The sequence below is a fragment of the Carassius auratus genome, chromosome 35 (assembly GCF_003368295.1).
Source record: "Carassius auratus strain Wakin chromosome 35, ASM336829v1, whole genome shotgun sequence".
NCBI classification, from domain to species: Eukaryota; Metazoa; Chordata; class Actinopteri; order Cypriniformes; family Cyprinidae; genus Carassius; species Carassius auratus.
This window is the reverse complement of record NC_039277.1, coordinates 11431508-11575686: the sequence shown is the minus strand read 5'-3', so window position 1 is coordinate 11575686 and position 144179 is coordinate 11431508. Positions and strand designations below refer to the sequence as shown.

The following is a 144179-nucleotide window of genomic DNA, read 5'->3' as shown; positions in this document are numbered from 1 at the left end:
AATTCTCACTTCCCTGCGGGTAGCTCATTCTCTGTGTGTTTGGAATGGTTGGTGTGAGGTTTTACATGGCTGTGATTCCCTGATTCACTGAGAAACTATGCATGTTTAAAGTGTTGCATTTAACTTGTCTGATGGTTTATGACTCAATCAATTCACTTGAGCACAGACACACACAAACAAAGTAACGTTAGAATGTTTAAACAACGGTTTAATTAAACATATACACTATTTTTCAAACGTTTGGAGTCAATAAGATTTTTCAAATGATTTTGTTTTGTATTAACATTTTTGTGTCTTTTATGCTCACCAAGGTTGCATTTATTTGATCAGACATACAGTAAAAACAACACTGTTAAATATTATTATTATTATTATTTTAAAATACATACAGTTTTTTAAACTATGGCTCCATTTGTCAAAACTCTACACACCAAACCACTAAACACACACACACACACACACACACACACAACATACAAAACGTCACACATATCTTGAAATCAAACTTAAAATATTTAGCCACATACATGCCAAACTACACACAGATGTGTTTTGTAAAACAATACTGTATACACACAAACACACACACACACACACACACACACACATATGTGTGTGTATATATATATACGATTATATACTGTGTGTGGGTGTGTGTGTGTGTATATATATATATATATATATATATATATATATATATATATATATATATATATATATATATATATATATATATATATATATTTCTCAAAAGAGTTTTGATTTCTAAGTGAACAAATTGTGTTTTCATAAATGATCACTGGGTGTACGTCATCAGTAAATGAGTGTGGCATTTTCCCAAATGAAAATAAAGTGCTGTCTTGAATGATGAGTGTAATGTAGAGAACTGTTTTGAGTTTTGCAAAACGTTTTTTTTTTTTTTTCAATAGCAAACTGAGTTTAAAGCATGTAGTGTGCTTATAGCTTTGCAGACTTGGTCTAAATATTAGGTATACGAGTGAATAGTACCACTTTTACAATATATTTATGAATAAAAACATTTTCTTTTAAATCTAATGAAGGAAAAAAAACTCTAATATTCACAGTTAGTGGTTTGCTCCCTATAGCGAGCATCACTGAACATCATTAATCATATGCATTCCTTTGCTGATTGTATTTGAATTTAGTCTGGTTTTACCTGCATGTGATTTTTTCTTTTTTTTTTTTGTACATCATCTATTGTTTCTCTCAGTGATTCCACCCTACAGGTTTTCATGTTTCTTAAACTGAGCTGGAGCTGCAGGGTGTGGGAGTGCTCGTGTGTTATGTTGTTACCATGGCAACATACGATGATTAAAAGTTCTACATGAGAGTTCCTATGGGACAGACAGCAGAATACCGACAGCCCAATAACACAGTGAAGCAATCAGAAAAGCCCACGGCATATTTGTTCAACCTGTCGGCATAGTTTACACTAGACAGTGTGGGAAACTGCACTTTGACCACTTTATCCATGAAACCTACCCTCCCAGAGGAAAAACTGAATCTTGACAAGCAATGCATTAGATAAATAGATTGCAGTTAAAATCTGATTTATACTTATTCTGAATAGTGCTGCTATTAAACTAAAACTATTCAAATGGTCTTTGTTAAGTGAAATAGAGCTAAAATAGAAAGTACTAAAAGTACTAAAAAAAATGTTTTAGACAACAGACTAAAACTGAAAAATAAATTAAACCTAAATAGAAATTAAATTTTAGGAACAGAATAGAGAACTATAATTCATAACTGAAATATAACACAAACTTGAATCTAAATATTAATAAATACTATAATAGTATATAAATAACGCTAAAATAAATATCTATCATAAACCCACTTTAAAGCAACATTTGTTCTGTGTGTTTTATGAATTAAACCAATTCCTGGCATAATTAGCAGTGATAACTGCACATGTTTTCAATAATATAGTAACAGGTTTGCATGTTAAGAGCAAACGCACAAACTTGGCTGCTTGACAGGATGAGATTTCTGCTAGAACCGTCCAGAGCCAAGCTTATCATAATATAAAAAATACAGAAGATCAGACACAGATCAACACATGGAAATGTTCAATAGTAAATGTGATAACGTAATGAGAGCAAATGAGATGGAGAAGAAAATGAAAAACCTCTTAACATGACCAATAAGGTCTGTGAATGGAGGAGATGGAGATGGTGGTGGTAAGTATAAAGGACAGAGGCTCAGCTTGTTGCTACCCCTCTGAATTGATGGTCATTTTTCACTGATGTTTCCAAAATGTTTACTGTGTTGACATCAAGTAAAGACCATAAGAACTACAGAATCACACAAAAACAGAAACAAATACTATATAAACCAAATGCGAAACCATTTGAAAATCATTTACCTCATAACCCTTTCAGTGAGATGCACAAATACAATAAAGAGAAGGGAAAATATGGCAAAAACTGCAGGCTGCGTCCTTCACAAAGCTGCACACACTAAATGGGTCATGCTTTATGCAGTCATAAGTTCCTTTAAAAATAAAAGTCCTTCAAAACCTTTCAATGCAGTAAAGTCAATGCAGATAATAAATTCTATTTAAATTAGCAGTCCTTCACAGAGCTGGGACTTTAAATTATTTTGTAGACGTTTTGTTGTTCCTGTATTGCAGATGAGCAACCACTCAAAAAAAATACTTCTTGCAGACATCAAATAGACGTTTCAGAGTTGTACGTGTGCTGTCAGGGACAACACTACAAAAACAAGTTGTAAGTAGAAAAATTTGAAGCTCTCCTGAGCTCAAACACAAAAATACTGATCGGGTCAGTTGCACTGATCCTCCCAAAAAAAAAATAATAATTGACTGAAATGGTCACACTGTAAAGCCCTATTCCAAATATTGCCTATTTTGGTATTGTAAAGGATTCTTATAGTAAAGGGAGTCTATATAAAGAGTTAAATAATAATAAATGATAATGAAACAACCACATCATCATGTGAGTATGTTAATGAAATTTTTAATTCGCTAAATATGTGAGCTCAAATCAAATTAAACCCTTGTCCAAAGCTAAAGCTTTAATTTCCGGCACAACTAATCTCATCCTATCATCTTGCCATGTTTTCCTCATGAGCTCGTCCTAAATCAACTTCCTTTTGCCATTGCTGGGCCGCAGTGACAACAGCACAGACATTCCAGTGGAGCGTCACACTCTTGGTTAGATCACTGCTGAAACATTCCTCTGGCACAGCTGAGGAATGAGGCTCTCTGGACTCACTAGTGGATTTTGGCTAAACTATAGTGTGAGTTCAAACACACACACACACACACACACACACACACACACGTTTATTTTTGTGAAAAGTGGGGAAATCCCATAGGCGTAATGGTTTTTATACTGTACAAACTGTATATTCTATAGCCCTTCACCAACCCTACACCTAACCCTAACCCTCACAGGAAACTTTGTGCATTTTTACTTCCTCAAAAAAAAAAAATTTCTGTATGGTTTATAAGCGTTTTGAAAAATGGGGACATGGGTTATGTCCTCATAAGTCACCCTCTCCTTGTAATACCTGTGTCATACCCATGTCATTATACAGAGTTGTGTCCTGATATGTCACAAACACAAGAGCACACACACACACACACACACAAACACACACACGGATAACTCCCAGTTCACCACTTTGCTTCCAATTACAAATTCATAGCACATTAGCGGAGTCATTCTCTTCCTTATTTAATTGTTCATCCATCCAGTCATCCATCTATCTATGCTAAACAGTAATGGTTACCCATATCTTTCACATTTCAAAGATATAGACAGACAGACAGAAATAATTCTTTTTTTCAAAGCATCATCATTTCTTGCTTCTGTCAGCAGAGTCAGTGTCTGAAAATGAAAGTTCATGTCTGCACCCACTGCTTTCTCAGTGAAAACCTGATTAATTCCCATAAGCTGTGCCACAGGCGGGCCGCAACATTTCTCCTGGGCCTCTCTCTCACCACGTTGCCAGTTAGGCCATGCAGCACGCTCACGGGGAGAGACAGCGGGTGGCATAGAGGTGCAGGGTGGAGGACTGGCTCTCACCTGGGGTGACTGACATCAACAGTGGGTCATGTGGGACACATATACATACATACACACTCATGCACACAAACACTCACTGCATGATACCCATCCAGGAGGCGACACTGGCCCTTATCATGTGATTAAAGCACAGGAAGTGATGAGAGGGTGGTGACAGCGAGCTGGACTGATGCACAGGAGGTGGCCAATATTAGTAATACTCTCCCTAACCACCAACAAAGGAGATAATTTCAGATCAGCAACACAATTCTCTCTCAGAGTCCATGGTAATGTAAAAATAATTCATGAAAAAGGGAATGAATAAATGCGTGTATGTGTGTGTGTGTGTTTTTTCTTGATTAATTGCATAAAAGAATACATCTTAAAATAAGATTTTTATTTTATTTTTAAGATTTGTATTTATAATTTTTATCTTATTTTGAGCATAAATCCAGCAAAATATAGATAAGAAAATATACTTAAAGGGTTAATTCATCCAAAAAAAAAATAATACATTTCATTATTTACCCTCATGTAATTCCAAATCCGTATAATCTTTGTTCATCTCCAGGAACACAAATTAAGATATTTTTGATGAAATCTGAGAGCTTTCTGACCCTGCATAGACAGCGATGCAACTGAAATTTTATATGGCCCAGAAAGGTAGTAAGGACATCAGTGGATCAACCATAATGTTGTGAAGCTCAGAGAATACTCTTTGTGCACAAAAAAACTAACAAAAAATAATGACTTAATTCAACAATTCAACTCAATTCAACAATTCTTTGCAGCTATTCATGAGAAGAAAATTCTTTGTGTTCCAAAAATGAACGAAGGCCTTATGGGTTTGAAATAGCATGAGAGTGAGTAATTAATGACAGAATTTTCATTTTTGGGTGAACTATCCCTTTAATTTAACGTGTATTCTCAGTAAACGTGGGATCTATTTTCACAAATTATGTATCGTGTCAGGGATGTCTAACATTTTGGGGACAAAAAAGTAAAACAAAAATAATCATAAAACTCATCTTTGCCATTAAAGTATCATTCAAAACATTAAAAAAAAAATTGTAAGGAAAAGAAACGTGAAGCTATTCTTAGAATACCTATTATAAAGAAGAAAGATTTTATGCGTGTTCAGCCAATAAGGGACTTCATTCTCTTTAGTGCTCCAATAACAAGGACAGCTAATGACCCGAATAGTGCAAAGCAATTTTCTTTGGATTTATGTAGTGGAATAGTATGACTGGGACACTTGTTTTATGCTTATGCTGTTTGCACCCTTTTAGTGCAGTGCGGGGTCCTATAATTTTTGGCCTGTTCTGTGTTTTTTCAGCTGTAAATTGCTCTGTCTGTCACTAAACCCCAACGGCATCAATTTGCTGTCTCTCATCAGCATTAAAAGGGCTGTGGATCAAATCAAAGTTTGTTTAAATAAATAGTTCATCCAAAAAATGAAAATTCTGTCATTATTTACTCACCCACGTATTATATTTTTCTTTGGAATATACGAAAAACTTTGTGTGCCCTTTTAATGCAGATGAGAGAAAGCAAATCCATGCCTTTCCATCACGTGTTTGGCTTCAGCGACAGGTGGAACAATTCACATTTTAGTTTTTGCTGAACTGTTCCTTTTGATTATTGCACAGTACCGTGTTTGTATGGTGAGATCAAATGATCATAAACAGACATTCTTTTTGCAGGAAAATTGGTATTTGTGATCTTTTGATAACAGGTGGCAAAACTGAAGCATAATAAATCTGAGTGCTGAAAAAAAAATGACATTTAGAAAATTATAGGTTCAATCAGACTTTCCCAGCACTAACAAATGACTCAATTAAATGACATTTGATAAGTGTTACATCAAAGATAATTTAAGATAAATCCGCTGTGAATAAAAACTGTTGAATTCACTCTACATGAGCTTTCATTAACAACACCTTTACAACCTCGTAAAGCATTAACAATCAACATAAAATGCACTGGGTTTGAGTGTCAAAGGTCAGTAACAAACAGAGCTTTTTACTTTAGCGTTCGCCCAGGTAACATGCATAGCTTGAGACACGGAATAAGCTGAAATGCTCAGAATTCCTACAATGCAATGCACCTTTTAAAATGCACTGATGTGCTTTTAACATCATGACACTTAACAAGAGCATTGTGACATGCTAAGTACCAACTTCAGCTCCTGTCAAGCATTCTCCTCTCGTACACACTGAACTCTTGTTCAACCAGGCCACTGAAAAATAAATTGCAAGGTACCTTTTGTGTGCTGCAACCTTTAGCGAACAGCGACTAATTAAGTCAGTTTATTGTGTAATACCCCACCATCTACTATGTGGGTGACTAGCCAGAAAGTGTGTTAATCTTCATAATCATTTCTTTCTTACTTTGCAAACTAAACGCTGTAATTTACATATTACACAAAAATTCTTGACATCAGTTATTCTCTTCAAGCCAACTGTACGCTCCAAACGACAGGATGTCAGCTGTCCCCTTCATCCAATCATCCTCTGCTATCATCCTCCACATGGTCTACAATCGCCATGGTTACTCCTCACATTTAAAGCAGACTTTAGCCTTTAGTCATTGTACATGCACTTTCCATGACATCATCAGCGAAGGCCAAATGTCTGCAAAACAAACCAAGTTAGCAAGTGGTCCACAGGAAAGACCACATTCTATGGGACAGACAGTGTAATACAAGTCGCTAAAGCTGCCAATTAAACAAATTAATGCATTGACTACTTGTATCTCATAACAAATTTAACAAAAGTGCATCAAGGACAACCTTTATCGCAATATTACCATCATATCCACTACACAGCCAGGCAACCATAATGAACTCACAGCAGAGATGGACCTAAGATAATGGTAATAATCATATTTGCGCCTCTCAAAACTGAACTGCTTTCAGCTCTCTTTGTGATTTCCGTGTATCAAAGCTGTCAGCAGTCGCTGTACGTTTTCTTCCACTTTTACAGCTTAACAAGACATTCTAGCAAGGCCAGAGGGCTTCAAGCAGTTGTTCTGAGGTGAAACAGACCCAAAAACAGATTGGATCGCTCATCAGCGTAAGTAAAATCCAGACTGAGAAAAGAGAATGAGAATAAGTGTGTGTAAAAGAGAAAAAGTGAAAGACAAACAGTAAAATGAGAGAGGCAGCACTAATGAAGGCCAGAACTGAGAGATTTAACGTGCATTTCTTAGATTTCACGTTTCTGTAGAACATTTACATTTTTGGTTTGTTTATATTTCAGCCCAGAACAACAATTAAAATCCAGACTTAAAGTTTACCGTGTGTGCCACATGGACATGGTTGCAAGAACCAGATGATGGGAGATATACTGTATGTACTATAGTGCTTACTAAATTTAAGTTAGAAATATGGAGCTAGTCAAAAAAAAAGCAATCCATTTTAAAAATCAGATATTATTATTATATATTGACAAAATACTGTACATATACAAAACAAAAGTGAAGATTCTACTTCAATGTTTTAAATGACTTGTGAAAATGAAATGGCAAAATATGGGTGAAACAATGTTTTATCATCAGTGTAACAGATATGTTGATGTAAATATGAAACAACATACTTATTGGCCTGTAAAAATTGATCATACGCAATTGTATCATGTTTTTGCAGGCAAATGGGTAAAACATATTGGTTTGAAAAGGTAAAAACCTGTCACTGTAATGGTACCCTTTCAAATTGTACTAATCTGAACCAATTAGTTATGAATATGTACACTTAAGGTACAAATATGTAACTTTAAGGTACTAAAATGCAACCTTTAGGGGTAAATAACGTAAACATTTATACCTTTTGAATGATTTGGTATGTGTCATGTTTAGGAAAACGACTATACTGTCAAATAAAGACAATTAACAAACCAAATTACAGATGCATTACCAGATTTAAGTTGAACCGTGGTGCAAGTGCACGCTGAACTGTGGGTGAAGAATGGTACAGTTAGATTTTTTACAGAGTGAGAACTATTACACCCCAATATAAATATGGAACACAAGTCATATGAAATGGACCACTTTCATGGTGCTTTTTTGAAGGAAGTCCTTATTCCAACTTTTTCTTTTAACCATGATAGAGGAAGAGCATTTCTATTGCAAGCACTTAAAGAACTTTTAAATTAAGGTTTTAAGGTAATAACGCTTTGGATCATAAACGTTCTTTTTTTGAACGTCAACTTAATAGATCTTTCTATACTGTAGGTCTACCTGACTCAGTGTGAGTGTGTGCTGCATGCTGACACACTTGTGCTGAACTTGATGAACTTCAGCTGAAGTCTCGATGGGGTTCTATTTTGGCAGCTGAAAGTTTGCCTGGCGGTTTCTAGCTGAGGAGAGATACACGTCTCACTTCCTTCTTGAACAAACTGTGGCCTGAGCCTCGCCACGGACACTTTAAAACAGGGGAACAAGAAATGTGTGCATGTACAAGGTCTCTGTGTCTTAAAGAAATTGTCCATGCACGTATGTAGAAATGCAGGTGTGTGTGTATGCGGATGGATGCATATAAACTGTGCCACAAAAAGATGTTTACTTGTAAAAGAAACGTTACAACATCACAAAGTATGACTTATTTATTTATATATATATTTGTAAGTATTTTGTTTCATTTTATGTTTTTAGATGTTACAAACAGGTGGAAAACTGTATATGTCCTCATGGATTTCTCTTTTACTGCAGAATAAAGGATATATTAAAAGAACAAATCCCAGTGGAATTCTCAATAAATGGCCATGTGACCGTTTAGATACATCTTCAAAGGACTAAAAGAGCTCAGTGTGGTTTATGTCCAAAAACTAAATGGAGAAACCTGACTGTTGGCACAAGAAGAAACTTTCTCTAAATCGGAAGAACACGCACATTGACAAGAAGACATGTTTCGCGTGCACAGCTTCACTAACAATAAACCTCTACAGCTTAGAAGTAGTTATAGAGATTCCTATCTGAAAATGAGAAAGAGGTCTATGAGTTCAGTTCTTAGTGTGTCCCGTAAAGTGAACTCATGTCCTTGAATGTTCCAGCATCCTAACGTGGCCTCTCTTCTTCTTTCTTCCTAATCCCTCTCTGTAGATCCATCAAGAGGAACATATGGGGAGCATATGTGTCTAGCCACATTCTTCAGCAGACCTGACCCACCACAGAGACACCACTGACCCAGCAAGAGGGGACAACGTGTTGTCCTTTCACTTAACCAGAGATGTCGGTCAATGACCCGACACCAAAAAGATCCTCTGTCCTCCATCTTGCCCTCTTCACCATCAGTTAAACTGGAATAATGCACATGTAAGACCAGCAGAGACCTATAATCTTGTTATTAATTCAGCCAGGGAAGACTCAGCCTCCCTTCGTTATATATATAAATAAACTTCTGTCTTTTTAAAGAGTTAGTTGATCACGATCTCTAGCTGGAGTGCCCATGAGCTTCATTAGAGGGCACTCCATTCCAGACTCTTGCCACTTCACCCTGGACTCCATTTCCCATAATCCTTTGACCGGACTCATAATCAATTGCAATCACCTGTCTCTCATCACCTCATCAGCCTCACACTATAAGAACAGCACATACACATGCTCACATCGCTGGTGATTGAATGTTTAGCCCTTCTGTGTTTTCTAGTTTCCATGCTCCTAACTTTTTCGTGATTTGATCCTTGGACCGTTACCTTGTTTATGATTGTTTACTGCTTGCCCTGACCTTCGCCTGTTTAGTGCATTACTCTTGTGGATTGCCTTGTATGTACAGTTTCGCTGGTGTTTGACCTTGCCTTTGATTACACTCTACTAATAAAGCCTGCAAGTGGATCCCCACTCCGTTGTCACAACGCCTCAATTGTTACAGCAGTGGTGGTCGACCGATATATCGGCCATATGTAAAATATCGGTAGCGGCTGTTAAGTTTTTCCGTTCGGCCAATGTCTTTGAGGCGGGAATTTTATTTTGATGGCTCTTAAAATGGCAGCGCCTGAGCTCATGGTGCTTATATTCTCCCTCTTGTTTACTGTCATTGTTAACAGTTCTGTCTAATATGGACAGAAGTAATAAAAAAGGCAAACATTATAATACTTTCTTGTTTGCCATCAGCATTAAGCAAATAAATATTTATATATCATCATCAATTTATATAATTTATATCACAAATCTTTGAATAACTACTGAATATGAAATTTCACAAACCTTGCAAACTTAGTCAAATCCATGTGTTTGTTTATCCGACATGATCGTGTGTTCTCTGTGTGATGGTCGGTCCATGAGAACTCGTGAATTCAAATTAGGCTGCGCTTTATGCATTTGCCCAAAGTCATATTCCTGTCATTTTCTCTGTGTGCTGTATGTAAAACGACACTCTCACCCATACAAACTCATAACAATACAAAAACTCAAAAAGATGACAGACTCTTCTTAATTCATATATTCATACCTTTATATACAATTATGGCTTCATATAACAGCTGCAATTTTCTTTTTAAATTAAAATCAATTCTTCATCGCTGTTTACATTACAATATTAATAGGCACTTCCTCCATGTAGAACTAGTCTATAAAAGCATGTGGTTCTGACAAGGACTGTACGATGAGTGTATGTTTCTAATGTACAGTTGGCTACAGTGGGAATACATCTCCCATCTCAGTTACGGTAGGTCATGTCAGACAACATTAAAATCAGACAAAAATAAAAAATACAAAACTTCACTAACACATTTGAGGCAAATCCATCCATAAGGAAATTAGAGTCAAAACAAATAACATTTGTGATTATTAAATACGACTAAATCAATGCTTTTTACATGTCAAAAGAATCAAACAAACATATTCAGAAACTCAAAGTCAGTGACACTTAATGATATGTAATTATATACAGATATTTGATAACAGACACAAACAAAACATACTTGATATTCATTCACGGTCTGAAATGACTACAAAATGCAGACTGTTGTTTTATATGTCAAAAATATATGCATATGTTTAAAATTCTTTATAATTTATAAAACCTTCATGGTACGCCTCACTGCTTAGACAGAAAATCTCACATTAGAAATCTCAAAGAATTAAATATTTTGTAGATGTTCATTTACAATGAATGTGTGTGTGTGCGCGCGTGCATGTACAATATTAAAACAGGAACACAGAAAAATCTTAAATTACACCAAATTATCAAATTAATGTCCTTTAGCCTGATGCCCTCAGACAGATGCAAAATGAGTCTTTAGTAAAGTGTAGCCTCCAGTGACCTTTTCTGAGAATTCTAGAATCTCCACATTGCTCATTTTAAATTTGTTCCATTTTGCCATCATGGTTAACTGGGGAGGAGGAAGGTTAATAATATAAAAATGTTTTTAATACATAATTTTCCAAGATTAAAATTATTATTATTATTTTACAATTATGAATGTCTGAATCATGAATATCATGAAGTTTTCATGGGGCTATACTTTAAATTAAATAGCCTTTTAATATTTAGACTTTTTGCGGTTATCTTATGATGGTTAAACCACTCTGACATTTTATTTTTTAATTCATTAAAATAGATAAATAAATAAAATGGATTTTAAATCAGAAATCACATCAATCAAATGCCAGGTTGTAAGACAGAAAGGCACAAAGTACACATCATTGTGTACAATTAAAGAATTTCATCCAGCAGTTTGAGAAAATCTATGTTATATGTAAAGCAAACAAGGCCACGATAAAATGATTTTTTTCAGACATTTAAAGGCTGGGAGGGGTTATTAAAAGAGCATTTAAATCACCTGTAAGAAGCTTACAAATGTACAAATATAAACATTTCATTAACCATCCCATCAGTACAACAAAAATATACATCTCTGTACAAAACACATTCGTTCAGCACCCAGAAATGACAAAGATAACTGTAATGTACACTACACCAGACATTACACAGCACTCCAGTTAATATGCCACACACATCTGCCCTTAATTCATTTCAGTGGCATACAGTGCCAAACTGAAAGAGCAAATAGACAAAAATATACAAAACATTCTCAAATGTCTGAGTGTTTGACATGACTATTTTTAATGAAACGTTCTGACTAACCGCAAGCAAAAAGAAGATTATGATGATTCCCGACAATCATGGAGTCTACTGGAACAATATACTGTAAATCAGTAAAAAAATATGACCATTCACTGGCCTCTGCTGATTGGCTGCAGAAGTTCTGACTGAGGTAAACAGATCATGAGGTGCATGCACACTCTTCAGAGAGAGAGAGAGAGAGAATAGAGAAAACGGTAATAGAAAACTAAAATGACATCCGTCATTTCAGTAATTTATCTATTTTATATGAGATATACAAAGTTGCAATTGTAAGAAGTTAAGTCAGAATTCTGAGAAATAAAATTGGGATTTATAGATATGCAGTCTGTAGGTGGTCATAGGCAATTCAGCTGACTACTTACTGTAGTCACAACTACAGGAAATAAAGTCCCAATGGTGAGGAATAAATTCAGAATCAGAAGAATTGTGAGATATATATTCACATCTACGAAAAATTGAGAGACAGTTGTGAGCAATTCAGAATTGGGAGAAATAAAATCAGAATTGCAAGATATTTATTTACAACTATGGGAAGTAGAGTCACAATTGTGAGAAATAAATTCAGAATTGGGAGAAATAAAATTGGAATTGTGAGATATGTATACTTATCTATAAAAAAGGCACAACTGTGAGAAGTAAAGACAGAATTTCTAGACAGACACAATAAAGGGAAAAAAAATCTTCGCAATTATGCAGAGATGGGTTTCAATGATGCCAAAAATCTATTTGTGTATTTAACTTTTGTTTTACATTATATTTTCAATAATTGAGTCCTAGCAGATGGGAGGGAAACGCAAGGTTCAAATCTCTCTTGTATGTGCAGCCTTTTGGTATGACCTACAGCTTTCTGCTTATGTCTATGACATATTTACATATATATATTCACCCACATTTGTTAGGATTAATTCATATCACATGATTATAAACATCCTGCTCACCAATCTGTATGTGTTTTGAGTTAATCGTGTGTTTATCCAGATACCCAGCTATGTGTGTTGGTCTTGACCCCGTGTGGGAAACCCTGCTGACTGCTCATGGGGTCGAAGTTGAAGTCCAGAGCATCCCCATCCATGAGCGTGTCGTGAAGGACGGTTTCCACATCACACTCCAGCTGCTCGATCGACATGTCATCTAAGTCACTGGGCAGCCGCTCCAGTGGGCTGTGATGGTGGTGAGGACCCGGTCCGTGCCTGTGGAAACCATTGGTGTAATTCGGCATCCCGACTTCGCCTCCTGCTCTTCCCAGTTGGGCGTGATGAGGCAGGTGTGGTTGTAGCTTCATGTTACCGAGGCGAACAGGATGCCTGTGGGGCAAATGGGCACAGCCATTCATGCCCATTGCTGGCGAAGGCAACTGATGAAGTGAGCGTGGGTGCGCATGCAGGTGAGGATGCGTGATCATTTTGCCTCCTTGTCCCATTTGTCCTAGACTAGCATAGCTAGGTAGCACCCGTCGCCCTTCTCCAGACCCCAGTGAGTCTAAAGGCTGCATCATGTCCCCTCTCGGATCGGCATCTGCACTCAGCAGCTCTTTCAGCAGCCCTGCAGCACAGTTGTACTGACTCACGAAGGGGCCGTAGCCTCCTGGTTGACTGTCCGATAAAGTCGGTATTGCAATTGGACTCAGTCCACCCACTCCGGCCTGTACATACATACTACACTTCCGGTAGTCCTGCTGGACTTGGGGTTGAGGACCCATACCGGGCGAGCTGTAAGATGGGTACCCAGGACTACCCTGCATCATGGGGGAAGACAGCGCAGTTTGGGCGTCTTGGCCGCCCTGGGTGTTGTTTTGTGGTGAGATGAGGTTGAGGTTGTCTAAGAGATTGTCCATCATCACGTTCTCGGAACCGTGGTGACCCGTCACTTCGGACAGGCTGGGGAGGGGGCCGCCCAGTTTGGTGCCTGGGTACCCGATGGGGACCTCACCGGGCTCGTCCTCCTCGGGTAGGAAGGGTGAGTGACGGCCACTGAGCGTACTGGCATCAGAGCTGGCACGGGTGCGAAAGGTGGTCCAGGGTTCGAAGTCATCATTGCTGTGAGAGTTAGGGCTGCCGAGCCATTTTGGGTACTGAGAACCAGGACTGTTAGAACCACCATCCAGTCCACTCTGCAACGACATCTACAGATACAAAAGATGAGTTATGAAAACCAACTGTAACACATTACTGCTCAGATATATATTGTTGTAAGTCACTTTTACACCATGTCTACACTGGAAGTAGAACAACTATTGATCATCACAGAGTGTTCACTAATGCAAACCAATGAGATTTAAGTTTGAGGCCATTAATTATTTTTAAACTGAATTTGACTGGAAAAAAGAAGAAAAAAGTTTTTTTTTTTTCTGGGTTGTTTTAGAACAGAGAAGTAATTTTACACCACTAAAATTGTGCATAAAATGTTTTAATTATTATTTTAATATTAGGTTTTTTTTTTATTATTTGTTTAAATTAGTAGTCCTGAGACCAGAACCATAACAAGTTAACCATGATAACAAGTGTTTAGGGAAAATAATGAGAAAAATTTAGTTGAGGCATTGCAGTGTGCCACTTATACAGACAGAAAAATCAAAGACAAGATTTTTTTTTTTTTACAGTATTTAGAATTAAATAACTGATTGCAGAAGCCTTAAATTTAGTATTTTAAACCAATACACTGTTGTTTTGGCACACAGTGAATCTACACCTAGTGGGCAAGCAGTGATTTTTCCCCCCAACTGACCTTTTTCTTGGCTGCTCGTCCGCGGCTCTTGGTGAACTTGCTGTTGTTGTCCATGGAAGTGGCTCTCCGGCGTGGAGACTTACCGCTCTTTCCCCCCTCAGGGTTCAGCATCCACCATGAGCTCTTCCCCGTTCCCTCATTCTGGACGCGCATGAAACGACTGTGCAAGGAAAGATTGTGTCTGATTGAGTTCTGTCAGGGAGAGAGAGAGAGAACGAGATGAGAACATGAAAATCGGAGTATAGAAAACCAATCACAAAAGTAGAAATTACCTGCAATCATCCTAATCAATGTCATAATATCTTGCTTTTATGTTGTTAGACACTCAGTAGACCAAATATATAAAAAAACATATCAGATAAACCAGTCACATAAAAAAAGAAGTGACTTTTGATTGACAAAACAGCCAATATTTTTTATGTTACCAAATCACTTACACACAATCAGAGACAATCATATACAAGCAGCCTTTTCAGAGGCTTTTGACAATATGAAGCAGAGAATTAGCCAGTTAGCTGGCAGAGGAAAAGCTGTATTAGTCATGTCCTTTTTGGAGGCAAACACTGAACTCAACCTGAACACACACATCCTGCACTAATGATATTTTGTCTGCTTCAGTTTTCAATTCACATCCTGACCAGACCTACATCTACTAAGAACAGAGAAAATCATAGAACAATTTAAAAGTCTCAAATATTTTGCTAGCTTAACTCTAATCGTGATTCCTTTGGAGAAAAGTGATGTCATTCAGGCCTGAACTGCTCATTGGAGAGATGAAGAGGGAAAGAAAACGATACAGACTTTCAGAAGAGGATAAAGGTCAAACTGAAAATTGAAATCGAGAGTGATTGGTCATTTGTTTTGTGAGGTACTTTGGATGATCCCACGCTATCATAATTATTAAAGTGTAAAAATAACAGTGTTACCAGAGGTCATAACAAGAGTTATTTCACAATAAATAATGTTAAAAATAAAAGAGTAAATGTGACATTTATTAACGGTGTTGAGTGATGAATGCCTGATGATTGAAGTGTTTTCAAATTAAGTGAAGTATAAATTGAAGTTTTTTTGTAATGACAAATAACAAACATTAAAAATAATGTAAGTACATAATGACAAACGGCTATAATTACTCATTATTCCCTCAAAAATAGAAAAAAATAAATACATTTAATAGTTATTTGCGTTATTGATAGTAGTTGGCATCAGATCTAAAAGTACATTTGTGATATCCATCCTTATTCTACATTAGCATATAACTTGGACAAGAAGTCATGAGGCCTATAATAATATGAGGCATGTTTTAGTATAATTCAAGTAATGTAGAAAAAAAGAAAAGAAGAAAGTTAGAAATTGCCACCATGGGTCCACATGTAAAACACTTTGAATCTTTCTAAGGGTTATATTCTTATTCATTATGTGTTTCTAAAACATTCAAAAAGACCAAATCTTTTTGGGAAGACTTACTAAATCAACACTAGAAAGTTAAAGCAGTTTGAATGAATTGGTCCAAGCAAATAAAGTATTTATGCAATACTATTCTAAATAAAAATTTCAAGTGTCGCTTTACTTACGGGGTGAACTGACTGTTTCCTGTGTAACAGGAAGTAAATTGGTAGGAAGACGGAAAGCAGAGGCTCAAGCCTCAGAAGAAGGTCAACAGAAGGTCAACCTTTGACGCTGAAGGTCATGACCAAACAGGTCAAGTTGAGGGAAATGCAGCTTCTACATCACAGAATCAGTGAAGAGAGCGCCCACATACTGTAGATTTGAACAGGGTGAATGAGTAAGTGTGCAGGGGGTCTGGAAACATTCTGGATCTTCTGTCTGACCCCTTTAACTAGCCCTACTAGGATAAGAATAATGAGGGAAAACAGAGTGGAAGAAAGGATGCTGAGTGAAAGGAAAAGGAAGAACTGGAGGAATAGAGATAAAATGAGAAAGAGGGGTACCAGTATGGAAAGTAAAGTGGTGAAGAAGGGAGGCAGTAAACATTGAGTCATGAAGGAGAAGGCTGTGTTGAGGTAGAGGCGGGGCAGTGGGAATGTTTTCCTGCTGAGAGGAACGGGGTCGATGAGTTTGCTGTGTGTGTAGAGGAGGACAGACTCTCCAGTACTGCTGACAGACCCTTGCAAACAGACACAGAGAGAGTATTAACGTATGGGGCTGTCTGGCGTCTGTCTACACTGTAACAGAACCCACACAGCACAGAGAGAGAGAGAGAGAGAGAGACAGACAGAAAAAAAAAAGAAATAATAGGGATGCCTGGATATTAAAATTCAGTCCAATATTAATAGTTGATAATCAATATGTTCAGGCCAATAACTGTTAAAACTGTTCTTATATTATTCAATTATAATTGTATTAAAAATTATAATATAATAATATATTATTAAAATTATTATATGATAAATATAATTCTAATATATATAATTTTCATAGCTGCTGATATTAACATTTTTGGATTTTATATATATAAGAATTTTTACTTTTCAAATTAATAAAAAAAAATTAAATGCATGTTAAATGCTATCTAACCCTTAATATGCAATATTAAAAATGAATATTAAATTTGAGATTTTCTAAATCAAACTGTTATTTAATTTTTTATGATTTAAGTGATCGTAGTTGATAGCAAAGGCAATGTAAAAGTATCAGTAACCATTATACTACCATTATATTGTACATTCCAAAGAAATATTGCACCATAATACCATATTCTTACATACTCTCATTCAAATAACATTCATGACCATAAAAAAAGATTATACATTTATTTATAACAGATTATAAATAAATGTGCATTTTTCTAAAATGTTAAAGGTTTTACTAATTTGAAACAAGCTGTTTTTATAATCAGTAAAACATACTTCCACTAAACACTTAATTTATCAACTTCTGACTTTGCTGTACCAAAAACATAATTTGACAAAAGGTTGTCTCTTGAAACTCTACACTTCACTCCTCCTATATAGGATAAAAGAAAGAAAGAAAAAAAGAAAGAAAGAAAGGATATTATGAGTGTTCCAGTGTATCAGCAGATCACACACACAGTCACATTCAGAGCACATGCACACGAGGCCTGGCGGCAGGATATGAGTCACTACAGGAATGCAACGGAGAAGGTGTGACAGTTTTCTAATCAAAATGGTGATCAGATCACATCTTCAAAAAAAAAAAGATTAAAAAAAGAATTACCCTAATGCCTGAATATTTTATAAGCTGAAGTGAGCTTTATAATGTAATGTAGACTACAGGAAGTGAGTAATAGCCAGTTTTGCATGCAACAATTCCCCGTAAACTCAGAAAAAGACTCTTTAGATTTCTACAAATATTAATAAACAGACACATCAGCACATCAGTTCAACTGTGTCACAGATGTCAATTCTAGATGCTGTAGAGACATAAATGCAATTGATATTTGAGAGCTAAGGTAGATTTTCAGTAACAAATGAATATAATATATATATATATATATATATATATATTAAGTTATTTTGGAAGGATGTGGAAAAATTATAACAGAATTGTCATTTTGGGTGATTGAACCTAGTAATTCTGGTCTGAGATCAGTACATGGGACATCTACACATGGTGTGGGGCCTTCTCTACCCTTCTCTTATCACAGGTATGCAAGGTATTTCAAGGCTACAGAATGACCTTTGGTCTCAGATCTGGGATATCCCCAACTGATCTGAGGCAGTAAAGAAAAGTGTGAATTAAAATCCCCTTTGGGTAAGATCTGAGTCAACTGGAAGTTTGAGATGAAAAACTGTGGACCTATGCACCAATTTCTACAGAGATGGTGGGAAGTGTGCTAAGAGTTTGTGCAAATTGAAACTAATCTAATTTCAGGCTGTTACATAAAGGTTCATCAGTTCGTCAGTCAAACAGAATCAGATCCACATGCAACCATCATGAGAAAAAATGTGCAGGGACATGCCACTCAAATTATATTGTGTTATAGTTATTTTTAATTAACACGAATAAATAAAATATTTTGATAAAAAAACTACACACACACACACACACACACACACATATATATATATATTAGATTATAACATATTTAAGTTTAAAATAAATACAGTTATGAAATAAAAATATTAATTGAGTCCAGTGTCACAGTTTCTAAATCAAACCATCATCGTAAAAAATTACATTGCTGTAATTATTTGTTATCTAAAATAAAACTAAAATAAATAAATAAAATATATTTAATTAAACAATTTTTTTCATAATTAATTAATTTACAAAATCATAAACATAAACTGAATTCATTCAATGTCACAGTTCTGGCTCAAGGTCAGTATGACAAATTGGTAAACAGAAGTGAATTTTCTTGTAGTACCCAGGTGCAGTGGCAAATAAGTGTGTGTGATGCTTAAACGGGTGAGTGTGCATGTGTGAAAAACATATTTCTATTATAATCTTCAGATCTATCTCTTCAGAGATAGGTGCCAATAGGCTGTGCTGAAAGGGTCACTATGTAGTTGAGTGTGTGTATGTGCATACACGTGTGTGTGCGTCAGATCTCCTGAGGGATTTATAAACAAGTCCGAGAGACCCCATCTGCATCCTGTCTGACACCCCAGACAGCACACACACTGACTGCCACTCAATAACAAGCAGGCATAATTAATCAGCCATCACCTTCACAACGTACAACTCATCAACATAACCAAACCAACCCAAACTCACACATTATACAGTATGTGAACAAAGACAACAATGATTTTAAACAGATGACCTTAAAGGATCAGTTCACTTCCCCAATAAAAAATTCCCGATAATTTACTCTATGCCATGTCATCCAAAATGTTTATCTCTTTCGGTCTTCAGCTGCAAAGAAATTAAGGTTTTTGTGAAAAACATTCCAGGATTTTTCTCCATATAATGGAATTAAATGGTGGCCAACAGACTGAAAAATCTTAATCTTAAAGTCAATCTGTTCACAATTATGAGATACATTGTGAAACACTGACACAATTAAAAGGTACACTCCACTATTTTTGAAAACAGGCTCATTTTCCAACTCCCCTGGAGTTAAACAGTTGAGTTTTTATCTCCGGGTCTGGCAGTAGCAATTTTAGCTTAGCATAGATCATTGAATCTGATTAGACCATTGGCATCTCACTCAAAAAATGACCAAATAGTTTCTATATTTTTCTATTTAAAACTTGACTCTGTAGTTACATCGTAGTTACAACTTTTCATTTTTCCGTCGGTCTTAGTACACAATGTAACTACAGAAGAGTCGAGTTTTAAATAGAGAAAATATAAAAACTCTTTGGTCATTTTTAAGCGAGATGTTCATGGTCTAATCAGATTCAAATATCTATGCTAAGCTAAAACCATGATAAATCAAGATAAATCATGTGATGATCACATTGTCACAATAATGAGATATAAAGTTGCATGTAAGATTTTGAGATATTAACACTACGAAACATGAGACTCATAATTATGAAATACAGTGAGAAGAATGAGAGATATGAACTTGCAATCGTGAGATATGAAGACTTCCTTGATTTTGAGGTCTAGATATAGACACTTAAGGCTACTGTTTTATCAGTATTTGGGTTTGAAGAATGCGGCTGTGAGAGCAGAGCGGTCAACGCTTTATTCACTTGCTTTGTTACGGTAATAAGGGGAAGGCCTGCAGTGTAGACATGGTGTAAAATGCTCTACTGAGAACACATTCAAACATTGGCGCCAGTGGATTGGATAACTCCCACACAGCTGTTTGACTGGAACCAGTCAGCCGTGACGTCTTGACAACGAACACCAGTCCGAGTAAACAAGCAGCACTTCCAAAGACCAGGTGTGAACCGACAGTCAAGTGCCTGATGTTCACACATAAACATAACACATCACCTCCCTCTCTGCCATATGCACAGAAAGGAGTAAATATACAGTTTGAATGGATTTCAAAGATATTTTTTTTTAATTTGAGAAAATAAATGGCGAAATAGATGAGGAATGGGATCAGGACATGATGCAAGCTGGACTCAAACCTGCCAGGGTCCATGTGTACACCAAGGCTCAATATGGCATGTAACTAGGCATATATATATATATATATATATATATATATATATATATATATATATATATATAAAATAAATAAACATAAACAGATAAACCATGACTAAAATACATGTCAAAAAGAGATTTTTCCGAGTTCTGATTGAGACAATGGTGTCAGTGGGTGAGATTTCAGTGAGAAGAGATAAACACAAGTGGAATGTACAAGTTCAACAGAGAACGGCAAGAGGTCCTCAGAGATAAGCTGTGACAAGAGACTTCAATGGGCTAACCACTTCCTCCTGCGCACATCCGCTTTATCTCTCTCTCTCACTCTCTCTCCTTCATTGTAAATATTTACCACTGAAGTGAAAAAGAAGAGACTTAAAACATTTATGTGTTAGGGAACCTGTTATGAATGAAAAACTTAGATAAGTACTTTTAGTATTTTATATATATGTATATACATATGTGCAGCATTATTCTGAGAGTTCATCATTTTTCCTTTTTATTCAGCAGAACTTGGGGAACTTTTCTTTTAGCTTTTTTAGAAGTCTTTTCAGTATTAAATTATGGTTCGTGACATGCTCCAGACAGTTTAGATACAGGCTTAACTGATACCCTTTGAAGTGGGGTAAGGTGACCACTTTGACTAGCAACTACCCATAACCCTCTAGGTGCCACATAGCAGAGTATTAAAAACCAATTAGAGCTCCTTTAGCAACCACATACTGTAGGCAACCACTCTCACCAGTCACCATACCTTAGGAGGTGAGATTCTCTTGGGCTAATATCCCTCCATGTGCAAAAATGTAGCTATACTGTCTTTCAGTTATTTAAAGAGTATAATAAAAAGTATAATACATTTTTTTAAATTATACTAAAATCTACAATTTAATAATAAATACAATATTAAAATTGATAAAAAATATTTATATATATATATATATATATATATATATATATATATATATATATATATATATATATATATATATATATATATATATATATATATATATATATATTCCTGTAGCTCAATTGGTAGAGCATTTAGCTATCAAGCGCAAGGTTGGGGGTTCGATTCCCCGTGAACACATGATTGGTTAAAATTGATAGCCTGAATGCACTGTAAGTCGCTTTGGATAAAACAGTCTGCTAAATGCATAAATTTAATTGACATTTTTTAATTTAATTTAAATTTAATATAAAAAACGACAACAAATTAATTACTATAATTACGTGATCTTTTTCAATAGAGACAATTAATTGCATATTTATTTAATTATAAACAAACTGAATTCAATATCAGACCTCAAACAGATTTCAGACCTTACAGTGACGCCTACAGAAAAGCAGTAGCACTGTAATCTGGAGTAGATTCTTACAGTAACAAGTTAGCACCTCGATTTAAAAAAAGCACCTGCACTTCTGAAGAAATCTTCAGCTAGATTAAAGACGCAGGCTGCACTTTACCTTCATTTCATGTGGTCGCAGAGAGGAGGGACAGGAAAACATGACGAACGCAATGAGATGTACATAAACGTACACACGGTTCCTTTGCATGCTAAGGACTGTAATCTACCTGCTACTGCTGTAAAGAATAACACGATCCTGCTCATGCCTACTGTTAGGGATAAACGCATAAACTGCAAAAAGCCCTAATCTTGCTTGTTCAAAGTCTGTTTTCTTTTCTTTTTTCTCTTGGTACATATGCACATGTGAGTGTGTGTGTATTAGTGTGCATACTGGCAGCAGGGTTATTTTAAAAGCGTGAAACAGAGACAGAAGGATAAAGTGAGAACTTGAGAGAGAGAGAGAGGCCCGTTGCCCTCCTTGGCCCATCCGTTCAGGAAAAGCTGCGTGAAGCTGATAGGAGCCCCGTCTGCCCTCCCGCTCTGCCAGACCACAGGGCTCCGCGCGGGCACAGACCAGACACACACAGGGGCCGCCAATGAGACCTTTGGGGAGTAATACAAAGACCTGCCCTATGATGTAGTGAAGAGACACAGTGCCAAACACCTTTGATAAGAGGAATGCTCCTCTGTGTCGTCTGACATGTGAAAAGAGTCCCTGATTGCATTATTGTTTATCAGTCAGTCACCATAAGGGGTAAATTACATTTTTGCAGCTATAAGCAACAATACTAAGTAGTCCGACTGTGAAAAATGACTGATTAACTGTAGTTTCAAATAAAACTAAGCCGTTTAGCACTTTGAACTCTTTAATCTTGCCCAAAGCCTTTTTATTGCGAAGACGTTGCTCTTTTACATTTTGGTGTCATCAGTTATGGCAGTATCAACTTTGTCTCGGAAGTTCTGAATAAAAAAATATATATATATCTTAAGCACACCAAGAATGCATTTATTTGATAAAAAATACGGTAAAAAAAAGTAATATCGTGAAATATTATTGCGATTTACGACAACAACTTTATTTACAAAATAATTTACAAAACTTATTTTTAGATATATGTGATGGCAAAGTTGAAATCATTCTAATATGCCGATTTAATACTCAAGAATCATTTTTGACCCAAACTTTTGAACGTTAGTGTGTATAACGTTAGTAGTAAGTTATGAGCAATAAAACTAATTTGCCTGTTTTGAATGCTGGTCATACACTAGAGTAACTAGCAGGACTTTGAATCTCAGACTTTTGAATGCAGATGTGTGAGACTTTCTAAAGAAACGTGGGATTTCTAAAGTCTGAAGAGTCAAAAGTCTCTCTTTGCCCTCAATACTAAGAAAACACCAGCAAAATTGGAGCTCTTTTTTGTGATTTTTGTTGCCTGTGAGGAGCTTTTTGTGGTTACACACATCTATTTCACTCAGAAATGTTCACACACATGTGCACAGGGACAAAGAGGGCAGGAGGTCATAGTCATTTCGACACCCACTGAGGTTTATCATGCTTTTCTAACTGCTTTCCAGACCCCACCCAATCAATCCAGTCCCACCTTTATGAACTAACTCTCATACACAGGAGCAGACACCTGGGTTGAACTCAGATTTGTAGTTTCATCATTTCATGTGGTCTCTCCAGGGAGGGGCAGGCAAGGCAGAGATAACTAAAAAGCATGTATGGGAACAGCATGAATTAAAACACACATTCTCTCTCTCTCTCTCTCTCACACACACACACACACATTTTGAAGGTGATTCAGTTCTTCTGTTGAGTGAAATGAAAATGAAATGTTTTATAATAGATCACAATGTGACATTTCAAATGAATAATATGTGCCTTTTAAAGAAATGTGTGTGTGTGTGTGTTTTTGGGGGCTGTGAAACCAGAGGAGCCTGCTGCAGCCTCTTTTTTTCATTCCGCTTTGATAACAGGGTGACTCGACATGAACTTTGTCACTCACTAAATGAGTTTGACTGTTCATTTCACCCTTTTAGGACTTAAGACATCACATCTGGCTCAGGGTCAATCAGAAAGACAGAGACTGGATAAATGTTTGGCACACTGTCCTTAAAACGTACATGGGAGAAAGCTGGTTTGTACTAGTAAAGGCACTCAAGGTCTGAGATCGAGTACTTGTTGTATTAAAGAGAGCTGACCTTAAAACAAAAATGTGTGATCATCATTTACCCACCCTAATCATGTGGTTCTAAAAGCAAGCCTTATCTATTCTCTTTCATCTCTGGCTTTTTTTTCACGCAAACTGAAGAAGCGTGCGCAAACACACAATCTCTCTCTCTCTCACACACACACACAAACACACATTCTCCTCTTTATACTGGATTTCCCGCATCAGCAAATGTCCACTCACTTCCTTTGACCGTCATGGTGAATGAAAAATGACTGAGAAATTCTGAAGTAGGTTTATTCTGCCACTTGTACATCTATCTTGAGAAAATAGAGACGTACTGTGCGTTAATCTGTGGCAGTGCCAGTTGACATACTGCACGTGTAGTAACTGTTAATTTCACAAGCCACTGAGAAAAATACAGACTTCCAGTAAGGCGCCACGCATTGAGGGTCTTTCTGCCCACCGGTATCCAGTGAGCAACAGCTTCCCCTGAGAAATAAAGCAAGCGAAAAACGGAACCGAGGGACCCCCTTCTGAGGGAACACCCTTTCAAGACAAGCACCTGGCCTTGTGTGCATGAATCGGAGCAAACATGCTTTTGTGGGTGTGTGCATTTGTGTGTTTGTTATGAGTGCATGTTTGCACGTGTACGTGTGTGTGTGTGTTACAGGATGCAGAGCCCGCCCCCCCCTCAACTAGCCCCCAGAGGATTGCAGGGGCGTGTGTGTTATTGTGAGACAGTGTTAAGAATAACACACCTCCTGTCCCTCCCCTGCTATTTCTTGCTCGGTCTATCATTCTCCTCAACCATACAAAAAAATTCATAAATTGAAAATATTTAAAGACAACGTTAGCTAAAACAAGTGAAAAAATTAACTTATTTAATTAAAAAAAATGATTTAGTTTTTATTAAAAGAAAAGCTGATCAGTTGCGGATTTGATACGATTGCTAATTTCTCGTCATCAAGATATTTGATAAATTTATCTACCTCAGGCGAGTGTTTTTATGCAAATTCTGAAAATCGTATCTTTGTTTTTACATTTTAATGTGATATCCCTGAATTCACAAACAAATTAAATACATTTTCCACTTCATGTTTTTAGCATTATGCATTTCACAGTTGAAATTTCTATGCATCATCAAATGTTTATGGCACTGGTGAAGTCATAAGACCACTGAACCAGTCCAGTGTTACTATTAACTAAAATTAAAACTTAAACTACTAAAAATAATTTTAAGAAATTGAAACAGACTTCGATGAAAACACAAAACAAAAGCCAATTAGAAAAAATTATATAAGTTGGAGGTATATAACTAATACTGCAATAAAAATTGTATTGAAATTAAATGCAATGAATAACAAAAAATATTTTTTTTTAAAGTTACTGAAACAAACTACAATTAAAATAAAAGATAATTCTAAATATTAATAAATAATATTATATAAATAATAGTGATTATTGTCCGATTCTGGTCAGTGGATGATCAATCCGCTTTCCTGGCCACTTTAACAGATTTCCTCTTCTGCTGATGTAACCAAGACCAAGCAGGCGGGGTAAAGTAATATAACCAGTAATATCACAGTCTAACATTCATGATTCAATCAAATGCTGAAATGATAAATTGAGACGAGTCCTATAATACCTCCATATATCTCCACAGAACATCACATCCACAAAGATCTACTCATTTTCAATGCTATCTGTCTTCAGTATTTATGTCGATTAATTTTATAATGCTTTCAGCAAAAAAATAAGTGTAAGACTCTTAGCTCTGTATTTACATCTAATCCTTAGAATTGCACAGATTTCCCAACACAATTATTGCAAGAAACATGAATAAAGCTCACAAAAATCTGCGCAGCCCTACTCATGCCATGTTTTTAATGCCGAGCAAAGGATTCTGCCTCCTTTTATTCCCAGTCTAATATTTGAGTTTTATAAAATTTGATTTAGTGCGAGTTAGCATCATCATTAATTTCCATGTGCTTTAATAGGATTGCAAAACTGCTTTATATTGTACAGCACAGTCACGTATGAATTCTGGAATAAACCAGACAGGCTGAAGACGGGTTTTGTTGTCCAACTCTGGTACCCCATCTCCCAGGTGAGACAGTATGTGTTTTTTTCAGCAGAGAGAATGTCGCTATTTTCCAGCCACTCAGCAGGAAACGCATCATCACTCATTGTGGGAGACGTGTGCACTGTTTTCACAGGAAAGTGCAAAAATAACCTCAAGCCAAAGGTTCCACCGGGGCCACTGGACTCAACATGACTAAGGTTCAGGAGTGGCTGAAGTTTTACACTGAAGGAAAAGGATATCACTGCTCTCAGCAGGGGCCAGAGAAAAGGGCTAAGTTTGATTTAGCCATGGTTTTAAAGAGATTCTTTTGGGGCAACAGATATTAGTTTGATAGCAGGCATAGGTGGGAGCAAAAAAACATTTGTATTTTTTTTTGCCAATGAAAATTTAATTGAGCAAATGAACATGCTATAATATAATTATGAATAAATAAAATGAATTTTACATATTTAATTATTTTACATATTTATTTATTATCAAACTTCTGATAAAAAACAAACAAAAAAAAACTACAAGATAATCAAGTCAAGAAATACATTTTCTATACTAAAAAGTAGGCTATATATTTCTACTAATGATGTGCTATTTATGAAAATTGCAACATTAGAAACAGAAGAGCATGTGCAGGCATTCTCGGAGCATGATTTACACACACGGGAAGGACGTGGATTCTAATCAATGCTGAGAACGATTAGTGGTAGGAAATGGGGAAGTCATTCATCAGTGTTTTCTCAGAGAGAGCGGCTCTGTTACAGAGACACTGATGCGCAGCAGCAGTGAACAACGGAGATGTCAGTGGCCCTTGTTAAGAAGAGCGGGATATCAGAGGGAAAGGAAAGCTCAGAGTTACACAAAACGATGCTTTAACATGCTTGTTTTGTAGCTTAAAAGGGATAGTTCACCCAAAAAAGAAAATTCGGTCATCATTTACTCACCCGTTTAACTTTATTTCTACTATGAAACACATTCTGAATAATCATGAACATAATCTAATCGAAACTTGATTAATGAAGTCCAAATGAATCATTGATTCAACACTGAATCAATGCTGTTTCAAATGTCAGCAATCTCACATTCTTTCTGATGTTGTCTTAGTACTCAAAAAGTGAAAGACATGGGGGGGGGGATGGGTGAGGAATTACTGTTAAGTGGGACAATATGCCATCAGAAACAATGTTGATGTAAGTGGTTCAAATTAACTTCACTATGTATTCTTGTGGCATGCAGAGGAAATGTTTTAAGGAACGCGCAGATGGAAATGAGAGCAGTGCTCAGGAATGGAGGATGTTTGATGCTCTCCCCTAGTAACCCCCTTTCCCTTTCCCTTCCTTTCCATTCGTCCTCCTCCTTCTCTCCTTTCCCTCTCTCCACAATTCTGACGAGTCGTTGTCACCTCCTGTGATTGTGCAGTAGGGCTAGAGTACAGTGGGGCCTGCAAAATACCCTCCGCTGCCTTTTATTGATCCCAGATGTCTCTGAACTCTCTGGGATTTAGCAAGAGGACTCCTACAAGTGAGACTTTTTAGATAGAAATGGGATCAAAGATCATGCATGCTTCATAGGGTATAGATATAGGAGGTCTGCATTTAATAACAATGCAGACCTCCCATGGCACCTCCACTATATACATGGCGTCAGCCAGATGTGTTCCTCTATATGACAGATCTGACAACGAGATGTGGAGGTTACCACCGCCTGGATGTTGTTGACCTTTTGAAGAGACACAATTTGAAAGATGAGCTGTCCTGAACAACCTAAACCTGGCATGCTGTATCTTTGCACCTTCCAGTGTTTTCATATATTTATCTAAATTGAGAAGAATTATTATCAATAATGAATAAAGAAATCATTTTCAACAATTAACCACCTGGCAATAATTGATAACAACTGAATACCAAATCAGCATATTAGAGTGATTTTTGAAGGATTGTGTAACACTGAAAACTGGAATAATGGCTGCTGAAATTTCAGCGTTGCCTTTGTAGGAATAAATTACATTTTAAAATCTACTCAAATATAAAAGTATTACTGTTTTTACTGTAGTTTTTATCAAATAAATGCAGCCTGCCGGAATAAAAAAATTAAATAAAAAATAAATTCTGGACCCATACTTTTGAAAATAGGCAAAAAGAGGTTGAGAGACATGTTTTGTATTTTTGTGGTAGGTAAAATCTCAGTGAGGTCTGATTTCTTGTGGTGTGGCTTTGACAATAAAACAAATGTATTATTGTCTTGCGTTCTGGAATAATTAGATAAAGTTGGCATGACTTCAGCTCAGATGAGTCCAGGGAATTTTTCCAGCTAAAATGCATGTGTCTTTCCGTAGCAAGTGCAAACAAGTTTTTAAGGAATGCCGCTGGCAAGTTAAAGGGTAAATTCCTCTCTATCTTATAACTATTTCTGTGTCTTCATCATGAAAGACAGTCTAGGCTTCCATGGTTCATTCTTATCTAGGAATGCTACACCTTAATGCAATTCAATGAAAATCATTTCAATTCAAATTTAGTTTTCCGCTATAGATGTGATTTGGCCTTGGGACACCCATTCAAATAAATCAGCTTTACAAATTCCACATATTTCAATTTACCTATACAGTTACCTTTAATTCAGTCCAAATCCAATCATACATTACCAATCAATTTGACCAATTTTACCACAATAAAACAATTCTATAACTGAAACTGTTCCCACTCAAAAATGAACAGCCTTTTTACATTTTTTTTATAAATCTTTTTATGCTATATTATTACCAAATCTTGGATTCAGTCTTTCATTTCAATCTTTTTTTAACTTTCTTTAAATTAGGTGTTGTTTTTCGTTTTGGAACTGATTGGCCTCATTGATCTGATCATATACTTTTTTGTGTGTGAAAAAGCATTAATTGCGGATGATTTGGACAATGTTTTGGCAATTTGGCAAAGTTCAGGCTAATGAGGCCTACAACCAATCAGATCAAAACAGAAAAAACAAAACCTGTGCTAACTGAAAGAAAACAAGTCGATAAGGATTGAAGATTGAATCTAATATTTAGTAATAACATACAGTACCATAATGAGAAATCTAGTATATTTTATAGGCTGGACATAGTCCAATGCAATAACAATGACTAGCATTTTCGGAAAAAAAGAAAAACCTATCCGGTTCAAGATAACTGTAACAGTATGAGGGTTAACAGTAAATCATTATTCACTATTATTTTGGATGACAACAATGAACGTGAAAAGTTATTTCATTATGTACATGAATTGTAATCATAAGTAACTACATTACATTCTTTTTCTGCATTTGGCATTGACATCCGGTTGTCATCATTTGACATTTCAGTTTGGGGACTTTTACCCTGATATCTGATGTATTCAGAGGGTTTATCATTTTGTCACGCTACTGTCCCATGCCTGCACACTGATGAACATCTAGATTAAAAGCCACAGGTACCCACAGCCAAAGTCTGCACCAACTCGCAGAGCCACAGTGATGAAGTCTTTCATCGGTCTGTGGCACGGTGGAGCAGCACTGCATGTGCTTTCATTTCATTTTCAACTCTTTCCTCTCTTTCGCTTTGAGTGTGCGTAAAAGCAGAATGTCCCTCAATTTTGCTGCACCTTGCACAATGCTAATTACACATTACTCGTGTTACGCAGATCAGGTATCATCTACAAACCACAAACTTCAACTTCTGCACGCTTCACCTGTACGTACTGACTTTTATCTGTCAAATACATTCTGAGAAACGGCCCCAGAGTTCACAGACTGAATAAGATAAAAGGTTCAATTCTAGAATTTGGATTTTAAAACTACCTAATGCACACTTAAAATCCACATACGGGTCAAAAGTGACTGTAGTTTTGGAGAATCAGTGGCCAGTACGCCTACACTCGAAACTTACTGAACGACAAACTGGGATACAAATTGGTATCTGCTCAAGATAAGCTTGAACAAACATTGTGTGTGCCTTGAAATAGCCTGAAAACACTAACGTACAAATGTATGGCTTGCATGTTTGTGCATGTGAGAGTGTTAGTGGGTGAGGTGAAAGCCTATGGTGAACGTCAAAGCATGTAGAGGTAACAGGGTTCATTTGCCGTAAGTAGGGCTCAGAGTTAAACATTTTTCAAAAGCTTGAGAAAAAGGGAGAAGTGAGAAAGCTTGTTTTTTTTCTTTCTAAAATAACTAAATGAACACCACATAAGTTCATTTATTAATTCAGGTGAGTAACTGTTGGTGCCGTTAATAACATTATGAATGGAATTCTAATAGTAAAAAAGGCAATAAAACGATATGAATGATAAAGAGTCTGTTGAATTACACAAGATGAGCTAGAGTAAGGCTCCACACAAGATTGTATCACTATACCACAGACATAGTAATACATATCTAGCTTTGGGTGCACACTGCCAAGGCTCTGAAACAGAAAGTGCATGCCATTTTTACAGTAGTCATGGTGCTTATGAGGGCAAATGGGAATAACAAAACTGACCCACATTGAATTCTACCTGTATGCGTGTTTGTTTGACTACTCAAGGCGCATAAACAATGGTGTGCATATTTAAAGACACAGGAGAGTTATGAAACAACATACTGCATGCCAAAACCTCATAAAATGAGTCTAAACACTATTCTCATTACTTCACTTTGACTTAAAGGGAATGAGTATGGACTCCCATTACATGTTCCACAAACTTGGTAGCATGACCTTTAAATTCTGACCTCTGAACCCCGGAGACATTTGAACCAAAGGGTAGCATTTTTCACTTCAACCTCCTTGACTTTTATCTAGCAGCTACACCTAAATTTCAAGGCTTGAAAAAAAATAAAAAAATATAGCGAACTAAACAAAAGTGATCAGTTTGCACACAGTTCTAGCTTTGATTCAGTTATGATTCTGAATCTTAAACAAACATGACTCCAGCGATAAGCAATCTGTCCACAATGAAACTGAGGTGACCCAAAAGGCACGATAACAGCCAATTAGAACACATTTGATGTGGAACAGGGTTTTGGACCAATGTGATTCCGAAGTGGAAAGAACAATTCAGCATTACACTACAAAACATTACACTACAAAAACCACAGCCAACCAATCAAAAAAATAACTGGTTATCATAACTGGTTATCATAAAAACTCTTTTGTACATGGTGGAAGTTTCAGATTAAAAGCAAAGACAGTATGTCTTCCATTAACAGACATTTGCATTCAGTTTTTAGAAGTGAAGTGACGTGACATTCAGGCAAGTATGGTGACCCATACTCAGAATTCGTGCTCTGCATTTAACCCATCCAAAGTGTACACACACAGAGCAGTGAACACACACACACTGTGAACACACACCCGGAGCAGTGGGCAGCCATTTATGCTGTGGCGCCTGGGCAGCAGTTGGGGGTTCGATGCCTTGCTCAATGGCACCTAAGTCATGGTATTGAAGGTGGAGAGAGCACTGAACATGCACTCCCCCCACCCACAATTCCTGCCGGCCCGAGACTCGAACTCACAACCCTTCGATTACAAGTCCAACTCTCTAACCATTAGGCCACGACTTCCCACGACTTATGTCTTTCAAACTTAAGCATTTGGTTTTCCTGTTGCAAATCTAAATATGTCACCATGTTAAATGTATCCAGCTGGCTAACACAGTTTCAAGAATAATTTGTGGTGTCTTGCAAGCATCAGTTTGAAAGGGTTGAAAATCATAAAGAAATCCCATTATGACATCATTTTCCAGCAAAAGTGGGTTTATGAATTTATAGCTGTAATGAAGTTACGTCATAGTTGCATCATTTTCAGCTATTACTGTTAATTTAAAAACAAATAAATTATTTGTTGCAGCTTGCTACTAGTCTAAATATGTAAATATATATGAATATATATTTATTTTTTATATGAATTATAGACTGGAATCGACTGGGACAGGAAGCAGAATACTGTTGTATTGTCTCAGGTATGTAGACAGTATGATGATAAAGAACAGTCCAACCCCTACAAACATCCTACGAGTGACTGGAATGCTGAAACTCTGATGTCACGGGTGAAGGAGTCCAGACAAAGTTCTGCTGTGGCGTGTACAGCCGATGGTGGTGAGGAGGGGGGCGGACCACGCCTTTCAGGTAAATGTGTCTCCCTGTAATGACAGGTAATCCTGCCAGTATTTTTAGCTCAGTCTTGGGAGGAGGCCCTGACATGTGTGACTGCAAGGATTTGTATTTCCATTTACGCACCGAGCAAGCAAAGAAACAAAAGTGGCTTGTATGGAGGGGTGAATCAGAGACAGGAACAAGTGTTCTTATAGAGATAAATGACAGGTTGACAAAGACCCTTTCAACATTAAAACACTCTCTGTTTGCTCCACCTCACTCGTGGCAGCCTTAAAGGACTCATGATAGTTGGTTTTAGTCATCAGGAACCTCAAAGCACCTCAGGAGCTTTAGAAATGTGTCGTCAGATCACAAGACTTACTACATACCTCTGCATATGTCACATGACTACAACCTATGAAAATGACCACAGTTCAGTCACACAACAAGATAAATAGCAGTAGTTTACACACAAAAAGTAGAAACTTTAAAGGCTTTACCGGTAGCTCTTTTCATTATATTTCACACAAAGTTGTCGTATGACATAAGCATAGACTTGGAATAATATAGTGCACAAGATGTATGGACCACCTTTTAACAACGGTTTTGCATCCTTTTTGAAGCTTGAAAAATTTAGTACCAGCATGCAAAACAAATTTTCTATCTTCACAGAAGAGAAAAAGTAATACAGGTTTGGAGTGACATGAGGGCAAGTAAAATTTTATTTAACCCTCTTTCTACATCAGGTTGATGAAAGAAAGCCAATCCACATGTTCTTCTGTCAAGGATATTAAACGATTAAACTGATCTGGCATCAGCAAATGCGCAGCTGATACTGGGTTGTTATGCATTCTTCTGAACACTGTGAGCTCAGGTCCCTCCTCTTTTGAGCCTTAAATTCCAGAACAAACCGCATGTTTGAACCAAACCATAACAAATCCACAACTGCACTTTAGAAGGATCATTGTTACTGTCATATGTTACGCTGCATTAAAAAAAGCCACCTAAACATGTGCTTCATGTGGTAACACAAAAAGTAGCTCGTCAGAAACAACAGTCAAGTCTAAAGCATTTAATTTAATTCAATTCACAAGCTCTAAGATATAAGAGATATATGGTGGGACTGACAGTTGTGGGTGACTGAAGGGGTGGGCTAGAACATGATTGGTGAAGTTTGCCTACATTAGGTTACCAACAAAAATTTATGTAATTAGGTCAGGTAAAAAGGTCATTTAGGAGGAAATACACTGCCTAAATAAATCATAAATAGTGTTTCTTGATTTGGTTAGATTTATACTAGAAATGATGAAAAATTAAGGTATATTTACAAAAAATAAAATAATAATGTCCTACACATTCAATTAATTCTCTTTTAAGGAAGTTTAAGCATTTTTACTGGAAATACAGATGAAAAAATTGAAGAAAATGTGCGTATAAGCTTAAAATCTGTCAGATATTAATTGCTCTTTTAGCTTAAAACTGCATACATTTAAGTGTAGAAATACATCCATCATTTAGCTTATTGCTAATCACATGCCTTATTTTCCTATATATATATTTCTCTCTCTCTCTCTCTCTCTCTCTCTCTCTCTATATATATATAAATTATTGAGTTTCTGATGTTATAATACATTTTAAATCATTATTTTACGGACACATTAAGGGATGCTTTCAGTGTGCAAAAATACTTAGATTACATTTATGCATTTAGCAGACATTTTTACGGTCCATTCAGGATATAATTTTTTTTTTTTTTTTTTTTACCAGTATGTGTGTTACCTGGGAATTGAAACCCACAACCTCTTGCGCTAATAACGCGATGCTCTACCACTGAGCCACAGGACACTTCTACAACAAATACTGTTTAAATACACTAACATACAGTGTGCGTAATTGGGACCTATAATGCTACTTTTAATAGGACTTGTGCTTGGCCTTGGAGAGCCATTACCTTCCAGCCCGCTGAACTGTTGCTGTCGCCCTTATCTTTGAAGTAAGGGACGCTCTTCACCATCCACTCGTAGATCTGAGACAGGGTGAGCCGCTTCTCAGGGGAGCTCTCGATCGCCTTGGTGATGAGGTCAGCGTAAGACATATTCCCCCACGCGTTCCTGCGAGACGAGCTGCTCTTCCTCTGGGCCGATACAGGGCTGGAGCTGCTGGCAGGGGCGGGGAGCGGCGGCACCTGTTGCGGGTGAGTCAGCTGGGGATTCGGCTGCTGGGGATGAACGCAGTTGTCCTGGCAGTGGAAGTCGTTCAAAAGGACGGGTTTCTCCTCCGGGTAGTCCTCGGTCTCTTCTAGTAAACTTAGGCTGTTGATAAAGTCCACAACGCTTTGCTCCGGCTTGACGGACGGTGCCGGGGAGGACGTGTTCGAGCTCCCCGGCTCGCTAGATTCAGGTCGGTGCAGTGGCCAGGTGCATGATCGCGGCCGGGAGAGAGGCTCGAAATCCGGGTCGATGTCAACCAGCTGTTGCTGCGGTTCTGCCATAACAAAATTAAAGCCAAAGTCCTTAAACAGAGGAGAAGTGAATGAAGATTTAGTTTAGTATGTCAACACTAACAATCGCACATGATCAGGGCCGATGGTCGTAAATGAAATGACTGTTATGATAAAGCGCTCTCAGGGTGTAGCGTGTTTTAGAGTAGAGTGAGCTGGCCACGCCCACAGCCGGAGTGACAGCCTGGACAGCCAATCACAAGCGCGTGTTCAAAAGATAAATAGAGATTGCGTTTGCATAACACACGCTACTACAGTTTATCACTTTTTATGGCAAGCTCATTTAACAATCACCCCCCCCCACCGAAAAGTCTTTCACTTTTTAGTATTAATCACTTATATCTTATATCACACTCATATGTGACTAATAGCATCTATTTTCAAGTTCACTAGTAGTAATTATTCCTAGTGACTAGTTACCTTTCAGTTAGTCACTATTATTTAAAGTAAGATTACAGTTACAGTCCATACCTTTTTTTGTTTAAAAATGATCCAAAATAAATTTTTGAGCAAGTACATAAACTAGCCAATGTTCAAAACTATTGCCTTACCCTAGCTCATTCACACTGTAAGCTTGTAATAAAGTTTTCTAATTTGAGTGGTACTGGTAAGTGTTCGATACAGAAAGATCGAATTGCCACGGTTTGATGTGATATAAGCTAACCAATCGTTAGATTTAATCACCATTGATAGCACAATTTTTTGCAATGCTTTTTCCTCAGTTGATCCGAACAAGTGACAGTTGTTACTTACTTGTTCAGATGACATTCTCCAGTAAAAACTGTTGTTTGGTTCATCCTTCCACGACATAGGATCTGTGCATACAGTATCCACCCCAGTGCAGTGACTGACAGCCACACATTAGATTCATCTGCGCTGGATCTGTGCTGGTGAACAACCCACGCAAGGTAGATAACTACGCAAATAGCTACAATTGCAGGTTTTCAAAAAGAGAGGGCAACAAAGAGGCAAAACTTACCAAATGCAGCTTTAAGAAATGAATAGTTAAAGGGGTCATATGATGCTTTTTTTTAAAGATCATTATTATGTGTATTTGGTGTAATATAATATGTTTACATGCTTTTTTTGTAAAAAAAAAAACAAAAAACACATTCTTTTTGAAATACTGTACATTATTGTATAGGTCCTCTATGCCCCGCCTCTCTCAAACAGACTGTTTTCTACAAAGTCCCTCCTTCCGACAAGAGAAGTCTGCTCTGATTTGCCAACTGACCCAGTGCATTGTGATTGGCGGAACACGGCAAGCACTCATTGGAAATGTATCACCCCTTTCCATAATCGCAAGCTTCATCTTTCAAAATAAATGTAAAGACAATTAATAATGTCCTTAGTTTTACCATTAGTTCAAGCCTGAAAGGGGAACAGAGTCACGTGATAGACACAGTGATGAAGCTCGTATATGATTGTTGTACACAAGCCATGGACGGTTTAGAGAGCTGACGCCACTATGTGACCCAATCCCTCTCTCTCTCTCTCACGTGTGCATGCACACACACACACACACACACACACACACACGACACGCAAAACTCCACATTTGAACATTAAATAGCAAATACTTAAACTAATAACAAAACATACTCACAGTAGCTGATTCAGAAGCGCCAGATTGTCGTAGCAAAGTCTGAATTATCTCCTCTCCTAGGTTCACAAAACAGTCGTCCATTAAATTCTTTGCTGTTCTGTTGGTAGTAACCTTGAAGATTCCTAGAGGCATCTACTTTCTGAAGGCCAAATAAAGTGCTTTTGCTTTTGCTTAGATACACACAGCATATCCCTGACATGGCTGTTTCAACACTAACTGTGGTTACTGAAACCACACTTCTTTCTTTGTGTGAACATTATTAATATCTAGTTAATAAAATCGAAAAAGATACTAGTCAGTGTTGGATTGTTTGCTTCTAATTAAAATATATGTTAAAATAAGTAGCCCATTAGTTTGTTATAAATAAATGTTAATATGCCTTATACTTTCAGTTAAACAGGAATTCCAGAGGATTATGACTGCCATGAAAGAATTTCACCACAAATTGTAGCTTTACAATCACATTTTCAACAAAACATGCATGTGGCAATGATATGAATGTTAGGAACAGGTGTTCATGCAGAGCTGTGCTGTCACTAGCTGTGGTCACTAGAGGGAGACATTAACTACATAGACCAGGGTGCATCCATAGACTGTATAAAAACAGGGTGCATCATTACATCTTTTTTTTTTTTTTTTTTTTTTTTTTTTTAAACGAAGACAGTGTTGTCAGCATTTTCAAAGATGTTTAACTTATAGAAAATAACTTTTTTATTTATTTTTAATATGACACTTCAACAAACTAGGGCTCTCTGCAGGTTGTCTGAAGGTAATTGTTTAGACATTTTAAGAACTTTTTAGTGCATGCAACATTTAATGCCTTAATGAACTGATGAAGACTTAATGGCTTTACTTTAAGCCCTTAATTTGAGAACGTGGGAAAGACTTTTGAAGACCTGCAGAAACCGCATCCAATATGACAAATGCACATGGGATGCACATAATCTTTTTCGGTCTGGTTCTTATGAGAGCACCAGGAGAATTGGGTTGTAACTCACACTGCACAGTTTGGTTCATTAAATATAACTATACAAATAAAATAACTATTAACAGAGATTAAAGTATGAGGGCCTATTGCATTTATTTATTTTGTATTTTAATAAAATAATAAGCAAAATATAATCAAATAATAAACAAAATAATCAGTGTAATAATACTATTATATTTCAAACTAAATCAATTGCGTATAAAATAAAAATACACTTATTTTATACTTCCTTTGAAAATACGATGCTAATATTAACTCTTTATTTATTTTATGTATTTTCATTATTTGCAAACCTAAAATCAGCACGCTTTTATTTTGGCGGGTTGCGCCTGCTGCAGAGGGAATGAAATATCAGTTATGAGTTTTGTTCTAAGACCAGCAGAGCATATCCCAGATTTATGCTTTCGCTTTGAGTGGAAATATTATACAGTATCACAGTTAGTCGATCTAAAAAGATGCATTAACAGCTGTCAACAATGTTGGTACACAATGAACGGTCTGGATATAATTTACAAATCGCATTTTTATTTTGGTCGCGTATGCGCACCTGTGCACCCCTGGATAACATTTTGTGTGCATCAAATGATTAAAAATTAAAATATTTAAAACTCCTAAATACAACTACTCTAATGTACATTTGACTATTGGTAAATTAAATTCAGTCTGTTACATTTGAGTTCTGGTCTATTTAAGACTTTTATTTTGAAAAATAAAATATTTACGTGGACTATCCCGGTAGTAAATTCATTTCTGAAGCTTGTGCCTGTTTGTACATTGCTGGAAAAGAAAAATCATCTGCATGTCTTAATACAGTAGCCATATGAAGAATAAGCTCAAAACTATTTGAAACAGCCTATTATAAACGTACATGCATTGCAGAAGACAAAGCAGCTCGCTTGTGAACAGGACGGGATTGTATTGATGTGGAATTGGTCCAGGTGTTAGAATACAAAAGGATTCCAGTCCAGCACAAGGTGTCGGGATGAGCTTCTTCAGTTTCGGACAAACTGCTGAAATTGACATAGTTCTAAATGATGCCGAGACGAGAAAAAAAGTCGAGCACAAAACAGAGGACGGGAAAAAGGATAAATACTTCCTGTTTTACGATGGGGAGACAGTCTCTGGGAAAGTCAACGTAACCCTAAAGAACCCAGGCAAGAGGCTCGAGCATCAAGGAATCAAAATAGAATTTATCGGGCAAATCGGTAAGTACAACGTTTAAACGAGCGATGCAACGTATGTGCTGTCATGTGACAATTCAACATTTAACATTTGTGTTTGGAGGTGTCGCGGGCAAATTTGTTTCGTAAATAAGGTTTAATTAAGGGGGGTCCAGACTAAAGTTATAACATGTTAATATGTTGAGGTGTCAAATTACAAACACCTTACGTTAGTCTCGTGACATATGACACATTTTTGATTCGTGAACGAATCGTTTTTTCGAGTTGGATGTTTTCAGTGAGCCGAGCGATCCGATTCACAAAGCCTGTCTAATGATTCCTTCACAATTAGCAATGAATCGTTCAGAAATCGCTCGGAGCGTATATTTATATGACAAAAAAGGCAATCCACAAGTATGCTTTCCTAATTCAGCCAACAACTGATCGACCTGTTGATCCGAGAACCGCCCTGTTCGGACATTTTTTCCTCGCTAGTCTAGAACTGATGATGAGACGAAAAATAAGTTGATTTTTAAAAAGCAGAAATTTTACAAATTGTAAAACCTGTACTGGACATGGTTTATTAACCAAAAAGAACCTGGACTTTTTAAGTTAAGAAAGGTAAATAAAATGTTATTGTTTTTAATGTAAATGCTAATTATATTTATATTGTAAACAAATGTCGCGATGTTAGCATGATCGTGGCTGCAACAAACTGAAGTGGAACAGTTAAATGGAGGAAAATAAATAATAAATAGTACTATGTGCAACATATGAAATAACCATATTAAGTTCTTTTATCCCGTTCTTTGAAACGAATTGTTCAAAAGAACAGAATCTCCGAAATGAGTCGACTCCCATCTCTAGTAAAAAACGCGGTTTAATAGGAACCACACCCCTAGATGCTCGTCACAAGCTATGAATCCTGTTTTTATTTTCAGTAATGAACAAGTTCCATAAAAGATGCCTGTGTTCCCCTGTTCTATGTATTTAAAGTTGCATATACCATTATTGCATTTTAAAGAAATGTGCAGAAACTTCTATGGAAAGAAAATGTCTTTTTTCACCTGATGCCTATTTAATTTATCAAGATATTTATACAACCTTATTTAGTGTATATTAAAGGCATAGTTTACTGCATAACACTGTGTTGTTTCATACCTGGCAAACCTAACAAACACAAAGCCTTAACGGATTGTTCTCACTTGGAAACAGAATACACAAACATAATATTAACATTTTATTAAGAAACAATGTCAAACTTTGTGCTTCTAGTAACTTCTTTTTTCTCTCCTGTGGCTTTTTGTCTTAGAGCTGTACTTCGACAGAGGTAACCATCATGAGTTTGTCTCTCTGGTTAAGGATTTAGCTCGGCCTGGAGAAATGGCTCAATCTCAGACCTTTGATTTTGAGTTCACACACGTGGAGAAACCGTACGAGTCCTACACAGGCCAGAATGTAAAACTACGGTATGTTCCCGTTGTGTAGCTCTGGAAATATTGTTTATATGAGCTACAACAATATATTATGCACCTAGTTGATAGTTAACTCTCTATGAAGTTGGTTTAGATGGTTTTATTTTAAACTCTTATTTGTCCTACAGCTATTTCCTGCGGGCGACCATCAGCAGGAGACTCAATGACATCTGCAAAGAGTTGGAAATTGTAGTGCACACACTCAGCACATATCCAGAACTCAACTCCTCCATCAAGATGGAGGTGGGAATTGAGGACTGTCTGCACATTGAGTTTGAGTACAACAAGTCCAAGTAAGCCAAGACAGCCAGAGGATGGGAGTTTATGGTTTTAACTAAAACCAGTTAATAAAATGCATTTTTTTTCATCCACTGATATCCTGCGTGTATTTTTTTTCACCAAAATGGCAGGTATCACCTGAAAGATGTGATTGTGGGGAAGATCTATTTCCTGTTGGTGCGAATTAAGATCAAACACATGGAGATTGATATTATTAAACGGGAGACAACAGGGACCGGGCCGAATGTGTACCATGAAAATGACACCATTGCAAAATACGAGATAATGGATGGAGCGCCTGTACGAGGTATGAAACTATTCTTAACAGCTCCTTTTATAAGGATTACGTTTCTGATGGATTCATGTGAAACTGATTCACTCTGGTTTCAATGATGAAATGAAGTGTACTGATTTTTAACTTGAACTGTACTGGCTTCAGGTGAATCCATCCCCATCCGTCTTTTTCTGGCTGGGTACGAGATGACGCCCACTATGAGGGACATCAATAAAAAATTCTCTGTTCGTTATTACCTGAATCTTGTACTCATTGATGAAGAAGAGAGACGTTACTTCAAACAACAGGTTGGTCTTGACTTTTTTACTAATTTAATAAATAAAAAAATAGCAAAGTATATGTCAAAACAAAGGCACTTTAATTTTAATTAAGAACTACTTCCATTTTTGACCACTTTGATTTTAATGATTCATTCTTTTTTGTTTGTGTAGCAGGAGGGATATTTTAACCGTTAAATGCCTAAAACATGATCTATTTTATGAATGAATTGACACTTTTATTGATTTGTAGGAGATTACGTTATGGAGAAAGGGAGACATTGTGAGAAAGAGCATGTCCCATCAAGCTGCCATCGCCTCCCAGCGCTTCGAGGGCTCGGCGAGCTCAGAGAAAGCACTCTCTCAAGCTAAAGAGGAGGACGACTAAACCTAACTATGTCTTCTCATCATCTCATGTTTGTTAGAGCGTGTGTATGGATTTAAAGATGCGTGCTCCCAAAATAGATGGCAACGTAAACGTGATATTTCACATTCCTAAACATACCAGTTTATGATCAACAAGTTCTTAAGTTGTTTTTTAAAAGGGATGAATATGAAAAGTAAAAATACTGATTACAGAAACCTCAATGCGATATTTACAAATTCTTCTTGGGGGTTCCTCGGAGATTGTTTACTTTTTACCAGCCACCCTGAATTTAATCGACCCATTCCAATTTCCATATTCCATTCACAGCCTTTTTCAAATTAATTCTGTATCGAATGTTTTGCTATTGTAGATTTTTTTTTTCTTTCATAACCTATACATTGCATACAGTATTGCATTTTTGTTTTTAATGAAATGGTGTTGAACTAATTCATATTTTTAGTGATCTTTTTTTATTTACCAATACATGCCTTTTTGCTTTTGTTGCCATTCCAGACTATAAATTCTAAGCACTTCAGGGTTTTTGCCGATGTGATTTCAGTGTCTCCGGAGGGACCCATAACTCCATATCAGCGCAAAATTACGTACGCATTTCTGCTTCAGCTAAACTGAAACACACCTGATTTTATCTGTCAGATTGTGCAGATATAATGATATAAAATTATATGAACAACCTAATTGCAGTGTTTATAAAAGTGTATAAAATTATACATTATAATTTTAATTACTTTTAATTCAGTGTTTTTCTGTTGATGTTTTGGTATGGGAAACCGAAATGTTTGACGTTGCTGGGTAACACTTCTTTATAAAGTTCAAAATGCTAATCTTAGTTAATGTTTATCTATAAATTAATTATGATTCAACTGCTTATCTGTTAGTTCGTGTTGGCTAATAAAACAAACTAATGTTAAAAAAAACTTTAAAGTAAAAATGTACTATTTTTATGTAAAAATTAACATTAATCAAGACTTATAAATGTTAAAGGATTAACTATTGAACAACCTAATTTTGAAGCGTTACTATGTTATCATTGGTTGTTTTAATGTTTAATGTTCGGTGGCATAATTCAGGTGGCATTTATGTCTTATTTTAGTTCTCATTTTTACCAACACTGGAGATCAACTTTCATAGTACGTCACATATCTAACCAGTCACTATCCAATAGCCCTATGTCAGAAATCTTTGACCATAACATACATGTTAGAAAATACTGATAAAGTGTGTATTCAGTATGAAAAGTATTAACAGGGATGAATATCCTTGAAGTAACTGCACACCCATTTTGAGATTGCAGGCTCATTACCGCTGCCTTGTTAATGGCTCTCATTGTCATGATTATTTCTTTGTCGTGTTAGGACCGTGGGGGTGTTTATCCGTCCAAAAAAACAGGATGTATCATGTCCCTTCTGTGAGACTGCAATTTCATAATATTGGTCTTCTGTTAGTACTTCCATTCACTTAAGTAGAAAATGGTCTGTGTGTCCGTCAATGAACATTAACTAAGATCTGTGATGTGTTTGATGAAAGATTGTGAGATACTGATCACACACTAGATTCTGGATATTGTTTGAGAAAATTGCTTTTTTTATTTTTAATTTTTTTTACATACCATGTCAGGAACCCTTGCTTTTGGTGTCAAACTAGTAAAAGGTGGCAAGGCCTGTCACAGAGGGCTAAAGCTATGTGTAATTGATGTCTCAGCTGTCTCTTTGCAGAATACTCATAGCTTTGTGTGCCACACTGTGTTTACTGACTTCACGTATATGATTTTACAAAATTAGCACTGTGTATTCTTTCAAAACAAAGAAGCAACAAATAATTTGTTGTTTCCCAACTTTCTTTACATTTATCATTGTGCAAATAAAGTGCTGCTTAAAATGGCATTAGATAACCATATTTCTATATTAATATTATGTATGTACAGTGTTATGTATGAACTCTAAGTATATGATTTTGAAATAATTTAGAAATCACTCTAAGGTACTAGCAGAGTTTACAAAATGGATTCTAGAAGATTCTAGAACTGTGCTTATGTAAAATATGAGTGCAGAACAGACATAACCTAACTGCTCTTTTAGTAATTGTGCTGTATATGACATTTTGTTTTTTGATTAAAAATCGTTTCCCTCCTATAAACTTTCAGAGTTGCGTGTCGTCATTTCACCAGCAGTGGAACTCAGAATGGAAAAATAAGCTGTATAAAGTAAGCTGTTTTGTGGTCTTATACAGTGTTGCCTTTGTGAATATTTCTCATTAAAAGTCCACAAGGTCTATCTTACATATGTATTTAAATATCTCTTAAAAGAGCTAAAGGAGTTTGAATTGGTGTTAAAATGAGTATCTTTTATCTTTAATGCATAAACTCAGTTTCATTTGATATTTTTCTCCAAAACAATTTGATTTGCATGGTAAAATTAAACTTTTTGAGGTTAATTGAGTTTGTAAATACTGAAAATCAGTCAGCAGTAGCTCTTGATAACCCCTAGAGGGCAGACTAACCTCATTTACCCAATCAGCAATGCACTACAGCCAATTTGATAATGGGTTTTCATATTATTTCACTGCACATCAGTGAATGTATCACAGTTTCCACAAAATATTAATGTGCACAATTGCTTTCAACAAAAATAATAATTGTTTGTTGAGAACCAAATCAGAATGTTAGAATGATTGGCTGCTGAAAATACAAACCCGATTCCAAAAAGGTTGGGACACTGTACAAATTGTGAGTAAAAAAGGAATGGAATAATTTATAAATCGTAAACTTATATTTTATTCACAATAGAATATAGATAACATATCAAATGTTGAATGTGAGACATTTTGAAATGTCATGCCAAATATTGGCTCATTTTGGATTTCATGAGAGCTACACATTCCAAAAAGGTTGGGACAGGTAGCAATAAGAGGCCGGAAAAGTTAAATGTACATAAGGAACAGATGGAGGACCAATCTGTAACTTATTAGGTATATTGGCAACATGATTTGGTATGAAAAGAGCCTCTCAGAGTGGCAGCATCTCTCAGAAGTCAAGATAGGCAGAGGATCACCAATTAGTGGAGCAATATCAGAAAGGAGTTTCTCAGAGAAAAATTGCAAAGAGTTTGAAGTTATCATCATATACAGAGCATAATATCATCCAAAGATTCAGAGAATCTGGAACAATCTCTGTGTGTAAGGGTCAAGGCCGGAAAACCATACTGGATGCCCGTGATCTTCGGGCCCTTAGACGGCACTGCATCACATACAGGAATGCTACTGTAATGGAAATCACAACATGGGCTCAGGAATACTTCCAGAAAACATTGTCGGTGAACACAATACACTGTGCCATTCGCCGTTGCCGGTTAAAACTCGATAGGACAAAAAACAACCCACATCTAAACATGATTCAGAAGCGCAGGCATTTTCTCTGGGCCAAGGCTCATTTAAAATGGACTTTGGCAAAGTGGAAAACTGTTCTGTGGTCAAACTAATCAAAATTTGAAGTTCTTTTTGGAAAACTGGGACGCTAAGACATCCGGACAAGGACAACCCAAGTTGTTATCAGCACTTAGTTCAGAAGCCTGCATCTCTGATGGTATGGGGTTTTTTATGAGAGCGTGTGGCATGGGCAGCTCACACATCTGGAAAGGCACCATCAATGCTGAAAGGTATATCCAAGTTCTAGAACAACATATGCTCCTATCCAGATGGCGTCGCTTTCAGAGAAGACCTTGCATTTTCCAACATGACAATGCCAGACCTCATACTGCATCAATTACAACATACAACATGGCTGTGTAGAAGAAGGATCCAGGTACTGAAATGGCCAGCCTGCAGTCCAGATCTTTCACCCATAGAAAACATTTGCCGCATCATAAAGAGGAAGAAGCGACAAAGACCTAAGACAGTTGAGCAACTAGAAGCCTGTATTAGACAATAATGGGACAACATTCCTATTCCTAAACTTGAGCAACTTGTCTCCTCAGTCCACAGACGTTTGCAGACAGAAGAGGGGATGCCACACAGTGGTAAACATGGCCTTGTCCCATCTTTTTTGAAATGTGTTGATGCCATGAAATTTAAAATCAACTTATTTTCCCCCTTAAAATGATATTTTTTTTTTCAGTTTAAACATTTGATATGTCATCTATGTTGTATTCTGAATAAAATATTGACATTTGAAATGTCCACATCATTGCATTTTTATTCATAATTTGTACAGTGTCCCAACTTTTTTGGAATCGGGTTTGTACCTACACAGGAATAAGTTACATTTTAAAATATATCAAAATAGAAAACAATCACACAAAAATCGTGAGGTGGGCATAAGATACAAAAAAAACAAAACAAATCTTACTCCAAACTCTAGGCATTTAGGTATAAGCTTTTTATTTCTCACTCGCTGTAAAATGTTCCAGATGAACAAGTATAAAGGCAGATACCTAAGCCGATGAGTTTTCCTCTGGCTTTGAGGAGATGTTGTTATTGATCGGCTGGCCGTGGTGCTGACAGCTGTATTTTCCAAGTGAATTCTGAAGCTGAGAACCTGGATGAGTATTGATCATAGTTGAAGTCCTCTTTCTCTACATCTGCAGTAATGAGGACTGAGGAGAAATAACAAGCCTTTGTGTTCAAATCCTGAACTGAATCTGTCACACAATATAGAGTAGCCCTACAACATATGTTTTCCTCAGGGAGGCTGTTTTGTTCCTTGTGAGAAATAAAATCACTTTTCATTTTGAAAGAAATTTAATCTGATTTTGAAAAAAAGGTACTAGACAAAATAATATAAAGGTATTTTTGTTATTGTCATTACTACTGCTATAAATAGTACATTATTAATAAATTTTATTATTGTTTTAAGGAAAAATTTTTTTATTATATATTTTTTTTGTTTAGTTTACTGATTTTCTGTCAAAGGTGTCAGTGGCAGGGGCAAACTACCATCTTGCCCTACAAAAACGACTAGAGGTTCCTATAGTAAATACAGTAACTTGCTCTCACATCATAAATATTAAATGTCAGCTGAAACAATGTCTTAGCTCAATAAATCCAGCGGCCACATTGTTCAGACCTATTGGGCCTTCAGTGGAGGCGTGCAGATAATGGGCCAGTTCCAATCCTTCACCAATAACCGCAGCAACTGCTCCAAGCGCAATGCTCAGCTGCACAAACCCAGTTACCATGGTGAAGGGGCCTCCGTCATTCCGAGTCTTTTGACTGTATTGTGGAGAAGCATTGCATCTGTGGGAGAAGGAGGAGTCTGCACAGGAAATCAGGTCACTGTGTGTAATTCTCCATTTTTTATATTATCTCATCAAATTCTATTTCAGCTAATGTAATATGGATTAAAAGCAAACGTGGGGTATATGAATGATCTGCGGTTTTATTTAGACTTTTTTCCTTCGTTTTGACAAGGGGAAGGGGTTTTGAAAGATGCTTTGAAAGGGTCTCTGCATCGAGATAATTTTGATGATAAAAATATAGCTAACAGTTTTGTAGTTGTTGAATACATTAGACAATGATTGACACTCCCATAGGAGATTATGTCATATTTGTCTTTGAGCTTTGCAGAATATTCTTCCCCTTCATAAAGACCCACTTCTGTTACTTTCTGCTCTCTCCCCCTCCTTATTAACCATTAATGGACATGGTTTAAAGTCTGTTAGACAAAGCAGTGCCACATCACATGCAGCGAACAACTGTCCTAAACCATCAAATATATTAAAGCATGCTAGAATTATTAACAGTTCGTATTCAAGCAGCCAGTAATACACCTGCATTTGTATTTCAGTCACGCTGCATGCGCACCGAAATGCATTTCGGAGTAAATCTGGCCACATGGACAGGAAGCTTTACTATATAAGGACCAGACATCCTGTGATGTCTAAGCTCTGTTAAAGCAGCGTGTGCCACACTTTTGTTGTTTCCCACAGTCATCTGTTCGAAACTGTGAAAGCATTGTCTGTGATCCACAAAATCAGATGCTAATCCCTAGAATAAGGCAAGCCAATTTTAAGCAGCTTGTTTGCATGCAGACACATGCATGCTGGAGAGCGTCTCTAACTCTATGTGTCTTTCTACAAGCTGAGACGCTGATTAAAAACCATGAAGGATATAGGGCAGCAGGGAGATGGGCATTGCACATGGGAGATGTGGATATGTGTGACGTAAAGGGCAACTGGGCAATACTATGACCAAAATAAATGGTTCTTTATGCCCCATCAGTTCCTATAAGCCACGCTCTTTGTCTTTCTGACTCGCTGGATTGTCTACTGAGTCAGACAAATCTAGCTGGAAACAGCGTATTTTGCTTGTTTGTTCAAAGTGTATTAACAAATGTTAACAATTACAACTTTTGATTTGAAAAATATATGAACTAAGATTAATAAATACTGTAGAAGTACTGTTCATTATGAGTTCTAATGTTATGAAACCTTACTGTAGAGTGTTACCATAATTATTTTCATGTCATGTCCGATAACTGATAAACAGCATATTATAAAAATTCTATTCTGTTTTGTTTAAATAATAAAAAAGCAGAAGATTAGCAAAATATTATATTTAAAAGTATTAAATTGTTAGTGTATTTAACGTTTTTGAAGGCAATCTAAATGTAAAACTAGGGAAGATGAGTATGAACAATTAAAATCCTCCACTTACTGATATTACGTTATTTAAACAAACAAATGTTGACTTCAATAAAATATTCACAATTTTGAACGTTCTATAGGTCACTAATCAAATTAGCAAATTTGTAACATTCGACAACATGTTAATTTGAACTTAAATTGTTATACCAATAACACCACTTGTAATTTTTTTGTTATATATAAAAATACAATATAGAAGCATTTTCACTAGTGGTCTCAGACTTCTGGACCCTACTATGCTATACTATCACTCTATATGACCACACAACATTATTAAAATACTGTAATCTTGCCAAATGTATAGCTTTCATTTCAATAAGAATGACTTGACAGTAAGTAACTGGCATTACATGTTGTTGTTAGCAAGGCCTCCTCATTGAAAATCCCTTGAGCGTGCTTTGAGGCATAATGAGAAGGGGATACTGCCAAGAGACCCCTGATGTGGCCGATGACAAGCGAGTTCAAGGTGTGACTAAAGCACCAGAACAGCTTCTCTCCATTACCTCTCATTATTTTTTCCCCTTCCTCATGAATATGGAGGGCTTTGGCTTATGGCAGATTGAGAGAAAGGGAGCGGGAGGGGTAAGGGGCGGAGAGAGTGAGGTGCATGAGGAGAGGAGCAGAAGGGGGAGGGGCAGTGAGGTGGATGATTCCGTCAGTTGCCGTAGCAATGCGCAGACTCCGTGGAACAGGAGAGGACGGCTGCTGCTAATGCTCAGAAAACAACACTCTGAGCCTTGACTGGCTTAGACAAGACGCCGTGGACTAGAACAGAGGCCATCACGACACGGAGCTTCTGTGTGTGTGATGGGAATGATTGTGTCTGCTGTTGTTTCATCCTGACCAAGATTTGCTGATGGTGGTTTCTCTCTGACTATATTGGAATAGGAGGGGCTGTTTCTACCCAGATACACAAGGAGAGATTCTTCTGCAGGTAATTTGTTCCTCTCTCTTTCTCTCTCCTCCATCACACCGTCTCCATCCCGCCATTGTTTTCCCATTATTCCCACTGGGAAATGGGGTAAGTTTGATTTCCATCCGTTCTGCATCCATCCCTTTTTTTCCCATTTTCATTCTGCACATATTTCTAGAAAAAATATATAATTGTTATTTTTGTATTGCACAATTTGAATGTTGTTCTTCCATTTGGATAATTAAAAAAATAATATTTTCAAATCCACATGGTTTGACCTATATCCGCCATATTTTTTCCCATCATGGCTCATCGATTAATCTTATCTTGACATAGTTGTGTTCTTATTCATATTTCACAATATAGGGCACACCTGCCACAAGCACTGTTAACTGGCACTCGCAAATTCACTGTGGTCCAAATGTATCCTCTAAGTAATGTGTTTGAGAAATATCTCTTGCATTTTTCAGCACAGTGATAAATATGAATGAGATGCACATTTAGATGACGTCATTCTCAGCAGGGGTCCCACAGCAAAAGTGTTCTTTCTATTCCATGGCCAGTCAATATGCTATTTACATTCCTGCTCAATCCCACCCCTTACTCAGGATGTGTGAATGAGGGACAGTTCTTTATCACTGTAACACTGAATTACCTCTGTGCTTTGTTTTTTGAATGGGTTTTGGCCATAGGCACAGAATTATAGGTGGTGGAAAAAAAAATCAATCAGTAGCCAAAAACCGTGAGGTGAAAAAGGTCATTCTCTTGATTCTGACATAGTACAGACAGACACATACATACTAGGGTAAAATAATATAGTGTATTAGTAGAATGAAACTTTGCTGACTAATGTAATGTTGGGTTTAAAGCTTATGCTAGCCTGTTTTAAATGGATTTCTATCCTGCAGCCTTTTAGCCTGATGTAATGCCTGATAAAGCCTGTAGAGCTCATTCATGAAAACTGTCAGATCATAAGCCAAAAAGGATGCAGGAACTAAAGGTTAATTTTAATAAAGAGTGACTATTTGTGGAAGTCATTTTGAGCTTAACATAATGTAAGAAGCATTTATTTTGGGTGAATCAGAATATAACAAGATTCATTTTTTCCTAGAAACAGTAATAATAGTAGCCAGTAAAAATTGCATAAAAAAAGCTTACATTTATATTTCTACATACAGTGTTATTTTTTTCATGTTTGAAAAAGTGGATTTGAATTAGCTTTAATTGCAGGCTGACTCTGGCTGCCTCACAGTCCCTTTATTCATTAAATAGGGATAAAAAATCCCAGGGAGAAATCCCAGGGGTTCTGCTGAAGCAACCACCATGCAAATTAAACACAACTACTTTCACTCTGCTTGAGTAAAATGCAGTCATTCCTGTTCCCTGCTCGCTTAGTGGAAAAGAAGGGAATTCATTTAATGAGATGTCATCTGGGAGAAACTGTATTTCATAGTCCAAATGTTCATAGTTAAAAAAGCCTCACAAAATGTTCTTGTCTCTGAAGAAGCCATTGCTGTTATATAATGTTTCATATTCAAATAAAGTCTTAGCTGAGAAGTGTAAAATCTATTTTAATTACTCAAAATTTGAAATCTGCATTTTCTGTTTTAGATGCGGATTTGAGATGTTGAATGATAGACTGACAATAATCATATTTTTAATTGGGGACTGTTGCAGCAGCAACCTCCACGTGTGATCAAGAGGGCATCAGGATGGAAGCCCCTCTGGTGTGCCTGGATGAGGAATTCGAGGATCTGCGGCCCTGCAAGATGGACGAGCTCGAACCCGAGCAGCCTTCCTGCAGGCCTCACAAATCCATTCCTCTGGCCCCGCTGTGCCGTGAAGAGTTCTCAGAGCTGGAGAACTTCTCTGAGATGATGAGCTTCAAGTCCATGGAGGACCTCGTCAATGAATTTGATGAGAAGCTGAACGTGTGCTTCCACAATTACAACACCAAGACAGAAGGTCTGGCACCTGTCCGCAACCAATCACACGCTGAGGAGGATGAGGAGAGGCTTCAAGATGAAGAGTAAGATTGTTTCTGCTCCACTAATTATATATATCAAGTAAATAAATATAGCTAGATTAATTAATGAATTTTGTATGAAGTTTGATGCATTTAGCATCATGTTTTTGCACCACCAAAAGAATCTAGCATGTATACTGCTATTACTGTGCTGATAAATATCCCCATCCAGGCTGTCTCTCTGCCAATCAAAAGTGAAGACATGTCTGACACCCTTGCCAACTGGCCTGCCAATCAAACTGTATAAAAATACCCTTTGGCCATCACCAGAGCCTGTCTGTGTGCGTGTGTCCACGGTTTGGTCGTGAATTATTCAGCAAATTTTTATACGCCTCGGTGCTTTTTTTGTCATGACTTGTCTGTGCTGGCAGCCTGTCACCATTCTCTCTCTGCCGTCAAATCTGCCTCTCGCAAAAAAATCCCTTGTTTTAAATATAGCGCACATAATTGTTGATTTAAAACAGTCCAAACATCATCACTGATTTAGACTGTAATGGCAAATATACACACAAACATTATAGCGAGAAAATAAAAAAGAGCATAAAAATTACAAAATGAGATTGAAATCAAAATGTTTTATACTTTTTGTAGCCTTGTAAGAGATAAAAATTAATGTCACTGGGTTTTCCAGTATTTGAGCATCTTGCTCATTACTCTCATAGTTTATGCTGTAAATATGTAGTTGATTTATGATTTGTTAGCATGTTATTTTTCTGCGCTTCCCGCTGTGATGTGTTCTCATTGCCTGTGGCTTTTGTTCTTGGCTCGTATTCAGACACAAATCTGTCCCTGCGCTAGAAATCAGCCTGTGGCTGTGCATCTGACGAATTAAAGAAACCAGCCTGCTGCAGTTCTCAGTATTTGGAAAAAATATTATCTGTGGTTGGTAAATATTGTAGATAAGATGTTGCCTTTGAAGATCTCCAGACAGCAAACAGAAATTAAACTCATTCTGACAATGGCATATGGTAGACGATGAGTCTGTACCAGTTTGGTGTTGTTGCAGGGCTGGAATGGAGGCTGGTAGTCTTGTGTCTGTGTGCCCTCAGAGGATCAGCACACTTTGAATGGCCACTTGTTCCCTGGATTACTAGACAGAGGCACAAAGAAAGTGTAGAGAGTAATTTCAATATGTAGATTAATACATAGAAACGAGAAAGAAAGCATTGTCACTAGCCCAGTTATATAAACATGCAAACCAGCTACTTAGAACATCTTAAAATAAAAAGGTGCACAAATGCACATAAAACTAATGCTCAATATTTCTCAGTGCTAACAAATCATAATTGATACATATAAATTAAATTACTCAGTTAATGAAGTGAGTTCTTATTAAAGGTGTTGTTAAAGATTGTATTATTCATTTTTTGTGTAAACGAACGTCTCATTTGTTCCATTTTCATTGTGTGTCGGTTGGAACGTTGTGCATATAAATGTCCATGCATGTGTTTTTGTAGCGTGTGGGATGCTCTGACTGACAACTACATCCCCTCCCCTGTGTCCAGCTGGGACGACCCCACCTCAGAAACACTGAACGGCAACCTCTCAGACCAGGAGGTAAATGTCTGCTCTGCTCTGATAACATTCATGGTGTTGACATGATACTACACTGCAAGGTTACTGATTAGTGTTACACAACATGACTATAAGTCAAGAGTACAATAACATGTTAAGGACAAAAATATGTTTACCAATGCAGACACAAATTTTTCTTACTTTCTTTACTTATATGATTATATTAAATTATTTTTAGTAATTTAATATTATAATGTGAATTTTATCATACAATGGTATAACTATTTAGATTACCCCTGGTATTAATATTATTATTTGGTTAATTTCAATAAATACTATTTATTGGTAAAGGTAATTTATTAATAATAGTAATCAAATTATATTAATTGAACTGAAGTTATCACTGATGCATTGGCCATCAAATATCTTGAAATATATTTTCTTGAAATATCTTGGAATATCTTTCTCCTTCACTGACAAGGCATTTCCTCTGAGGAAATGACTGCCGCACTATATGAGAGTTCAGCTTCGCCCTCTTGATTTAGGGTGTGGTGTGTATATTTATGCCAAATGGATGACAGATACAGTCACTCGGAGCCAAAAACCCAACCTGATCTACTTTCCCTGGCAATCAGCCTGCCACAAGCTTTGCAATAAACAGTTTAGACACAACAAAAAATCCCACAGAAACTCTGAATATAATGTTCATGATATTTTGTCACCATGTGAGATGAGTCTGTTACAGTTTTTACACAATATTGCACTAATTAAAAACTACTGCAACCGGTCAGATGTTAAGTAGTTAATAGTTAAAAGTTAAATGAGGTAATCTAATGCTAGATTTTGACTAGTTTAGTCAAGACTCTTTTGTACATCAATGCGTTTCAGAAGAGCTGCAAAGATTACATTTGAATGCACTCTGTTCAACACATTACCAATGAGTGTAATGGAACTAAATGGAGCCATTACTCTTTGCCATCTTGTAATTTTGATATGGCAGGTGCTACTAAACATTTTGAGAAGCTTTTCATTTACATATTTGTCTTGGTTTTAAAGATCCACGAAAAAGAAGAGGATGAGATGAACGAGAAGAATGACAATGCCAGCTGTCTGAGTGAAGAACCTCTTATTACAGCTGATCAGGTGAGCATAACATTTTCCAGATGCCTTTCAAGAAAAATTGTGATTTTTGTCTGTTTTCTTTTTACACAATATAAACAAATGTGATGCACAGGTCAAACAAAAAAAAGTTATACATTTATAAATATATATATAGAATGATTATACGCTGTTTATAGGACAGGATTATTTTAGCATTTTGTTATTTAACAATTAATGCATCAAAAGGTTAATAACTTACTGTGTCAGCATTTTGTGATACTAACGGTTGATACATTTAGCCTAATACTGTATTTGGACATCGAGCAGGTTCACGCTTGAACAGTAACCTAGCTTTAAAGCTATGCTATATTTAAAATCAAGTGTGCTATATCTATTCATTCATTGTATACAAGGCTAAAATTCAAAGCTACAGTTCTGTCGTGTCCTCAAAATTGTTTAAATGCCCCCTGACATCTGTCATTTATTCTCTCTCCAGGTGATTGAGGAGATTGTGGAGATGATGGAAAACTCACCAGATCTTGGAGAGACAGAGGAAGAGGAGGAGGATGATATCGGGGTGTCTTCCTCTATAAGCAGTCCCTCTCTACTGGAGGAGATCCGCATGCTGTCTCAGGCCTCCAACAACAACTGCTCCTATGAAGGTGCTCCCTCAAACCTGCAGTTAATTCATATATGTGAACCTCAGGATGACTTTTTAAGCTTTTTATGAATTTTCAGATGAACCTAATGATGAACAAATACTGCTTTAAATGTAATTCATAAATACAGTTCATGATGTCTGTCAGCAAAAGATCAAGATCAAGGTCAATACAAACATGCTCCCTAGGATACTAAACAAGTGCCTATCAAGTATATAGGGAAGGTTTCCATTTTAAGCTATGCTGTTTCAGCATTTCTTCATCCCATGGACAGATGAAACAGATCATGTTTTTGAAACCAAAGATGCAGTAGAGTAAAAGCCAATGAAAAATAGAACGACACTAAAGAAACATTACATTAGCGCAGTGTGAAAGTCAAGTGTTGCTCGCTTTGACCAAGTCTTTTTAAACTGCATGTTTGTTATGTAGGTCTGAGGCTGATGCCAAGCTCGGCGCTGCTTGACATCTTGTGTCGAATGGAGGCGTCAATACGAGAGTATTCGGAGGAACTGGTGGCCCAGCTGGCCTGGAGGGATGAGCTGGAGTTCGAGAAGGAAGTGAAGAATACCTTCATCACAGCTCTGATGGAGGTCCAGAACAGACAGAGGGAGCAAAGGGAGCTGAGCAAGCGCAGGCGTAAGGACAAGACCATGAGTCTACAAGGATCTGCCCGCTCCGAGAAGACTGGGGGCATGCCTGCAAAAGTATGTGTGTTGTTTACCTCCATTCAGACTCCATGCACAGACAGCTCTCTCTTTGGTTAATGGTTCTTGGCCCATTACTCTTCAGCTGCGCTAAGCACTTACTGGAAGAGCAGAGGAAGCATTCCCCTTCAGTATGAGCTGTGAAGGCAATACCAGCTTCCTCTTACAGTAATGCCGCTGAGATTTCATTACATCCTGCTAGAACTTCATCTCTGCGTCCTCATCCTTCATGTTCTCACAGGGATGAGTTGATCATTTGACTTATTTTGTACACAGTGGCTTGAGTTAGTAAATGCGGCAAATTGTGAAGCTCAGATTTAATATATTATGTTTGCATTTTATCCCTGAACTCAGAAGCTTAGGATTATTGTATTGTATGTCATGGCTGATAATTGATAAATGGCTACTACTTTTATTTTTTACATTAATATTTGTTAAGATGCACAGTCTCTCTCTCTCTCTCTCTCTCTCTCTCTCTCTCTCTCTATATATATATATATATATATATGAAACCTCAAAACATGCAAATACAACATAATAGAAATAAAAATAATACTTAAATGGCATCACAACATTATGATGTACAGTAAGTATAATGTAAGAATGGATATTATAATATTTATTGTTATACATGCATCTAATAATTTGCTGAAAGAAATCTGTGGATACTTAATGAGATAATTTTTTTTTCAGAATTTCTAGATGATTTCCTAGTTTGGCGAAGGATGTGTGCTGTACAGAATGTGAGCGGAAGTCTCTGGCTCTTACTAATATTTGATGTTTTAATGTTTTCCAGCGCTTCAGCATGGAGGGACTTTCCAACATCCTGCAGACAGGCATCAGACAGACCTTTGGGACCACAGGGACAGAAAGACAGGTAAGGAGGAGTATTTCAGCTAATGTTCTGAACTAAACTTGCATATATATGCAGGAATAAGATCTGATTTGTGTACTCTTTCTGATCATTTTTTTATATGTATGTTCGACAGTACCTAAACACAGTCATCCCATATGAGAAAAAAGGGGCTCCTCCGTCTGTGGATGACTTACAAATGCTCACAAAAAGTAAGTGTACTGAACTGCACTAATAATAGTAATATTTGCTAATATTGATTTAATACTTTACAAATTCAGGCCATCAAAGGAAAAAATAATAGTGACCATTAATACAACTGATATATTTGTTTTCAGTTCTTTGTGCCATGAAAGAAGACAGTGAGAAGGTCCCGACCCTCCTGACGGACTATATATTAAAAGGTATCCACCACAATAATTTTGTATTATTATAATTTTTTAAATGATGTTTTAAATGGTGTTTTGTAAGGTTATGGTGTTTTTAGCTGTCATCATTTTTATGTAATATTATTATTTATTCTGAAATTTTAGAGAAACTAACTGTGGCTCTGAAATAGGTTATACGTGGAAAACAGTTTTTCGATAATGTATATTTCTATATCAATTTTATTCAATAGCTGGATTCACAGAATATCACTGTTCTCCTCTAAATATTCTCATAAATAACTCACCTGCATTATTGTAGTATCACTGAGTTTTTCAATTATTATTATAATTTTTTTTTTGATATGGCTATTTAGTATTTATAAAATTTTATTTCAGTTTTAGTTATTTTAGTGCATCAAGTAAAACTAAATGAAATGAGAAATGTTTCTTTGGCAACTAGCTGAAATTAAATAAGTTGAAGTTTTTTAAAATAGATTTCAATTTTTTAAATGGTTTTACATTTAATTAACTATAATAACAATGTATAATACAGTATATAAATGCATCTGAAGTACATGCACACACATTTAGTAGTGTTGAGACCAAGAACACAATATCACGTCTCCATCCTGCAGTTCTGTGTCCTACCTAAAGTCCTGAGCGTGACGTGCTGATGGTGAGACTGTGGATAGGTCGGGTGTCTTCGTTCGTCTTCTCTCTGTTCTCCAGCCCAGCTGCATGAGCTCCCTTATTCAGTATCAGCGAGGGACCCTGAACATCTAACCATCCTTCTCTTGCTTAACTAATGACCTTTGACCTTGCTCATCTCACGGCCCTTCCTGTATTCACATATCCACAAGGTTTCCTTCCACAGCGCCTGGTGCTTTACATGTTTTCTACTACGTGCGTTACTTTGGGCCAATAGCCATATGGAACGTGTAAGGGTAACAGGTGAACTATAATCGATTTAACTCTACGATCAGGTAATATTTTTATTTTTAAATATACGCCTAACATAAGGCATTTTACATACTACTCAATCATTCACATCCGTTCTGAACACAGGTGATGATGAGAAGGGCATTATTCACAATCTTATTAAGGCGTAGATGAATTGATTCGAGAGCACATTTAAAAAAAGAATCCATCCATAATTTCAGCTTTTGCCGTTTTAGTATTGTGGCTTCATTTCAGCCAATAAAGCATGTTTAGTGTTCTACATTAATGCCAAGTTATAGGGAGAATTTTTTTCTTATTTTGGGTAACCTGAGATTTTTTTTTCCCATCCTGTGTATGAAATATACAGTTCAACATAATGTGGTTTCTTTGTCCATCCATTTGTCTATTAAAAATTATTATTTAATTTTTTTTACTTAACAGAACTGTTATTCATGCGTTGTGCTTACATCTTTATGTATATATTTCTTATTTACTAAGGGACATGGAGGAATGTGAAGTATTGCTGAGTTATAATTCCAATAAATGTCAAACCCTGTGAAAGCCTGAATGACTGTTTCTTTATAATACCGCAACTATCCACTGGAGGTCAGTCATATCATGCAGGTCTTTACAATTAATTAAACACTTCGCTTGTTTGCAACAGCGTTAGATGTTTTGTGTCGTCTAAAAACAATTTATGAAATATAGCAAATGTTAGATAACGCACAAAAAACAGAAGTATAAATGTTTTGCTAATTTTGAATATCGCACCAGTCACGTTAGCTTGTATATAATGCTATTTTAGCCATTACTGAGTCTGACCCTGACTAAAATGTTACACAGCTTGCGTTTTTATTTTATTTTTTTTTATTACGTAACGCGTTAGATCATCTTTTCCAAGTATTATTAACAATTGGTCACTAGAAATGTCTTAAAACAGTAGTTTTAATATTAGCTATCTTACCTTCTGTTCTCTTTTTAAAGCAAGTCTTCTTTCCACTTTCCAACGAAAAGCGCGCGAAAAAAATATGCACTGTGCATTAATTTACTTATTAATTATCATTAGCATAAAAATTAGTCATTGAGTCAATAAAGCAAAAAACGAACAAAATACAATATAGGCTATGTTAAACCAGTGGTTTTCAACCAGTGATTTTTAAAGAAATAATAATATTGTTAATATATGTAAAAATCGTCTAAGTCATTACATAAGATCATCATTTTATATATATAATTAAATAACAAAAATAAATATTAAACTGTATCTATGCTTTCACTATTCAAGCTCGCTGATTGGTTTAAGAAAAAACCGCAAATATTTTTTCTGCTTATGCTACAGAACAGCAAATTCACAAATCCATATGGCTGTCAACATGTTTCCTCCTGACTGCTTGCTCCGCTGACTGTCTACTCTGCCGAGCTCTGCCTGGATCTGTTTTTTTTTTTTTTAATTGTTTTTTTTTTTTACTTTTTCTCAGTTATTTTCTGTTCATTGCCAGTTCATTCAATAAGGAAAGTTAACAATCTAGCTTCTGAGTACAAGTTATTTACCCAACAATAGCGGGGTCAGTTAATTTTTTTGCAGTGGACCACGCAAACATATGTGTTTGGTTGTGTGGGCCGCGAGTTTAAAAAGGTTGGGAACCATTGTGTTAAACATCATACAAAATATATGAAAATGATGACAAAAATATATGTGATGCTAAATTCCGGACTCTGCATAAAATTACAACTAGGCCTATATTTCCTCATAAATGAACATATTGCATTTTTACAGCCAGTTTCTTTTAATCAAAAAATATGATTTTCATGTCTACAAGTGTGCAATACAAGTGTTTCATGTCTATACAATAAATGTCCTTTAGAGAACAGTTTGAGGTTGTCAGTCTGTAGATGACAAAAAGACTGATTTGGGTATAGGCAACAAAACATTTTCCAGTGAAATAAAGTAAAATAGATTGTGAAAAACATTCAAAAGCACTGTTGAATACATACAATACAACATACTTTAAAAAAAACAGCAGTTGTTAATAAAGCATTTTTGAAAAAGGTGGTAAAAAATACGACATGATTTGGAATACTTACAGATTGAGATTTATTTTATGGTCTGGTATACATATAAAGAGACCATCAACTGCCATTTGCAACCCATTTTGCTTCTGTAATATGACACATTTCTGAGTAAAACCAGTGACGTTCATTAAGAAAATAAATCCATTTTGAGTTCATGTTTCCCTGGTAAATTTCTTTCCTTGGTAACTTGATCTTCTACTCTTATTATGACCTACATTTGCAGCCTGTCTGCCTGTCATATTTTTAAAGAAACCATTTGTTTTGTTATAATTTTGTCAGCACTAACTGTAGTAGCATTAGCAGTACTCTGGAACAATGCTGATAGGAATGACAAGGAAAACTATTTTCCCTCACATCAATTATCATTGAACAGGAATAATTAGTTTTTGTATCTGGTGTTCCAAAAAAACATATTTGCTGTGAAATTATGACCACAGACCTTGAATGAGAAATAAATACCTTATTTGCAGTAAGGTAAAGGAATATTTATAATTATAGTTTACATGTTCAATACAATACATTAGATTTAAAATATCATCATGGGGTACAAAAACACAATATAAATTAAGCTACTACCAAATTCACTTCTAAATTGAAAAAAAAAAGAAGCCACACATCTTTAAGAGTAACAGTTTCTAAATATTTGCCAAAAAACATTTAAAGGCCAATATAGCAACTTGATGACACATTTTAATTGATGTCCATTGAGGAGTGCTGGGAGCCTCCACTGGTGCTGGGGGGTCTCGAAGGTCCACGAGGCAGGGTTGGGTTGGTGTTGTAGCCAGGCAATGTGCGCTCCAGTGTGGCATCTGCTGGAGGCTGCGAGCGGTAGCCGCTTATGCTGCCCCCCGTGGCCGTGAGGATGGATGCCGTGTCAGAGTGAGGGTAATGGTGGTGGTTCTGAGTGTCTCGTGGGTAAGAGCCGGTGTGAATGGAGGACAGGGTGCCGTTTTTAGAGATGATAAGATCCAGTGCCACTCTTGGCCCATGAGATGCGTTTGGGAGCCTGAGCATCCTCTCGGTAATACACAAAAAAACTATGTCTTCACAAGTTAGAAATCACTAAATCAATCAACAAATCAATTATCTTACATGATATCATTGGCCAAATCCTCCTCTGTGTCTTTCCGTCTTGTCCACATGAAGACGAAGAAAAGAATGATTAGGATGAGAGCCAAAATACAACCAACCGTAACACCAGCGATCATCCCTGCATTAGTTGCTGTAAGACAGGAACAGGAAAAGTTAATCTATGCCCTTTAATTAACAACTTTGTTTTATCTTCAGATGACTAAAATTACATATGATGACTTCCAGGTTGATGTAGCACGTCTCCGTTCCTGCAGAGTTGGATGCAGTGCACATGTATTTCCCCGACATATTACTGCTCAGGTTGTTCAGTTTTAAAGTTCCTGCTGTTTCATCTACAACAACAATGGTAAAGTTAGATTTTCATGTTTACAAAAATAATATAGCATTTTTAGTTAATTCTAAGGAGACACAAGATGCTAACAGAAAGGAGAATGAATACATTATTTAAACATATTCTTGTGTCTTACTTTTGCTGTGAGGGAAGAAGATCTCTGAGCTGGGGCTGGTTTTGGTCCACTTGTATCCTGGTGTCGGTTTACCATCTTTAGAGTTACAAGCCAGAGTGATGTTCCCTTTAAGAACAGGCTTTCCTTTAACTTGACAAACTGGCACTGAAGGAGGGACTGAAATAGACAGGATGGGTCACTTGATGTTAAATCTGCTTTTAAAGAATGGCCTGTGTCAGAGAACAAGCATCTGACATGGACACAGGCATGTGTGTTTTAGGAGTATGCATGCGTGCACCACAGTGTGGCAGTAAGGACCCACCTTTAACATTAAGGATGATCTCTTTGGTGTCTGCTGGACCTGCTGGAATGACGACCTGGCACATGTACTTCCCCGAGTCTGATGCTCTGGCGTTGTTAATGTACAGGGACAGGTTGTTGTTGGTCATATTATGAATAAAACCGACTCGACCTGCAAACCGGGAATTGCTACAACTTAAGACTCCGCCGACATATGAAATGATCTAAAGAAAAACAAAGAAGAGGGTGGAAGGCATCAAAATTACAAATGAGGTATGAACTGTTGACAACAATTCAGGAGATTTAAAGTGAAACATTTTTCAAAATATACAGGTATACTGATTCATTACACTTTATTCACACACACACACACACACACACACACACACACACACACACACACACACACACACACACACACACACACACACACACACACACACGCACACACACACACACACACACACACACACACACACAGTCTGGTGCACTATTCTTGCAGGGCCTCTCTATAGGCGTAAAGGTTTTTATACTTTAAAACTGTATTTTCTATTGTCCTAAACCTACCTCTCATAGAAAACTTACTGCATTTTTACAATCTCAAAAAAACTCATTCTGTATGATTTATAAGATTTTTTATGTCGAAGTCATGGCCTAATGGTTAGGAGTCTCAGGCCGGCAGGAATTGTAGGTGGGGGGAGTGCATGTTCAGTGCTCTCTCCACTCGCAATACCACAACTTAGGTGCCCTTAAGCAAGGCACTGAACCCCCCCACAGCATAAATGGCTGCCCACTGCTCCGGGTGTGTGTTCACAGTGTGTGTGTGTGTTCACTGCTCTGTGTGTTTGCACTTTGGATGGGTTAAAAGCAGAGCACGAATTCCGAGTATGGGTCACCATACTTGGCTGTATGTCACGTCACTTTACCCATGGGGACCTCAATTTAGGTCCCCATGGTGACACACATATCCCCATGAGTTGGTGTTTGTTCAGGTCTAAGTCCCCACCAGTATATAAGAAAACCTGTGCACACACACACACACACACACACACACACTAAATGCACATTAAATAATTAAACATTTAATAATATATATATATATATATATATATATATATATATATATATATATATATATATATATATATATATATATATATATATATCATATCCAGACATCCCAAGTCTCCCGGAAGTTCCGGGAGTCTCCCGCATATTGAAAGCGGCTCCCTGAGACCCGCAAATTAGTTAAAATCTCCCGGAATCTAGACCGAGCGAGCAAAAGCGCGCATGCGAAACAGATACTGTGTTTCAAACCGTGTAGCGCGCGCACGGCAGAGAGGGAGAGGCAGCGAGAGACCTTGCGTGTGTGTGCTAATGTGTGTGTGTGTGTGCGAAGCGTATGTAAGACAGAGAGCATCCTGATTGGCCTGTTTCTGCAAATCAACCAATCAATTGTCAGTGTGGGCGGGCTTTTATCTCTTCTCCCGTACAAAATTAATCGGTTATGTCTATCTAGAAACAATGAACTTTTGCTGTTCCAAAACTGTCTCATGAAGGTTGAGAATGCCCAGGCTAAAATAACTGTATAAACATTTAATAACACTTCTGATATGCTGAGTCCCTTTTATTTGGTTTGTTTTATTTTATTTATTTTGTTTTAGCTTATTTTTATTGTTTTTTTTTCAATCTAATTTGTTCTCCCTTGTCATGTGAACATTATAGAAAATGTCTTCTCAGATGATTTGCTGGAGGTGTAACTCTTAGTTTATGATGCAATAAGATTTATATTGTACATTTTGAGGATGTAATATTTGTTTTCTTCTTTTTTGTCAGATGTTTTCATTGTTTATTGTGATAAAAAAAAAAAGTCTATCTAGAAACAGGAGCACCATGGCAGAGGGAAAGTGTCACAAAAAAAAAATTTTTCATTTAATCTGCATATTATTCAGGCTAGTTGCCAAGGCTACATGAAAACAACAAACTCTTTTGACCTGTTTAAAGTTGCAATGGAAAATAAATAAAAGCAGTTTACATAAATTGTATAAGCAGATTATATAAATAGTAAAAGAAATCTACATATTTAAACATAATTAACAAATAATTACATAGGCCAATAGCTTATAGAAATAATATTTTATGCTATATCTTTTAGGGACCACAACATGTTAGGGAGGCTAAGCGCAGGGAAGTTCTCCCATTCAGATAGGCAAAGTCTCACTGAGAAGGTGACTACAGCTGAGATGTATTTCCTTTCTTTTTTGGGGGGGGGTCTTCAGGATACCTCCCTGAAATGACTTTTTGCAGGTTGGGATGTCTGCATATCTATTGGACATTTCTAATACTAATTAAATATATTGCAAATACAAAAAAGACAAGAAATTGCTTAGACAAATGGCTGTAAATTTGTAAAACAAAAAAAAAAAATGACATAAGATCATCAATCTCTCAGAGGCAGGGACAGAATTTCTCAGAGGACAGGTCTAAAGGATTCTTATTAGCCTATCCTTCAGTTTGTAGAGTTAATCTCAACTGAAGAAAATGCAGAATAGAGAATTTTACAATCTGCAGGTAATACAGTTTCTTACAGAGTAATGAGATGCCATGTAATGCAAAATGAAAGAAAACTGCTGCCAAGAGTGGACATTTCAATCACAGTATTACTAGCTCTTAAGGTAAGATGGTTTGAGTTTTCAGACAATATGAGATATGTACAAATCACCTACATGATTTCTTATACTTTCAATATTGTTAATACAAAAGAAAAGTGATCCTGTGATTGCAATATTTTTATATGAGAATCGATCCTACATTATTTAATTGAATTAAAACAGAAAGAAAATATCTATATAAAATGTGATAATCCAAATCATAACATCCAAAGATATAGCAAAATTTACTGGCATCTGCACAAAAAATAACAAATGAGTACAAACCTATCCATAATACCACACCATTTTTAAAATCTAGTTTGGGCTGACATAACATTATCAGATTTCATTATAAATCTATGCTTAATCCCTTCACTGTACAGGAAATGTGTTCTCATGATTATTTGAGTGTGTGTGATAATGAGTAGTAGGATTTCGTCTGTGTGTACTCTTGAATCCTAGAACTCGAACCGGAGTGATCAGGGATTGACCATTATATTACATCAGCTGCATGTCATGTTATGTTCTGAAAGAAATCTCTCAATATAAATCATTATAATGACTTTTATTAAACTATTAAATCAAATTGAAAACAGCCAATATATGCACATGACACAAGATAATGCACTCCTTATATTTCTCAGCATTCTAGTTGTAACAGGGTTGACGAGTCATTAGATGTACGGATCCGTTCGCAAGCTTTTATTAGAGAGAGACATGGTCATAACAAGCATGGGTCAAACACTGGCAAACAGACATATAGAGGGCAAGACACTAGAATAATCCTAGGGCATGCGTGGGTCTTCAAGGAGCTAACAATATAACCAGTAACCAGAAAAAATGGGTTAAAACACGAGAAAGAGGACAGGGCAAGGAAAAGTCTATACTATGAAAACTATACTTGGCAGTGTGTGAGAGGAAGTCCAATGCTTATAAAGCATGTCTGATGATTGTGCTGTGTATGTGTGTGTGCTCTTGTTTTTGTGATGTATCAGGACACAACTTTGTATAATGACATGGGTATGACACATGTATTACAGAGGGTGACTTATGAGGACATAACCCATTTCCCCATTTTTCAAAACGCTTATAAATCATCCAGAATGTATGAGAAAGTAAAAATGCACATTAGTTTACTGTGAGGGTTAGGGTTAGGGGTAGTGTTGGTGGAGGCCGATAAATTATACAGTGTCTACAGTATAAAAACCATTACACATATGGCATGTCCCCGCTTTTCACAAAAACAAACATGCATGTGTGTGTGTGTGTGTGTGTGTGTGTGTGTGTAATTGGTGGAAGCTGTGTATGATAGTTATCAGGTGACTGTAATTGGTGCAATCGAGCATGGGAAATGTAGTCCAAGGTGTACTGTGTAGTGTGAGAGTCTGTGTTGTGGTTGATGACCTCTGGTGGTGAATAAATGACACTAGTTAATGAACTGTATTACTTTTTAAGTCTTTATTATTTTGTGATTATTAGTATTAATATTCATATTCATTCATGTCTCTCATTTATTCCAACAAAAAGAGCTTAAGAAATCCTTTAATATAAATATGAATTATTAAGGGATTACAATTATTCCTTACCTTAATTGTTTATTAGTAACTAAAAGCACTATACAGTATATGGGTAAAATAGTAATTTTACTATGACAAGCCTAAATTATGCTATTATTATCATTACTACTACTACTACTATATTCTGTCTATCTATGTGCATCTGACTACTCACTGTACACACTCTATACACTACATTGGGATTTTATTTTAATCCTAGTTTATTTACATTTTTTTAATTATTATTTCTTAGGTTCATCTTATTTTACTATTTTTTTATCAGCTATTTATTCATATTTAATTCACAGTCAAATTAGCTGACTAGGTATGCTTTAAACAAATAAAGGCAGCATATAACATGTTCATGTTTTTAACATCAGGATTTTTGGGTGTAATAGGTACAGTTGTATGCGAAAGTTTGGGAACCCCTTGTGAATAGTTTTAACAAAATAAGAGAGATCATACAAAATGCATCTTTTTACACTAAGAACAACAGAGGGACTCAAACACAACCATTAAAAAAAGTTGAAAACTTTTGAACAGGATGAAGATGTCCAAATGTTTCTCATTTTGTTGTAATATATATTTTTTCCATTTAGTACAGCCCTTCGGAAGCAACAGAAGATACTAACATGTTTCCTGGACGATAAATTAAAGGTGCTTTAGGGAACTTTTGTAAAAAATATATTTTTACATATTTATTAAACCTGTCATTATGTCCTGAAAGTAGAATATGAGACAGATAATCTGTGAAAAAAATCAAGCTCCTCTGGCTCCTCCCAGTGGTCCTATTGCCATTTGCAGAAATACATCGCTCCCGGTAAAAAAAAAAAACAATCAGATCTGCGGTACGTAACTTTGTTTGTTTTCAAAATGTAGAAAACTTTGTATAATAAGCGAGTACACCATGAATCCATTTTCCAAACCATGTTTTTGGCTTGTCCTGAATCACTAGGGTGCACCTATAATAAGTGTTTATATTCAGACTATTTTAGATCGCTTCGGGGATACCGCAGCGGAGTAACCCAGTACCTTTGTGATTCTTCATAGACATAAACAGAGATAAGTAGTTCCGGCTACGATGTTCTTCTGCAAAACGCAAGCAGTTCTGTTTATTAACCGCTAGAGCGTCAAAAGTTCCCTACCGCAGCTTTAAGTACAATTTACCTTGATCTTCAAATTCAAAAAGTTTAACTGTTTAGATCAAATGAAATGAAAGTGACAAGTGCTTTTAACCTATCCAAAGTGAACACAAGTGAACAGACACACACACAGAGCAGTGGGCAGCCATTAAAGCTGCAGCATCCCGGGAGCAGTTGGGTGTTTGGAGCCTTGCTCAAGGGCACCTCAGTTGAGGTATTGCCAGCCCAAGACTCAAAAACACAACTTAAGGGTTAGGAATCAAACTCTCTAACCACTAGGCCACGACTTCCCAAATAAGGGACAAGGGACTCATGAACAACCATCACAAAAACAACAAAATAATAATCCAGGTAACCACATTTAGAACCACAAACCTTTGAATGGGGTTATTTCAGCTATTTCTTTTTTGTCTTGTGGACTAAATATAAAACATATTTTATGTAAAATATCTTACTCAGGACATACCTGAATAAAAAAAAGGAAAATCATTTTGTTTGATCTCTCTTACAACATTATTCACATTTTCACAGATTCTTCAAGGAGTTCCCAAGCTTTTGCATGCCACTGTACAGTATATAAATACACTACATTTAAAAGTCATCATTTATTAAAAAATAATTTTTTTACTTTTTTGCAGTTCACTTAAGTATTTCTACAGTGTGACAAATACATTTTGTTAAGTATAAATATTCAGTGCAGTCTCTCAATTAATAAGAATAAATAGAAAAAATGTAAGAGTTTATCAAATTAATAAAATCACATAATACTGATGGAGTATAGCATGTCACTCTGCAGGACACTGCTGTCTCTGTCAACAAAAACAAAGAAAAACAACATATAGAAAAGAGAGTCACCATTTCTGTGCTGCTGGACACATAGCTCCAGATCACTGTACTTTTCTGAATCTCTGGACCAGTGTAAGAAGCCTGCAGCACTACCCTCTTCCCTTGGATTACTTCTACATTTGTCTGAGGCAGGTGAAGTTGGGCCAGGTCACCTGGAAAGATAAAGAGAGAAATCAAAAATAATTGAATAATATAACCATTCAACCCAGCTGACAGCCTACATGTCCAAGTGCACTCATTTGAAACCCCAATAAAAGCTAAAAACATTCAGGAGTGACATACACTCTCCCAAGTGGAGGTAAACAAGCTGAATACAGCTGTCCTGGTTGTCTGTCTGATCCTCCAGCTTGGCCAGGAATCTTCAGCTAGACACCCAGAGAAAAAAAAAAAGCATGCCACATACAGACTCATAAGAGAGAATCTGCTTCTTAAATGCTCTTCACATATGATTTCAGATGGAAGTCCGTAGGGAGAAATATTGGGTGAAGCTCCTGCTGAGCATCTTGTTTCAGGCTTAGCAGAATGTACATGGAGGAGAGGGACATTCACAGGCCCACTGCAATGAGCCTCAATGCCATGCGTATGCTGAATTCCCCTCCCTTAAGTGAAACCCACTAATCCTCAACTAGAATCCTGTTTGTGCTAATCTTTCTGACATTTTCTTCTGCTTTATGTTTGCAGGCTAGTCTTTAACCTGACTAGCAATTATAGTCAAACTGCTTCTCCAAATAAAGCTGTTAAAATGTAGCCAATATATGGGACTGGAATCATATGTTTAATTGAACTTCATGAATGTTTAAAGGAATTAATCTGCCTTCACTGAAAAACAGATTTCTGGTCGTGTCTCTTCGAGATTTATCTTGCAATCAGTGTCAGTTCTATTGTTTACCAAAAATGAAGAAAAATCTACCCCGTGCTCCAGTCAGCCTCCCTCTGTCATTTGAGGGCACCGTTAAGGACCAGAGGTCACGGCAGTGATCCGGAGCCCATACCCTGAACTGGTTCCAATTAGTTAGTAATTAGTAATTAGTTAGTAATTGGTTCCTGTTTCCTGTGCATTGTGTTAAAACAGGGATTCAGGAAAAAGAGCTGGGCCAGATAAGACAAAGACTGGGACACACTCCAACAACACAAAGAATGCAGGGTCACACACACAAACACACACCTGCATCACCATCTAAGATCCTTAAATAACTTAAATATGAGCCCTTGTTGCTCCTGCATCAATCGCTGCTGTCAGGACGCTCCTCAGGCCAAGATAGGATCACTTTAACACAGTTACTTACAGCTGAGGGTCAAATATATACAATATTAAGACGGGGCAGGTGCCCATCTTACGTAAGTAAAATTCAGAAAATGATGCATTTGATAACTAAGCCACATGCTGAGGATAAATGTCCAAAAACGAATTACCCATCTACAAAGACAATGTAATTACCATAGAGCTCCAGTCATCTAAATCTTATGGAAAACAAAGCCTTATCTCTAGCTCTGCAAAGCTAGTATAACAAGAAAGAGATCCGTCTCAGTGTAGGATGAATGCACTTTATCAGTTTGAGGAGCAGTGTGGACTTTTCGATTAAGATGTGCATTTCAACGAGGTTCTTATATACATCAGAAGCTTGACCACAACAGTAGATAAAGCTTCTCAGGTAGGCTGAGTGAGGCACTGATCTTAATTTGTTGAGCTGAATAAAGATCATCTCTGTCCAAGTGCCATCAGAAAGAATACAGCTTTATTTATTCTGCTCTTTCTGTCATTTACATCATAACATAAAAACAAAGTAGCATCAGCGCTATACTTTATTCAGTATTGTAGTGGAAAATATCAGTTTGAGCCAAAAATATTAGCAATAAAATTAACAACACCATCAGAAATGACAAGCATCAAACCTGGATTACAGTTTTGGACTGGATTACATTACATTCTCAGAAGACTTGAGGTTCCCACACAGTGTTACTTCAGTTTAGCGATGACCCAGACCTGATCTGCCAGACACGCAAATACACACATTAAATAAGGTGCTAGATGAGACACAGATGTTGTTAATAATTTAAAGGAACACTCCACCGTTTTTTGAAATAGGGCTTATTCACCTTATTTTCTACATTTAGATATGTGGGCAAATGCATTTTTGTGTCAGTGCATGCATTGTTTTAGTTTGACTGGGTCGGCGTTAGCTTAGCTTATCACAATGAATGGAATCCTTTATTGCCAGCTAGCATGGCCTGAGTAAAAGTGATCAAAAAAAAAAAAAAAAAACCCACCTAATTACTTCTTGTGGCCTGCGTATTCACAGCGAGTACACATAGCGATCCAGATTAACACTAGGCGATTTCCTAGGCAGATATTGACTTGGGACTATATTATGGGGAAGCACAGGCGAAGCACTGCTGCTTAGGCGAAGCACTGCTACTTCGGCGCAGAGATATCACGCAACACATGAAATCCCACGACTTCCGTCAACATACCGGCGTGAATAGTAGCTGCCTGGCTATTTTCCTTACAGTACACGAATGGCGATGAACATGGCTGATTTTGAGAGAGACGAAGAGGGTGACTTCTCGGACAGTGAAGAACCAGAACCATACCTATTTGAACAAGAGTTTACAGAAGACGAGCTGCGTGCTTTGGAAATAGAACGACAGGAGGAGGAGGTTGAGATCGCTCAACAGCCTGAGGACGTTAGGATGAGAGCCAACATGAACTGGTGGTGTGAATGTGGGGGAATATGCCAATCTATGCCGACGGAAATAGAGTGTCTGTGCTGTAGAGAGTGGGACATGTTTTTGCCATTGATGACCAGGCTCAACACGTCAGATCAAGATGAGCGTGCCCGAAGTTGTGTCACATCTACAGAGGATTTCACGGCGCTGATCCATTCTGCAGTAACGTTACTCTATTTTTTTTTTTCTGGTGTGACAAAGTGAACTGGAAAAAACGCCCCATGCCGAATGGACCAAATGGACAGCTGTCCACAGAGTAAGTGATTATTTTAATCATGACTCATGTATAGATCGACCCATATTATACTTGTATTCACATAGAGTTGATGTTTTCATGTGTTGCATGATATCTCTGCGCCGAAGTAGCAGTGCTTCGCCTAAGCAGCAGTGTTTCGCCTGTGCTTCCCCATAATATAGTCCCAAGTCAATATCTGCCTAGGAAATCGCCTAGTGTTAATCTGGATCGCTATTTGTACTCGTTGTGAATACAAGAAGTAATTAGGTGTTTTTTTATTTATTTTTTGATCACTTTTACTCAGGCCATGCTAGCTGGCAACAAAGGATTCCATTCATTGTGCTAAGCTAAGCTAACGCCGACCCAGTCAAACTAAAACGATGCATGCACTGACTCAAAAATGCATTTGCCCACCTATCTAAATGCAGGAAATAATGTGAATAAGCCCTATTTCAAAAAACGGTGGAGTGTTCCTTTAATCAGCAATCTAACAAGGAAACGCCCAACCATACACACACATAATATGAGGGTGAGTCAGTGAATCCATGAACCGTGACACCGTGACACTACCCCCTCTCCTTTCCCAGGAGAACCTACCTGTAGATTGTACTCATCTATCAGGGAGTGATCCAGAAAGTTCCTAGCTGGAACCCAGCTTCTCTCCTCCTGACCGTAACCTTCCCAGTCCACCAAGTAATGGAATCCACGCCCCCTCCGTCTAGCGTCCAGAATATGATGAACCAAATAAGCGGGTTCCCCATCTACAAGGCGCGACGTGGGAGGAACCGGGGTAGGCAGATTAATGCAGATTAAATTAAAGGCGGACTGTCACTGGACTAAGGATCTTAGTGACAGGAAACGGGCCAATGAATTTAGTTGCAAGTTTATTACAAACGGACCACAGAAAAATGTTATTAGAAGAAAGCCACACTTTTTGAACAACAACGTATATGGGAGATTTCAGCCGGTGGCAATTGGCCTGAGCCTTGGTGTGCGCTCCCACCTGAAGAAGAGTGAGAGGGGTTTGCGACCTCAGATTCCAGACTAGGAAAAACTGGTGGCTGGTAACCTAGACTACTCTCAAAAGGCGAAAGACCCATGGATGATACTGGTAACGAGTTGTGAGTGTACTCAACCCATGAAATTTGTTAGCTTCAGGAGGAAGGATTCTGAGCCACCCTACATTGTAACATTCTCTCCAGATCCTGGTTTGGCTCTCTCGGTGTATGAGCCATATTAATTTGGTATTGTATGGAGTTTTTTCCTGTGCCACTAGTGGGCTGGATGTGTTTTGTGGCCTAGCTGATCTCAGGTCATCCAGGTATGTCATTTAACCCAGAGGAAACCCATACAAAGGTGTTGCTGATTTGGGAAGCAAACAGTTTTCGACTGTGCGTTTGTGTCTTGCCTTGATAGTGAAGAATACGGTTTGTTGTTTTGGTTATGTATTATGAGTCAAGATATTGCCACTGTCTGATATATGGAGGAAAATAAATTTGCTAGATAATAGTAACCTTACTGAACTCTCTGTTTCTATTATGTGAGGACGCAAGGGCACACGTCTAAACTTAATCCGTTTTATTAGCAAGCAGTACTATACTTCGTTTAGTCAGTACAATTATGGTAGAAAACTGCTTCAGCTTGGATAATCGTTACTCGTGAGGACCTGTTATATTGTGGATTAACGGTGTTCATTTGGAAACCATGGATGTGAGGTGGGCAAATGTTTGGAGTTGCCGATTGCTGAAAGGAGCTGTACCGGAGAAGAAAGGGGTCACCGGAATACCAGCATCATCACATCGGGACATCATTCATCAAAGTCGGCCAAAGCTCTATTGGGGTATGTGGTGATCAGCGCTGATATTATGAATGTCCATGGTAATTTGTGTGCACACATTCACGTAAAACCAATGCATTGGTAGTAAACTCGCAACTGTCTAAAAATAAATGCGCGTCTAGACGAGTTGATGCGCAAACACAAAACTATTTGCGGGCTTATTGAATAATAAGCTAACTTTGTGTGGTCATTATGGCCGAAAAGGAAAAAGGCCAACTTGGACTTGAAACTGAACTTTGTGTGGGTGTAGGGGTAAAATCTGTAACTGAAAAACGTGTGGTTAAATTAACACCAAAAGCTTTGTTGGAAAAAATAAGCGCTTTAGAAAAGGAAAGAAAGTCTACATTTAGTCAACTGTTGAATGCAAAAACATCTATTGCTAAATTGATGGATGATAAAGAGCATGTAAGTGAGGTTGAAAATGAATTTAACGTTCAATAAGTTGTGTGACGAGATAAAGCATGTACATACATCTTTATTGGGTTTATTGCCTACTGATGAAGCAAACAAACATGAAATATGGTACCAAGCTAAAATGTTGAATTTTAATGACTTTTTTGTGGGTACAAAACAATGGTTGTAAGACACTAAAGCTTGTTCAGTTACTAAAGGGGATGATGATCATGATAATTTGCTGGGTCAAATTGAAATTCAAACTGTTAATGTCAATGCTGTGAATGGAAATGAGGTTGATGCCAGCAATGGAAGGAGTGCTGCTGGTGGAAAGAATGAGGAAGAGGATGATCAGATTCAACCTCAAGACAGCATTTCAAACGTGCAGTCAAGGCACCATGGCTCAAGTAGCAGATCCTCCAGTAGCAGATCTTCCACTTCTTCAGCCAGACGCATGGCGAAGGCGGAACAGGCCGTGCTCTTGGCTCAAGCTGCTGCCTTAAAGGATAAGCATGCATTGGAGGAGCAGGAGCTCATTTTGAGGAGAAAAAAGGAGCAGCTTGAGCTGGACACTGAGATAGCTGCCACTTCTGCTAAGCTAGAAGTGCTACAGGGTGGTAGCAGCGTCCATTCAAGGCAATCTGATGGAATGGATTCCTATATTGGAGAGGGGGCTAGATCTGAGCTCCCGCCCACCTCTCTCAATCCACAAGCCTCAATATTTGTTCCTCTGCCCTCACAGTGACATGTATCTCTACCACTACAAAGCAATGCTTCACAATTAGCCACGCCAACTATCTTGCCAAAGCCAACTGTCATTCAAGGCTCTCAACCTTCTCAGTTACAATCAAAGACAACTTTCAAAAAGACAACTTTTCAAAAACTTTCAAAGCCTTCAGCCCACTCTAGACCAACAAGTATTTCAACCCCTGCAAGACCAACATCAGACAGCAGGTCTCTACAATTTGCTGCAACAACAGAATGATATAACAGCTCTCCTTGTTAAAATGCAAACGTTACATTTGCTGCCGAGCCGAGAAATTCCAATTTATGATGGAGATCCTCTAAGGTTCAACACATTTATAAAGGCATTAGAATATTGCGTGGAAGAATTGACAGAATTGAAGAACTGTTAACTAGCCAGTACATCTACGACTTCAATGAGCAAGCTTCTGCAGAACAGGAAGAAATGTCAAGGGAAGAAAAGAAGTTTGTGGAGATAATTGAAAGCTCAGCTCATAAATGCTGAAGCCATCAGTGGCAAAGGATAAGTATTCTTTACCGTGATGTTGTTCAGCCATCGATAGACAATACACTGTTGCAGAGAACCATTCTTCTTACCCATGAAAGACTGAATGGCTGGTTGCCACCGGGAAACCCCTGTACCTCGAAACTGGCCTTGTCTGATCCATCCGTTGTTGCAGACGAGTGTCCATGTGCAGCACTAACTCAATTAGTCCGTTGAGACTTTTGGGTGGCTCCAGGGTGTAAATCTCTCCTTGGATGCGGTCAGCCAGCCCATGCAGGAACATGCAGGTTCCACTGCGCCTCCTCGTTCCAACTACACTTAGCCGCCAATGTGTGAAATTCGATAGTGTAATCCGAAATGGGTCTCCTCTCCTGGCTCAGATCAGCAAGTTTACGTGCTACCTCATGTCCCGCCACCTCTGTCAAAAATCTGCTTCACTTCCAGAGAGAGTGTAGCGAACGAGGAGCAGCAAGGATGGTGGTTCTCCCACACCCCTGTTCCCCAGAGAGACGTTTTTTTTATAACAAAACCAAACAAAACAAAAAAAAAAACACAAACTATGCAGCATATAGTAAAAACAATTGCACAAATAGTCTTCAACAATACAGTGCAAAATCAGAGCAAATGATTCACAAACTATACACACAAGATGACTGAGAAATATTCACAGTGCAACAGAAAAAAAATGGTACAAACTATTTTTTTAATAAACTCTATATTTACATAATTATTTAAACTAAATAAACATAACATAAATGATAGACCTGCTGACTGTATTCTACGTCAGAATCAATTTTACTGGGGCATCGTCTAGCGACCGAAAAAGTAAATCCCAGTGCTTTATCAGGTATGTACCACTGTTTCATCCTTGGTTTTGATTTGTTTCATGTCAAAGTTCTCTGTCAAGAGTTTTTTTGTGCTTTTTCAGAGAGTTTTCTCATGCAAATGTGTTATTTTGTTTGTGTATTCATGCACGCACGACATACTTTACTTTCACTTTGTTTTTGTTCATATTTACAAAGAAATATGTTTAGTAGGTCTAGTAGTTCAAAAGACGATTTATTGGTTGAATATGGAACAGTTTGACCCTCTGGGCTCGGGGGTGGGACTAAGCGTCAACAATCATTTCTGTTTGGCTCAGAGGAATGAAAGCGTTGGTTTTTCTGATGAATCAATTTTGTCAAAATGTGATGACGTAATCACGTGCACTACGGCTCCTCTGAATATCCAAATGAAAGAATTAGCGAATCCCAGAAACCTCTGCAGAGTCCGGGGTTGGCCAATCTACTACAGCATTAAAGGGATAGTTCACCCAAAAATCTAAATTATGTCATTAAAGGGATAGTTCACCCAAAAATCATAATTATGTTATTAATAACTCACCCTCATGTTGTTCCAAACCAGCAAGACCTCTATTTATCTTCGGAACACAGTTTAAGATATTTTAGATTTAGTCCGAGAGCACTCAGTCCCTCCATTGAAACTGTGTGTATGGTATACTGTCCATGTCCAGAAAGGTAAGAAAAACATCATCAAAGTAGTCCATGTGACATCAGAGGGTCAGTTAGAATATTTTGAAACATCGAAAATACATTCTGGTCCAAATACATTCTGGTCCAAATATAGCAAAAACGACAACTTTATTCAGCATTGTCTTCTCTTCCGTGTCTGTTGTGAGAGAGTTCAAAACAAAGCAGTTTGTCATATGCGGTTCGGGAACGAATCATTCGGTGTAACCCGATCTTTTTGAACCAGTTTGCCAAATTAATCACATTAATCCACATATAACTTAACCTTTTAGCCAGCACCCCGACGCCCTCATCCTGAAAGCCCCCAAACTTGCATGTGTCAGTGTTTACGAATAGATTAAATGAAACGGGACAAATTTAATCTTGACAAACTATGTATCATTATAAAGGTCTAAGCCTCAAACATCGACAACAGATCACTGTTTTTGAATGGAAAGCTTATAAAGACTGTATTTGCTACATTTGTGTACGCAGTACACATCAAAGCATGATTTAGAAAGGTAAGGGTCCACTGAACGACATCTCATGAAGCACGTTTAGTCCAACGAGGCAATAACGTTGTAATATCGATCATAATTCCTTTGTTTACGTTATAGTTCTTCAGCGACAGAATTGTTTGAATCCATTATGGAATAACTCACAGTCAGAAACTCCATCTTGGTAGTAAAAAGAACGGCATGGTTTTGCAGTGTGCAGTGTCACAAACAGAATGAGACGATCCACCGGAAAAAAGAATGAATGAAAGATAGGCGAAAGATAGTATATTTTAATTTTGCCACTCCCTTGTGACGCGCACTGACGCACCTGTCAGCTGATGGAGGCGGAACTTATAGCGATCGCTTTTTTCTTTGTTTCTTTTATTTTTCAACAGTTTTTACATTTTTGAAAGTGTGTTTTATGTTGAATGTGAATGTATCTGCATGATTACCATATGTTTGAGTGCAAATCAGCTCGCTATTACTGTATGATCACAGCTAGCAAAGTGAACGCGTCTATATGAATAGAGAGAGTGGTTTATTTACTATATGGCGCATTTGTGTTATTACCATCTGTATAAGTGGCCATCAGCACATCAGCACTTATTTGCATCGTAATTCATTGTAAATGCTGCATTTCTAGCAATCTCAGGATTTTCTATAACTGGCAAACAAAGTTAAATCCTTTTTTTTTTTCTTGTTATTCTTATTTTTCTTACTCAAATATTCTTATTGTATTTTTCTAGTGCTTAAATAAATCACTTATATGATGTCTAAGTTTCTGTCTAGTGTTTTATAATGGAAAAAAAATATGCAGTGGTATGTTTAATGACTAAATAGTTTGTAGAAGCCTTCAATACTTTTGGTAAATATATTTTTTTTATATTTGGGGGGTGGGGGTTGTAGACAAAGTCTCATAAAAATATTTGCAGGAGTCTCATTTTTCATCTTATTCAGATTTGAAATAGAAACTCATGAGACATGTGACTTTCAATTAATTTTATAGATTGCTCCAGGTATCATTTCATGTATTTTCATATCAAATAATAAAATATTTAAGAGTGGTAAAAAAAATTCAAGGCACTTCAGTGTCTATAACTTTGAATGTTTTTGAGTATTATCAAATCTGGTTGATAAAAAGTAAAGCCCAAAGGGTCTTCTTTCCAAAGACACCACAATTATGTTTGTAACACACTGAAGTAGGAAACTCTTACAATTATAAGTTTGGTAGAGCACTTTCAGCTGTGAGTCCCATAATGGGAGGTGCTGGTGCTGGCTAACATCATCAAAGTTCAAGTAAACCAATATCACTTAGCAATTAATTTACTCAAACAATACACTGACTGAACTGCTGTGAAGAGAGAACTGAAGATGAACACCGAGCAGAGCCAGATAATGAACAAAACATTGACTCGTTCAGGATTCTTGTCAGGATCCATGCACACCCCCTTAGACGAAACGATACACCCTAAGAACAGAATTGACTGTGCATGGAACACATATTTCTCCGCCTTTACAAAAAGCCCATTCTCGAGCAGCCTCTGGAACACTCGACGTTGTAGTAGACATGAAAGAGGTATTGTTTTGATTGTCACGTGATCATGGCAGAATCTCTGCTTTACATCACTTTTTAAAGCATTCAGATTAGATTAGCGGTTCAAAAGTTATTAGACATTAAAAAACAACAGTTATTTTTAGCCACGGGAGGCTGTCTCTGTCTTTGAGGACAACCATTGCAGAATTTCATCCAAAGTATGTTACAGACATTTCATTAAGACCCTAAAAAACTTGTGGAAAATGGGCATTCAATGTCCCCTTTAAAGTATTAAAATATTTAATAATACAATATACAAGAGTTTCATAGAACAGTTACAGTATTTCAACAATGGGCATTGTATAATAAAAATACTATATACTTAATTTAATACTTCACATACAGTAGTCTTTTTTGGTTATCGAAACTGTAGTTTACATTAGGAAATGCTAATGGAGTACAATGTTATTTTGACAACATGGCTAAACATTGACATCTTGTTTGTGAACAATGAGACAAGGACTTGTCTCTGATGGGACTGATATTTTCATTGACAAAAACTTCTGAGAGATGAGAAATCCCAATAATATTTTCCATTTAATTTAGACAAACTAAAAAAACTCGGATGAAATGAACATGAATATGCACCTGATGTCATGAAAGCAATTTTTAGTTCACAGCTGATGCCATATAGGAGTAACAGCAGTGATGTCATGTTCATTTCATCCCACTCTGAATGTAATATCTACTGTCGAGCTGCTCATGGGTTAATCAAGATCTAGACACACATGGCCCAGATAAAGCTAAACCATCGCTATGGGCTTGATAATCAAACCTCATTAGAAGCATGCTGATCTATTATAAACTATATAACAGAATAGGCCTATTAGTTACTAACCTAAACTGGACGGAGACACGGAGTGCCCTATGACTCACTGACCTGCCTGCGTTCACATTTCACACAGTGCAGATAATAAATTTTGTATTTCCCCTGTGTGGTCTCTCTGTGCATTGCTTTGCGAGATCATGCAGCGCAATTTTTTTTATCTCAATGCTATAGAGTCTGCGTGAGAATTGGGTCAATTGCGTGAGTCTCACGCTGAATGCGTGAGATTTTGCAGCCTTGCATTAAACGCAACAGAAGTGAGATATCTTCAGGCCAAACTTCACAAATATCTGAGATTACAACCACAAAGGCAATGACCTAACAAATGAACAAAACAATTTGAATCAGAGTAGACAGAATTAGTAATAATCAAATGTCCCAAGGTAGGCTAGTTGGCCTAAAAGGATCTGAGTTGATCTTTATGCCATCAAAGAAAATGTTCCTGCCAAAAACTGTTTTTGTTATCTCTCTACCAGAGATGGGAAGTATTTCAGATTCATGTATTTTAAAATACGTAATTGAAATATTTTAAAGCCTTTGGAAAAAATCTAAATGTAATTTAAATATATTTAAGATTAGTATTTTAAATATATATGAAATACTTTGTGCCAGTAAGCCTCTTAATCAGGGTGCTGATTTTGTGCATTATTATGCATTATTTATTATATATATATATATATATATATATATATATATATATATATATATATATATATATATTTGCATTCAGAATAGGTCCAGATAGATTTCAGCCTATATGCCTAAATTGGATGGCCAATTTAACATGTATTTTGTGTATTTTCAAAATACTGTGTTTGTATTTAAATATTTTTTTTTTCACAGTATTTTGTATTTTTATTTGAATTAATTTTTTTAAAGTATTTATGCCCATCACTTCTCTCTAACAACAAAACACATTCAATGCATGTCTAATACAAAATGACGCTCTATGGTAGTGAATCCCGAGGGAAAATAAACAATAGCACTGGCTACCAAATCCCAACAAAGCAGTCCTTTACAAACATATTTTTGTAATAGGGGTCTGTTTTTCAGGAAGGATGGGTGGAGGCCTGAGTAACAGAGTCACATTTCCCGATTGCAGACCTTTCAAACAGTGACTGTGATAATCTGCTGCGACTTCTTTCATCAGGATGGAAATCTTATTCTATAAAGCAAAATTGTTTGACCTGCAGAATGACTTACTGAAATCCTATTTTCAAATAAAATCGAGAGAAAAGTTATTCTACACACCACTGCTGTGAAAGTCAACTTTTTAAAATGTCAATTGTTCAGCATTTTCTCCATCACTGAACGATGGAGAAGTTTGTGTATCTCAAGTTTAGTCATTGCATTAATTTTTGAGAACAGGACATTGAATGTGTTTATTTATTTGGTGGAGTTATCAAGGTGATCTGGGATCAGTGGAATTGCCTGTTGAGGGAATGCTGGAGCTTATCAGGTAGTGCCAGGCGGTCAGACCCAAAAGGCATGAAAATATCCACACACTATGAAACAAGTTTACCAGTCAGTTATATATTGAAGAATATTTATATAAAGTAAATGGTGGTCATAAAGAATGGGAAACAATTTTTTTTTAAAAATGTAGTAAACAGTTTAACTGTGAAGAACCTGTGATGACACGGCTGAGTCAGTTAGATCCATCTGCAGCAGTTTATTAATATAGGTAATTAAACAGAGAACAGCAGACATAAACTCAGGCTGGCATCAAAAGGTAACTCAGGTAGACTTCCGTAGAGGACTCAGATAAGTACCAACAGAGGGGCAATTTGGCATACAAAGTCAGGCACTAGCCTAGATAAGGATGGGTAGCAATGGATAATTAATCAGGTTTCAGAGTCCGGAGATAATACTGAAAAGTGCAACACAGACCAGGGGTAAATCAAAACTTCACACAATAACAAAGGGGAGAGCAGTCCAGATAAAGGGGAGAAGACAACGTGCAGGTGATAATACTAAAGGTAATCAAGATAATTAAGCAGGGTTAGATGGGGATGATTGCAGAGAGGGACATGGGAAATGCAGTTCTAATGAATGCACAAGTCCAGTTTGTTGGAGTTTAATGCCGTTGTGCTAGTTCTTGGATTTACGGGTTCGAGTTGGTGTTTCGCCTTTGCGGTTTCCTGTTTCGGTTCCTGTCTTCAAGGTTATGCCCACTGCAGTCCCTGCGCTGCCAAGGAGTGACTGCCAACCGAGAGACTTGTTCCTACCATCTGGCCTCCTTGCTCTCTTGAACAGCAAATAAAGACTTTATTCATTCGCAACTGGATCCAGTGTTTGTTTACCCTGACACACAGTAATTATGAGCCTGAATTATCAATTGTGGAGGGAAAAAGCAGACCTGCTCCTGACAGCTCTGGCTATTTTTACACCGATGGAGAGAAGATGAACACCCTGATTTGCCTCCTGTACAGATTATTTCTGAGTTGTGAGTGGGAATGAATGGCTAATGACAGTGATGCCCAGTAATGGATTGGGCATGGAGTAAGTACAGGACATCTCTCTCTCATTTAAATGTGTTTTTGGGAGCAACACTCTGTTGGGGAAACCTAGGCTATAGCTTTTCTAATTATTATTCAAGTGTTTCCACAAATGTCAAGATCAAATGGGGAATGCAGGGATGAATGGAGTGAAGTGCTGCCTGTATAAATTAGGAACGAAATAGATAGGAAAATATAAAGTGGGAAAACATTTTTACTATAGAGATTGCGGTGACGGAACATCAAGAAAAGTATCTGTGGTTCAGCTCAAAGAAACACATTACAGCATACAGGAGGAAAAAAACTGTATTTGATGCAAAGCTGGGGTGGTTGACTATCGAAAACCTGGACTTAAATGAAAGATGGAGGGACTCTCAGTAGATCTGAGAATTTGGATGGGATGAAATATTGATGGCCTCAGGTGTGCTGTAATTTTTACAGACTGTGAGATTTGTAATGAGCAATGCATTCTGGGATAGATGATGTTTCCTTTTTGCAATGAGATTTCAAGTAGAGATATCCTGCTTTGAGTGGAGACCGATGTTGGGGCACCAGTATATCTTCATATATGACCATCTCAAGTGAGCACACACACATACACACACACGTGTGTTTCTGCATGTTGTAAAGCATACTGCATCACCTTGCTTCTAGACTGAATGATGTTGCTGATGGAAGCAGCAAAGTATGAGATATTAGCTCAATATACAGTACAGACCAAATGTTTGGACATACCTTCTCATTCAAAGAGTTTTCTTTATTTTCATGACTATGAAAATTGTGTCACACTGAAGGCATCAAGGGCTATTTGACCAAGAAGGAGAGTGATGGGGTGCTGTGCCAGATGACCTGGCCTCCACAGTCACCGGACCTGAACCCAATCGAGATGGTTTAGGGGTGAGCTGGACCACAGACAGAAGGCAAAAGGGCCAACAAGTGCTAAGCATCTCTCGGGGGAATTCCTTCAAGACTGTTGGAAGACCATTTCAGGTGACTACCTCTTGAAGCTCATCAAGAGAATGCCAAGAGTGTGCAAAGCAGTAATCAAAGCAAAAGGTGGCTACTTTGAAGAACCTAGAATATGACATATTTTCAGTTGTTTCACACTTTTTTGTTATATATATAATTCCATATATAATTCCACATGTGTTAATTCATAGTTTTGATGCCTTCAGTGTGAATCTACAATTTTCATAGTCATGAAAATAAAGAAAACTCTTTGAATGAGAAGGTGTGTCCAAACTTTTGGTCTGTACTGTACACCACAGAGATGCATCATCACCCCATGGGCTGTCTAATTTATTATTATAAATCATCATAGAAATAGACTATACTAGTGGTGGGACGAGACACTTATCTTGAGACGAGACAAGACTGGGTTCACAAGAACGAGACAAAACAAGATTTTAAAACTTTTTTTAAAGAAATCCTCAATGATGAATTATATTGGGAAAATAATCTTTTATTTGACTGAAAAGAACAAAATGCAAAAAGAAATCTAGGTGCATTTTGAAGTGAACTTCTACTTTATGAAATTAAACTTCTATTTTAATGAATCATATGCAGTAATAAACATGTAAACACTGCAAAATATTCTGCCACAAAGTTTACATCATTTAGTAAACTGATTTAAAGAAAACATCTCGGTTACGTATGTAACCATGGTTCCCTGAATAGGGAACGAGATGCTGCGGTGACGTCACCACGTATGGGAACACCTTCGGTGTGATGAATGTCTGAAGCCCTATACCATCCCGCCAATCCTATTGGCCAAATGGCGCATGGCACCACCCTACACATGCGCACGCATGATATACCTGGGTGCCGCGCGCCATTTCGCTCAGATTTCATGACTGAAGAAGAAGAATGCTATCAAGGTATGGCACGGCCAGGACCGCAGCATCTCGTTCCCTATTCAGGGAACCATGGTTACATCCGTAACTGAGATGTTCCCTATCATAGGTCACTTCGATGCTGCGGTGACGTCACCACGTATGGGAACGCTATACCAAAACGCCTGATGTACCTGATAGCTGGGATCCGAGGAAGCAACTGCTCAAGCGGAGAGAACCCGGGAGCCAGGAGCCATCCTCACATCCAGACTGTAGGACTTGATAAAAGTGCTCGGTGAGGACCATCCTGCCGCAGCACAGATATCATCCATAGAAGATCCACTGAGAAAAGCTTGAGAAGAAGCCACAGCTCTAGTGGAATGAGCTTTAACTCCTAAGGGCGAAGCGAGTCCGCGTGCCTCATAGGCTAAAGATATTGCCTCCACCAGCCAATGGGACATGCGCTGTTTTGTAACCGCATGGCCCTTACTCTTATGTCCAAAACAGACAAACAGCTGGTAAGACTCACGCCATGGGGCTGTACGATCCACATAAGTCTTTATAGCTCTCACAGGGCAAAGACTTAGATCTCCTGACCCTGCCTCAGCAGAGGGTAAAAGCTTCCAGGACCTCTTGCTGAAAGCGAAAGGGTTTAGATGCGACCTAAGGAACATAATTAGGCCTGGGCCGCAGCAGCACCTTTACAGAGCCCGGTGCAAATTCCATGCACGAGGGTGAAACAGAAAGAGCCTGTAAATCCTCAACTCTCTTGAGGGAGGATAAAGCCATAAGAAGAAGTGTCTTCAGTGTCAGGATTTTATCTGGTACAGTCTCCAAGGGCTCAAACGGATAGGGCATAAACCTTGCAACACAATGGATAAATCCCATGAAGGAACTCACACGGGGCGGAAAGGCCTCAGCCGTCGCGCACCCTGTATGAAACGAGAAACTAGTGGATGACGGCCCACTGAGGCACCGTCTATGTATTCGTGGTAAGCTGAAATGGCTGCCACGTAAACTTTTAGAGTGGCTGGTGTCACTCCATCAGAAAAACGGTCCTGAAGGAACCCCATTACTGAAGCCACTGGGCAGTAAACTGGATCCACATTACGATTTCCACACCAGGCTGTAAACAGTCTCCACTTGAAAGCATATAAGCGTCTCGTAGAAGCTGCTCTAGAATTCAGTATAGTCTCAGTGGTTTCAACAGAAAGACCGGGACATACTAACGCACTCCGCTCAGTGGCCACGCCCACAGTTTCCATAGATCTGGCCTCGGGTGCCAAATCAGTCCCTGTGCTTGTGATAATAAATCCTCCCGAAAATCCGCCATAAAAGATTCACCGTCTGGGGGTGTAATCTCCATTCCCCTTGTTCCAGAGCCTGTCTGGATAGCAAATCCGCTCCGAAATTCAATCGTCCAGGGACATGAACGGCCCGGATCGACAGAAATTTGTCCTGAGACCAAAGAAGAACATGTCTCGCCAGCCTGCACAGGGGGTGAGAGCGTAATCCTCCCTGATGATTCAGGTATGACACAACCGCTGTGTTGTCTGATCTGAGCAGCACATGACGGCCGATCAGCAGATCTGCGAAATACTGGAGAGCCAGAAAAACTGCCAGTAATTCCAACCTGTTTATGTGCCAGCTGTGCTGAGCTGCTGTCCACACTCCATGGGCTGGGCGCCCTTGACAAACAGCTCCCCAACCGGTCAAAGACGCGTCCGTCGTGACAGTCTCTCGGAAAGCATAAATTCCCAGCCGAACTCCTGTCAGGAGAAATTCGGTCGACATCCATAGTTTTAGCGACATCACACACCGGTGTGTCACCGAAATCGTTCGATGCGGAAGACAACGGGGTGAAATATTCCGCCTTTTTGTCCACTACTGAAAAGGGCGCATGTGAAGCAATCCCAGACGAATTATGGGGGATGCCGCTGCCATTAGACCTAAAAGCCTGAGGCACAATCTCACTGTCACCGTGCGACCCGCTTTGAAGCACCGCACGCATGACGCAATCGACTGAGCGCGCGGTAGAGAAAGCTTTGCTGTCATCGTGCGAGAATCCAAATCTATTCCCAGAAAGGTTATCCGTTGAGAGGGGATTAAAACACTTTTATGGAAATTCGTGCGTAAGCCCAGGCTGTTTAAATGATTCAGCACAAGATCCCGATGAGAGTGTGCTTGAGTCTGCGATTGCACAGTAGCCACAAATTTACAGTTGTCTGGGACATCATGAAATGTTCTTTAGCATCACAAACCATAAAATGTAACTTAGTCAGGGTTCTGCTATGGTTTAGCATGGTTTCCAGAGATCTGGAGCTGATTCGGGGTAGCTCGGTGGTTTGTGACTGTTGTCTCGCGGTGCGCTGTCTTTTAATGGTGCTGTAGGGAACTTTTGTAAAAAAATATTTTTTACATATTTATTAAACCTGTCATTATGTCCTGACAGTAGAATATGAGACAGATAATCTGTGAAAAAAATCAACCTCCTCTGGCTCCTCCCTCCCATTTGCAGAAACTCCATCGCTCCTGGTAAAAAATAACCAATCAGAGCTGCGGTCCGTAACTTTGTTTGTGTTCAAAATGTAGAAAAATGTATATAATAAGAGAGTACACCATGAATCCATTTTCCAAACCGTGTTTTTGGCTTGTCCTGAATCACTAGGGTGCACCTATATTAAGTGTTTATATTCGGACTATTTTAGATTGCTTCGGGGATACCGCGGTGGAGTAACCCAGTACCTTTGTGATTCTTCATAGACATAAACAGAGATAAGTAGTTCCGGCTACGATGTTCTTCCGCAAGACACAAGCAGTTCTGTTTATTAACCGCTAGAGCATCAAAAGATCCCTACCGCAGCTTTAAGGGGCTGTTCACATCTCGTGTCTTTTGCGCACTCAAGTTCGTTATTTCCAATGTAGGTGTGCGGTATGCGCGGTCATAATGGAAGCGACACGGTCGCGAAAACAGGCTTGTCCCATACTTTTGATAACAGTGGTCTCTGTTTTTGTGATAGAATGCAACTTTCTCCATTTCCAGTATGCCTTTACGCGAGATGTAAACAGTGTGACGCGTCTACGCATTTCCCGCACGTAGATGTCTTTTTGTAGTCGACGTAATCAATGATGTTGACGGGTTGTTGCAGCACTAATTTATATATATAGGAAGGATACATTTTGTTTTAGAAAATATTTATTAGATTTTTTTCTTCCACTTTTTTATTTATTCCCACACATAAACTATAATCTACATTCATGTTTACTTTTATAATATTCTTATTCTGTCTGGTCTTATTCATGTAAACAACTGACAAAAGCAAGAAATATTTAATGAACCATTTTGTTACAATTTTAAATATATACAGTATTATTCAACACTGTTGACCTGTAAAAAGTGTTTTTGTTTTTATTTTTTTATCTTTTTACTTTAAAAACTACCTGAATCGAACTTAACTCAAGTAAGCAACCATTTCTATCCAGTATGTAAACACCCGCACACAGTAACAGTTCGTTTAGTCTAGCACATCAGTGTTGAAGCAGCCTACCTGAGATAGAGCACAGAAATGTGAATATATATATATATATATATATATATATATATATATATATATATATATATATATATATATATATATATATATATAAGGAAGGATACATTTTGTTTTAGAAAATATTTATTAGATTTTTTTCTTCCACTTTTTTATTTATTCCCACACATAAACTATAATCTGCATTCATGTTTACTTTTATAATATTCTTATTCTGTCTGGTCTTATTCATGTAAACAACTGACAAAAGCAAGAAATATTTAATGAACCATTTTGTTACAATTTTAAATATATACAGTATTATTCAACACTGTTGACCTGTAAAAAGTGTTTTTTTTATTTTTATTTTTTTATCTTTTTACTTTAAAAACTACCTGAATCGAACTGAACTCAAGTAAGCAACCATTTCTATCCAGTATGTAAACACCCGCACACAGTAACAGTTCGTTTAGTCTAGCACATCAGTGTTGAAGTAGCCTACCTGAGATAGAGCACAGAAATGTGAATATTGAAAGGCAGGTGTGAAGTTTTGCTGAAGTCATCGTCTCCATGGATCAGCATGTAAAGAGTGTCCGCTCTGCGTGCGCTAGTCCGTATCAACACTGCGTGTGAAATAGATAACTATGGCGAGTGGAATGTGACAGGATTATTTGCCGAAGTTGACAGTAGTGTACTTTTACGTGTGAGAAGGGTACATCGCCTCCAAAGACGCGTGATAAGTACGTCGCCTTCACAGACGCCTGCCACAAAAAAGAAAAAGAAAAAAAAATGTCGTTAATAAGTACATCTCTGCATTACACTTACAAGCTAAATAATACGTCATCATCAGAGGTGTAATTTTACCAACTATTAAACAGTAATAAAATGAAAGAGAACATGTTTATATAATCAAGTAATATAAGTTAAAATAAGTAATATCTTAAGTATACTTTCATGCATATATTAATGTATTTTTATTTAACTTAAAGGTACGTATTTGTATTTTACTTAAAGGGATAGTTCACCAAAATCAAGAACTTCATAATCAAGTTGTCACTGAGTAATCATTTACTCATTTTCATGTCTTTCCAAACCTGCAGGATTTTATTTTATTTATGTCCCTCAAATATATGATTTTTGGCTTCCTTATGATAAGTACAATGGCTAATTTCACTGAATGTTACAAAAACCTATCAAGACTAGTAATATTTATAATAAATATCATATATGTATCCATTAAAAATACAAAAATAAAAAGAGAGTGACGTGACATACAGCCAAGTATGGTGACCCACACTCAGAATTCGTGCTCTGCATTTAACCCATACAAAGTGCACACTAGACTTGTGCCAGTATTCAGTAATGCAATATATTGCGGTGATTAATATGCACAATATTGTTATTGTGGGCACTTCTAAATACCGTGAATAACTATACATTACAAATTATTCAGAATTTGGAATGCATTTTAAGAATAGTATTCCTATCAGCTGCTTAAATTGCACAACATCGCTGTATGCTGCTTGAAAGAGCACATGCGCTCTGATGTAATCAAGCATGCATGAGAAGCACATGGAGGAACATGTGAGAGACGCGCTGAATGAAAGCACATTCAGTCTTTGACAGCAGATGGCACTAAAATGCAGCCCTTACCCTGTAAACACAGTAAATAAAGCAGCTGTTACTTTCTAAACCATATTTAAATAATTGTAAATAACCATTCAGATTTGTGCTTTCCCTATGGTGTTTATTACAGAGCCAACTACTGAAATATAATAGGCTATTCATCTTCAAACATTCATTTTTTTTACTTGGACTACAAATGCCCTAGATATTGTTTGAAAGTGTTTTGATCTTTTATTGTTCATTCACACTTTACACTATGGCTTCATTAGTTAACATAAACTGCCAATGAAAAAATTATTCTGAACTAGTGGTGGGCCGTTATCGGCGTTATCGTGCTGCGTTAATGCAAGACTCTTATCGGGCGATAAGAAAAATATCGCCGTTAATCTATTCTCAAAGTTGGGTTGGGAGCTGGGTCTATACTAAGCAAGCTATGATGACTTTCACCTTGATATTTTATATAACCGACTGGCTGAGGCCAGCCTAAAAAGATGCTCAGGACAGTTGACCAGCCACTGCTGCGCATCGTCACGAAAGCTTATCTTTTACACATGTTTTTAAGCCTTACCGCTTGTCAATTTAAACATTAAAGCATCCAAAAACAAGACGCGGAAAAGCTGAACAGAGTAGCCGGTTACTCACGCGCTGTGTTCGGTGTGGAGAGAGAGCCACGTATCACGGACAGCGACACTGAACCGAGCGCTCTTCTGCGAAGTTCTCCTCGAAGTCCCTCCTGCACCTGAACGAACAAATACAAATCGCAGTTTGAACAAACAAAAAGATGTGAAAGAGCCCAATTCAGTACTCGTGGTGTTCTGGTGTTCAGGGCTCACGCAGAGAAAGGCGTCTCAAAACACTTGAACATCGAATTTGCTTATTTTTGCTCTTGTGCCGACAAATACATACAAAATATGTCAAAATATCCACCTTGGTAATTATGCTCGAAAAAACTGTCAGTTATTTCTGAAGTGACAGTAAACAGTTGAAGAAAAAAATGGGATGTGTATTATATTGGATGCGTTCATCGTCTCTTAAAGTGACCGCGCCTAATTTAGCTACTGGCTGCTGTAATGTTAATCCAAGAAAATTAAAATGAAAATCACTCACTGCTCTTGACTGAATTACTTTGTAGTTTTAACAGTCAAACCAAAAATTGTTCAGACACCAGATCTCATTTTTGATATATATCGCAAAACTGTAATAATGTGAGAAATGTTGAAGGTGTCTGAATAAATGTAGGTTAAACATTGGTGTGAAACAGGAGTAATGTGGAATTAGTTTACAGCTTTTTCAAGCACTTTGTGATGCATTTTGGAAACAGGAGATGAGCCCCTTTTCTAATGCACCACCTAGCTTGATAAACCCCTTCTCAAAGACTTACTGTTTGTCAATTTTATTTGGGTTACACACATATTCTGAATGCCTTCGGCAGAATTCCAATGAGCCATTTTAATCTAGATTAATCTAGATTCATTTGAAGATCACAGTGAGATTAATCTAGATTAAAAAAAATTAATCTATGTCCACCACTATTCTGAACATTCTTAGGTATTTCAATATTTAATAACACATTGTTAAATTTGAAAGTTGCAAAAGTTGCAACTGTGTTATTTAATGAGCTAACATGAACTAAGACTTGTATTTTTTTTAACAAAGATTAATAACTTTTATAGTAAATGTAGCTATTGCTCATTGTTTAGCTGTGCATTTATTGAATGAGCACTATGCAATGTCCAAACTTATTACACTATATTTTATTTATTGCACTGTATCTTATTTAAAATCATTTTCTATTTTTAAATTGTCTTAAATTCATTTTAAGTCAATTTTTAAATGATTTTCATTTTCAAGTTCTTAAATTGCTTGTTTTATTTTTGTGATTATTTTTCTTCATGACTTTTTTTTAACTTTCTTTTATGTAATGCACTTTGAATTACCATTGTGTACGAAACGTGCTATATAACTAAACTTGCTTTGCCTTGCCTTGACTTGAATGTTAATGCATTATCTTAAAAACAACAACTAATGAGGTCTTATTGTAAAGTGATACCTATTGGCCTTTATAATATTATGTTTGGGGCTTTGAATAAACTTGAGCGAGTTTTTGTACAAGTTATCACACCAAGGCCCGTTTGAAAATAAAATACTTATGTCACAAATTTGCTCATAACTTTATAAAACACAAAACAAAAACATATACCAATGTTTAGATTCTCCTGATTAAACAGAGCCCAAAATCACTATAATCCTTCATTATCTAAAGATATTCCTCATGAATTTATAACATGTATAAAACTACACAGGAGGCATAAAAATTAAAATAATTCTAAGGTATCTGTAATGGTGATTTTGCTCGTAACCTCATGAAACATCATTTATCATAGACAAAGACATGTAATTATTTGAAAATCCATCATTTAGATCTTCAGATATCTCTCATAAATAAAAAAAGATCAAAGGTTGCAGTCCTACCGTTTTAGCTGGTAACGTTGCCAAACATGCATAGATCTTGAAAAATCGCACATTATTTTCAGAAAATTCTTCAAATTAAAAATCCGAAATTTACCATAATTAGTCGATCAGATCGATAAATATTCTTCATAAAGCACAAAACATTAAACCAGACAGGGCCACAGGGGCACATATGGCGCAACAAAGAAAACAAAGGCCCAATGCTACACGTTGTTTTTTTATTCGTAACTTCTCGAAACATGCAAATAATTGCATTTTTAGTTATTGTTTATATTGTTTACCATAATCTAAAAATATTCATAATTGAATTATAACACATAAACTCTAAATGCGCACATTTTGTAACTTTCTCATGGATTCTTATGCTTGTCATTTCATAACACACGCTCTGATCGTGCTCTTTTGTGTATAAATAATACCTAAACCCATGAATTGAAAAAATCAATTGGAAAGCTCCTTTGCACTTTCCACACTTGGCAAGCAGAATGTAAAACCTAGAATGTTTCTGTCTATTTTATCTTATATATAACTTATATAACTATATATAATTTATGAAATATGTTTTTTTTTTTTGTGCCATGTACTCTAATATGTCAGAAACATCATACAGCTCAGTTAGTCGTGTCATATGTAATTTGAAAGGTCTCATAGGGTAAAATAAAACAAGTATAATTATTTAGGACTTTGACTAAACTTGAGTGAGGCATTACTTCAAATTCAAAACTACAATTTCAAAACTATCAAGGACTAAGAGAAGGGCTACCTTTGTTCCAAATGCTGTAACTTTTCATTACTTCATGATATCACCATAAAATGTAATTCACATACAGCACATACAGTATGTTGAAGACCATCACCAAAAAATACATTTTCTCCTACCTTATTTATCTTGTTAGATATCGAATGCCAATTAAGAGAGATATGAAAAAATTTCCATGACCACACTAAGATTTCTTACATTTTATCATCTGTTTCTCAACAAAATCTAGAAAGATTTCTAGAAGCCTCAGCAATAATGCCCTTAGGGTTTAAAGGGTTAAAACTGTTTTGAAACAGTCTATAATTAGGGTAAATTAGTAATAGGTCAGGGTATCAGTTTTGACTCATCAGAAAGCTATACATCAATTCTATGCAGTGATGCCACAGATTCTCTCAGAGTGTCAATGACAGTGGAAACGTGTGATGTGGTCAGATGAGTCCACTTGGAATAATGTATGAGTTCTCGTTCCCAAAGACAAATGGGGCCATCCAGACTTTAACCAGTGATAGATTAAAAGCGAATAATTGTCATTGGATGGGGGTTTATCAGAGCAAGAGGCATGGGTGACTGGCATGTGTGAGGGTACCACTGACATGGAGGCATTATATTGACATTGTACAGAGACATATACTTTTATGAGAAGTGCATGGTTAGAAGACAACACCAGCTCTCATTCTGCATGTGCTCAAAAGCATGGTTTCGTAGAGACAGAGTGAATGCACTAGATCAGTCCAGATCTGTCTTGTTGCTGTGACAGTGTTAAACATGTCTCTGTCACAATTAACTTATATTTACAGATTACTGTTTATTTGGTCAGTAAAAACATTGAAAATATTTTCTTTGCACTTTTGTCAATCAAATAAACATTAAATAGAATTACAATTTTATTGTTAGATCTTGATTTTATTGGATTTATCTAATTTGGGGCTGTATTTAATCATATCTAGATGTTTTATGTTTTATTGAGGTCTGTAAAAGTTAAAAATGTAGTATTAAATATACATTTCAAAGATTTCTATGTACTCTAATTCAAGGGTGTAAGTTTTCTTTTGACACTGGTGGGGACATAAACCAAAGTACTAAAAATTAATAAAATAAAAGAACACCCAATCATTTTCGCTGTTTTGATGTTTTCCAACATATTCATAACTCCTAAACAGTCAAGTATGTTTATCAGACAATAATTAAACAATTGTTATTTTGTGAACCAACAACATCAGCATCAGAGTACTGGCTGTCTTTTTCACACATCACTTTATTTGAATATTAATCAAATTGGTCCCAGAATGATTCTGAAAGAATACTCTCTTGTAATAACGAACACAACTTTTATGCACATCTGATTGAACCGCACGCTCAGTGTTGTTTTCACCCTCATGTTGTTCCAAACCCGTAAGACCTCTTTGGAACACAGTTTAAGATATTTTCGATTTAGTCCGAGAGCTCTCAGTCCCTCCATTGAAGCTGTGTGTACGGTATACTGTCCATGTCCAGAAAGGTAAGAAAAACATCATCAAAGTAGTCCATGTGACATCAGAGGGTCAGTTAGAATTTTTTGAAACATCGAAAATACATTTTGGTCCAAAAATAGCAAAAACTACAACTTTATTCAGCATTGTCTTCTCTTGTGAACAAGTCAGTCTGTTGTTCGTTCTCTGGCTCTGCTCTGTGTTCATCTTCAATTCTCACTTCACATCATTTCAGTCAGTGTACTGTTTGAGTAAATGAATAACTCCGGGATATTGGTTTGTTTTAACTCAGAGGGAGTGTCAGCCACATAAAAAAAGTTAACAGCTTAAGTCATTTGTGGATTAATGCGTATTTGAGACTTGAACCGTTTAAAACGATTCAGTTCAATTTGGTGAACTCTCTCTCACAACAGACACAGAAGAGAAGACAATGCTGAATAAAGTAATAGTTTTTGCTATTTTTGGACCAAAATGTATTTTTGATGCTTTAAAGCTGCAATATGTGATTTTTGTAATTGACCACAAGAGGGTTTATTTCCAACAATAACAAAAGCGAAGCTTGATGACACTAAGAAGCAGGTGACGATGGGAGATGCCGTTTTTAATGCGTTTTCACCATAGCAATGTATCTAAATTGGATAAATGAATCATGATCACGGATGAGGTAATTTATTTGTTTTTATATTACCTGAATATCTGATCGTATTATTTTATGTAATAATACCCCTCTCTCCCGGGTCCTCTCTGATGCTCCTCGCACTCGCTCCGAGTGGGAGGCAGACGCACTAACAAGGAGGCTAAATGGCTACAGCCACTAACGTCTGTCGCTAGTGCGTCTCTTGAGATCGGGGAGTGAGGTTTACCTGTACAGCACCACTCGCTGGCCTCTGTTACATATATTATCCCGTTACAATTTACAGCTATTTGTTAAATGATTTGTTGGGTTAATGTTGTGCAGTGTTACATGTTTATGGTTAATGCAGTGTTGTTTAACGTACTCAAACCAATCGTTCTAAAAGTAAATTTGAACAAACATTTGCAAGTAATGACTAAATATATTTTTAACAACACATATCCGATTGTACTTAATTGTACTGCCATAATCTCGGTCACCACACATGATAAAAATCCTTACCTTAGTACAAAGAGCAATATAACTTTGTTTATAAGTGCTATTATTGAAACTGAAACAGTCCATTTGCCACGTTATGTTATTTTCTCACAGGTAACGTTATTGATAAAAAAATGCTACAGTAAAAGAATGTACAGGCATGTGGTGTAATTCATATCTATTAAAATCATCTTTACTGTAACTATTACGTTACTTGTACAATAACAAAATAAATAATTGATTTGCTTACCTGTCTATCAATACACTCGCGAGAGCAGAGTCTCTGTCAAGTCCAAGATTTTCGCGCAGCTCTCTCCATCTCGTAAACGCCTGGCCGATATTTATCTCGGGTTTATTCCTCCGTTTGTCACACAGTCTGCGTGTATCAGAATATGGACGCTTACGTTTTACTGGCACTTCAATACTCGCCAAAGAGTAATCATGATCCATAACAATAACATAACCACCACTTCCGCATTTGACCATGTGATATTCCGGTGTGGTAGAACATAGAGCGGACATTGCGTCACTGAGAGGCAACATTTCTTTTCCGGGACGGCCAGTTATTTAATATCGGAATTTCTCTGAAATAAAAAATCTTTGGAGACTTTTGTGATATTGTAAGTACACAACTGGAGGAAATATATCACACTGTGCAAGTTATTTTCGGAAATTTTATTACAAAATTCCTCCATATTGGAGCTTTAAAAAATTCTAACTGACCCTCTGATGTCACATGGGCTACTTTGATGATGTTTTTCTTACCTTTCTGGACATGGACAGTATACCGTTCACACAGCTTCAATGGAGGGACTGAGAGCTCTCAGACTAAATCTAAAATATCTTAAACTGTGTTCCAGAGATAAACAGAGGTCTTACGGGTTTGGAAAAACATAAGGGTAAGTTATTAATGACATAATTTTAATTTTGGCTGAACTAACCCTTTAAAGCACAGCTACGTGTTTGTTGGGAAACACACGTGAAACAATAACGATTGTAAAATTACTCGTAAAAAACACTCTTAAGCGCTAAGATCAATCGTTATCTGGAAACCCGGCCCAGAACTTTACACACAGGCAAACATGGCTTGTGTAACGCAAGAAAGCGCGTCCCTAAAATCACCAAAACTCTTCGTTGCCCAAAAAAGTAGTATAGTTACTGTAATCCATTACCCTAGTTACCCCCAACACTGGAGACGATGTATAGCTAGATCAGGTGTCTTGTAAGGCGAAGTACATTGAGACGATGTTATGGAACGCCAAACAGGACACATTTCGCCATTAACCAGATGCCTAGTGTGCAGAAAACGCCGTATTCTACTGCGTTTTGGACCAAAAATGTCATAAAATAGGGCGTTTTGTAGTACAGAGAGCCTAAATTATGCCGTTTTCACAGCAGAACTGCCGTTAATATTGGCGTTTATTGATGCAATCCAAAATGCCTTTAATTTCACCGTTTGGCCATCTATAAAAGCCGTAATTTACGGCGCTCTGTTTGACAAAGGTGGCGAAAAAACAGCGTTTTCTGTAATATTGCAATCAGCCTCTCCTTTTCTGCACAGTCCAGCCCCTTTGAAGAAGTAGGCAGTCAGACATGGACAGTAGAATGTCGATGTGAATGGCGATCTACTTTAAGGATGCTGTTTTTTCTTTTAACATTATGTGGCCAATATTTGGACTTTCATCATAAGATGTTTTTACTTTTTCACTGGGTACACGTGTGTCTTCGTCTTCTTTTTCATATGTACACAAATGGTGCAGTTTTTTTTTCCTTTTGTGTAAATTGGGGTGTGTCAATCAAGTGGGCATACGCTTGGAAGTATCGGCTTCTGTAGTGCCGTGGTATTCGTTCATTACAACCCTGCAGCACTGCTTTAGTGACAGGTATTCGAGTCTGAGGTCCGATGTTCTTCGTTTGCTGTGTATTAGAATCTGTTTTCAATTTTGAATAAACTGCCCTTTCTGCAAATAACAGAAAATTTTATTATTCAGCAGATTACAATATATATGCTATCCAATAACTGCACTAAGACCAAGAGAATCTGACTCATTTAAGATGATCAGATCAAAATTAACAGTTATTTTAAACCGACTTTGGGCTTGGAATATTTCTTTGTTTGATTGACTTTGAAATTTGATGTAACACCAAATCGAAATAAGAACAAAAAGAAATAAAGAGAAATGACAACGCGGTTTGTATTATTATTATTAGCCTATTATTAATAATAATAATAATAGTGATAATAATAATAATAATATTGTTATTATTATTATTATTATTTCGTTTTATCAGAGAAACGGATAAACGAAAAACAAGTTAGTCTATTTTTTTTATTTGTGAGTAAAATAATAATAATAAAAAAGCTTATTGTGCATGGGGGTCCTGAAAGGACATTTTTGTCTGTCCCATCACACAGGATAATCCACGATTAGCGAAAACAAATCTTTGAAAAAAATTAACAAAGAATTAAGCATATTTGAAGAGCCTGTTAAATGTGTGCGACTGAGTAAATTTTTTTCAACTTCATCGTGTTTTTCTTCATTTGTAATGGCATATTTTTTTATAGTTTCTGAAAAAGTTACGTTCAGTGTTATAAAGTTTCGTTCATTATTATTGAAACAAATATAATTCCACATGGCTACGGCAGTTTATTGGAATGAGAGAGAATTGAAGATGAACACTGAGCCGAGCAAGATAATGAACAAAAGACTGACTCATTCTCGAGTCAAGAACCATTTCTGTCAGACGTGTCAGATTCGAGAGCCGAGATAATACTGTGCATGTGTGATTCAGTGTGAAGCAGACCGACAGCCCAGGTAAAACTAAGGCTTGAATCAAGGGCAATCATCGCCAATGACGCCATTACGTTAAGCGCAAAAGAACCAGTGAACCGTTTTTAAAAAAACGGTTTATTGAATCGAACTGTCCGAAAGAACTACTGGTGATCCGAAAACCGATGCAACCGGTTCTTGACTTGTGAACGAGTCAATGTTTCTGCTCGGCTCGGTGTTCATCTTCAGTTCTCTCTTCACAGCAGTTCATTCAGTGTACTGTTTGAGTAAATTAATTACTCCGGGATATTGGTTTGTTTAGCCATATTGGGTCGGACCCTGACTAAATGTTACACAGCTTGCGGCATATATATATATATATATTTTTTTTTTATTACGTACCGCGTTAGATCATCTTTTCCAAGTGTTATTAACAATGGGTCACTAGAAATGTCTTAAAACACTACATAATGCTGCATTGCTGTAGTAATTCAGGCAAAAGGAGCCCTGAGTAAGTATTGATTGCTGTACATGCTCATACTTTTCATGTTCATACTTTTCAGTTGGCCAAAATTTCTAAAATCCTTTCTTTGTATAGGTCTTAAAGGGTTAGTTCAGCCAAATATTAAAATTATGTAATTAATAACTTAGCCTCATGTTGTTCCAAACCCGTAAGTATAGTGCGAACTACGGGGGAGCTCGGCTCACCTTAATAAGACATGGGCTCCCCTGAAAACGAGAAATGTGAAATTTTGGGGGGTCTCAAAAAATATTGACAATGTGAATATTTTGAAGTGCAATTTCAGTTGTGTAACGTGATCATGATGGATTATTAAGTGTAAAATAGCAAACATATTATTCATTCATGCATGACGGTGATTAAAACCTAATTTACTTCAATGAAGTTTACTATACATGCTATTCTTATAATGAGCATCAAGCTGTGGGTGCGCTGCGCTGCAAATTCCACATACTGTATGTTGTGCCGCGTTTCCACCGAAATTACCCGGAACATTTGTACCAGGAACTTTTTTTCCCAGGAACTTTTTTCCCCCCAGACCTGTTGCTTTCTGCGTTTCCACCGCGGTGTAAAGTACCGGGTAGATTAGGCAAATAGACTGGTGACGTAGGTCTGCGCGCGTTTCTCAATACAAAGTACCACTGATAAAATTTTTTTTTTAAAAAGTACGCTGATTTTGGACGTGCATCCTCGGTAGTTGGTTCAGACTTTGTGCATTCGTCTCAGGAGTGTGATATCTGCGAGGACGCAAGTCCGGTAAATCTATAAACAGCAGCGTACTTGATAACTTCAGTCTGCTCGTCATGGCTACTGCAATTTTCCTTACTGTATATTTACAATAAAACGAAATATGATATCAAATACCACTGCCTCCTTTCATTTTCATTTGCGGATACATGAGGACTGAGCTTCCGCTGATCGAGTGGAGCTCACCGTCTACGAGATCGGCGAAACACATTTTTTAAATAGGCATGATCTTTATAAATAAACCATAGATTTGAGTTTTAAACAACTACTTCTCACCTGAAATACTTTTAAAATTACATTTCATGACACAATAACAGTAATATTTGAAAATTATCCGAATAAATGGTGGTTGAACTCAACCAATGCAGCGTGAACTCAGATCGCTTTGGCTACTGCAATTTTCCCCTCAGTATATTTACAATAAAACGAAATAGGATATAAAATACCACTGCCTCCTTTCATTTTCATTTAAACATAATAACAGCTGTAGAAATGTACTTAGTTCAGGGATAAGTGTAAAGTTATATACAGCCATTACAATGAAAGAAATATTATATAGACTTGCCTTTTTATTTTCATTTTAACATATAGATAAATTGAATACAGACCAAAGAAAACCTGTTAGATTTACCCCGCAGCTGAATTATATTTTATGTTTAACCACTAAAGACACATCAGAGCCAGCGGCACATATCAGAAGGTCTATCCCAGGAGAGGCTGCTCTCTGCGGATACATGAGGACTGAGCTCCCGCTGATTGCGTGGAGCTCACCGTCTCAGAGATCGGCGAAACACATTTTTAAATAGGCGCTGTCTTTATAAATAAACAACAGATTTGAGTTTCAAACAACTACATTCTCGCCTGAAATACTTTTAAAATTACATTTCATGACACAATAACAGTAATATTTTGAAAATGTTGATCCGAATAAATGGTGGTTGAACTCAACCAATGCTGCGTGAACTCAACCAATCAGCATGTTTAGCGCCAAAGTCCCGCCCCCGAAAGTTCCTGAACTTTAAAAAAGTACCACCTCGCCAGCAGGGACTTTCTGGGGGGCATTTTTTTACCCGGAACTTTTATTTAGTTCCTGGTTCCTGCGGTGGAAACACACCAAGTACCGGACCAAGTCCCTAGTTCCTGGGTAAAGTTCCTGCGGTGGAAACGCGGCTTTCGTACGCCATAGATTTGTAGAAAAAATAACCTTAATTTTAAGTAAATAATAAGTCCTTAATTCATTCTGCAGTTATAGCATCATAGCCATGGCAAAAAGAAAACAAGGCAGTTTAATTCATTTTGGTTTTATGAAGAAATTGTATAGTGATGACGACTGATTCACCTGCTGCAAGCACTTAGACCTCCCGCCGTGCCCACTGTGACAACACAAGAAGCTGAAGAAAAGTAATCTCTGGCTGAAGATGGTAACAGCTCGTCAGAGGCCGGTCACGATCCTAACCCCTCTTGCTCCGAGTCCTCTCTCCCGTTAAACTGGAACAGCCAGCAGTGGACAGACTGGAAGAGCCGATATACATGGCTGTTTGTTAAGGATGGAAGCTCGGGGTGCATCGCTTGTAGGGATGCAAAAAATCTTCTTCTGTCTGAAAAGGTACCTGGCACGAACTTGTCTGAGAAATTGATTAATGGGGAGGAAACAAGCAACGCTGCTCAGAACAAGTTATATAGAAAAATATATATAAACACAGGGACAGCATTGCACACAAGAGGGCCATTGAGTTATCAAAAGGCAATCTGCCAAATAAAGTAATTGAGGTGAATTCTAAATGAATGGAGGAGACAGCAACGTCATTCAGGTCCGCCTATATGGTGGCTAAGGAAAGGCTGTCTTCTTGACCTATCAATTTTTGTCGATAAAGTGCACATACAGTTGTAGCTGTTATGTATCTTTGTAAGTCATTGTAAGTTATTGTAAGTCCTTTTTTTTGAGGCAAGCGCAAACACACAACACCCCCCCCCCAAAAAAAGTGCCCCCCCCCCAAAGGAAACGGTATAGTTCGAAAACTTCCCGCAAGACCTCCATTTATCTGTGGAACACAGTTAAAGGGGGGGTGAAATGCTATTTCATGCATACTGAGTTTTTTATACTGTTAAAGAGTTGGATTCCCATGCTAAACATGGACAAAGTTTCAAAAATTAAGTTGTACGTTTGAAGGAGTATTTTTGTTGTGCAAGTGTTTTTGTTTGTTCCCTGCATTTCGAAGATGCTTGTTTTACAAACAAGGCCCAGTTTGACGACGGATTTGCGTATCGTTTTTTCTTAAGGATGATGCAATCCCAACGAAAAAGGGTCACGATCGTGTGTTGGAACCGCAGGTGGTGAGTAAAACTGCTTAAAATGTCTCTGCCTCCTTGTTAGTGCGTCCGCCTCCCATGCCGGAGACCTGGGTTCGAGCCCTGCTCAGAGCAAGCCATTGCTGCTCCTGCTCTCGTTCAGTTTCAGCCACCGGGATCGGATTCTGGATCATAAATAAACGGCTGAATCTGACTGTTAGCCATGGTTTGTTTTGGATGATGTTTTTTTTTTCTCACTGAAATGTCACAGCTTCCAAACGCTCTCAACGCAAAAGCCTACTCACGCTCGTGATTCTTTAGCTCCGCCCACACGTCACGCCTCCAGTGGCTCGCGTTTTTCCAAAAAAAATCGGCACAGACTATTTTTCTCTTATAAATATAATAAAACTAAAGACTTTTTGGAGATATGAAGGATGCAGTACTACTCTATAGGTACTCAAGATTAACAGGATATTGAGTGAAAATGAGCATTTCACCCCCCTTTAAGATATTTTAGATTTAGTCCGAGAGCTCTCAGTCCCTCCATTGAAACTGTGTGTACGGTATACTGTCCATGTCCAGAAAGGTAAGAAAAACATAATCAAAGTAGTCCATGTGACATCAGAGGGCTAGTTAGAATTTTTTTAAGCATCGAAAATACATTTTGGTCCAAAAAAAAGCAAAAACTACGACTTTATTCGGCATTGGCTTCTCTTCCGTGTCTGTTGTGAGAGAGAGTTCAAAACAAAGCAGTTTGTGATTTCCGGTCTGCAAATGAATCATTTGATGTAACCGGATCTTTTTGAACCAGTTCACTAAATCGAACTGAATCATTTTAAACGGTTCGCGTCTCCAATAGGCATTAATCCACAAATTACGATTTACTACATTAATCCTGAAATGGTTTTTGGATCAACAGTAATTCTCTCAGACAGTTCGATTCAATAAACCGGTTGAAGAAAACGGTTCACCAGTTCTTTTGCGATCAACGTAATGGCGTCATTGGTGATGATTGCCCTTGATTCAAGCCTTTGGTTTACCTGTGCTCATAACACTAACACAGAATCAGTTCAGAATTAATCACCAAAAGAATCAGTTTGGTTCAGACGCTCTGTGTGTCAGTCTGCTTCACGCTGAATCACACATGCGCAGTATCATCAGCTCCTCGGTTCTCGAATCGAATGCGTTAGACAGAAACGGTTCTAGACTCATGAATGTGTCATTATCTGGCTTGGCGTTCATCTTCAGTTCTCTCTTTTACTGTCTATGTCTTCACAGAAGTTCAATCAGTCTACTGTTTGAGCACATTAATTAATCTGGGATATTGGTTTGTTTGAACTCAGAGGGTGTGTCAGCCACATTAAAAAAAGTTAACCGCTGTCACGTTCGGTGTTACAAGAAACACAGGAGAGATCCAAATGCAGGTACGAGGTTTATTGAGGGGCAATCCAAGGAGAATAAACAGTCCAGGCAGGGTCAAAACCAGGATATCCAATAAACATAACAAAACAAGAACACACGGCAAAAGCAGACTCAGGAAAGTAACACACATACGACAAGTAACACAGACTCACTAGGTTAAAATACACAGCAGGATAATGAGGGAACTGGAGACAGGTGGGGAACAATCAATTAACTAAAACAAGGAGGAAGGTGACCAAATAAGGGAACAGGAAGTGATAAAGTGACAGACACCATGGGAACGGAGGACACCTGGTGGAAACCCAGGGAACACAACCCTGACACTGTGACAACCGCTTAGTAATTTGTGGATTAATGCGTATTGGAGATGCGAACCGTTTAAAACGATTCAGTTAGATTTGGTGAACTGGTTCAAACAGATCCAGTTGCATTGAATGATTCGTTCGTGAACCGGATATCACAAACTGCTTTGTTTTGAACTCTCTCACAACAGACATGGAAGAGAAGACAATGATGAATAAAGTCATAGTTTTTGCTAGCCTGGTAATACCAGACTCTGCTACTTCACTTTGCTTCGTAGACAGGAATGGCATAATAGAGAAGTGTTTTCTCTCTCGCAAGGGGGCGCTTGTCTGAAGTTTAAAATCATTGGTTACCCGTAGCCAATCAGATACGTTTAGTTATGACTTATGTTATGCGCGTGTACAGCCGCATCGAAGCACAGACATCATGCATCGAACTCAAATCTATGATTGAACTTCCACTGGAAACCTGTTGTTAACACATGATGATGCGAGCGAAATACCGGAGTGAAAATGACTGTAAACGACTTTTGCAGTATGAAAAAGAGTTGAACGTTCTCCATAACAGAGCGAATTGCATCCCGTGTCTCGTTTCCCATTTCCGCGGTCGTTTCGGTTTTCGATTTCTCTAACCTACAATGTAAAACTCGGTGCTAAGCATCTACGTCACGGCTCTCAGCCCGCCCTATGTTCGTTGATTGGCCCGGCTGTTTCCAGACCGGTGGCAAACAGAAAGCTCTGACGCAGTATCAGACTGAATACAGAAGCGAAATGAAATTGAGCGGAAGTAGGAAGTCTGACGTAGTCAGGCTAAGTTTTTGCTATTTTGGACCAAAATGTATTTTCGATGCTTCAAAATATTCTAACTGACCCTCTGATGTCACATGGACTACTTTGATGATGTTTTTCTTACCTTTCTGGACATGCACAGTATACAGTTCACACAGATTCAATGGAGGGAATGAGAGCTCTCGAACTAAATCTAAAATATCTTAAACTGTGTCCCGAAGATAAAAGCAGGCCTTACGGTTTTGGAACAACATGAGGGTAAGCTATTAATGACATAATTTTGCTATTTGGGTGAACTAACCATTTAAGTAATATTACAATTTTCTGAGATACTGAATTTGGGATTTTCCTTAGTTGTCAGTTATAATCATCAAAATTAAAAGAAATAAACATTTCAGATATATCAGTCTGTGTGTAATGAATGAATATAATATACAAGTTTCACTTTTTGAATGGAATTAGTAATAAATCAACTTTTTGATGATATTCTAATTATATGACCAGCACCTGTAATTTAAATAGTAGATATCTTACCTTCTGCTCTCTTTTTAAATAAAGTCTTCTTTTCAACTTTCCAACAAAAAGTGCGCAAAAAAAGATGCGCACCCACCGCTCATTTTATTGTGCATTAATTTACTCATTAGTAAGCATTAGCATAAAAATAAAAGTAAAAAATAAAGTTAAAAACTAAACAAAAACAAAATACATGATATGTTAAACATCATACAAAATATATGAAATGACAACAGAAATATATGTGATGCTAAATTTTGGACATTACTACTAGGCCTATTATATTTCATCGTAAATTAAAAGATTGCATTTTTACAGTCAGTTTCTTAAAAAAAAAGAAAAAACTGAAAACATAATGGTTTTTTTTTTTATGTCTATACAATAAATGTCCTATAGAGAACAGTTTGAGGTTGTCCAGTCTGTAGATGACAAAAAGACTGAGATGGGTATAGGCAATAAAACATTTTACAATGAAATAAAGTCAAATAGAATGTGTTTGAAAAACAGTCAATAGCACTGTTGAATACATACAATACAACATACTTAAAAATACAGCAGTTGTTTATAAAGCATTTATTAAAAAGGTGGTAAAAAAATGTGATTTGGAATACTTACAGATTGAGATTTATTTTAAGGTCTGGTATACTTAAAGGGACCATGAACTGCCATTTGGAACCCATTTTGCTTCTGTAATATGACACATTTCTGAGTAAAACCAGTGACGTGCATTGAGAAAATAAATCCATTTTGAGTTAATGTTTCCCTGGTGCATTTCATTTCTTTTACTCTTATGACCTACATCTGCAGCCTGTTTGCCTGTCATTTTCTTAAGAAACCATTCGTTTTGTTAGGAATTTGTCAGCTCTAACTGAAGTAGCATTAGCAGTACTCTGGAACAATGCTGATAGGAATGACAATGAAAACTATTTTGCCCCACATCAACAATCATCAAACAGGAACTATTTGTTTTTCTATCCAGTGTTTCAGAAAAATCTTGAACTTATTTGCTGTGAAATTATGACCACACATCTTGAATGAGAAATAAATACCTTATTTACAGTAAGGGAAAGGAATGTTTATAGTTATAGTTTACGTTTAATACAATATATTTCAAATATCATCATTATTGGGTACAAAAACACCATATAAATTAAGCCACTGCCAAATTCACTTCTAAATTGAAAAACTACCACACTTCTCTAAGAGATAACAACACAGATTTCTAAATATTTGGCCAAAAAACATTTAAAGGCAAATATAGCAACTTGATGCCAGATTTTAAGTGATGTCCTTGACATTCCCTTTAACAGATGCTTTTATGAAACGTATGCTATCCACCTTCAGTTTAACACAAGACTGGGTTGCAGCCATTAAAATATCTTACTTCCACATTGCAAAATAAGGTTGAATGATTTGATCTGCATTAAACATATGTAAACAATTATTCATTTTTACCAAGGCAAGTTAGCATCTTTAGATTGCAAAAGAACAATCAGTAAAGCAGTAACAACAAAAAAGAACAAATAAAATTAAGAGAAAAAAGTGAATAGCTCCAGCTTAGTGTCTTTTTGTTTACCATGTAACAAGTCCCACTTTATAGAGATAAGGGGCTTTTCTGTAATACTTTGAATAGTAAAAACTATAAAACAATCAACTGAGCATCTTTACATATATTTGCTAAAAAAAAAATCATATATATATATATATACACGCACACAAAATAAAAAATGGAAAATTACATCATACGGTTTCCATACAAAGGCAATATGCTTATCGGTTCCATTCAATCCTTTCCAATGTACTTCCGTTCGTGGGACCGCAGACGTGATGTCTTAATCTCTCTGTCCCTTCAGGGGTTGAGCAGAAACATTTGGTTCTACACCAGAGAGCCAGCCTGGTTTTGCGCCGGCACCATAATGGGTACCCCTCCCATGCGGGAGATGTTGGCAGTAGTTACGGTGGTGGGCAGCATGGGCGGACGTGGAATCTGAGGCTGGGCGGAAGCTGGCCGTGGCATTGAGGAGTGCTGGGAGCCTCCACTGGTGCTGGGGGGTCTTGAAGGTCCACGAGGCAGGGTTGGGTTGGTGTTGTAGCCAGGCAATGTGCGCTCCAGTGTGGCGTCTGCTGGAGGCTGCGAGCGGTAGCCGCTTATGCTGCCCCCCGTGGCCGTGAGGATGGATGCCGTGTCAGAGTGAGGGTAATGGTGGTGGTTCTGAGTGTCTCGTGGGTAAGAGCCGGTGTGAATGGAGGACAGGGTGCCGTTTTTAGAGATGATGTCAGATCCAGTACCACTCTTGGCCCATGAGATGCGTTTGGGAGCCTGAGCATCCTCTCTGTAATACACAAAAAAACTATGTCTTCACAAGTTAGAAATCACTAAATCAATCAACAAATCACACTTATCTTACTTGATATCATTGGCCAAATCCTCCTCTGTGTCTTTCCGTCTTGTCCACATGAAGACGAAGAAAAGAATGATCAGGATGAGAGCCAAAATACAACCAACCGTAACACCAGCGATCATCCCTGCATTAGTTGCTGTAAGACAGGAACATGGAAAAGTTAATCTATGCCCTTTAATTAACAACTTTGTTTTATCTTCAGATGACTAAAATTACATGTGACGACTTCCAGGTTGATGTAGCACGTCTCCGTTCCTGCAGAGTTGGATGCAGTGCACATGTATTTCCCCGATATATTACTGCTCAGGTTGTTCAGTTTTAAAGTTCCTGCTGTTTCATCTACAACAACAACGGTAAAGTTAGATTTTCATGTTTACAAAAATAATATAGCCATTTTTGGAGAAACATGTTAATGCTAATGAGACACAAGATGCTAACAAAAAGGAGAATTAAACATATTCTTGTGTCTTACTTGGACACAAAGATAGACTCACTTTGTGCGGGAGGGAAGAAGATCTCTGAGCTGGGGCTGGTTTTGGTCCACTTGTATCCTGGTGTCGGTTTACCATCTTTAGAGTTACAAGCCAGAGTGATGTTCCCTTTAAGAACAGGCTTTCCTTTAACTTGACAAACTGGCACTGAAGGAGGGACTGAAATAGACAGGATGGGTCACTTGATGTTAAATCTGCATTTAAAGAATGGCCTGTGTCAGAGAACAAGCATCTGACATGGACACAGGCATGTGTGTTTTAGGACTATGCATGCGTGCACCACAGTGTGGCAGTAAGGACCCACCTTTAACATTAAGGATGATCTCTTTGGTGTCTGCTGGGCCTGCTGGAATGATGACCTGGCACATGTACTTCCCCGAGTCTGATGCTCTGGCGTTGTTAATGTACAGGGACAGGTTGTTGTTGGTCATATTATGAATAAAACCGACTCGACCTGCAAACCGGGAATTGCTATAACTAAAGACTCCGCCGACATATGAAATGATCTAAAGAAAAACAAAGAAGAGGGTGGAAGGCATCAAAATTACAAATGAGGTATGAACTGTTGATAACAATACAGGAGATGTAAAGTGAAACATGTTTCACCAAATACAGGTGTATTTATTCATTACATTTTATTCACACACGCACACACACAAACACACACACACACACACAATAATATATATAAACAGAAGGGGAGTATATACATATGACATTGCAAAAACAAAAAAGACCAAAAAACTGTTTAGACAAATGGCTGTAAATTTCTAAATCAGTGTAAAAAAAAAAAAGAATTACATAAGATCTCCAATCTCTCAGAGGCAGGGACAGACTTTATCAGCCTATCCTTCAGTTTGCAGAGTTAATCTCAACTGAAGAAAATGCATTCTGCAGGTAATGTAATGCAAAATGAAAGAAAACTGCTGCCAAGAGTGGGCATTTCAATCACAGTATTACTAGCTCTTAAGGTAAGATGGTTTGAGTTTTCAGACAATATGAGATATATACAAATCACCCACATGATTTCTTATACTTTCAATATGGTTAACACAAAAGACAAAGTGATCCTGTTGATTGCAATATTTTGATATGAGCATCGATCCTACATTATTTAACTGAATTAAAACAAAATATCTATATAAAACGTGATAATCCAAATCATAACATGCACAGATGGTGCAAAATTTTCTGGCATCTGCACAAAAACTATGCCAAAGTTTGGGAACCCCTTGCAGTATCTGTGAAAATGGGAGAAGTTTTAACAAAATAAGAAAGATCATACAAAATGCATCTTTTCACGCTGAGGACAACAGAGGGACTTGAACACAGCTATTAAAAAAGGTTAAAACGTTCACTGATGAGGATGAAGATGTCCAAATTTTTCTTATTTTGTTGAAATATAATTTTTTTTCGATTCAGTACAGAAACAACAGAAGATATGTTTCCCGGAAGACAAATTAAGTACAATTTACCTTTCAAAGAGTTTAACTATTCAGAACAAACAAGGGACTCATGAACAACCATCACAAAAAAAAAGTAATATCATCCAGGTAACCACACACAGCATTAAGAACCAAGGGTTCCCAAACTTTTGAATGGGGTTATTTGAATAATTTCAGCTATGTTTTTGTCTTGTGGACTAAATGTAAACATATTTCATATAAAATATCTTACTCAGGAGTCAAGACAGTACTAAATAAAAAAAAATAAAAAAATATATGTATATCATATGTATATTTATATATACACTACACACACACACACACACACAACATTTAAAAGTCATTATTTAAAAATAATAGTTTAACTTCTGTTCTGCAGGACACTGCTGTCTCTGTCAACAAAAACAAAGAAAAACAACATATAGAAAAGAGAGTCACCATTTCTGTGCTGCTGGACACATAGTTCCAGATCACTGTACTTTTCTGAATCTCTGGACCAGTGTAAGAAGCCTGCAGCACTACCCTCTTCCCTTGGATTACTTCTACATTTGTCTGAGGCAGCTGAAGTTGGGCCAGGTCACCTGGAAAGATAAGGAGAGAAATCAAAAATAATTGAATAATATAACCATTCAACCCAGCTGACAGCCTACATGTCCAAGTGCACTCATTTGAAACCCCAATAAAAGCTAAAAACATTCAGGAGTGACATACACTCTCCCAAGTGGAGGTAAACAAGCTGAATACAGCTGTCCTGGTTGTCTGTCTGATCCTCCAGCTTGGCCAGGAAGCTTCAGCTAGACACCCGGAGAAAAAAATGCACGCCACATACAGACTCATAAGAGAGAATCTGCTTCTTAAATGCTCTTCACATATGATTTCAGATGGAAGTCCGTAGGGAGAAATATTGGGTGAAGCTCCTGCTGAGCATCTTGTTTCAGGCTTAGCAGAAGGTATGTGGAAGAGAGGGACATTCACAGGCCCACTGCAATGAGCCTCAATGCCATGCGTATGCTGAATTCCCCTCCCTAAAGTGAAACCCACTAATCCTCAACTAGAATCCTGTTTGTGCTAATCTTTCTGACATTTCTTCTGCTTTATGTTTGCAGGCTAGTCTTTAACATGATTAGCAATTATAGTCAAACTGCTTCCAATAACTCCCTCCAAATAAAGCTGTTAAAATGTAGCCAATATATGGGACTGGAATCAAACGTTTAATTGAACTTCATGAATGTTGAAAGGAATTAATCTGTCTTGACTGAAATTTTTTATCAACAAGGTCAAAGAGGAAAACAGATTTCTGGTCGTGTCTCTTCCAGATTTATCTTTCGATCAGTGTCAGTTCTATTTGTTTACCAAAAAGAAGAAAAATATATCTTAATCCTGTGCTCCAGTCAGCCTCCCTCTGTCATTTGAGGGCACCGTCAAGGACCAGAGGTCATGCCAAATATAGAAGGAAAGTTATTACTACTACTACTTCTTTCTATAAATTGGAAACTTACATATACTTTTAATAAAAGGACATGAACACTAGCATTTTAAATCAATAATTTACAGAGTTCATTCACAATAACACAAACTTCTAGAACATTTTCCATAATCTGTGTGATATGGTACATATACAAAGCATGTAAAGCCCCAAGCAGCTTAGAAGTAAAGCTTAAAGACAGAGAGAAAAAAAATATTGTTACACATTAATTTTTAGAACAAGAGTTTGACCTTAAACTGTATGACTGCCTACATACCAGCAGAGGGAAGCAAATGCCATGCAATAAAGTCATAATAAAAAAGAACATAAAGGAGCACCATACAATATGATGTTTTGAGCACTTCATTCCTTCATTCAGGAATTATGATAGATATTTATTGGCTCATCCAACCAGTCTGTTTTCAGTGCATCTATAATCACAGTGTTTATCAGCATCGACCAAAGCAGAGCTTCTCAATCATTAGGTAAATTACCCAGCATTCCCAAGTCTTCTCCCCATCTCTTGATCGCTCTACTAAAGCCTCAATAAGAGATGAAACTAGTAGCTGACACTCAGTAGGGAATCTGCGTTAGCTCATTAATCAGAGCACTTTTGGGAGTGTTTTTCTCTCGTGAAACCAGTCTCTCAGATCCACGAGGATCTTAACAGTCTATAAATTCTCCTATTAAACTCACTGATTGGGAGAGAAATTAACCTCAAACAAACATGAAGCTATGTACATACCACAGGAGGAAAGCAAATGTGCTGTGGATGTGATGTTAGAGTTTAGTGCACTAACCAGTGACGAATTCAAGTGACTATTGGGGATCAAATGCTTATTTCACTCACTGAAATGCAAATCAATTTCTAACCTTTACATACAGTAATGTGTTTTTTTTCTTCTGTAAAAATAAACCTACCATAAAAATTACAGACCCACCATTTCTTGCAAGTAGGCAAGCTTACAAATTCAGCAGGGGATCAAATAAATATTTTCCCCACTGTAGTTGTTTATAATCTTTTAACAATGATAAATGATTGTTCCAGGAAATATTTAAAGGGATTTTTCTGTATTACTGTGAGAATGACAGAGGGACAAAAGCGAAGAGCCCATTTCCTGACTCTTCGAGCATAATACCGTCACATCAACTTCTGATTTAACCCTAATGATATCCCAGGACTGTCCCAATACCATCAGCCTAATGAGCCTGCAAATGATTTCTGGCATTGTAGTCCTCCAAACAAACAAATGTTTTCGCTGATGCAACAGTGCCTTGGTTGTTCAGTTGTGAACCCCAGAAAGTTTAAAGGAAAGCTCTGAGGACAGGTTTGGGCCATGAGAAGAACATACAGAGAGAGAAAGCAGCTCACGTGAAGTCATTTATTGAAAAAAAAGACTCTGTAAGACTAATGAGAAGCAGCAGTGTTATAAAACCGAAGGAATGATGTGAGAAGGTCTGATCTAATCTATATATTCAACAGAATGGCATGAAGTCAGAAAAGAGATGGAAAGATCATCAGTTAGAGCCATATTGATTAAAAATATCATTTAAATTTCATTTAATAAAAATATAATCTTTTTAATAAATCCTGTTCTTTTGAACTTTCTTTTTGAATCCTGAAATAAAAAAATAAAAAATGAATCACAGCTTCCATAAAAATATTAAGCAGCAAAACTATTTTCAGCATTTATAATAATACAAATGTTTATTGAGAACCAAATCAGCATATAAGAGTGATTTCTGGAGGACCATGTGACACTGAAAGCTGGAGTAATGCCTGCTGAAAATTCAGCTTTGCCATCACAGGAATAAATTACATTTTAAATTCTAAAGTTAAATAAATAAATAAATAAACAGAAAATTTTATATTGTAATAATATTTCACAATATTGATGTTTTTTCATCAAATAAATGAAGCCTTGATAAGCATAATACAACTCATAAAACAAATCAACTCAAAAATATATATATTTTTAAATTGTACCGCTCTGAAACATTTGAACAGTTAAAATACATAAATCAACAAATACATAAAAAAAATTTATTCCTAATCTAACAACTCACTTTGATTGTATAAAGACAGAAAACATCACAATTCTAATTGTGCACTCTGAGACCCTTAAGCATATAATAGGACTGCATTCAATTCATCCCTTATATGCAAGTGCTAGGTTATTAATTATTTTTATTTTTTTGCAGTGCACCGGTTTAATATCAGTTGAGTATTAAGTTGCCATGTGGAATTTCTGGGATAACCCCATTCTTCTAAAGAGCTGCGCTAAAATAAATCAAGACTCTTGCCAATCATGCTGTGCATAGCTGAAGCAAAACAATATGTTTAATGTCCTTCATTGTCACAGATATTAACATTTAAGGGAAGAAGAAATCAAAAACAAGCCTATTTTCCTTTCTTAATAAATGTTCTTGGTAATATTGTGTAAGATTAAGTGAGAAACAATCCAAACTGACTGTTCTTTGAGGGTGACAGGACCAATCCCTCTCGATTTTAAATCCCACCCCTCCAACAACCTGCTTTTCACAATCCACCCAAGTCCCTGCTCTATATTATTGTCTCACAGAACATCCTATTTCCCTCTAAAGCATGTCACATTATGAATATTTTTATAATCATGTTGACGTTAGTGTAACTTTCTCGAGTGAATTATGGATACGATTTACGAAGACATGAACATGGCAATTCAAGCACTATGTGAACTTGCTCCCATGCACATGCTTATATGCATGACTGAGACATAGATGATGATGATGCTTTTAATTGCAGGAAGAGCACTATTTATTTTTTGAGGGGTTGGCTTTAGGCTCTGATAAAGAGTTTGGGAAAGGCCTTTGATGTATCTGACAGTTTGTGTGGATGCCGAGCATTGGGCGGAGGCCAGAACTTCCTGTCCTAAGTCTATCTACACTGCAAAGTTACCGTTAAAGCATTCCTGCTGAGGGCCTTCAGTCAGATCTGAGACAGAAGGTCTTTTCAAGATGAGTTAACACCCAAAATAATTACAGATGCTCTGGCAAAATGAGTCAACTGAAAATGACAGATCTAATCTAGACTATAAAGCCTTGATCAAATCAACTCGAGAACTGATGGCTGGGAGGAGACGTACACAAGTGCACTGCAGATCTGAGAGACTGATGGTTTTCTTCATGTCAATGATAAAACCTTTATGAAGTGGTTTCATAATTAACACTCTCGATGTGGTATAGGGAGGATTTTATTTGTGTGCCTTCAGGGAAAAAATTACTATCTGAGGGACAGAATTTTAACATGCTAAGAAAGGTTTCCTGCTAAAACCAACCCAAATTACAAAAGTCTACTTTTTAATAATAATAATAATAAAATATATATAGACATAATATATTATAATGATCTCGGTGTAACAATTACAAGATATAATAAATAACAAACTATTATTGGTCTGGAGAATGGAAAAACATCTAGATGGTATTACTGTATGTTTATTTATTAACTTGAGTTTTTTTGTTTGTTTTTAAAAACCACAACTACAAAAGTTATATTTTTGAGAACTTGTGTAGTAAATGTGTAGATTTTTAAGAGACTTCTAGAAGCTTAAAACATCTTCACGCGTGTATAGAGAAACCAGCCAAGTTTGCCCTCTGTCACCTCTTCTAAAAAACACCTTATCTGACAAGAAATCCCTTATTCCCTTGTCTCTTTTTGACTTCTCTCTCTCTCTCTACTGCCATTTCTCTTTCCAATCTCCTCTTCTCCTCTCTATTATCTCCCAGTAATTACAGACTTTGTTCGAGAGCGGATAGAGAGCATCAGTTCTATCAAACCGTGGCTCTGTTTGGTTTATCTGAGAAAGTCATTAGTTTAACTGCAGAAGTAAGATTGCGTGTCGTAAGAGAGGGCTATGAGGGTGGATGTGATGATGAAAAGAGTGATACGAGTCTCTGTGATGGATTTAAGTACAGCTGAGCAGTTCAAGGTTAATTGAAGCAGTAATGAGGACGCAGAGAGGTGTGGATGGTGAAAAATGGACACCATATTAAGACAACTGAAAAAATGTTTTCTACAAAGTCAAAATAGGTGAGAAATGGAGCAGGATGAAAACCTGCCAGGAACATTTCATATTTAAGCCACATTGTATAAGTCACTTTTTTAGGTCACTTTTTATACATATATTAAAGTAATATATTTGTAAACAATCTTTATTAAAAGATTATATAAATGTTACTTTTCTTTCTTTTTTGCTTTAACTCATTTAATAGGGTGAAATGCGAACTGTATGTTTTCATTGGATTCACACACACAAAAAAGAACATGCTGATCTGCAACCAGTCATGCTTGTTCTTTAAATTATGCCCGTTGCATTTTGGGTGAGAAACACTGGGCTAACATGAACATATAAGGGCAACGGTGGAAGTGAAGACAGAGTCTAAATCCAGTGTATTCCTGTTTCCTTCTTTCCTGTTTCCTGTGCATTGTGTTAAAACAGGGATTCAGGAAAGAGAGCTGGGCTAGATAAGACAAAGACTGGGACACACTCCAACAACACAAAGAATGCAGGGTCACACACACAAACACACACCTGCATAACCATCTAAGATCCTTAAATAACTTAAATATGAGCCCTTGTCGCCCCTGCATCAAACGCTGCACTCAGGACGCTCCTCAGGCCCAGATCGGATCGCTTCAACACAGTTAAGTCAAATATGTACAATATTGAGATGGGACAGGTGCCCATCTTACATAAGTAAAATTCAGAAAATGATGCATTTGATAACTAAGCCACATGCTGAGCATAAATGTCCAAAAACAAATTACCCATCTAGGAAGACAATGTAATTACCATAGAGCTCCAGTCATCTAAATCTTACGGAAAACAGTGCAGATAAATCAATGTGACCAAAGCCTTATCTCTAGCTCTGCAGAGCTAGTATAACACGACAGAGATCCGGCTCAGTGTAGGATGAATGCACTTTATCAGTTTGAGGAGCAGTATGGACTTTTCGATTAAGATGTGCATTTCAACGAGGTCCTTATATACATCAGAATCTTGACCACAACAGTAGATAAAGCTTCTCTGGTAGGCTGAGTGAGGCACTGATCTTAATTTGACGTGAGAACCAATAAAACAAATGTTTGTTGAGCTGAATAAGGATTATCTCGGTCCAAATACCATCAGAAAGAAAAACATACAGCTTTCTTTATTCTGCCCTTTCTGTCATTTACATCATAACATAAAAACAAAGTAGCAACAGCGCTACTTTATTCAGTATTATGTAGTGGAAAATATCAGTTCTGAGCCAAAAATATTTGCAATAAAATTAGCAACACCATCAGAAAGGCCAAGCATCAAAAGGGGCTGGATTACATTACATTCTCAGAAGACTTGAGGTTCCCACAGAGTGTCACTTCAGTTTAGCGATGACCCAGCCCTGATCTGCCAGTGTTTCCCATACCTAGACTTTACTTGAGCGGGCCACCCAGGTATATTAACGGCCGTCCAAGTATATTTGAAGAAACATTTTCCTTTTATTACTTTTATCCTCAGTGGAAAATCTCCCCTTGCCCTACACGCTTCATATATCTGCTCATTCTGTGTGCACGAGATTGGTTTACTTCCACTGGCTTTCCCTTGTGCGCTGCAGAGATGCCGTGGATATTTCACAGACAAAGACAGGGCTCGGCAGTGCGCTTGCTTCAGACATATTTGCGACTAAAAATAGATGTGTGCGAACTATAAAATGTATTTAGGAGCATGGGTGTGAATAAAGCAAAATCCCTCCGGGTGAGTTTTCTTAAATGTAATGTCATAAAAAGTGTTCAACACATGAAGTGGTAAAACAAACGTAAAAACATACTGTAAATCGTGATACAGCCTATTGATTATTAAACTTCAACAAAGCTATGACTTAATAAAATAAAAATAAAAAGTGCAACAGCGCTTCAGACTGCTTCAATGCAATTCTCACTCAATGAATAGTGTACATTTATGCCAAGCGATTGATTATGACAATTTATTATGACCTTTATATAATATGTTTTAGAAGGTTGTAAGAATGCATATTTTATCGAAAGGATCAGCCTGCAATAGTATAGATATTTCAAAATGAGAGTCTCGGCGTATTTAAGGCTTGTTTATGATTAAAAGTCAAATTTTTTCCTGGGCATTACTGATATTTGGTTACACAATAAATTGTATTTAATTAAATTGCCATTTAATTCATACTAAACTATTGCATTTCTGACTGGGAATGTCAAAGAACATTATTTGACAAAGCAATGAGAAGATACCATTTAAATGCTGTACTTTTGCATAATTACAATACAGTGCATAATATGAGTATGTGAATAAATGCAATAGAAGCCTATATGATTAAAATGAATTTCAATAAATAAAAGTATCCTGAAAAATAAATAAATAAATAAATCACACATTTGTCACATGTAGTAGACCATTTTTGTGCTGTGGGTAATAGGAGGATTTTCCACCTGGCTTCTACCACCGCAAGTTTATTTCAAACCTGCTCTGTCTGCTACTGCAATTCCACAGTTAAACCTGTATGAAAAACACACAAAGCCATAACTGAGTAAAGTTTATGATAGGGGAAGCTTGAAGGCCAAAAGAATGGGTATGAGCATCAACAGCAGATCATGATGTTGTATTTGGCCGTAATTAATCATCTCTGTTTTGCATTTTTGCTTCTGAGGAGCTCTGATTAACCTGAGGATCAATGGAAACAAACAGAAGCAGAGAGGATGTGGATCCTGTGGCACATCTTGACACACAGATACACACGCATGCACATCCTGGGGCTGGTCACGTTTCCTTCTGCTGAGGTCACGCCTGAAATCAAACTCTCAAGCTGTGTATATAACAACATTCCCAGCGTGAATGCTGGTGTCTGTGGAGGCCTCTTGAATACAGAGGAAAAAAAAAACAGCCAAGGAGAAGAGAGCAAATCCATTTCATCTGAAAACAAAGAGTTATGAAGACACAGTTCCAGAGAAAACTATGACGACCGGTTTATGGAAAAATACCAATTTAATGAACGTCACCATCCTTGACAAAACTCCTGCAGGGAACAATTTCAGCCATAGAAGATAAAACTCCCATATGTCCTAGCAAAAAACAAAACAATCACAACAGATAGCACTGTTATTTATCAAAAGAAAAAGGATTTAATGTCTATGGCCCAGCAAATACACTTACAGTATAACATGAACAAGCTGGATGGATTAAAAAATAAAACATAATAATAATAATAAATATTATATATATATATATATATATATATATATATATATATATATATATATATATATATATATATATATATATATATTAGTAATTTTATTTTATCCATAATTAATGGCAGTTAGCTAATAATAATTGGCTTGTTATGCTTGACAAATGATAAATGTCGTTAGATGACAAAACTAATCTTTTTTTTTTAAATAAGGAAAAGTGCATTGAATGAATGAATGAATGAATGAAAAAAATTAAACACAGTGAAACATGACACCTGTATGTATGTGTTCTGAAATACACTAGCAAACAAAGTATGCCAAAATATGTCCATCTTGTAAAAGTAAAATGAAGAAAAAATACTTTCTAAGCCATATGCTGAGAATGAACACCCGAAAACAAATTATTACTATTATTTAAAATATCAAATAAAATTAAAGGGTACATTGAATGCAAAATTCACTTTTACATGGTGTTTGCATAAAAATGGGTCTTCCCATTGTGCATACAAATCACCCTTAAATGATAAAAATCTATTCACTCCTTTGTTTAATCTGAAAAAAAAAAAAAGCTGATTCGATTTTCTGAGCAATATGACGTAATATTGCTCAATCCCTGCCCACAAATACTGATGAAATGTCCCGTATTAGTGTTTTTCGGCCCTCAACCAGTTCTCAAGCAGCTGTAGCGAGTAGCGACAGCTACGTCTCATAAGCAATGCAGGTGTTTTGTAGTTGGATGTAAAAGTGAACATAAGAGTCTTAATTTCCTCCCGACATCAGAGCCACAAAGGACACTTACAAAGAAAATGTCAGCGCAAATCATTTGTAACCCTGGACCACAAAAAGCTAAATTGAGATTTATACAGCATCTGAATAATTGAGCTTTCCATTGATATTTGGTTTATTACGATATGACAATATATTGCCGAGATACAACTATTAGAAAATCTGGAATTTGAGGGTGCAAAAAATCTAAATATTGAGAAAATCACCTTTAAAGGTTCAAAAATTAAGTTTTTATATATTTATGGTAGGAAATTTACAAAATATCTTCATGGAAAATGATCTGTACTTAATACGCTAATGATTTTTGATAATCGATAATTTTGACCCAAACATTTAATTTACACAAATTATATATATATATATATATATATATATATATATATATAATTTGTGTAAATTAAATGGAAAATGTTATTGGGAGTATATATATAACAAAACTATATTAAAATTATTGCCTGTAGTCATGCTTTATATTTAGACATTTGATTGAATTGAATTGATTGACAGCTGAAAGGAGTGAGTCTGGCTTTTAGATCAATTTTTACATCATTAATGCAACTGATGTCATAAAATTAAGCTTTAGTTCACAGCTGATGCCATATAGGAGTAATAGCAGTGATGTCATCTTCATTTCATCCGACTCTGAATGTAATATCTACTGTCGAGCTGCTCATGGGTTAATCAAGATCTAGACACACACGGCCCAGATAAAGCTAAACCATCGCTATGGGCTTGATTATCAAATCTCATTAGAGGCCCGCTGATCTAGGATCATATCTGTGATGTTTATACCCATTCAGGTGATTGCATTATGACACATGATCGTTACCTGTGTCATAATCCTTTTACTTATTTTGTCAGAGAAATTTGATCCAGGCCATAGATTGGAGCTGTTATTGAGATAAATAGCCAGCACTCAGCCAGCGCGGACCTCATAAAAGCAAATTTAAAGCAAAAGCAAAACCAAATCCAGCCCTCCCTTCAAACTGTTTTTCAAAATAATTTCTGAGACTGACTGAAATCTGTGTTCCCCAGTGCTGATGAAACAAATCCAGATTTTTAAAGAACGACTTCAAGAACATTCAAATCTTTCTATAATTTATCTAAAATATTTTTTTAGAATAAAAATACAAAATATCTATAAAAAATTATAAAACTATAAAGATAAATCAATATATATATATATATATATATATATATATATATATATATATATATATATATATATATATATATATATATATATATATATATATATATATATATATATATATATATATATATATATAAATATCCCTCTTCAGGCAAATTGGGAAATCTGAAAATTGGTTGCATCATGTGATATTTGTCAAGGGCTGTCTGGTGTAAGGCTTCCATAGAAAAGTAATTTGCTCTTGAGTTCAAAGTTTTAAAACAAAAAATGTACTAGCCAATGGTGATTAATTTGCCAAGGTGTCTGTATAGAAACAGACAGGCACAGCAGTCCACCAGGACCATCTAAGCATTTATTTGCCTCCTGTTAAGAATAAGTGCTAAGAGAGAGTGGATCTGTGTAGTACAAGTACTAGGGCTGCACGATAAATCGCATGTGATATTTAATGCGCATCTTGTCAGTAGCCGATTTTGTAATCGGCAGTAAATCTCTAACACCTGAACGATTTCACATGGAGCAGCATTACCTACAAAGAGGCCATGTCCACACTAATGAGTTTTCGTTTGAAAACTTATATTTTCTCTCGTTTTGGCCTTCTGTCCACACTGAGATGGCGTTTTAAGTCAACGAAAACATAGCTTTTGGAAAATGTTCTCCAAAGTGGATGAATTTGAAAACAACGTCTTCGCATTGCAGTGTGGACTGTGAAAATGGGGGCTTTTGAATACGATGATGCATTTTTAGTCATGTGATGCAGTCATATGACCAATTCAGCTAAGATGGTGAACGACATTTTACAGAAATTGTTTTGTTTACTCCTGTGTTACTCGCAGCAACAACTCCACCTCACTGTCGGTCCATTTAAAAAACTCGACATTGCCGCAAAGTTTCATAGAGCCGGAAAGTAAATAAACACCTAGCGAAAATGACACAGGTCGAAGCTTTACTTATGCACAGTAAGGGGATGTAAGCGTTTTCATACGTTTCAGTCTGGATGAGCAACTTTTGGAAAACATTTGAAAATGATATTGTTGACACTGAGCATTTTTAGATGAAAACTCAGTTTACAAATATATACGGATTAGTTTAGACAATAGCCAGAGCCTTTGTTCACGGACAAGCTGCGCAAAATATGATCGTTTAGTTATGATCGGCTCTGTGTAGTTAATGCTGCTCCATGTGAAATCGTGCATGTGATTTACCGCTGATTACAGAACTGGATTTACTGACAAGATGCGCATTAAATATCGCATGCAATTTTATCGTGCAGCCTTAACAAGTACACTCCTCTGAAGGCACAGAAATGGAGCAGGACAAGCTTCATGGTTGCATCTTAGCATGTCTTCTTCACACTACCACACAGCAAGTCAGTTTGCAATTCTCATTTGGGGTAACTGCTAGAGATTGTGTGTTTGTCCACTGGACCGACAATAAGCTCTGACTTGTCTTAGCTATTGAATTTCAGAGTTTATTAGTGTTTGGTCAACATTTCCTTCAATTTCCAGAGCAAATATTAAACATAATAAGATGTTCGATCCACAGGAAGACAGGAGTAGATTTTACAGGATCCCCAAAAATGGCATCCCAGGTTGGATTATGATTTGCAATGGTGCTATGCAGATTTTCAGAAGTATTTGCATAGTTGCATATTTGCATGTAAAGTATTTATTTTGATTTATGCTAATATAGTTCAAATAAATGATGGGAAATAAGATCGAAAATGATCAGAGAGTGCTCATCATAAAATGATTAGGCTATCTGTCTTCTACTATGGTCGTTACTCATTATGACATAGATGAGAGAATCTAAAGCTTCTCAGATTAAGGTGTGCCAGATACACTAATTACTCAATGTGTGAATTAAGATGATGGCAAGATAAGCCACAAGGCTTACTGCCGACTGCTCAAGGTTAATGATCCGTCTGATCTAGAAATCCCAACAGGCAGTCCATTCCTAAAATCCTAAATCCTAAAATTCACAAACCCCCAAATACAATAAAAGATCAAGTAAATAAAATTGATTTATGGGAAAAACATTTAATCTGAGCTTCTACAGTCATTGGTGACATTTGCTTCAACAAACTTGCTATTTATCTACAAGAATAGCAAATGAGTAGGAATACAAACATTCCTCAGCTGCCCACATTATGGCTACAGCACCAAAACACAATAATGCCCAGAGATCAACAAAGACCTCTCAAATACACAGGGCAAAAAATAAATCAGTTCACAGCTGTGAAATCCTGTATGAATAAGAAGGGCATCACTTTTAACAACTATTGATACAGTATAATAAATAGCGACGGACAGCCAGGACAAATATTCAGATGATATTTTGCCATTTTTACATTATTCGATCAGAAAAAAAAATAAGTTTTCAGTTTTAAAACTTACTGAAAGTCTTATCAAACGGAAGACATACTGAAAACCCAATAGTTTGGATGAATTTTGAGTAAAAGCAACATTAATTTTAATTTAAGAAATGTGTGTGCACATCCTTTATAACATAAATGTAATTATCTTTTTGTTAGACATTGCTATTTTGTGAGTTTTGGACATTTTATAAAATGCTAATAATAATAATAAAAGACCTGTGAGTTCTAAAGCTTAATGCTCAAACCATCTATAACACATACAGTATGTGACTAGGTTTTTAAGGACCAACCCTTCAGACAGAATGTGAAGCTGGTTTCAGATCTGCTCTGTCAGACGGGTCACTGAGCACTGCCCATCTGTCTTCAAAAACTCGAAATCTGTATGCCCTTAAGAGACTGACCTCTAAGAAATGACACAAGATGATGACATCTTTGAGAGTGTTCTCTCATGCAACCTGGAAAACAGGTGTACCTTCTGTGTTTTGTTAAAGAGGATTATCCATAGGTGAGACAAGTCTACAGACTTACACCTACAGCTACACAAACACCCAACACCCTCCTGTTGCACTTTCCGTGATTGGGCTCATCTTCTCTGGCAGTGTCTAAGCCACGTCCCGTCCCTTTAATCTTCTCACAGCTCAAAGCTGTCTTTAACAGCTCCACACACACATACACACACTCAAACACACTCATCTGGAGCATTAAACGCAAAGAAATGAGATACCTTCAGGCCAAACAAACTTCACAAATATCTGAAATTAACGCCACAAAGGCAATGACTAAACAAATGAACAAAACAATTTAGCAATCTGAATCAGAATTAGTAATAATCAAGTGTCCCAAGTAGGTAGGCTAGTTGGGCTAAGAGGATCAGAGTTGATCTTTATGCCATCGAAGAACATTATTCTGCTAAAAAAACAGTTTTTGTTATCTCCCTAACAGCGATGGGCAGTATTACAGATACATGTATTTTAGAAAACGTACTATTCGACACAGTATTTTGTATTTTTATTTGAATTAAATTTTTTATGTATTTATGCCCATCACTGCTCTCTACCAACAAAACACATTCAGTGCATTTCTGGAAAATGACGCTTTATGGTAGCGAACCCCGAGGGGAAATAAACAATAGCGCTAGCTACCAAATCCCAACAAAGCAGTCCTTTACAAGCATAGATTTCTAACAGGGGTCTGTTTTTCAGGAAGGATGGGTGGAGGCCTGAGTAACAGAGTCACATTTCCCGATTGCAGACCTTTCAAACAGTGACTGTGATAATTTGCTGCGACTTCTTTCATCAGGATGGAAATCTTATTCCATAAAGCAGGTCTGAAAAATCATTTGAACTGCAGAATGACTTACTGAAATTCTATTTTCAAATAAAACCGAGAGAAAAGTTATTCTACACACCACTGCTGTGCAAGCCAACTTTTTTAAACTGCAATCGTTCAGACTCATGACAGCATTTTCTCCATCGCTGAACGTTGGAGAAGTTTGTGTTATCTCAAGTTTAGTCATTGCATACATTTTTGAGGACAGAACATTGAATGTGTTTATTTATTTGGTGTGTTATCGAGGTGATCTGGGATCAGTGGAATTGCCTGTTGAGGGAATGCTGGAGCTTATCAGGGAGTGCCAGGCGGTCAGACAGGAAGTGGAGAGTCAGAAAAAGGAAAGGCCTAAATGCTGCCTCTTCCTTAATTTATTACTCCCCCTCCCCGCCCTCTCCCTCTTTCTCCCACCCTCCTTCTACTTTTCCATTCTTCCTTCTGCATTTTAAAGGAAAACATGCTACTAAGATGATACAATGTTTTTTTGTACAGAACATTGAAGTAATTGCTATCTCTTTTAAAAAGATAACTCTGCTATATTATGGTAGATTGAACTCTAATACTACCCAAAAGGCCTGAAGATACCCACAAACTACGATACAAAACATAATATGTCGGTCACCACTCAGTTATATATTGAATTTTATTTATGTAAACTAAATGGTGGTTTGAGAATGAGAAGCAATAATAGGTTTACCACAGGCACTACTGTATATAGGACATTTAATTTTGAACTAACACATCTATTATATTGATTGACTGTTATTTTGTTATTTGTGAGACATTCGACCACAAAATAAAAAAATGTAGTAAACAGTTTAACTGTGAAGAACCACAGAGGCCATCCAGTATAAAAATTGATCGACTATGGCTTTTTTAATTACACACGAGACATTTATGCTTACAATTTAAGCATTATGTTATTACAGATTCTCTTTTGGTAAACAAACTTGCTACTAATGGGACTGCAATGATGCATATCAAATGCAAATGCAAATTAGTACTTCATATAATTACTTTAGGAAGGAAAAACAGAAGATATGTTCAATTCATAAATCAGGGCATCTGAGAAACAAGTGCAAATGGTCATTGTGTAGATATGCAGAGACTAATATGGCTGTAATACTGCTAATATTGGCAAAGAAGCACTTGCTTAATATTACTATGAAAAAGTAATATATATATATATATGTATGTATGTATGCATGTATATGTGCCTGCTGCCACAAATAAAAAAGTGTTTATTTTAAATGTGTAAGAAGAGTGGTATTTTTATCTTTGAAAGAATCCCATAAATGTCACAGAAAAATGCTTGAGTTTCAATCATTTCCAATCTCATTAGTATTCGGAATATCCAAAGCTGTCATCATGAGAGGAAGCAGGTCAAAGGTGAAACAGTTGAAATTGATATTCACAGGTTTTCATCAAATCCTTAATAATGAATCACACAGTAATTAGGAGCCTGAATGATCAATTGTGGAGAGAAAAAGCAGACCTGCTCCTGACAGCTCTGGCTATTTTTACACTGATGGAGAGAAGATGAACACCCTGATGTGCCTCCTGTACTGATTATTTCTGAGTTGTGAGTGGGAATGAATGGCTAATGACAGTGATGCCCAGTAATGGATTGGGCATGGAGTAAGAACAGGACATCTTATAATGTGTTTTTGGGAACAACACTCTGTTGGGAAAACCTAGGCTATTATTTTAATAAGTGTTTCCACAAATGTCAAGAGCAAACGGGGAATGGAGGGATACATGGAGTTAAGAGCTGCCTGAATAAATTAGGAACGAAATAGGTAGGGAAAGATAAAGTGGGAAAACATTTTACTCCAGAGATTGCGGTGACAGAACATCAAGAAAATTATCTGTGGTTCAGCTCAGAGAAACACATTACAGCATACAGGAGAAAAAAAAAAAGTTTTGGTATTTGATTCAAAGCTGGGGTGGGTGACCATCGAAAACCTGGACTTAAATGAAAGATGTAGGGACTCTCAGTAGATCTGAGAATTTGATTGGGATGAAATATCGATGGCCTCAGGTGTGCTGTAATTTACAGACAAATGTAATGTAATGAGCAGTGCATTCTGGGATAGATTAGGTTTCCTTTTTGCAATGAGGTGTCAAGTAGAGATATCCTGCTTTGAGTGGAGACAGATGTTGGGGCACCAGTTTATCTTCATGTACGACCATCTCAAGCAAGAACGAACACACACACACATGACACATGTGTTTCTGTATGTTGTAAAGCATACCGCATCACCCTGCTTCTAAACTGCATGATGTTGCTGATGGAAGCAGCAATGTGTGAGATATTCGCTCGATATATACCACAGAGATGCAGCATCACCCCATGGGCTGTCTAATTTATTATTATAAATCAACATAGAAATAGACTATACTAGTGGCGGGACGAGACACTTATCTTGAGACGAGACACAAGACTGGGTTCACAAGAACGAGACGAAGCAAGATTTTCAAACTTTTTTTCAAGAAATCCTCAATGATAAATTATATTGGGAAAATAGTCTTTTATTTAACTGAAAAACACAAAATGCAAAAAGAAATCTAGATGCATTTTGAAACAAACTTTTACTTTATGAAATTAAACTTCTATTTTAATGAATTATATGCAGTAATAAACATGTAAACACTGCAAAATATTCTGCCACAAACTCGACTGACAGGCAAGTAATTGCACAAAAAATAAAAATAAATAACACAAATATGCCTTTAAAGTGGAAGTCAAGTTCACATTATTAAGTAAACTGATTTCCACTTTAATAATAAATAAATAAATAAATGTAACCGTTTTAAAGAAAAAGGATATTTTGTTACAGCTTTTGGAGCAAGGGCGCTACCATCTTGCAGTACCACAGCGTGATGTCACAGGGTTGGTTCGCTCCGCTGGCCAGTGCAGTAATGTAAGCATTTCTTTACTTTTTGAACGCACACTTGTTTTTAAATTGAGGAAGACAAACTTAAATGGGTCATATGTTTTCCTTTCTTTTTGGAATGTTAAAAGCTGTTCGTGAATAGACAAGATCCATAAAGTCTCAAACCCAAAGAGATATTCTTTATAAAAGTTAAGACTTGTCCACGCACTCCTAAAACCCCTTAACAGGCCTCCACATGTCTACATCACTGTGTGGGAACTGGAAAGATTTTTATAACGCCACCCAAATGTTCAAATGTTACACTTTTTTTTCCTCTCTCCCCTCTCAAGTCTGAGTCTCTCCTCATCCTTCCATCTCCTTTTCTCGCGACTCGTCTGTCTGTCCTTACCCCCAGCTACACCGCGACCGTGGGGGTCTCGAGTGCCACGGAGGACCTCCGGAAGGATAAAAGCGAAGAGTTACGACAGTGAATTTTTTTTTTAATATTCGCTGGTTCCCGCTTCATACATAGAGCCATAGTTAACTGACAAGTTAGGCAATATCGCGTTCATAATCGAATGAAATTCATCTGCAATTATGAATGCGATATTGTCTAGTCAGTGAACTATGACTCTGTGTAGTAAATGATGCCACTCCACATGAAAGAATGTGATGGCGATTTACTACCAAACACAGAACCGGCTTTACTGACGAGATGCGCATGACAGTCGCATGTGATTAATTGCACAGTCCTAAATTAAAATGTTACTATTGGACTCTTTATAAAAGATTTTCCACTGAAAAAAATGCAGGTTAGCATTAAAGAAAGGCATAAAGTGAGTGTCCAACAAAGTAATTCCTCCTTTCCCTTTGGGTTTGTTCAAACTTGGCATAAGCTGCACAGCTGCTAAACAATAGGGTTTAAATCTAAACATAGTAAGCTCATTTTGGAGCATTTAATCCTTAACACTGTTAATGAAAGAGCCTGAAACAAGACGTCAGTGCCTGTGGCTTGGACAACTGAATCAATCCCCTCTCTGTTTAGAGTGTTACTACTCGTGTGGGGCAATGGCTATTTGGTCAGTGTGACTTTGGAGGCCAAATCTGATGTCTTCTTTGGATTCATGGAAATCACACTGGACTGCACTAAATGTGTTGTTCAACCCACCCTTCTGGCACACTTGATTGAATTACAGTAATACCTTTCCTGTAAATTAAGTCTTAAAGTGGGAACAAATGGAATGGAGAATAAAAACAAAAACAATATAATAAGCATGGAAATTAAATCAATGGTCATTCATTTAAGTTGATGTTGAGAACAGCTCTGTCTGAGTGTCTTTGAAAGCCAGAGGGAGGATAAAACCAGTCGGTTTTCACCTCTGAGTTGTTATTAACATAATGCAATCTTAGATCTCCAAAACACTGGTTTGTGCCAATGATCCTAACACTCCCTCTGAGAGTATATAATAACGGCTTATAATGAGAGCCCAAAATTATTGTTATAGTCACCAGAATGTAAACACAGGTTCAGGACCCTTCAGTTCAAGTCTGAGGTATGAGTGTGTAATTATGTGAAGATGACTGTTCTCAGTCTTCTCTGTCTTATAAATGACTGTGTGTGCACTGTGCAGGTGTTCTTTTCTTGTTTTAATGAGGTTTTGAGGCTTTACCCGGCCACAGGAGCTGAAATTGTGCTGATGAGCTGTAAAAGTAAAGCTTTCTGTCCTCTAATGGCTGTGAGATGACAGGTGGGCATAACCTCAGTGACAGCTCACTTGTGATTTTCACTCCTTTCATTCTCTCTCTCTCTCTCTATATATATATTTTTGTCTTGCCCATATTTATGTCTCTGGCTATTCCTCTGAAGAAAGAGGTGATCTTTCAGGGGCAGGAGAGCTATACAACACACAGTGACCCCCAAGGTCACCGATTTTACCCAAAGAAACACTTAATCTTAACAAAAACAGACCCCTCAGTATTCCAACAGACATCAAAATGCTCTACAAGATAGCAGTATGAGCATTCTAGTCAAATATGATCATTATAATGGTAATTCCTTGAGGAACTGGAATAAATATTAATGAATACAAGTTTAATATTAACCTATAATTTGAATAGATGTTAGATTTACTTTATTTCAAGCTATACTGTGCCAATTTTAGCCTCATCCAGAACCATTTTGCTCTTCCAAAACCTAGTGAGGGAGCATTTTAAGGCATCATAGACATGCTCATAACTAAAATTCATTATTTTGGACAAATGTTAATGCAGCACTAAACATACCAATCATGGTCAAGCCAATCCCAGAATGCACAGCAATCAGCCTAGCCTAATAGGTGCGGTCCCATTAGCAAAAATTATACTTGGTCAACAGCATAGAGCACTGCTCACACAGAAGTCAGTTTCAAATTAATAAGCTATCTGGTTAGTGTGGAAAATTCTATGACCAACTTGAACATGAGCATGAACTTGCTCTCCTATTGGAATGACTGGATTTTGCTATTGAAATTTCACAGTACAACGGCAAATGTGACCGAACATGCAGTTTAGTGAATTTTAATATGGACAATTTGAACCAAGATTTGTGAGTGTTAACTGTTTTTATGTTTTTTTTTCACTCTATTGAAATCATTTGATCCTTCAAATCATCTGCAGACTCCCAATTCTGTAATATTTTTCACTAGAATAAAATAAAATAAAATAAATGATAATAAAAATGCTACCACAAATAAGGATGCTATCACATGAAGCCAATATTTTATAACACTTCTTACAACGCAAAGAAAGAACTCTGTATAATGGAACAATCTGACAGACAGACGGTCAGAAAGTTGCTGTCACTGCATTTCAGCACTAGATGATTCCTGACCGGCCATACGAGATTACACTGGATTTCAGCAGTAATTACTCTGTCACTTCCTCTATAGAAGTTCAGCTAACTCACCAAGATTACTCTTCTCCTGAGTTGCATTACCTGGATTTTCAGTATTCATTTATTTTCATGTCAACAGTGATAAAAAAATACAAAAAATTAAATATGTTGAATTTCAAGGTAAGGAGAATCAACATTATTATGGTAAAAGGAATGAGGTATGCAAAATATGATTTTAATTTATTTTAATTGGTTTCAAGTCTGCTTCACAAAAAAACAATGGTAATTCACAAAAAAATTTATTGCACCCACTGACCATGCATTTGGCCATGCTGTCTGCATTGTTTACGCATTCACTAAAGTAATTATGCAAATTAGGAAATGGTGTAAAGATGCCCCAAAAATTGCAATTCACCTTAATTAAAATATGCATGGATAGGTTAAACTGGACTGTAGTTTGTTTATGAGTGAGAATCTGGGTGTGCCCTCAAAAGTTGACAGGAAGGGGTTTCTGCATCTGACCTCAGAGTTCTGTTACACAGGTTCCGTTAAGACCAGATAGAGAGCAGAGTAAAAGCATCAATGTCACCCTGCATGAGCTCAGTATAGACAAAAATGACACATCAGCATGAAAACTTGCCAATACACCATATCAAGTTAAATTGAATGACAAATGGATGGAAACACACTGGTGTTCTAAGTTGCTCTAATTGATCATAATCTTATCCAATACATTTATTTTTATTTTTATGCTTGGAAAATCTGACAACACAAAGGCACAATGGCACATCAAAAGACAATTGGCTCTTCAAGCCATGTGATGTAAAAACCTCTCAAAGAGCAAATGGTACGTCTTTTTAAAATAGATTATGATGTCATTATGCATATGTGTGTGTGTATTTGCAAGAATGCAATAAGCCAGAAGAGAGTTGGGAAAGTCGCCCACTAGTTTTCTCATGACCCCAGACCGCACTGAGCATGTTCCTCTGGGGGCACAGCACTGAGAGAGGGACTCCTCTCACGTCCGTATATGGGACATCCTGACACACAACACACCCCACATTTCAAACCCTAACAAATATGGCATAAATAGAAAAAAAACTCCAGTTCTATCTGCAATGCCTCCAAAAAGTATTTGGAGACTTAAGTCATACTTGAAAACGTCTAAATGTCATTGCATTAGACAAAATATCTAACCAAAGGGTATTGCAAATACATGATGCTGATATGTCCAAATATTTGCAATTATTTCTCAATGAGAGTTCTAGAGGATTTATACAATGAGTTGCCCTCAGGTTCACACAGATGTACTTCATCACATTAAATACGCACATGAAACTTTCCAAATACATTTTCTCTTTAAGGAAGAGTTCCCCCCAAAAAAAGTTTTCATTAAGGCATTTTAACTTTAAACTATTCATTTTGGTTTAAGTCTTATACATTTACATTTAAGTCTATAATCCATAATAACAACGATTTCTTTCCTGATTCAGATAAGATTACTTTTTTTGATTGAATATTATGGACAGAGGGTGGATTTTTTTTTCTTTACAGAAATTACAAACAATTAATTTATAAGCCATTTCACTATTTCTCACTCACTCCATAAACAACACAGATCAAGTTCTGTCCATTTTTATAAAATCTAATTTACTCAAGGAAATACCCGCCGCCATTTTCACTCACTTCGGTCTTTTCTAGACACTACAGAGTACAGGAAGCACCTGCAAAATGTGCGTCACTTGTGCAATTTACGCATGAGAATACAAAGATAATTAATCTCTGTACCCCAATAAGTCATATCCAGTTACTTACAAATGATACAATGTTGTAATGTCACTTAGATCCAAAAAATATCAATTGTTCATACTTCATATTTAGGATATTTCAAGGAAAATTACATTATTGCCTAGAAAAGCAGCTTTTCAAATGACTCCATGAGCAGATGACCACACCCAACTTAAACAAGTCCACTCACAGACCTGTTTAGATAACAGAGTTTTATAAGGGTATGTGACTCAAGGGTTTATGCTGGACACCATGTAGCACTAATCTCATATTTAACTAAAATATAAAATAAAAGTTAAAGCACATATATACACACACACACACACATACACATACACATACACACACACACACACATATATATATATATATATATATATATATATATATATATATATATATACATACATACATACATACATACATACATATATATATATACACACACACACACACCTAGTGGAAGGAGAGAAAAAAATATTTATTAGATTTTTTTTCTTCCACTTTTCTATTTATTTCCACGTGTTAAACTATAATCTACATTCCTGTTTACTTTTACGTTCTTATTCTGTCTGGTCTTATTCATGTAAACAACAAAGTAATAAATGTTAAATTAATCATTTTGTTACCATTTTAAATATCTACAGTATTATCCAACACTGTTGACCTGTAAAAACTGCCTGAATCGAACTCAAGTAGCTAAGCAACCATATCTATCCAGTATGAACACATGAAGTATTTACAAACCGCGCGCACACAGTAACAGTTCGTGTAGTCAAGCACATCCGTGTTGAGGCAGCCTACCTGAGATACAGCACAGAAATGTGAATATTGAAAGGCAGGTGTGAAGTTTTGCTGAAGTCATCGTCTCCATGGCTCAGCATGTGAAGAGTGTCCGCTCTGCGCGCGCTCGTCCGTATTAACACTGCGCGTGAAGTAGATAACGGTTATCTACAAACAAATCTTTTTCAAGTGTCCCAAAACTTTGTGCTCCTCAAAACAAGCGACGTTCGCCGTGGGAAGACCGCCGCTACATCCAAGCTGGAAATCAATGTTGACTCTTCAGAATAAAGCGGAATGAGTTTTAACAAGTGTCCTTTTGTTTGGCGGCGAATATCCAACCAGATTCTCTCAGCGCTGTAGTTTCTTTACACACTACACAAGACAGCGAGAGGGTTGGGAACTCTAATAGGTGCTTCAGTCCGTGCATAATGACTGCTCGGCGAGCTGATGCACCTGCAGTCGCGGGGAACGCCCCGCCCCCGCGTGCACTGACACGTCATCACTTCAATTACAGGTGAATTCTTCTTGAAAACCACTGAGCCATAGATAGACAGATAGATATTTTGACAAATATTTATTTAACAACTAACAAGTTAGTTTATGATAATAGGTATATAAACTGATAAATAACACTTTATTAATATTATAAAATTTTCCTTTTACTACAAAGTCATTATAATATATATATATATATATATATATATATATATATATATATATATATATATATATATATATATATAAATAAAAAATGCTTTACAAATCAAAAGTTCATATACTGTACATACTTATGTGGCTCAAGTGGCATTGCGTTAGCAGGCAAGGTTGTGGGTTCGATTCCCAGGGAGCACGTTAGGAAAAAGTGTAAGCTTGTATGCACTGTAAGTCACTTTGGATAAAAGCGTCTGCTAAATGCATGAATTTATATGACCATTACTGCAGTCACAGGTCATTGTATATAGGCCTTAATTACCCAGGTTGACTTTCCAAGTTTCATTTAACTCTTTAAAAGTCTGAGGACCAATAAAAATACAGCCAGGCTGCTCTTGTGTTGTTCAGTTATACGGGACAGCAGCATTAATGTTGTGTAGTTCCTTTTATCTCTTGAAGTGATAATGTAACAGGACAGAGTGTGGGGCTTGTCGTGTCAGTAGAGTGGTCTCAGCCCCCCGAGTTGAATACCTCCTCACTCCTGTGGATGGCATGTTGCCATGGAAACAGGGCTGAGGTGGATGCAGTCGGACTGCTGGATTATTGGGGCAGATGAGCTCAGTTCTGTGATTACACCCTGGGCTGCTTGGAAACAATCATGTGGTTTTGCAGTCAAAGCTAATATCTTAAACATACTCGAGCACCTCGGGCAAACTGCATCCACAAAACATTCAGAGGACAGGGTGAGCTGGGGTGAGTGGAATAAAATAAACAGATGTAATAGTATCCACTCTGACACAGAAGGTCATTTTTACTTTTTAAACCATGATAAAAATGACACAACACATTAAAAACACGCTCTGGAGGCCATTCCAGAGGCAAAACTGACCGATTCAGAGCTTAAACAGCAACGATCAAAGGGCAGTCACCCAGGCACACAAGAGAGCCACAATCATCTCACAGTTCCCAGACCAGCAAACAGAAAAGCTAATGACGTGAACATGAGCAGCAGTGTAATTTAGGTCCATCATTTATGACCACACACAACTCAACCATAAACAACCAGGAGATTAAGAAAAATGATAATATAATAATGGAACATCCATTAAAAACAAATTATTATTATATTATTATTATGTTGCCATACACACGCAATAATAACAAATGATGAAATAATAATTATGATTACTTAATTGTAAATCAGTTTTTGTTTGATTTATTTCATTATTGGTTTAACAGTATCAAAAAACTATCAATTGCGTTATGGATGTATTTCTTATGTACAACATTCTTGACTCTTGTACCTTTAGTATTCACAGGACACATGTAATATTAGAGCTTTTAGAAAAGCTAGATAAAGGTTAAAAAAAACAACAACACAAGGACTGAATAAATACCCATGAGGTGCTATGAATAAAGAGAACATTTATCATATTCAATAACAATAAATGTTATATATTTAAGTCACCCCGTCTAGAGAAATCAATAACTAATGCACTAAATGGGGTTAGAAAAAATGTAGCAACCTCCATTGGGAGTGTTTTTTTAATTTATTTATTTTTGTTTTATTTTTAATTTTTTCCTGGCAAAGGAAGATACTCATCTCATATGACTGGCTTAGCAGGGAAATTAGACTTTGCATTTGAATTATTGATTCTCTTTAGCACATGCTGGACCAACGCCAGTTCTTCATCTACCTTTGCAAGTTCACAAAAGAGTTTTACTACACATGCAGCATTACAAAGAGAAAGTGCACATTGTCTTAAATAAAACACTACAGCCTACAGTCTTCTGATTTGTGGCATAATTCACTGCAAATCAGGGTCAAACTGAACTAAAGTATTGCATGTTTTAAGAATTACAAAACGCACTTTACGTCACACATTTAACAAATACTTTAATATGCACTACTTAGGACCTATAAGTAGTAATCTAATACTTAATTTACTATTCTGTAATCGTGACGTTAATGGATACATCTTTCAGCCACTCTCAGATATTTACCGCCACCTGCTGGTCACATAATCGAGCGTGTGTTTCTGAAGGTTTTATTAAGGTAAATTCATAAATGACCTTTTTAAATTAAAATGTCTTGTATTAGCAACACTTCAAAGTTTCAATTAGAATTCCAACACATCTCCATTACTCCATTTATTAATTTAAAAAAACTTGTTTTGAATACCTCTGTCTGTTCCCAACAATTAGAATATGGAAACAACGTATTACACATTCTGACAACACTTCATCTCATCCGCTTTATTTTTTGTCCTTCCAAACATGTAAACAAGACTGTGACCTGGAAACAATCATACATAAAGACACCGTGTGAACTGACAAATAAAAAAACAAACGTTGATAAACGGTTTATGAAAAACATTCTTTGAATGCTATAATTGAAAATGCTGGAATGCCTGACAATATCAATATATACTCTTAAAATAAATAAATATATATATATATATATATATATATATATATATATATATATATATATATAGACTTATATATATATAGACTTTATACTTTGATTAATTAAAAGTTCTCATTAAGGATTCTTTTTTTTTTTTGACAGTTCCTGCATTTGGATCTTGAGAGATTTAAATAAATCAAATTTACGCTCCCTGATAAAGACAGTTACTGCAAAGGAGATTATTCGGCCCCTTTCGGAACAGACTGTGCCTGACATACCACATAAATACTTCTGATACTTCTAAATACTTTGAGTTCAAGTCTATATTTCAAAGTCCTGGCTTTAAAGAGCATCATTGGACCACATTGAGCACCACTACAGTGCATCCTTCTTGTTGAGCTTTAATGAATAACCAATCGCAGTCTCTAAACATTCCACTAACGATCCGGCAGAGAGAAAGTCCAGCTCCACCTCGATAAACTTAATGTAGATGTGTAATCCAGAAAGGACGCCCTCCGTGGCCTGGCTGGTGCAGTTGTCCTGCAAGAACCTGGTTATGGCCGAAGGCTCCCCTCGGCTGTAGTGTTTGCCTGAAGTCTGAAAGTGCTGGAACAGACACTGCTGTAGCGTCCTTTCCTCTGCAATCCCGAGGTAACAGTAAGTGACTATGGATGATGTCCTCTTGTCCTTCTCCAAGCTCTCACAATGGTCCGTCTCCTCCTCTTCCTGTGACGTGGAGCACTTATCATCTATGCTAGACGATGAATTGGACCTTGTCTCCTCGTGGCCTATTGCATACAGGCCATATGTTTTTGGGATGCCCCCTGGCAGAAGGTACTGGGAGCCATCGCTGCACCCTGCTGCTCTCGTCTGTGTGATCGGGATCCAGTCCACTTCCATGTGCAGCTCCAAACAGCGAGCTTCACTAATAGTGATGTCTAGGAATTTATAATACACGTTTTTCCAGTTCATTTTCTGCACCTTGGTCATGATAACCCTGCCCTCTGGCTTCTCAGGGTTGAAGTATTCCCGCAGTCGTTTTCCAAGAGGGACCTGTGAGCTGATTTCTGCGTAGTGGTAGCGGATCTCCTCTCTCCACCGCGTGTTGTAGCCTACTCCGAAGATAGCCAGCTTATTGGACAGGTGGAGGCGGGAGAAGTCTGTCCACGTCTGGAAGTGCTCCCATTTGATCTCCACTGCCTCCAGGATACGCATCACGTTCTCCATCACTTCCTGGCGTCTAAAGAGAGCATGAGGAGAGAAGGAAGTGAGTGGAAATTCTGTATTTAAAAGGACTGGGAAACAGGACACTGGTACAAACTTACTGAGTGTGCTCAGATGGCTCCAGTCGTATCTGAAGAACTCTGGGTTTTGAAAGCTGGTTGTCCTCTGTGAAAGACAAGATTGCTTTATTTGAGATACTAGAAAACATGTATGTGGCATAAGGGTCTGAATTGAAATGTGCAGAATTTTCACAGACGGTGGATGATAAGTAGGGCCACACCGAATATGAATATAACAAATTTTAGCAGATGATTGGAAATCTTGATAATTCTGCCAATTATTAAAATACAATTATTCATTGCAGAAAAAAAAAATCATATTATACACATAAACACATACTACTAACACTAAAAGCCTTTTCTGTCATTTTGATCAATTTAATGTGTCTTTGCTAAATAAAAATATTAAAAAAATTACTGCAAGTTAAAAAAATGAAACTAAATTCTCTCTAAACTGTGGACTGGTGAGGTATGAACCTAAAATCTTTCAGATGCTTGCCAAAAATTTGCACCACTCTTTTTTTAAAGGAGGAGGATACTGCAATTATGACTTTAAACTTATTTACACTGCAAGGATATTCTTGCACTCACCTGTTTCTATGTCTCCCTCATTAAAGGCAGCAGAGAGGTCCTGATTACACCAGTCTTCCTGAGAGTAGTCCTCCATCGTACTGCCGTCTGACTCCATCTCCTGGTAGAGCCCGCTGCTGTTGATCAGCACAGGCTGACAGCTTTGAGAATCCCAGCCGCCCTGCCCGAACACCTTCTCCAGCTGCTCGATGGAGTAACTGCTCTTCCTCTTCCCAATGCCGTGCTCTTTCACCCGGCTATAACAACGTCTCAGTGTCTACAGATGAGAGTCATGTTTATAGATACAACAAAACATGCACACTGTATTTAAAACAATTAAGACTGAGACATATATCGCAAATAATCAGCTGCCCATCAGAAACCAGGAATAACAACTGTTTTAGTACCTACAGCACTTACACTTAAAAATAGACGCTCAATTTTTATCATCTTTTTACATCTGAGAATGATGCATGGCCTTATGAAATAGCAATGCGCACACAAGAGACTTATTCGAGCATCCTAATGTAAATGTAAATGTAAATTCAGATGCAGTTGAAAGCAGTGCAAAAGTTGTGTGTGTGTGTGTGTGTGTGTGTATATATATATATATATATATATATATATATATATATGTGTGTGTGTGTGTGTGTGTATATATATATATATATATATATATATATATATATATATATATATAAATATAATAATTAATATATAATATATCACTCATGTTGTGTGTGGCATAAGAGATTCACGTGTAAATGTTGAAGTAAATAAATAAAAATAATTACATGCTTGATATATAAAATATGAAACTTTGTCAAACATCATTGGACAATTACATTTTTTTATAATTACATGAATTAGATGTCAGCTATAAAAATCATAATAGAAACTTCAAGTACTTTAATGTTCCTAATGACTTTTTGTGAAAATAAAATTAAAAATATGCACAAAATAACGTTCCTGTGTCATTCAGCGTAACAGATATATTCTTGTAAAAATGGTTTTAGGGATAGGGATTAACTAATTACAGTTAATTAGTTTTGGGGGGCTGCACTGTGGTCCTTAAATAGAGTCTTTTAATGTCACCTAATGATTCGGGTTCTGAATATGGACATTGAAGCCTTTATATTTTATGTTAATTTGTATTATCTAAACTTCAATGCTCCAATTTTTTTTTTTTTTTTTTTTTTACCAAAGCTACGTGGAGTCAATATACCATAAACATCACAACAGCTATATATATGATCATAACGGACCGCAATCATTCCAATAAGCTTGAGACGAGACAGATCGATGCTTGTGTTTTGATTTTGACAGCTTCACCAAAGCTCTGTGTAACAAAAACAAACAGCCAAATAAACACGACAACGAGCCCCGAAGCAAATCTGAGTGACAGCCATGTGTTTGGATGTCTTATTCACAGTACCTTCATCCTCTCTCGGCACTGGGATGGGGTCCGTTCGTAACCCAGCTCTGACAGCGCTCTGGACACCCGCTCGTACATCGCGGGTCCCGGCGCCTTGCCAGAGAACACCGTCCCGGCCACCTCCAGCTGCTGCATCCGCGCCTCCGCCAGCCTCTCGTTGCCCCACACGGCGATCAGCGCGTTTGTCTCGGACGGTGTCCACGACATGCCTCGGCAAGCGCTGAAGCTGTTGGAGGCAGAGGCCGATCCACTCCGGCCTGCGCCCCCGGACAGCGAAACCCCGACGTTCAGAGGAGAGAATCTGTTAGGGGTGGAGGGGTTGGAATGGCACTGGTTGCTGTCACTCAGATCCTCGGATTCTGGAGAAGGAACCTCGGTTTTGGGAATCTTCAGCTGCACTGATAGATCAGGAGAACGCTCGGCGTTACTGGGGGCCGCCATCTTGCCTCTGTTGCTAAGGGGAGGGGGCAGAGAGGAGGCGCGCATTGACAGCTTCATAATACCGAGTTATCATTTTTTTTCAGCCAATGTCTATTAATATTAAGCTACATATTATAAACAATTATGTTATAAATAAACATATTACATACAAAATAATAGGTTATTATTATGTAAAATGCGATGTTACCGTTTTGAATCATTATAATAGCATATCTAAATATAATAATGAAGTGCAATTGACAGCTTCATTGCTGACAGTTGTCGATTTATCGCTAAAAAGTCTCTCTTATAATAATAGGCGAAATATTAGAATTAATTTAAAGGCAATAATATTTTACAATATGGCTATATTTTTGTTCAACTGCATATAAGCAATATCTAAGGTAATCAAGGATGTCATGCAAAAATGTGATATTATGTAAATAAAGAAACATAGGTTATGATAGTTCACTCGTATTCTCTCATGAATGTAAAATAATAATACTATATTAAAACATGATCGAATGCTTCTATTATTAATATTAATATTTTATTAAAATATTATACTTTTTAGAGATGAGTATTTTCTTGGTTTTCCCCTGCAATACATGTGTATTTTCCACCACTCTTCAAGGGAAAGTACCACTGCTGTCCACTAGGCGGGGTTGCTTATCCTCCTTACATTCTGCTTTGTGTCTGTTAGTTTGTTAAAGTGGCAACAGACTCAGCATATTTTATTTGCATGTGTTCTATCCACAAGAAATACAATTTTACAAATTGAATTCTGTTTGTGTTTCTCTAAAAAATAATGCATACGACCTTTTCTTGCCCTGTTATTTTATAGACATACATAAGTTAATTAATGCTTTGCATAGAAAAAGAAGCAGCCCAGATATCTGTATGATATCATGTTTGAATGAAGCTTTTACAATGCTGTCAAATTAATTATTTTCTGTTGAAAGAAAATCTTTCTATTTGGAATCCAGCTGCAGCTTCACAGCTGTTCACACGATTTAACAGAGAGTCTATTTAAGGTCAGAGGTTATGGGCTGTCCTAAGAATAGTGAACCGTCCTAACTGACACCATTTTCTGTCTATAGCTGGGTGTTTTCTGACAACCTCATTGTGTTTGATGTCTGCTTAAGGTTAGATGTAGAGTCACGAGACATTATAACCTTTAAAAAAAACCTAAAAAAATAAATAAAAAAAACAAAGATGACAGGCACCTACGTAGTTTATAAAAATAGATTAATGCATACACTTTCATGACCATATGGTGATGGATCCTGAATCCTAAACTGTGGCTGCTCAGCACACATTCTGATAAACACATCAATGTGTTTTTCATATAACTTTATAGTACACAAATATAATAATAGTTCAAATTTGCTATTAGTTTACCAATTAGGAGCAAACCCATACGGATGATTCAATTGTGTATGAAAAGAATAAAGAATCCCTTGACCATGATGATATGAATAATAAAGAGCCACAACCCCGTATTGAAAAACAGACTTTTTACTACAACACTGGACATTATATTTGTGAATGCAAATCTAAAAGGGGAATCTCTTAGCATATTATACCCCACAGACATGCATTTCCATACCTTCAGCTTAATGAGGAAACGGATATGTTTGCTCATGATCAGAAGCATGGCCTTCTGATTAGACTCGCTCTAGAGGCATCTCTGAACGCCTTGCTGACATTAAGAGGAGCACTTCTTAGTCAGATCACATAGTAACTCGCGTCTTTGTGAAATAAAGCCAGCACTTTTTTTATTTATTTAATTTTTTTATCATCAGCGAAGTCACGAAAGCCCTTTAAAGTGCTGAATGTGAGAGAAATTCTAATGACCCTCTGAAACATTAACGCACAGTGAGAAAGTGAAGATAATTACTATTATTAATTCATAATTATATAATTATTATTTCTTAATTTAGCATTTTAGCAAAGATGATGGAAGCATATAAGTGAATTTGTGTAGGAGAGATTGCTTTAAGGATCCGCCGGCAAAATTCCTTTGCATTTTATAAAGCCCAAAGTGCTTATTTGCATGTCTAATGGGCACAGATTTTTCTGTTTCTATTTTTCTACAAGCAAAAATACACAAATGCATTAAATAACAGTCAATTAGACCAAATTTGGATTTAGGATATATTGATAAACCTGCCATGCTGGTTGCCAGGCAACAATTTTTTTATATTTAGGGTGTCCGTGATGACTAGCCCCTACAGGGTCACAGATGTGCTACTTGTCTAACAAAATGTCCTCTACCAAGGATCCTCCTGCGATGCCCTTCCTTATTTTATTTTTTAACTCTAAGACATATGCCAACCCTAAAACCCAAAAGCTTTTACTTGACATGAAAGGAGCTGATTCTGGATTTTGGAGCGAAATGGAGATACAAAGTACAATTTCTACCTGTGATACTGACAGATGCTTTGCTCTTTTTTTAGTATGAGTGAGTCGTCAATGGTGGGAGCTTTTTACAACCATCTTTACACTTATCTCACTCGACTGGCTTTATATCAGATCATTATCACGGTGGTGTGAATGATCATTAGATTCACTCAGGAGCGCAGCTGATTGCAGCACCTGCAGACACCAGTTCAGAGAAAAAGCACATTTTGGTTTGGAGGCTTTCATTATCAGCCAGCCTTCTCCCTTTTATCACCTAAAGCATCATGAAATCACATGGAAATACTAAAATATGTGAATTTTTGTAAAGACAGAGAAACAGGTTAACAGGTTGGTGAGTTGTCATGTATAAGTTAACGTGTCTGAAAGAGAGATTTTTTGGTTCATTGTTTTGATGAGTTGACTCAAACCACTTGGAGTGATTCAGTCGTAACTCGTGAACTAATATGTTTCCCGTTGGTTCAGCAATAAAGAATTCACGTTATACAAAGTTCTGTCAACTCTAGGCTGTTAAGTCCTTAAAGCAATCAGCTAGTAATCACATTGTTATTTACACGGCACAGTTTATTTGTTTATTACTTGCTGCACAACATTCAAATACTTGGCCAGTGTTTGCTGTAGCAGTTTACATTTCACTTTCAGAAGCTTTCGCTTTTTTTTTTTGCATTTGGTTTTGCATTTTTTGTTTTGCTTAATTTACAGATGTTTGATTAAAATATGGGTTATCTTATGTCACACTGTTGATTCTTAGTGCTAGAGCGCATTCATTAACCAAACTTGATGGTTTTGCTGACAATATTAGGCTTATTAGCATTTGTCATAGACAATATTAGAAAGACTTGAAAGACTTTAAAAGATTGTGAGCTTTTAAAAAGCATTTTTTTATTATATTTTAATATTATTTATATAACAGTTCAGATCTGTAGTTGTGATGGCACACTGTTTGCAAAAGTATTGTAACTATTGTTTTGGGAAACACTGAATAGCTGAACCTTGAACAATGGAACTTACATAACAACGCTTCTGGGAAATTCAGAGAGTGGTTTTGTGGATCACCTCAAACGTTTCTTTGAAAAGATCTGGCTCAGTGATTTATATACAGTACAAATCATTACAAGCAAAAAGTCACTTTCTTTATAGTGTTTTAATTATTGTTGTCTGTCCATATTAGACCATTTAAACATTAAAATTATAAATCTTCAAGTTAATATACAGTGTTTACAAACCTTTTGATTTATGTAAATAGATGATAATTCGCTACCTTGAGTGGAAAACCACTCCGACAACTTCACTGTTCCAAATGAATACCTAAACAGAAAAATGAAAATGACCCCACATGCCAGACAGATTCATATGGGCAGCACCCTTTAGTTCATTATGTTATTCCATCATCTCAAATTCTCCTGCATGTCTACAAACAAAAGCCTCTCATTGCCCATCAGACATATAAAGATGAGGTCTCTTACGCAGCCACCCGTCGTCCCGATGAGAATTTACCTCAGCACCTCTCGCAGATGGGACCTGGCCTCATGGGAGCACTGTAGCCATGGCTAACCCCCCTCCGGCGGCAAGGCCCAGGTGTTTCCCCTCAGTCAGACGCCAAGGTAATTCAGCGGCGACTCCAAAACACACGTGCTCCCTCATCAGCAGGCCCTCACCCGAGAGCAACTTTACATTAAAGACTTGTCTCATTAGAGCGCAGCGAACACGGCCAAGGCTAATGAGAGAGGCTGTGATGACGGCAGGCTCTGATATTCAAGTGCAATAACAGACCATGGTCAGGGCCAAAGCCATGTCACGCCTGGGTGACGGTGAATGGGAACCGCGCTGTGATGTTGGCATTGACAGCATCCAAGTTCAAGGCTCAGTAAGATTGTATTGGTATTGGCTATCTCGTGCGTGTTGAGGGAGTTGCTGTTTACAGAAGGAGTCTTATAACGATCCAGGTCAGGGACAGATATCGAAGTTAAGCAAGATATCATGTTGGTAAACATTTCATCAAATCATTTGAGATTCAGCTTGCTGTTATTCAGTGTATAGTGCAGTAGTTTCCAAACAAAAATAACAACAAGGATGCGCTGTTTCTACGTGTATTTAGCTTTGATTTGAAATAAAACAGCGCATCCTTGTGGTGCGGAGGACATAGAAGAGCATACGCATCATGGTGATATGGAGTGACGGATACCGTTGGCAAAGAATTATTGAATAAAGTCATTATTGTTGTTTTCTTTGCTTACAAAAAGTGTTCCCGTCGCTTCATATAACCCAGATTGCACTTCTGATGGCAGATGGAGTATTCTGATGATGACTTTTCATACCTTCATGGACCTTGACCCTGTTATTTACTTGGTAGTCTATGGGACAGTCTCAAGCCTCCAGGTTTTCATCCAAAATATCTTAAATTGTGTCCTGAAGACGAATTGAGCTTTTACGGGTTTGGAACGAAATGGAGGTAAGTGATTAATGACAAAATGTTTATTCTAGGGTGGAGTATCCCTTTAATTATTTCAAATAAATGCGATCTTACCGCATGCATCTCTGTGTCTGTTTAAAGGAGGCCGAATCTGCTTTAAATCAGACACAGAGATGCAGTGCGGTACGATCACACTTATTTTAATTAATTAATGATATAATTTATTTGAATTGATTTTACCCCCTCGTTGCAAAGAAATATTATGTTGCGAATCTGTAGCCTGTCAAAGCTATTTTAATAATAAAAGGTTCCATGCTATGTTGTTGTTGTCGTGTGCAATAATGTGTGTAGCCTATTCAAGATTCAAGATTCAAGATTTTTATTTGTCACATTCACAATTATATAGAGCATATATAACCAGCAGTGAAATGTGAGTCATGTCCACTCCATGGACAGTGCAATTATTAAAGAATACAACACAGATGAAAATATACATAAATATAGCTATGAAGAATGAAATAAAAGTAAACAATAAAAATATATGAATAAAATATAAAAAAGATGTATACTGTAGAATTAAATATAGAACGCAAAATGCTGTGCATGAGAGTAAACTGTAGTCTTAAATATTAAGATACACAGGGATGTACAGTGTGCATATGTGCTTTATACTGTAGTCTTATATATTAAGTTACACAGGAATGTACAAGAGGCAAATGTGCAAACAGGTTGACACAGTCAGTATGACAATGTAAGGTAGAGAATGATGAATATATTACTGATAAAGTGAATATTACCACTTACCAAATGGCAGCAAAGTGAAAAGATGGTTACTGGGGTGGATAGAGTCCTTGGTGATGTCCTGCAGAGAGAGGAAAGCAGACCCGGAGATGTGCTCAGCTAAGCGCACCACTCTCTGCAGGGCTTTGCAGTCTTGACTGGAGCTGGTCCCATACCACACTGAGAAACACTAAGTTAATACACTTTCTATGGCCCCTGAATAGAAAGTTTTCAGGATTGCTGGTGAGACCCTGAATTTCCTCAGCTATCGGAGATGGTATAGTCTTTGACTGGCTTTATTAACCTCTGTTTGAATGTGAGTAGTCCAAGTCAGGTCCTCGGAGATCCTCGGAGATGGATATGGTTTTACTGCATATAGTTTTAATTTAGCTATAAACCCGAGCCCGAGTCCGACCCGAACCCAAAGCTATTCATTAAACATTCATCCGAACCCAACACGAAACCCGAAATTATTTCCGGACCCATTGGGCTCAGGTCGGGTAGCAGACCTCTAGTGCTCTCAGAAAACCATATATCAGAAGTTTAAAATCAAATGGTTTAAAACTCATAATTTCAGCATGATAAACATGATAATCAGAACCAAAACAGATGTTTTTAGCAGGTCTGAGCTGTAATGGCACATCTGTTTTCTAGAAAAGGGGGTGGTCAACAGCAGCTCATTTGCATTTAAAGACACAGGTCCTGAAAAACAGCTTCCTCTCAAAATAGGCATTTTCTAAATTATATTATAAATGATCTGTGGAGTATTTTGAGCTGAAACTTCATAGACACATTCTGGGGACACCAGAAACTTATATTATAAATTGTAAAAAGGGGTTCATAAAACAGACTTCACACACAAAAGTCACTTTCTGTTGGTCAACAAGGAGAATTTGCATGACCAGCTTGAGTAAAAATGAAGTCTGCAAGCTTTGTGGTTAGTTATTTGGGTAGAGTAGAAAATATTTTGAGATGAGCCTATATGTATGTCTCTGTTTTGCAAAACACACACACACACACACACACACACACACATATATATATATATATATATATATATATATATATATATATATTATGAATATGTCAGGTTCACAGTAGTGAAATTTTGCAGGTAAAAAAATTCTGCTTGTCAATAGTATAATGATGTATACAGCACAGCTAATGCAGAAGTAATATTTTGTTGGTCAGTGGGGCAAATTCACATGACCAACTTGAAGACAAATGAAATCAAGATTTTCAGTTATTTTTATTGAAAATACTGGATTTCACCTGCAAAATATAACCACTTAAATGTAAATGAGACGGTGTCTCTAACTCTTCAGATAAAATTGCATGGTTTAACATGAAATCTGTAAGGGGGATATTTGGCCTCTTGCCAAACTCCTACAGATTCCTATTGTGGACAGCATCTTTAACAGTTTAGATAAAATTGACATTGTTCAAAATTGTTGTAGAAGTCTTATTTGTAGACATCAAAGTATCATGGTTTTTTAGAAAACCATTATCGTTTAAATATTAAACCTCTGTGCTTAACTAATCCTGTACTGTTTGTGCATGACATGAATGCTACATTAAAACTTTGTGCCATGTTGATGTGATTTGTATTTTCCTAAGCATATAGACTAGCTGATTTCAACCTGACAACTGATAAAAACTGCCAAAAAGCCCCACTGGTCTATAAGGAGGGACCCAAGTCATGCTTAGAGATTTGCTTGTGGGCTTTTTGATTTGGGCTAGTAAACAATCTCATGGCAACACAGCTCATATCCTCCTAGCATAGCTTTACATTATTTTTTTTTTTTTGTTGTTGTTGTTTTGTTTTTTTTAATGCTCATGCTTTCTTCATAAGAAAATGTTATGGGGCTGCAGGATTCTAATATTGTGTTGGACAACTGGAAGCCTCAGAGAGCCACTGTTGTCGTGCCATTGTAA

The 144179-nt window shown here is 37.0% G+C and overlaps 6 protein-coding genes across 9 annotated transcripts; 2 read left to right on the top strand and 4 right to left on the bottom strand.

Moving 5' to 3' along the window:
- Positions 1-10482: 10482 nt before the first annotated feature.
- On the bottom strand, positions 10483-35064 carry LOC113054394 (forkhead box protein O1-B-like). The gene is made up of 3 exons (XM_026219922.1): positions 34525-35064; positions 14860-15051; positions 10483-14257 (listed from the first exon to the last, which is right to left on the bottom strand). Exons 1-3 carry the CDS (start codon positions 35062-35064, stop codon positions 13106-13108), a joined length of 1884 nt encoding a protein of 627 aa, XP_026075707.1. The 3' UTR covers positions 10483-13105.
- Positions 35065-38386: 3322 nt separating this feature from the next.
- On the top strand, positions 38387-43654 carry LOC113054392 (vacuolar protein sorting-associated protein 26B-like). The gene is made up of 6 exons (XM_026219921.1): positions 38387-38872; positions 40140-40296; positions 40431-40595; positions 40713-40888; positions 41021-41163; positions 41387-43654. Exons 1-6 carry the CDS (start codon positions 38650-38652, stop codon positions 41519-41521), a joined length of 999 nt encoding a protein of 332 aa, XP_026075706.1. The 5' UTR covers positions 38387-38649; the 3' UTR covers positions 41522-43654.
- Positions 43655-48810: 5156 nt separating this feature from the next.
- LOC113054391 (fasciculation and elongation protein zeta-1-like) lies at positions 48811-57788 on the top strand. Of its 3 annotated transcripts, none has more exons than XM_026219920.1 (10): positions 48811-49090; positions 50747-51098; positions 52601-52652; positions 53667-53753; positions 54208-54373; positions 54800-55074; positions 55871-55951; positions 56064-56139; positions 56266-56331; positions 56931-57788. In XM_026219920.1, exons 2-10 carry the CDS (start codon positions 50782-50784, stop codon positions 56945-56947), a joined length of 1137 nt encoding a protein of 378 aa, XP_026075705.1. In that variant the 5' UTR covers positions 48811-49090; positions 50747-50781; the 3' UTR covers positions 56948-57788. The 3 variants fall into 3 exon arrangements, with proteins under 3 accessions (XP_026075705.1, XP_026075704.1, XP_026075703.1); XM_026219919.1 differs by having other exon boundaries at positions 48812-49090; positions 50750-51098; positions 52553-52652; XM_026219918.1 differs by having other exon boundaries at positions 48812-49090; positions 52553-52652.
- A 1029-nt stretch (positions 57789-58817) lies between these two features.
- On the bottom strand, positions 58818-86106 carry LOC113053904 (endothelial cell-selective adhesion molecule-like; the record flags this gene model as incomplete). Its single annotated transcript, XM_026219077.1, has 7 exons — positions 58818-60344; positions 60400-60529; positions 60609-60731; positions 60867-61022; positions 61168-61369; positions 67350-67492; positions 86085-86106. Coding segments are annotated over 7 exons (861 nt in total), but the record flags the coding sequence as incomplete, so codon positions are not given.
- A 16836-nt stretch (positions 86107-102942) lies between these two features.
- LOC113054390 (endothelial cell-selective adhesion molecule-like) lies at positions 102943-130311 on the bottom strand. 2 transcript variants are annotated; one of them, XM_026219916.1, is made up of 7 exons: positions 129883-130311; positions 107634-107776; positions 106055-106256; positions 105754-105909; positions 105476-105598; positions 105266-105395; positions 102943-105208 (listed from the first exon to the last, which is right to left on the bottom strand). In XM_026219916.1, the coding sequence occupies exons 1-7, from the start codon at positions 129950-129952 to the stop codon at positions 104734-104736; spliced, it is 1299 nt and encodes a 432-aa protein (XP_026075701.1). In that variant the 5' UTR covers positions 129953-130311; the 3' UTR covers positions 102943-104733. The 2 variants fall into 2 exon arrangements, with proteins under 2 accessions (XP_026075701.1, XP_026075702.1); XM_026219917.1 differs by having other exon boundaries at positions 102943-105190; positions 129883-130310.
- A 2725-nt stretch (positions 130312-133036) lies between these two features.
- On the bottom strand, positions 133037-136688 carry LOC113054389 (myb/SANT-like DNA-binding domain-containing protein 2). The gene is made up of 4 exons (XM_026219915.1): positions 136211-136688; positions 134797-135052; positions 134248-134311; positions 133037-134162 (listed from the first exon to the last, which is right to left on the bottom strand). The coding sequence occupies exons 1-4, from the start codon at positions 136649-136651 to the stop codon at positions 133298-133300; spliced, it is 1626 nt and encodes a 541-aa protein (XP_026075700.1). The 5' UTR covers positions 136652-136688; the 3' UTR covers positions 133037-133297.
- Between the last annotated feature and the right edge of the window lie 7491 nt (positions 136689-144179).

Bases quoted from the DNA above. Each gene is read 5' to 3' on its own strand.
- LOC113054390 (XM_026219916.1), bottom strand. From the start codon at position 129,952: ATGGAGACGATGACTTCAGCAAAACTTCACACCTGCCTTTCAATATTC. The intron at 105,396-105,475 runs GTAATTTTAGTC...CCTGTCTTACAG, and splicing joins CAACCTGGAAGTCGTCACAT to CAACTAATGCAGGGATGATC. The intron at 105,209-105,265 runs GTAAGATAAGTG...GTGAAGACATAG, and splicing joins GATTTGGCCAATGATATCAA to TTTTTTTGTGTATTACAGAG.
- LOC113054391 (XM_026219919.1), top strand. From the start codon at position 50,782: ATGGAAGCCCCTCTGGTGTGCCTGGATGAGGAATTCGAGGATCTGCGG. The intron at 53,754-54,207 runs GTGAGCATAACA...TTCTCTCTCCAG, and splicing joins CTCTTATTACAGCTGATCAG to GTGATTGAGGAGATTGTGGA. The intron at 55,075-55,870 runs GTATGTGTGTTG...AATGTTTTCCAG, and splicing joins CTGGGGGCATGCCTGCAAAA to CGCTTCAGCATGGAGGGACT.
- LOC113054394 (XM_026219922.1), bottom strand. From the start codon at position 35,064: ATGGCAGAACCGCAGCAACAGCTGGTTGACATCGACCCGGATTTCGAG. The intron at 15,052-34,524 runs GTAATGGCTCTC...TCTCCCTGACAG, and splicing joins ACAGTTCAGCGGGCTGGAAG to AACTCAATCAGACACAATCT. The intron at 14,258-14,859 runs GTCAGTTGGGGG...TTGTATCTGTAG, and splicing joins GACGAGCAGCCAAGAAAAAG to ATGTCGTTGCAGAGTGGACT.
- LOC113054389 (XM_026219915.1), bottom strand. From the start codon at position 136,651: ATGGCGGCCCCCAGTAACGCCGAGCGTTCTCCTGATCTATCAGTGCAG. The intron at 135,053-136,210 runs GTACTGTGAATA...TCTCATCTGTAG, and splicing joins AGTGCCGAGAGAGGATGAAG to ACACTGAGACGTTGTTATAG. The intron at 134,312-134,796 runs GTGAGTGCAAGA...TGTCTTTCACAG, and splicing joins TGAGGGAGACATAGAAACAG to AGGACAACCAGCTTTCAAAA.
- LOC113054392 (XM_026219921.1), top strand. From the start codon at position 38,650: ATGAGCTTCTTCAGTTTCGGACAAACTGCTGAAATTGACATAGTTCTA. The intron at 40,889-41,020 runs GTATGAAACTAT...TACTGGCTTCAG, and splicing joins GGATGGAGCGCCTGTACGAG to GTGAATCCATCCCCATCCGT. The intron at 41,164-41,386 runs GTTGGTCTTGAC...ATTGATTTGTAG, and splicing joins GACGTTACTTCAAACAACAG to GAGATTACGTTATGGAGAAA.